Source organism: Podarcis erhardii, assembly GCF_964252035.2.
Source record: "Podarcis erhardii genome assembly, chromosome: 2".
Classification (NCBI taxonomy): Eukaryota; Metazoa; Chordata; class Lepidosauria; order Squamata; family Lacertidae; genus Podarcis; species Podarcis erhardii.
In genome coordinates this window covers 52,998,573-53,142,751 of record NC_138498.1, presented here as the reverse complement: position 1 = coordinate 53,142,751, position 144,179 = coordinate 52,998,573, and the positions used below count along the sequence as shown (strand labels likewise).

The 144,179-nt window shown below is 43.8% G+C and overlaps 1 protein-coding gene and 1 long non-coding RNA gene across 5 annotated transcripts; both read left to right on the top strand.

The window, feature by feature from the left end:
- The first annotated feature begins 20,069 nt into the window (after positions 1–20,069).
- Positions 20,070–23,310, top strand: LOC309334413. Its single transcript, XR_014153083.1, has 2 exons — positions 20,070–20,963; positions 22,673–23,310. It is a non-coding gene; the product is annotated as an uncharacterized lncRNA (long non-coding RNA).
- A 44,033-nt stretch (positions 23,311–67,343) lies between these two features.
- On the top strand, positions 67,344–125,288 carry BOD1 (biorientation of chromosomes in cell division 1; the record flags this gene model as incomplete). 4 transcript variants are annotated; one of them, XM_081852156.1, is made up of 4 exons in its annotated part: positions 67,344–67,745; positions 69,603–69,727; positions 73,524–73,718; positions 125,264–125,288. In XM_081852156.1, the coding sequence occupies 4 exons, from the start codon at positions 67,344–67,346 to the stop codon at positions 125,271–125,273; spliced, it is 732 nt and encodes a 243-aa protein (XP_081708282.1). In that variant the 3' UTR covers positions 125,274–125,288. The 4 variants fall into 4 exon arrangements, with proteins under 4 accessions (XP_081708282.1, XP_081708280.1, XP_081708281.1 ...); XM_081852154.1 differs by lacking the exon at positions 125,264–125,288 and adding an exon at positions 102,516–103,975; XM_081852155.1 differs by lacking the exon at positions 125,264–125,288 and adding an exon at positions 75,392–76,241.
- Positions 125,289–144,179: the final 18,891 nt, after the last annotated feature.

Sequence of the window (144,179 nt, the reverse complement as noted above, 5' to 3'; positions counted from 1 at the left end):
ACCTTGGGCAAGCAGAGATAGCTCAGTTGGTACAGCATGAGACTCTTAATCTCAGGGTCATGGGTTCCTGCATTTCAGGGGGCTGGACTAGATGACCCTTGTGGTCCCTTCTTGGCCTTTTGGCTAAGATCAAGTGTAGTATCTTCCAACTCTACAATTCCATGAGTCTATGACTATATGACCCATTCGGAAAGCAAAGCAAAGAAAAAAGATCCCAGGGTGCCTATGTAAATATTTTCATTCCTTCACATCGTATTCCTTAGTATGTGTTAAAAGCTAAACTGTTATGATGCTGCACATGGCCGTGTTTTCAGGAAGCACAATAAACTTACAGTATTTTTCGCTCTATAGGACACACTTTTTCCCCTCCAGAAATTAGGGGAAATGTGTGTGCGTCCTATGGAGCGAATGCAGGCTCCTTGGCTTCAGCGATAGCAACGCAAAGCCTCCGAAGCGCAGAGGCTTCAGGGATAGCTCTCCAGGCTTCAGGGATAGTGGGAGGTCCCGCTGCGCTCCGGAGGCTTTGGGTTCCTTTTGCTGAAGCCAGGAGAGCAAGACTCTCCTGTCTTCAGCAGAGAGGGAGAGCTGTGCAGCGCTCCTTCAGCCAAGCGGGAGGAGAAATGGAAGGGGCTCCGTTTCTCCTGCGGCTTCACTGAAGGGGCACTGAGCAGAGAGGGGGAGTTGTTTTTTTCTTGTTCTCCCCCTCTAAAACAAGGTATGACCTATGGTCGGGTGCATCCTATAGAGCGAAAAATATGGTAAGTTTTCAGTTTTGTTTGCTGATTCTGAACTTCGCAGCACAGTGTACTTGCAGCATCGTATATTGTTGTGGTTTTCAGTTATACTGCGAATCTGGTTTTATGTCTCTCTCTGCTGGGAATTTTTATGATGCCATTTTTAAATGATAGTTTAAATATTTATCTTTATTATTTTATGTTTGTGAGACGCCCAGAGATATATGTTATTGAGAGGCCAGTATAAATAAATACCAAACATACACAAAAGGCCTCAGATCTATGCTATCTAGCAGCTAAGATGCAGTTTATCTGAAGTACAGTGGAATCTTGTGCTTGTTTACTTAGACACACTCTGTTCGGCAAGGGTTACTCCCTAGCAAGTGTGTTTTGGATTGCAGCCTTAATTAGCAAAAGAGCTGAGGCCTTGCTTTATCTTTATTTTAAAATAAAAAGGTCAGCTGTGGACAGCTTTTTTTTTTTTTTTTTTAAGTATAGCTGCTGCTGAAGTTTGTCATTTCTAGGTTTGGATGACAGATTATGATGATAGATTACTCCTAATAATTACCTCAGAGTGAGCAATGCAGCCCCATTTATTCCCTGGAATCTGAAGTCATGAAAAGGTTCAAATAACCATTTTATTTTATTTTATTTTATTTGGCAGGCGGGGGTGGGGGTGGAGAGGCACAATTAGTAGAGTTTAGTTTAGTAGACTAGATTTGTTCAACATTTCCAAAAGAAGTCTTGAAGTGACTCACAGAAATAAAGTAAAAACTCAGAAATGCGGTTTATAACATAGTATTGGTAACAAGTATACCAAAAGCATGCAACCACAAAGATAACCAAACACGCCCAACACACAAACAAACACAACAGTACTAGGAGCCAAACGGTTAATGCAGTCCAAATACATATTTGCCTGGCACTAAAAGGATGACAATGTCAGTGCCAGGCAAGCTTCCCTGGGCTCTATCACAAAGGGGCTTTTGTCTTCTTACCACCTCCGAATGTCTCTAGGAGGCAGAGAAGGGTGTCAGATGTTGATCTCAGGGTCCAAGCAGATTCATGTGAAGAAAGGCAATCGTTGGGGTATTAGGTTTTAAGCTATGTATGCAAATTGATGCTTACTTTTAAATTCCTGCATGTAGGCCCCTTTTTCCCCAGCTGGAACTCACCAGAACTCAGTTCCGGCACCTCTCAGGTGAGCACTGAGACGCCACAACAGCACTTTCCCTCCTGGCGCCATTGGGCCCGCCCTCACTTAAATAAAGAGCACCCACCTCACAGAACACCACTTCCACGAATTCCCACAAACTACCCCAGATTATCTTGTTGGAGAAGTGAAGTGACGTCGGGAATATTGAGTGCCCTTGCGCTGTCAACACTGCAGTCCTACCTCAGAGCTTGGTCGCATTTTGAGCGGTTCAGAGCTAAGTTTGGTCCACGACACAGATGCACAGCCAGGGAGTCTGATGTGCTGAAATACTTCGTCTATTTGAAACAGAGAGGGCTGGCCCTCAAGACCATCAGTCTACACAAGGCTGCAGTTTCCTATTTTAGTAATTGTTTGTGGCACCCTGAGCCTTGTAACACATTCCACGTAAGGAAATTAATTGCAGGCTGGCGTCGCACACATCCTCCTACTCCAGATAAGAGAAAGCCAATCACCACTGAAACCCTCCAATTGATATGGGGCATGCTCCCCAGTATTTGTTGGTCCAGCTATGAAGTCAGGCTCTTTCGGGCCGCCTTTTCTCTGGCCTTTTTTGGTGCGCTCCAGATTGGAGAGTGCATTGGTGGCACACTGTCACACCATCACAGGGGGCTGATGGTCGCCGATGTCAGTTTCTGCAACTGCAGGGTACACATCAGAATACGTGCCTCGAAAACCAACCAGCTAGGCAGGGGTACCATCCTTACATTAGCACCCTCCTCTCAAATTGGTCCCTGCCCTGTCTCTGATACACGCAAATTCCTGAAAATGTGCCCACCTGGGCCGGGCCCTCTCCTGATTCATGCAATGGGTCGCCCTATGACCCCTTGCCAATTCATTGCAGTGTTGCGGAACGCCATCCATGCTTGTGGAGGCAATCCGGCACAATTCTCCGGTCATTCCTTCCATATTAGTGCAGCAACCACAGCAGTTGCAAGCGGGTTCACTGCAGAGCACATAAAAGCAATGGGGCGGTGGTGCTCAGCCGCCTTTAAGGGCTATATTAGGTATATATCAGGCACTGACAAATACCGTATAATCCTTTCTTTCAGACTTGACTCCCAAACATGTGTGGATCTTCAGCCACAGCATAGTGAATTGGGCAGCTGTCCATGCCACCACGGGTTCATCTGGCAAACATCTGGGCCTTCAGCCAAAGGTCACCATTTTCTGGTTTGGTCATCGTGGAATGTGCTCGGATTTACCTTGGTTGCGTCAAGAGCTTGTGTTCCATCCCCTGCCTGATGTGGTTGTGTTCCACCTTGGCGAAAATAACTTGGTTGTTCATAAGAGCATAGTGCTGATGAAAACAGCAATCGCAGACTTGGAAAGCTTACATGCCATGCACCCCAACATAACTATTTTCTGGTCAGAACTCCTCCCACGCTTACAATGGCGTGACAACTTCAAATCCACCAGACTTAACTACACTATCGAAAAAATAAATAGGGCACTGCGCTCGGCAACCTCGCGCATTGGGGGTTGCATTGTGAAGCATCCCAGCATCAAAATCTACAGGAAGAAACTCTTCAGGCCCGATGGAGTACACCTCTCAGCCATTGGTAATGATTATTGGCTGAGTGACCTTAGGCATGCCCTTTTGGAATGGATGGCGGATGGCGAAGGGTCTGTTCAGGTGTAGGTAGTCTTGGCAGCAAGACTGCGATTTTGCAGCTTTGGGTGGTGGTTCCAGGCCTTGGGCGGAATCCTTTAGTCTATCTACCTAAATGGGGGGTGGCGTGAAGCGGTGACCCACGCCCCCCTTGTGGCAGTGATCTCAGGGTTCCCCATTAAAGTGTTCTTGAGGGGAGGCATTCGCCATATGCCGAGAGGTTGTCATTGCTCTCCCCTCTAATGGCAGCGAAATAGGGGGCGGGCTCTCTGCTTGAACAAATGTTCTCCAGAGCCAGCCCAATCCCCACACATTCTGGATAACCCTGATGTCTCTCAGATCCCCAGCTGAGGACTGGGAAGGATAAATGCCCAATGCCTGAGCCAATGTCTCCCTACATCTGAAACTTAATAAAGTTATGGCCAATTTTAATCCCATAGCATGTTGTCTTGAGTCATTATTCCACTCAGGGATCATCTGGGGGTTGGGGGGGACTCTGCCTGTCCACACAATAAGCTATTCCTACTTCAGAGGAAATAGTTCTGTTCATTCCAAGTAAATTTGAGGTAAACAAGGAAGAGAGGGTGGAATCACCATTAGGAAATTTCAGTGAAGATGAAATCTGCCAATGTATAGTCAAATCTGGAGTGTAGGGTTCAAAATAAAAATAAAAATGAAAGGCTGTTTTCCCTGTCTAGAGTTGAACAAGCACAGCATTTTCTGTTGGGGACAAAAGGGTGACAGGCCTAGAGAATAAGCAGGGGACCACCATATTTAATTGTTTCAAAGTCTAAAAATAAACATGAGCAAACATCAAGGGAGTCTAAAATGTTTGTTAAGAAATTCAGGGCAACAAGTGGCATGCCATATAATCTCTGGTTACATTCTACTCTTCAGGGCACAATGCCCCATTGTAAGAATAGTACAATGTGCTGTGATTCCCTTACAATGGGAGTGTTGTACAACTGTCAGTGAATATTCAGAAGTGTGTGGTTGGTTATCACATAGACATAACAAATATTCATACATATTTATTTAAATGTCCAGTCTGACTTTCCAGAGGGAACAAACACACACACGTAAAAATGTACAGTATGGGCTAGGAGCAGCGACTGTCTTCAAAGTCTCAGGCAAAAAGGTTTCTCATCCCTGCAATTTGGGATTCGTTTTTAGTGGAGTTGGTAGAGACTGAACCTGGGGATTTTCCACATGTGAAGCAGGAACACATCAAACGAACCACGGCCTTTCCCCTTTATGCAAAATCTAATATATTATTTTATATCATTTAAAATCAGACTAAAATAAAATAATAATACTTAACTCTAGGGCTTGCCCATGCTTACTGTTGGCCTTGCTCTTTCCCCACTCTTTCCAGTCACAGGTCCATGCTTTAAAGCTGCATGTCTGAGCACCCTTTTTCTGGAGGTTTCCCTGCGAAAATCTGCTCTTTAGTGTTCAATGGGAACAAACGTCAATTTGGGTTTTTTGCAGATTGCCGATTGAGCTTTAAAGAGCGGATTTTCACAGGGAAAGTTCTGGAGCAAAAAAGAGGGGGTGGGATACAGAGCTTTAAAGCATGGACTGTGCCTGGAAAGTGCAGAGGAAAGTGGGGATAAATCCCTAGTCACTGAGAACCAGCCAAAATAGAAGCTCTAGCACCATTTTATGGGGACAATGGATGCATTCCCTTTGCATTGTATGAATATGGGGATGAGGATCCCACACTCATCTATTGAATTTCTCTTCTCTCTGCAGTGAATAGTTGGGGGGTGGGGAATCTGACAGCAGCAATGCTGAGACATAAGTATTATGTTTCCCGTATGCGCAGGATAGCTATAGCAACCCTCGTTTCAAATATCTCTTCTCAATTGTTCTGTTGATGGACAGTGGTACATCAGAGTATGCAAGCCTCTCCCAATGCCTTTGACACTCCCCCAGCAGCCAGTGCCACGAGAGGGAAACAAACACAATCCTAATAACTTTACATTGGTGTGGATAACTGGCAGGGGGTGGGAGGAAAGGCAAAGGTCATGTTGCCAAAGTCACATTCATTTCATGTTGCGAGTCAGCCCTTTCTGTTGACACAATGGTTAAGCAGCTTGGAGATTAACTGTTTGCTCTGTCCCAAGGAGATGATCTCATCGGAGATAGATTTTGCTATTGTTCCTTGGAGGGATTGACTTCTTTCAAACAGGGAGCTTCAATGCGGCTTGTGCAGCAGAGATAGGCAGTACAAAGCAGGCCCCTGGCAGTTCAAACAGAGCTGGGAATGCTCAAGGCTTTCAAGCACAACGCTGTATGTTTTGGCCGGTGGCCAGATGCATGGAGAGTGTGCAGAATCGCTTGAGAGGAGGAAGGAGGGCAGAGAAAAACCATATGCCTTCAAAACGTCCAGAGCAAAATGTGACAGTGTCTAAAGCTTAGATAAGCAAGGTGGACAGCAAATAAGACTGACGGTTCCTTCAGTGGAGCGAATCTTCTTTTAATGTAAGAACCAAAACCTGGCACCATGTGCCCTTTCTTTTTGCTACACATGGGCCACAAGTTCACTCAGGCAGGACAATGAGTAGCCAGTAGGCAACACATTCTACCTGCAGAAATGGGCAGAAGACCTGGGTGCAGCTGCTTAGTCCTCTGTTATCTTGTATCCACTGTATCTAACTGTGTAGCTGCCTATAAGCAGTGCTGCACTTGGGTAATTTTAGACTCTGGATTTAATAATCTTTTGGGAGAGGACTCTTCAAATAGTAATGAGCATTATTTCAACGTGGCTAAGCCAGGTGTTCTATGTTTGGGGGCCCTGTTGCTCCCTCTGCTGTGTGGGCCCTGGACAACTGCCCACAAGTTCTCCCTTGAAGACCCCACTGCCTGTCAGGCTTGCCTCTCCCTCTCTCACATGCAAACAAACACACCATATACCCTGGCATAGCAATATTGGTGGGCTTGGAGAAAGTAAAGGATGCCCACCTTTGAAATATGACTAAGAACAGCCAAAGAAAGCAGAACTAAGCTAGGACAAGGGGGAGGGGAGCAAAGAATCAGGGTCTCCATACTGCTTGTGTAAAAGGTGACAATGAGCTTTAGATGTCCTTGCACCAGAAATGCCATTGCTGTGTGTGTTGTGCTTACTTGTGCTTCCCTCCACACGCACGCCAAAGAACTGAGAGGCAGGAAGCATTTCACACAGTAAAAGCACACACACCCACACCCCGGCTTGCCTTCTCATTCTCTTAATAACTCCTCACATGCATACCCGTAACCGAGCAACAGAGGATGTGGCACAGGGTGAGGTGTGAGGAAGAGTAAGTTACTTCATTTATTTATTTGTTTGTTTATTAAAAGGGATCCTGGTGCCAGCAGGTGGAGCAGGAAGGAACCGGTTGAGATGCTATCTGATGCCCAGTGTTCCTTAAAGGACTCTTTGGCAGAGCAGGCTGTAGAAAACACATAATGGAGCACATTCTCTCCTTGATGCTCTGTGTAGTGACTGATACGTTGGTGCGCTAATTCCCGGCCCCCTTCTAAACAGAAGCCCTTCAGTTCAAAGTGTTTGAGGGAACTCTATAGCCATCTCATCTGCCACATCGATGCCAGCTAGTATCATAATTGCCCCGCTCCCTGCAAGGGAAAAATAGTTCTGCAGATTTCTCTCTACCTTTTCTTTAGGCTTCAATACAATTTCCCCCTTTTATTGCTGTTGACTGTATTAAAGCAGAAAACAACCATTTAGTCAACAATAAGGTGGCCCTCTATTTAAGAAATGTTTAAGAATGCATGCTATCTGCATTTTTGGGTGCTCTGCTTCTTTCTTTTCTGTTTCCTTTATCAAACACCCACACACCCCTGAAACTTGTGATACATTCTGTCATAACATTTTGAATCTCAGTGTTATGGGCCAGAGAGTTATTTAGCATATGCTTCCATTTTTATAACATATATCTTAGCCTGCTGTATTTTGCAGGTATTTTTGCTTTAGGATATGGTTGCCGGTATCTTCTGCCTATTCAAGTACATCTGTTAGTAATATAGCATCTGAGCATTACAGATTAATTAAATGTATTCACAAAAGTTCATGTCTGTTTAGTTTAGCTAATTTAAATGGCTTCATTCCAAAAATGGAGCTCTTTTCTGGTGTGTTTTTTTAGCTTTGTCAACAACGGCCTCATGGGTGTTTACTCATCAAAATGTCCAAACGTACCAGACAATTTTGCTGAATGAAATGATTGAACAGCCTGTGCCAAAGTACAAATTCTGATTTGATGCTTTCTATCTCATGGCCAAGTCCTGTGACGTCATTGTGCCTCAAATCACTAGGACATGAAGCGAAGCAAGTGCTGAGGCAAAACACTGCAGAGAGAAATTTCAGAACCCGCAGATTAGTCAGAGGCCAAAAATAGGAGCATAGCTTGCAAATCTGTTTTGTTATAGCTCTACTGAGCCTGACCAGATAATATTTTGCTGAAAAGCAGGATTGATTCACACAGGCATTCTTGGACATCAGATCACCCAATGCCTCTTCACTGGTACTGTGAATTGTCTCAGTCGTATTTTAGGTGATGTGATGTTGTCATCATCAAGGGTTAGAGATGCATTTGTGAATTCAGTCTGTGGATAGAATAAAAGTATCATAGAAGTACAGATTTATAATGGACTTCAAAGGCCCCATCTCTAAAGGTAAATCCTTAACAGAAGTTTACCTGACATAACATTTTGTGCACTTATCCACTAAAATACAAAACAAGTTGCCTTGCTGCAGAAGTTGAATAATCGATTTTGGCTTGATTTTAGGTTTGCAAAACTGCAAATTCTCAGCAGTGCAGATCAGTTCTCTTCTTAGTCCTTATTCAGTGGCAGGATATTGGGTTGAAGCTGGCAGATCTGGGTTTTTCAGCCTTGAACTCCCTGAGTGGGTGGTAGATTTTTATTCTCAGTTTCCTATCAGTAAAATGGGAACTAATTTCCTATTTTCTGCATACATATTTTTACATCCATGCAAGCAGCATCAGTGTACATAAGCCTAGCCCCCAAATGTTCTACCCTATAGAAGGAGGGAAGGTTTGGGAAAGGCAGTGCAATGTCCTGATTAGAGATCTAATGAACTTGATCCAGCCACTCAGACTAATCTGTTGTTTGGGATATAAAATGGGGCAGTGGGGAGAGTTCCTTGGAGCAAATTCCTTACGTAAATGTGAAGAAATCCACTTATAGGTATACTTAGACTTTCTGTGGTTGGGAATGAAGACGCCAGCCACAGGAATGTCAGAAGGGCACAGGCAATGAAGACTGCACAACTCACTGTATATAGGAGTCACACAACAGCCATAACAAACAGTTTATTTTAAAAGCTTCCTAAATAATATTGGCAGGTATTTTTTTAAAAAAACCAACCCTCTTCCTACTGAATATCCATATAAGTGTTCTGAACAGGTGCATGTCGCAAAAGGCTAGGCTTTAAAGTTAGTAAATATGAATTCCGAAGTTCAGTTTAAATTTATAGCCATTGAAAAAGAAGTTTTTTCTGAGGCAGCACCTTATTACTGCCCCAAGTGCTTAGATAAGCGGCTGCTTTGCTTATGCTCCACCAGCAGATGAAGACTTTTCCTTAAATTATTGTATGCTTTTCTCTGAGTCTCTGGATTATTTTTGCTGCTTCTAGTATGATTATGTGTTTATTATGATTTTAAATTGGATTTTAATCATTTTAAAATTAAAAGTGTATGACTTCCCCATAAGAATTCTGAGAACTGTTGTTTTTGCTGGGAATTGTAGCTCTGTGAGTGATAAACTACAGTTCCCAGTATTATTTGGGGGAAGTCACGTACTTTGAATGTATGGTGTGTAAGCAGCCTTAGCTCTGTTTAGAGATGTGCTTGGGTTTCCCTCTTCACATCCTCAGGTGATCAAAATAATAGGAATTCTGCTTTCTCTATAGCAGCATCTTCATAAAGACCAAATGTCTGTAATATGCCATCAGAACTCATATTTCTTTGTGAGTTTTTGCATCACAAAGGTTGCAATCCTAGACCCAGATACTGGTAGTAATCCTCACTGAACTCAGTAGGGCTGACTTCTGAGTAGACATGTTTAGAATTGTGTTGTAATCCCCTGAAAGATGTAAGGGGGGGCTAGGTTGCAAGAAATTCTGATTTCTTCTATGTTAGCTCCTTCACTCAGTAGACTATATTCCTTCCCAGATCACCCCAACATTGCAGCAGCAAGAGAATGGAAAGCCTAGGTGTGTACTTCTTGACACTGTGGTGCAGGAGACACGCATAAGAGCCGTAAAATTAAATTGTCATTAAATTAAAAACAGACTGCATATGCATTGAGCTAACGCCAGAGCCTGAAGATCTGCAAGCCAGATCCCATAGGAAACTAAATATGCCTCGGTATAATTAGCGATTACTGCTTTGTGAATCTATAATAGATTATGTGGCCATACATGATTTATGCAGCACGGAGAAGAGCTTTGTATGCAGCTGTGATGTGACGTCGGTGTCTCTTTATGTGCCTCCATTGCGAGTGCAGGGGCTTAATGAGGAGGTTGTTCATATCCTGGCTGTGCTCGCGATTCTGCTGTTTTAGGTGTACTGTATACATAGCCACATGCTCATTAATATGTCATTCAAACAAAACACAAAGCCCTTCAAGCTGGAGGAAGAAGGTCTCCTAGACAAGCAAACCCAAGCGGCCTAGCATTACAAACTCAAATGAAGAAAGGCAGCTAGTGAATGAACCGCGGAGGAGCGGCTGTTCACAGTTTAGTGGAAGAAGGAAAAAGGCAGGGGGAGGGGAGGTGCAAAGGTTGGAACAACCAATAATCACTAGTTTCTGGAACGTACATCAGTATATACAAACTCTTGGCTGATAGGGAAACGGTGCTGTCAAGAATTACTTTTTTATGATGTATCAGCAGTAGAAGATTGATCAGGCTCTGTTATTTAAATATCATGTTCGTATCCCACAACACAATTCAAAGTGTTGGTGCTGACCTTTAAAGCTCTAAATGGCCTCGGCCCAGTATACCTGAAGGAGTGTCTCCACCCTCATCATCCAGCTCCAAGGGCCTTCTGGCGGTTCCCTCACTGCAAGATGTGAGGTTGGAGGGAACCAGGCAGAGGGCCTTTTCGGTAGTAGCGCCCACCCTGTGGAACGCCCTCCCATCAGATGTCAAGGAAATAAACAACTACTTGACTTTTAGAAGACATCTGAAGGCAGCCCTGTTTAAGGAAGCTTTTAATGTTTGATATATTTATCGGCAAGTCAACGGAAGGGGCCTCACTGTACTGCCCATCCTCTTTCATCTAACATGGCTGGCCACTGATGGAATGCCAGGCTGGCCAATAAACATGGGCACAGCCCCCCCCCGCCATGTATTTGTTAACGTATATTTTAGATGCCAGGACGTCGTGTGACGTCGCACCAAGCCCCCTCAATTAGCTGGAGAAGTCAGTGCTTCTCCTGTTGAAGGAGTCTGAGGGGGGAGGGCAAAGTAACAGTTGGGCTTGCCTACACACACACACACACACACACACAGACACACTGCTATGGTTCCTCAGTGTGATTTGCTGAGAGCTCAGCACTTGCTGTTCCACTTCTTCACCTATTGGTACGCTGTATTGCTTACTTAAATGTTTAAGTCTGTTAAATGAACTGTTAATGGTTGATTATTGATTTTTTAGTTTTGTGCTGCCGTGATATTTATATGTCTTACTTTGTATTACTGTGTTTGGATTTGATTTTTTTATGCGAACCACTTTGAGCACAGATTTACTTGGGGGAAATGTCATGCGCGTGCACACGCACACTGCTGTCACATTACAGTACATGCATCCACTGCCTGCCTGAGTGGGCTGAAGATGAAAATGAGTCTTACGCACAAATATTTTGACATGGCAGAGCATAATGAAAAATAACCTACAAACTCCCTTGCTGAATTAGACAGCAGTCCACATAGTCCAGCATCAACCAGGTGACAGAAGGGACATAGCTCAATGGTAGAGCATCTGTCTAGCATACAGAAGGTCTCTGGTTTAATCCCTGGCTTCTGCAGGTAGGGCTGAGAGAGACGCCTGCCTGAAACTCTGAAGATCTTCTGCCATTTGGTATAGACAATGTTGATCTATATGGACCAATGGTCTGATCCAGTATAAAACGACTTCCTATGCTCAGATGCCCCTGTAAGATCAAAAACAAAGCATGACTGTGAAGGTTACCAGCCCCAGTTCTTTCTCTTCTGGCATTAGGGATTTAGAAGTTTACTGGCTCTATTTATGAAAGTTCATTTTTGTTATCCTGGCTAACAACTCTTGGCAACCATGGCAACCCTAATTGTTCACTGCGACCGCTAGCATGTGAACCAGTCACATTTGTCACTCACTAGCCCAGTGCACATGGCAAACTGTTTCAACACAACTGCAAAAAGGCTCTTTTCAACATCAAACAGCTTGCAGTGGAGTAATGGAAAGCACTAGATGTGCAGGGTAGCCACTTCACCAAAAGGGAAATGTACTGATAAAAATGTTCATAAAAATAGCATACAAAAATACATCATATTAAGAAAAAGCCTTGCAAAAAGGCATAATTGCATAAAATGTACATATCAAGAGAAATGCGCACAAAAATGCTGACTTTTTTTTTAAAAAAATTCAAAGTATTGCAGAAGTGTAGCAAATTGAATTTATGATTTGCAAAATATGAAATGGAGAGAAATTGCCAGTTTTGCTCAGCCCTACCCCCAGGAGTCATTAATGTCTGAAATTTGCTAGACTGTGAAACAGGCCTAAAAGAACTAGCAGCAGCAAAATGCATTAGCCACTTTGTGACTTTGCATTTACCATCTTCAGAGTTCTGATCTGTCGTGAACTTGATCAAATAGATTTTAAAAGCTTGTGTAAATTGTGAGGTGAAAGCATGAGACTCGCCGACAGAGGACGAATATGACTGTACTGACCGCAGCCTCGAAAACTAGTCGGAATGATAAGTAGGGCAAAACTCTGTTGCTCGAAAGTGGGTCTTGCTGCCTTAGACTTGATGTTGTTATGCACGCTGGGTTGGTAAAGCAACCCTTGGAGTGACTCATGTGAGCAAGCCAGAAGCTTTAATTACAAATACCAAATGCTCAGCCTGCCCTTTGCATAGAGGGTGTTTGTTTTAATGTCAGCTGATTGCTGACAGTGCCAGCTTGCAGGGAGCCTGTCTTCCTCTGCCTCCCACTCTCACACAGTCACGCACCCTCCAGTGGATCAGTGGTGGAGTGCAGCATTTGTTCCATGCCAGCTGATTTATTAGCCTTGCCTCAGAAAGAAAAGGACAAGAGGAGGAAGCGGGGGACGGGAATGGATTCTCTCTTGCCTGAAATGAGATTACCTGAGCTGAGGGCAAGCTTTCTGTAATAGCCAAAACAACAGCACCCCGTTCTAATTTTAGTTTTGTGCATCTGACCCAGCTGTACAGATCCAGGTTCTGCACTCCTATAGAATCAGAAAATCTTAGAGTTGGAAGGGACCCAAGGGTCATCTAGTCCAACCCTCTCCAAAGCAGAAGCGTCTATGACAGACGGCCATCCAACCTCTGCTTAAAACCCTCCAAGGAAGGAGTCTATCACCTCCTGTGAGAGTCTATTCCACTGTCAAACAGCTCTTACTGTCAGAAAGTTCTTCCTGATGTTTAGTCAGAATCTCCTTTCTTGCAACTTGAAGCCATTGGTTTGGGTCCTACCCTCCAGAACAGGAGAAAACAAGCATGCTCCATCCTCCATGTGACAGCCCTTAAGATATTTGAAGATGGCTATCATATCTCCTCTCAGTCTCCTCTTTTCCAGGCTAAACATACCCAGCTCCTTCAAGCTCTTCTCATAAGGCTTAATTTTCAGACCTTTGATCATCTTGGTTGCCCTCCTTTGTACATGTTCCAGCTTGTCAACATCCTTCTTAAAATGTGGTGCCCAGAATTGGACACAGTATTCCAAGTGTGGTCTGACTAAGGCAGAATAGAGTGGGACTATTACTTCCCTTGATATGGACACATACTTCTGTTGATGCAGCCTAGAATGGTGTTAGCTTTTTTTTGCTGCTGCATCACACTGTTGATTCTTGTTAAGCTTGTGGTCCATCAAGACCCCTAGATCCTTTTCACATGTACTGCTAGTAAGCCAGGTGTCCCCCATCCTATATTTGTGCATCTGGTTCTTCCTGCCTAAGTGCAGAACCTTACATTTCTCCCTATTGAAATTCATTTTGTTAGCTTGTGCCCAGTTCTCCAATCTATTAAGGTCATTTTGAATTCTGATTCTGTATTCTGCGGCATTAGCTACCCCTCCCGGTTTGGTGTCATCTGCAAATTTGAGGAGCATCCCCTCAATTCTTTCATCCAAGTCCTTGCAGAAGCTTATCCAAAACAGAGAAATTAAGCATGCTCCTTAAGCCTTTTCCAGTGCAAACATCATAAATGCAATACAAGCTTGTGCATTCTTTCTCATTCTCTCCAGATGCAATCCCCCAAAATTATTAATATACAACATTGTATATATTGCAGAAGTGTAGTTCTTTTTGGTGCAGTGCTACACATTGCTCACTGGGAAGGGGAAGGCAGCAGGAAGGTTGGTGCAGTGCAAACACTCTAGTGGAGCCAGTCTGGTACTGCTGCTGGTGTGTTTGCAAGTGCCAAGCGCCAAATTGTATATTAGCAATTGACATAGATCAGGATATATACAGGGGCGCTATAGGAAAAAAAGAAGTAGCAATGCTCAACTGTATGAGCTAATTTGTTAAAAGATATGTTCATTTAAAAATAGCTCATTGACTAGCATTAAAACTGGCTGGCCTCTTTTTTTTTTCTTTTTCTTTTTAAGGGCACGGGGGCGGGGGATGGGACATTTCCTTGGTTGTGATAGTTTGTATCTAGCTGGACGCAAGGGTAGACTTTGGTCTTCAAATTTCAGTGGTGCCTTGTGTAAGGCCAAAATTCACCACCCAGGCCTCTCACTTTCCGTTATGTTTCTGCACGATATCATAGTTGTGATGCCCTGCGGGCACCCCTCTCAGCCCGGCACCCGGTGCAGTCACACTGCCCTAAATCCACCTCTGCTAGATGCAGCTGTTTTAATCAAGGATTAGGAAATGTTTTAGGTGTGGTACAGAGCATAGTTACACTACAAACACATATCAGTCAAGGTTCCCCCAAATACCCCTGGAAGCAAACTGGTGAGGGAGTGGCAGATTCTCTGTTAGTCATCTCCTTAGCCGCCTCACTTAATTGCAGGGTTTTCTGGGAGAAGAGAACCACAATCCGACGTGGAGATATACTACCTAAGCCTAATGTGTAAAAATACCCTTATTGGTCTCATGCCTGTCTCACTTGATCTATTGTCCCTATGTTGTGATCTGGTTTAACCTCAATACTGGGTGTTCCCTTCGTCATTGTCCTTGGGCTAGATGAAATTGTCTGAAACAGAACTGGGAAAGTGTTTTACCCGATATGTATACGTGAGTTTTAATTAAAAACACATAAATACAACAAGATTTTGGACAGCACAGCAAAGACAATATTGAGTAATCCTGATCAAGTTGAACATTGTGTGTTCTCTTTACTGATTCTCTCTGTTGTTTTGTCAGTTCTTACAGTGCTTGTTTTTCCCTCTTAAAGACTCATGTCCCAGAGTTATGTGATTTATATGAGCATCTCAGACACAGCCAACCCAATATGTTTTTGCTCCTGAGGCAGAAAATCCAAATGGCATCCCCATCCCCCATGGTGTGCACCTGGTCCTTCCCAAAATTAACGATGCACACAGAATATCCATATGTTGTCACTGCAGTGACAAAGTGTATTGTTAAAGTCATTTGCTTATCTTGCATTCCCTCTCCATCATCTTAACCCACAAAGATCAGCTTCATTTTCATTCCAAATCATTACGTTTTACAGAAGAAAATGTAAGGGCATCTTCTTAAGCGTGCAGTGCAATCATAAGCATACTGTACTTACTTAAAATTAAGTCCCAGTGAGTTTGATAGAATTTACTCCCTAGAAAAAATGATTACTAAGATTGCAGCCATAGGCTCTGTAGACAGCGCCAGCTTAAAATACAGCTAATTTGTTCTTTTTTTCTCAATTTGGATTGAAGCTGGTTTGGCAAGAAACACATCAAAACATGGTATTTAATAAGAAACAGGATAGATACAGGATAGATATCAATTGTAGCTAATGTGTGCACACCACTTTCCCAGTCAGTGATGGAAGCAAACTGGATGCAGAGTAAACAGGAGTATGCAGCCTTCATTTTTGTGCTTTTAAAATCATTCCTCCTACATCCTGACCCACATAGTGGTAATCTTCTTTTTTCATCGTCCCAGTCCTTACTTAGGAGATCATCTAATATTCCAAGCTTCTTTCTGTGTCTAATGCTGTTTCAGAACTTCCTGGTTGTGTCTGGGGAATTACACTCCAAAAGGGCGTTGCTTCCCCTATAGCTGCAGCCTTGGATTCAAGCAGAAATCAAGCATCTCTCTCTGGGTTCCAGCTCCTAGCTTCTAGCTCACATCACTCAACTCTCTACTCTCAACTCTGCCTTTGTCCTTCTAACCACCCACAAGTTGAGGGAGGGCCCCCTGCTCATTTGCCATCTTGCACTGAATCCTTTCCTTTGTTCCTGTTAATGCCCCAACACCCAGGAAGCTTGCCTGGCTATTCCAAGAATGAGAAGGGAGCCCAGTCAGTCAGTCAAACCATCCCACTTAACAAACTCATAACCCTAGGTAATTGGAATGCTTGCCCATGCTTTTCTATTTTGTTTGCTTTAGGATAATAATAATAATAATAATAATAATACATCCATCCACGGTACTTAGTTCCTAAAAGAATTGCATCAATAAAAGACAACCCCCTGCCCTGAGGAGTTTACAATCAGAAGTAGCATTTATATAAATAGCCGTGTCTGCATTTCTTTGGGGCTTCCATCTGGGGTAGCAACAGAGGTATAACCACCTATCCAGTTTCCCTACTCTTCTTCTCCCTTCCAAACATTCTCCATGCCCTTCTGCTATCATAGCCTGGTTTAGCATTTAGTCTTCTGACAGTATAAAGGGCATATTCTCCTTCAGATTTTCAGACATTGTAGCTTGATAGAATGCCAAAGAGTTACTTTTAAACTGTCTTGTGTTTAGAACAATCATTAAATGTGTATTTTGAATATAGGAGACAGTGCACAAATGTTCCCTATTCTGTTTTTGATTACACTGGGGGTGGAGAGGGGTGGGTCATTTGCTGTCCTCTTCGGGAAAGAAGGGAGAGTTGTTAAATAAAGGCCTCCGTGAGTAAGCTCTGGTGGCCCTGTAGCTTGCTCTTCTTTAACAGACGGGGAAGGCAGCCACTTTGCCAGCAGATGCCCATGAGCGGAAACACTGGAGCACAAAATTAACACCCTGGCTCATCAGGAAATGTTAATGCTGGTAAGATGAGGGAATTGCTTCATATTATAGGCAAACAAGCTGTGGAAAGCGGATAAGCAGAAGAGGAACTTGGTTTGAAGGCTGGGCAGTCTTTCCCAGAGATCTCTTCTCCTCCCACCCTTCAGCCTGATGGATAAGGCTGGAAAGGAAATAAAAAGCATCTGACCCTGCCATTAAAAAATAGAGAACAAAAAAAAAAAAAAATCCTATGCAAAGCAGCATTGCAAGCTGAGAGCAGCACTTGCTATTTCTGTAGAAGCTAGCTGCTTAAAGGTAAGAAAGCAAAAGCAATCCAAACATACCTATTCCAGGGGTGGAAAAGCAGTTTTGCAAGTTTACCCAGAAGATGGATGTAAAGGACACCAATTGGCTGCCCTCCATAGTCTTCCCACCAATTCCTGGAACAGTGTGTCTCACTACTTCTTTTTTTAAACGGTTTCCTTTCTTTTAATGAGCAAGGCAACAATGGATACATGTCTATGGGGTGCTTAGACATATATATTTTAATCAATTAACCTTCCTGAAGCAGAGGGTGTGGGAAAACCAACCCAGTGTTTGATTTGCTGTAGGCACTTCCATCACTTCACTTGCAAAGCCTGGCTTATTCTGCAGCTAGGATGTATGCTGGGAGCTCCCTTGCCTTTCCCTACTGAATCTACCTTCACCCTTGAAGTATACAGCTGCATACACACAGTTTGCAGCATAAAAATGTAGTTTTTCTCAGTCTAGAACCATTCGTGCTCATCCTCCACATGTGGCTTTCAATCTAGATTCTAGATCCTGCCACCCACAAAGATGGGTGTGGTTACTTGATACACATTTGAAAACCTTACCCTTCATTAGGTTATCCATGCCTTTTTCTCCCTGCATATACCTCTAGTAAACAAAGAAGGAAGTGGTGATTTTGATCTTGTTATGACCCACAGTATCATTGGGCAGGTGTGGATGCCCCCTCCCAACTGTTTGGAACACCTACATCTGTTTTCAAATTGGCCCACCGTGCAATAATTCAGACTCAATCTGCAATGAGCTTTTATTTTTGAAACGAAAACAGTTTCACAGGAAGCACTTATCAGGGGCATAAAAAGAAGATACAATAGATCTAAACTGTGTGTGTACTATGTAGAGAAAGCAAGTACACAGTTCCCATTGAGTCTAGAATAAAATGTGTGTACACATCCTCCATTATGTCCACTGTTATCCCTTCATGGTGCCAGCTTTCTTTGAGATGCATGAAGTAACTTACTCCTGCTGATTTCCAGCACACTCTTTATAACATCACGCTTATCAAAGTTCTTGTTTTTACCTGCCTACTTGCCAGCAGAAATGTGTGAATATTTATAAGTATTGTAGAAGTTACAGTGAAATTCGCTCCTAAGGAAAACTTTTTCAAAAAGCTATGGAGAAATTGTTTTTGAAATGTGAAGCTTTGATAAGGGGGGTGGGGGAGAGAGAGAGATCTTTGTCTCTCTACATTAATTCTTCCTTCTTTTTTCTGTAAAAGTCTTCATGAGCACTACTCTATTAAAATGGATTCCAAATACACAAGGAAACATTTTTTTGGTTTAAGGCCGATTAATGTACATTTTACCTTTGTCTAGTAGGCTGGCTTCCAAACACACCCACACTCACCTCTATCTTCCATCCAGGCAAACTAGAGTTATTATCAGAGTTCAAGGACAATTTCCAGTCCATAAAAACTCTCAAGGGATGTCTGAAGCAAGGCCAGTGAGGGATGTGACCTGAGGAGAAGGGAGGAAAGGGGTGTAGCTTTGCGAGATGTCCCAAGGGCTACATAGAGATGCTGGGAGGGCCACATTTGGCCCCTGGATTTACTGTACAGTGGTACCTCGGGTTAAGTACTTAATTCGTTCTGGAGGTCCATTCTTAACCTGAAACTGTTCTTAACCTGAAGCACCACTTTAGCTAATGGGGCCTTCTGCTGCTGCTGCACTGCCGCAGCACGATTTCTGTTCTCATCCTGAAGCAAAGTTCTTAACCCGAGGTAATATTTCTGGGTTAGCGGAGTCTGTAACCTGAATCGTATGTAACCTGAAGCATATGTAACCCGAGGTATCACTGTATTTATTTTTCCGGATCTGAAGTTTCCAACTCCTGAAATAAACAAATAAATAAGCATGCCAAACTCTTATAAGACTAACCTAGCTAAATAAATAACCTGTTGAGAACAAGGATAAGTGATGAATCATAGCCACAGAATCATAGAGTTGGAAGGGACCCTGAGGATCATTCTAGTCCAACCCCCTGCAATGCAGGAATATGCAGCTGTCCCATACGGGGATCAAACTTGCAACACTGGCATTATCAACACCAACTGAGACAGGCATAGTATAAAATAGGAGTGGGCAAACTGTGACCCAAGACATGTGGGTGGCAAGGAGGGTAGCAGAAAGAGGAAGATGGGGGGAAAGGGGGATGGTGGATGTGGCAGAATGAGGAAGAAAAAGGACTGCCCCACCCAATGTCTGTACTGTTCCATGACAGATACTCCCAAAGGAATGTGGATAGTAAAAAAAGGTTGTCTAAAAGGTACCCACTATGTGCAAACACTCAGTCAATAGTAGTGCTGATAGTAGATTGCGTATGTAGAACAGGTGTCACTGACAATCAGCATTTATGGCTTGGTTGCTGGTAAAATTGTATGAAACCCATCCAGAGTTAAGCACTTGTAAATCCTATTAAATGGGATCTCTTAAACCAAAATGAGTGGGGTTTAAAATTGCTTGAGGATGTCTGGACCTTATCTATGGTGTTCTTCCAGCAATGTGAGCTCAATCCTACCTGAAAATAGAGTCTGGAAGTGTCTGGTATATCCAGGGACTAAAGGATGGCAAGGATGGAACCTTTATTTTTTTATTTTTTAAAAAACCCATTATGTCTCTAAACAGCATTTTAGGCATTAACAAAAGAAAATTAAGTGGCCCCAGCATGGCCTGAGCTGTTTGCCACACAATGGTGTAAAACAAGCACGAAGGCCTGAATTTATTTCTAAATCAAAGTAATGTGAGGGCAGCCTTCATCCAGGCAGGCTAACACCCGCAAATGTTTGCCCTTTAAAATAAATAAACAAATAAGTATTTAAATAAATATGCACTCATTATTCGAACTCATCTCCCTCCATAATAGCCTCTTTAAAACCTAAACGTAATCTTCTAATGAACTAATTTCCACTACAAACACAGGCTTCTCTTTTATCTGCTAGCTTCTCCAGAACGTCAGGCGCATGTTCCTTTTCCCAGGGCGCCTGCCCCCTCCTTTCAGGCTCCCCTCCTAACCACTTACGCTTCCTAACAGATTACTGGGAGCCTAGTTGACTGGAAAAAAAACCAGACCCTGATCTAACGCAGTACATGTAAAGATGTCTGAGGCAAAGGCAACCCCTGCTGCCGTTACCCCGATGGCTTTGGCATTTTGAAAAGGCTATTGGGAGAGCCAGCGTCGTTTCTCCATTATTATTATAGTTAGCCCCTGCAGGACAAAAGCATTGTTTGCTGGGAATAGAGCAGGAAGCTGCCTTGTGCTGAGGAGGCTTATTGATCCATCTGGTCCAGTACTGTCTGTCTGATTGGCAGCATCTCGCCAACGATTCTCCAAAGTGCTTCTTCCCCTGTCTTGCGAACCAACATGCTTGTTTACCTAGAGTGCCTGGGGATTGAACCTGGGGCAACATTCCTCAGGTGAAAATAAGGACACCCTATTCTACATCAGTGTGCCCACCTCCTTCTGTGCCCCCTGTATATGTGCAAGGCCGACGGAATTAAGGAAAAGGGCGGGACTGGCTGAACCAATGGCTTCTAGAGGACTATGTAACAATACCGTCCTGGCAACTGCCTTGGTTAAATGTGGGAGCCTTAGATGATACATGGTAAAACTGTGAGGTTTCCATCAGCCCACCCTGGGCTTCAGAGGAAGCACCCACGCAGGATGTTTACAAGGTGGCACTTCCATGCCACCAACCTAGTCTCTATGGTCAGAGCTATGGCCGCCAAAGGACCCCTGTGCACTTGTGCGAGCCAGGCCCCCTTAGGTCGCTCTTGCCGCCACCATCGCCATAGTCAGATGCGTTGAGCGGTACTGGCCAGTGGAGCTGAAGAGCACAGCTCCATCAGCTGGTACCCCTCCCCACAGGTCCTGCTGCACCACTGTGAGAGGCTGGGCTTCCTTCTTCTGCTCCCACCCTTCCCCGCTTACAGAATTCGGGACTCTGCATGACATAGTGAGAAGCTGCGGTGGCTTAAGGGTTTTTGTGACAACCCCAGCATTTCCCCGGCAATTGGCGACGATGACACGCCCATGTCTCAGTGCTGTGGTACAATGGTTGCAATATGATGTGTGCATAGAAATGTTGCAAACTTGTAGGTCTTCTCTTTGCTCTCCTACAAGAAATGGGACACTGCACAGGCAGGATGTGTTTGCCTTCAGAGAAGGGACCGTCTTGGCTGTGAGTCCCGGCCTTGCAGGCCTTTGTCCACCTGGAAGGACAGGTCCCTGACTGACTCCAGCTATAAAAGCTGGGAGAGGGTTTTTTTTGGGGGGGGTTGCTGTTTCTGTTTGTTTTTGCTGTTATTGATAGTAACTTTTTGTATCTTTACTTTTAGATATTATTATGATGTATGCGGAGATTGTTCAATCTGGTTATGTACTGTTTGTTGTGTTTCGTTTATGACTACTTATGTTACGTTTGTAATTTTGTAAGTATTTTCATGTTGTAAGCTGCCTTGAGCATGGTTTTGACTATGGAAAGGTGGCCTACAAATAAAAAGAATGAACAAACAGTGCGCCTCTCAGTGTGTGGAGCCCTGTTGTGCCCAGTGAACATAGGCTCAGTGCTTTTTTCTGGGGGTACACAGGGGTACACATGCGCCTAAACATGTTGTGAATCTTTGTATTTTCGTCTATTTACCATATTTATTTTTCCCAATTTGAACTATAAAACGGTGATTTTCTTGAGTCAAAATGAGAGTACCCCTAAGAAAAAAAAGAAGCACTGCATAGGCTTATACCAGACCGGCAGCCATTCAAGTCCAATATTAGGATGAGTTAACACCAGTACCCCTACTGAAATCCTCCACATTTTGTTGATACCTCCCCCCCCCCACCCGAAAAAGCATTCCTTCTTTGATGTTGCTTTGAAAAAGTACAGGAACCCTGTGCTTCCTTGCATCTGGCTACTTTAAGCAAAACACCAACGAAAAAGAGCAAAGAGCTCTCTGTAAACCTACTGCCAGGAGCCACACGCCTTCTCAGTTGCTATAGCAACCTGCCTGACTGGCCAGATCCCAGAAATAGGGCAGCTATGAAAGACAGAAGTAACAGCTCTGGGTTCTTACCACCCTGATGGGCATGTGTTCTTTTGGCACTTGATAACTTTTTTCTTTGCACTATCCATTAATTGTGCAATAACTAGGCATTTCTCTCTCCCTGCTTCCTGTGTTCCTTTGGTGTGGATACCACATTTCCTGAGTGCTCAGGGCACAATATTTGCATGGGGCCAAGCTGCTGCTTGATACCTGATGATGGAAAGTCATATCTGTGAATTTATTTATTTACTAAATTATTCTAGACCACTTTTCAGGGTAAAGTACCTTCACAGGTATATTACCGGCCTTAAGGCATTATTTTTAAGTGCCCATTTCAACTTTAGGTCAGGACCATGCCCTAAATGATCCAGAACAATGAGAATCCTGCAAAGAAGAATTACATGAACAATGCAGACAAATTTGAAGTCCCATCAATGAAACATGGTCAGCTTCATAGCTGTGTACAGTCGAGGGCAAACAGATAGTCCTTTGACTTCCTTAGGGTTTCATGGAGTATAAAATTGCCTGGGACTATAGGGAATGAAAGCTCTTGATTGCACCATATGGCCTCTTGCTGGCCCCTGCAATATTCCTATTCTCTTTGTTCATCTGCAAGATATTAACATAACATCCCTTCAACACACCATTAAATGGAGTCACACACACAGCAGAATGTAATTTTATGGCCAGATCCTGCTCTTAGGAGCGATGACGACCAAACTAGCTAATCAAATCAGCGCAAATTTGCAAACACCATCTCAGCAGCTGTGACTGTAAATATCAGCAGCAGAATGTGAATAATCCTGTCCGCAGGATGACTTGAGTAATGGGTTCCCAATGGGCGTTCCAGCCATCAGTTTGCTGCCTGGCAACCCAAGGGGGACTCTGATTTTGATGAGCCTGAAACAGCAGATGCCGTTATCATGATGTAGCAGCTATAGCTGGCTTCCCAGAAAAAATAAACTTATTTAAACAAATGGAAGGGGAGATGGAATGCATTGTGTCCTGCCTTTTGTGACTGTTGATGTGTGCTTCTTTAGTCGGCCTGCATGTGTGAGAAGTCTGTCTGTTTGTCTCTCTCTCTCTCTTTCTCTCTAGTGTTCCCTTTGGCATTTTCAGAGCAGCTGCAGCAGACTGCAGTTTTGGGTAATCTTTCAAACAGCAAACCATCTGCATCTTTTGAACAGTGGGGGCTGGGGAGGAAACTAAAGCTTCCAGCAGCCCAGAGGTTATGGACATATCCAGGGACGGCTCAGTCCATTTTGCTGCCTACAGAGAAAGACTCAATGGTGCCCCCTCTCAATTCACAACAGATCCTATTGGGTGAGATTTACCTCATAAGCTGCACCATTGGAGGCCCAGCAGAAGGACTTCTGCTTGCTCAAAAGGACCGCCCCCTTCTCCTTCCCACAAAATTGGCTCAGGGGGGGCAACAGAACCCACCCACCCCCAGAACACCACATGTACATTTCCAAGTACAATTCAAAATGATGCTGACCTATAAAGCCCTAAATGGCTTAGGCCCTGTATACTTGATGGAGTGTCTCCACCACCATCATTCAGCCCAGACACTTAGTTCTAGCTCAGAGGGACTTCCGGCAGTTCCCTTACAGCAAGAACTGAAGTTGCAGGGAACCCGGCAGATGGCCTTTTCAGTAGTGGCACCCACCCTGTGGAACGTCCTCCCATCCGATATCAAGGAGATAAATAACTATACAACTTCTAGAAGGCATCTGAAGGCAGCCCTGTAGAGGGAAGTTTTTAAGGTCTGAGATGTTTTATTATGCTTTTATATTTGTTGGAAGCTGCCCAGAGTGGCTGGGGAGACCCAGTCAGATGGGCGAGGTACAAATAATATTTTTTATAACTATTAATGGGGAGGGGGATTTTTCTGTTCGGCGTGCTAAAATGCTTGCACAGACAAAATGTTAGCCATAGTGTAATGCTAATTCCACCCATAGTGGTACCTGGGTTTTTTCCTAGGTAAGTGGGGTATCCTGTTACAGCCTAATTCACATGGGCTGCAACTCTAGACAGGCCATTTTACATTTCTTGAACTTATTTAGGTTTACCATGGTTGTTGATGGGCTTCACCTTCTAAGCCAGTGTGGCAGATGATATATGTATATTCATCGGATTGGTGAGCAGATGTTTCTGTTTTGCTTTTGGTACATTTCATAAAGCTGGTTGCCTGGAGATAACAAGGGATAAGTAAAATGGAAACTAGTTGAGGGTGAGGCAGTTCTGAGCAGTCTTGACAACTGATACCAGAGGGATCAGAATGTGGGGACAGTTGGGGCAGTTAGGCCCAACTGTAGTGATTGTAGTAATTTAGAGACATGTCCTTAAAAGAAACACTGGGATGGGTGTTTTAGAGATTATCCCTGGAAGACAGTGTGCGGAAGTGGCGCCTGACTGACTGAAAGAGGTCCAGCAGAAAACTTCTTGTTGTAGCCGCTAATTAGTTAAAGACACTATGTTAAGCCTTGTCTCAAGATACAGAACCCAAATATATTACATTTATCCTTTGCGTTGTGGCGATGACTCCCCTAAGTATATTTTTGACTGTGGAATTGTGCCTACCAGTTGTTCACACCATTGGGTGATATTTTTGCTCTCAAACTCTTTTTAAAAAAACAACTGAATATTTTGCTGTTCATTTTATCGAACAACAACACACTTCTATGGCTATTTAGAGGACTCTGTTCATAATGAATCCTTGCAACTCCTTTGTTCAACTTGTCGTTCATTTTTTAAAGAAGGCTCAGTGAGAATTCCTGTGTCTGCTCCCAGAGGTGAAACATTAAACGGGTAAATATAAACAAGGTAAAACTTAAAACACGTTCCCATCCTCCTACAAAGGGTCATGGGAAAAATGTGATGTCATCACAGGAAGTTCCTGTTAACATCCCATAATGGTACATGGGAAGCTGACAAGTACATGATAAATGACATATATATTTTCACACACTGAAGATTAACAACCCTTTTTCTCCCAGGACATCAGACTAATGTGGGGGAGAGATCTCCAAATTTCCCAGCTCCTGAAGCCAAGGGGAGGAGAGGAGGCATATCAATTGCACATGTGGGTAATGTGGGCATGCTTATTTGCTGGGCGAGTCACTGTCATTGAGCAGAGATGTAGCCTTGGTTACATCCTGTTCGGATTAATGTAACACACTCTAATTGGGGCTTTCTTTGAAACGTACTCAAAAACTTCCAACTGGCTTAAAGAGCTGCAGCCAGACTGTTGACCAGGGCTGGATATAAGGATTGTATTGTTGGCAGGGTAGCTAAATTGCAGCTAGAAGGCCAAACAATGTGCAGTTTTGATGCTTTTCTTGAAATTAAAACAATGTCCCAATACTTGTTAAAATATTCAGAAGCTTTTACTTGCAGAATCTATAGCTAAAGAAGAATATATACAAAGTACTTATATGCACAGGTTCATCAGTTACCCACACTCTTAGCAATCCCGCTCCTAATTAGTATTCTAATAAGTATAACAAATCCAGGGGATCTCCTCACCCCTTGTTACTGGTTTGGGAGTCTTCTTTGCCTAGAAGAACTCTCCCCTCCTGGCTAGAAGGAGACCGGGGGCATCTGTATTCCCACAGCTTCTACCTCTCCTGGTAGACTCAGCCCTCCAGCCAACTCCTGCCTGTATACCTTCCCCACACAGTCAACCTGTTCTTCCTATCTAAGCTGTGAGGCTCTTTCCTCATGCTTTAGATATTCTCCTCAGGGTAGATGTTCCACTCAAATCAGAACCCGTTCTTCCACAGTCAAATCCTATCCTAATCCCTATCGCCCACCTCAAATCAAGCCCTATCTGACTCTTTCCCTCAGAAACTGCCCCTTTTATTCTCCCTCCCAAAGTGCTGCTCCACCCCGCTATGGCTTGCTGTCGGGAGCCAATCAGAGGCACCATCACTCAGGTGGAATTTCTGAGGTACTGCATCACTGGTCTGACTCTGGTCTGGCCCTTCTGTACATCACAACTCCCTTGCTAGAACAGCTTGCTGGCTACCAGTCTGCTTCCAGGCACAATTAAAGTGCTGGTTATCATCTATAAAGCCCTACATGGCTTAAATCTGGAAGACCACAATCCCTCATACAAACCTGCCCTGGTTTTGAGATATTCAGGGGAAGCTCTTCACTCAGTCCCTGCACCCACACAAGCACCCTTGGTGGGAACATGGGAGATAGTGTATGCTTCAGCAGAAGGAAGTCTGCTCACCACAACATGGCTTTCCTCTCTCTTCCATTGTTCTTCCTCTAAATTGTTTCCCCTCAACCCTCCAGAATAGATTTAGGGGGCACATGGGGAGGAGAGGGAAAGTCTTGTTACATGAGTGGACCTTGATCTGCTTGTGCAGCAGCTTAGCTGAATCCCACCATTGGGTTTTTTTAAAAAACAAAACAAAACTTGAAGTATAGGTGGCAAAGCTAGGTGGCTATTAAAGAGGGTTTCATTGTGCATTCATCTCTGTGTGGCTCCTCACTTGAAACATAAATGATATTCACCAGACTGCAGTGGTGGGAAATAGGGAAGGCAGGGTCTCAATCAACCTTGCTAAGAAACCAGCCCCATCATAACAAAGTACAGGATACATAGGCATTTTGGATAAAAACCTAGTACTGGAAACATAGTGTGTGCACAGTAAACAGGAGTGTGAACACAGCCGTAGGCTGCTTTTGGGTTAGATGTTGAGCCATGACTCTTCCATAGTTTGGGAGCTGGCAAGTAGGCAGGCCTTGAGGGTTCATCAAAAGTCAAGCTGAGATCTTGGCTCAAACATCTGAAGATGATAATATGAGAAAGAATCACTGAGAAGACGAGAGATTGGGATGCAGCATCAAAATTCAAACTGGTATCTCTTGATCCAAATGCCTGCAAATCTTAAGGAAACATTGGATCCAAAGTACCGGTGCAGAGATAACAGAATAACCCCTTCTGATCTGCTGCCTCGTACCTTTTAACTAATCAACAGAGATCAGGATTTTTACAGAGCAGGGTGTAACTCTGAAAGTGGAACAAGATCACCTCTCAATAATTGATTCAAATACTGCAGCAGCTGATGCATACCTAGAAGTCACCACCTCTACCACAACAAACATCAAGTCAAACACTTTCCTCCCTGGCCAGCAATGATTACCCTACCACTGATGAACCACCCAGAAGGGAGAACTGTAATGCTCTTTAATCTCAGTCAAATGCCTACCACCTCATCAAAAAGGACAGGAATGAATCCCAAGTCATTAAACCCTGGGCATAGGACATAAGTGGGTAGGTAAGACATCTCCAGGTGCTGTGAGGCTATGCGAGGGAGCCACTATGCCACAAATGTAAAATGTTGCCACGGGCCTGGAAGGAAGCAGCTCCCTTTAGTTTGATGCTAAAGTATGCAGTCATCTAGACTTCATAAACTGGTCATTGGTGGGTTAATCCATTGACCATGGAAATTGTTTACAGAACAGTACACAGAATCAGATAAGTAACGACCGATAGCCTTGAACCTTCCCTCCCCAGAGTGAGACTATGGGGGCAAGCTCTGTACAGCTAACTATGAGGAGAAGCAACAGATTTAACCAAGATTTCAGATAATGGGGGGGGGGGCACATTTCAGCATAATCTGTCTTCCAGGCATGTGACAAAGTGATTCCCATTTTAGGTCATGCTGGGTGTAGTAAATAAGAGCATCCCAATGTCATTTCAAGCAATGACAAGGACATTTCAAGTGAACTTTTACATCAGTGCTATGGATGGAGCCTGTGAAGTGCATAAAGAAAACCCAGGAAAACGGGCTTGCTTTGGAAATGGGCTTGCTTTGGATGAAAGAGACTGACAGTCAAACCCTACACAGCCACAGTGCTCATTTTAGAACCTCGTATGCTTAGCAGCCAGATCCAAGTGCATAGCTCTCTTTCTTGCATGACAGCAAGTCGCTTTTTATGGCTAGAACCTGGATGGTGATCAGCATCCCAAAGCCCATTCGCCTCCACCTCTCAGGTGCCATGGGTGGTGTCTTCAGAGTATACGTAAGAATATGCAAGCATGGACATACCAACATGTGAGGCTATACATAGATAGGATAATAAAACCAGGATCATCTTGGGAAGCTGATAACAAAAAACCTCTATTCTGTTAGAAACATATAAATTGCTTGAAAGACCAGGGAGCTAGAGAACTTTGCAACACCTGATGCCCATTTTCCGTGCACTCTTGCTGCTCACATTGAATAATTTGATGCTACTTAACATCCACATGAAACCATTGGGGGAGGTCATTAAGGGATTTGGAACAAGTTGTCATCAGCTCTATTTCTTTTACTTCTGAGTCAAGTGAGGCCATACAGGTCCTATAATGATGCCTAGATGCTGGACAAGGACCAATAAACTGAAGCTGAAAATGGAGGCCTTGTGGGTGAGTGTTCCCAGGTCCAGGAATTAGATGAGTTGTATGTTCCAGACAGGTTGCACTCTACTTTAAGTAACAGGTGTATAGTCTGGGGTACTCCTAGAGCCATCACCGTTACTGGATGTCTGAATGACCACGAAGGCTAGGAGTGTTGTTTACCATTTTTGGCTGGTATGCCATTTATTTCCAATCCAGGATCGGATTAATTTGGCTACAGTGGCCTGTGCGTTGCTAAACTCAAATGTGGATTGCTGTAACATGCTTTATGTTAGCAAAGTCACTTAAATAACACAGAACTCCTGGGAGAAAAGTATTGATACCATTTTACTGGGGGAAACTGAACATAAAACTACAGCTGAAGGAGAAAAAAACAGTGAGGCCTTGTACATAGCAGGACAACATTCAACAAAATATTTAGAGAGAAAACCCCCTCAGAACTAGAGCATGTGCCACCTCAGTAAACATTGTGCCATTCTGTGTGGTTGCCAAGCTACATACCATTACCTGTCCCCCTCTTGGCTAGTAGATTTTAACCCTAGAATTAATCCCTCATAGACAAAACTGACTGATCCCTACTGCTGTATGTCCAACGCTCTATGCAGGGCTGCCCTTATGCTTGTGCAGAAGCTGCAACTAGTTCGCAATGCTGCAGCTGGACTGCTCCATGCCTGCAACACCTCTCCTGAAGGAGCTGCAATACTTGCTAATATGCTACCGAGCCCAGATAAAGGTTTTGTTATTGACTTATAAGGCTCTAAACAACATGAGAGGACGTCTTTTGTCATATGAATCTGCCTGCACTCTAAGATCTTCACAGGAGAAGGTGTCCTGGCCTGGACCTGTCCATCTAGCGGCAACCAGAACGAGGACATTCCTTGAAGTGGCATTTGTGTTATGAAATAGTCTCCCTTCCCAAATATGGTGGGCACTTTGGATGTTAAGTTTCTACCAGCAGTTAAAAACTTTATTTTTACACAAACATTTACTTGCCTTCTATATAGACTTAACTGTCCTCTGCTTACTGTTGCATTATGTTTACTGTGTATTTATCTTGTTTGATGTGATGTGATTTTTATTTTATCCTTGTATACCACTTTGATTTTTATTTTATTTTTGTACACCAAAAAGAAGTAAATAAATATTTTAAATAACTCCGTTTATAATTACATTAGGGATACTGGCATAACCATACCCATATATTCCATAATTATTCCAGCATCTCAGTGATGGCCCCCCGAGGACTATGGAGACATGATCTGAACCATTATTGCAGAATACATTAGTGGTTTTATGACCATATATGTGTCTGCACATGTAATGTCTGTCACCATTCACAAAGAAATACAACCTACATTGCTGTTCTGCACATAAAACACCTCTGTGTTCATTTCTAATGCACACAGTCTCTTCTTTCTAGTTGCTTTAACCTACATAGGTTATATTCAGGCTGTTACCAAAATTAACTCACATTAATCACAAAACCATTAAAAAACAACAACATTCCATTCACTATAATATCAAACACAACAGCGAACAACAACAAATTCATCCAAACAATACCATTCAATGAAGCCAAAGTAATGCAAGGATACTTTCTAATCACATGAACTCTTACTCCAGAACAACAAAAAATAGATTAGCTGCAGACTCCTCAAGTGTCCTGAATTAATTGGGACATCATGAATTGACGGAAGCTGCCCTGGCTTTTGTTCCTAAACCTGAATGTCCTGGTTTTGCTCCCCTGTGCTGGTGGCGCCAGCAAGGGACCAGAAAATGGGCATGGTGAGACTTGGCGTAGGCTGGGGCGGACTTCCGGTAGGCTGCAACAGTCTGTACTACATTGGGAAACTTGGCACAAACCGGGGCAGCATTCTACTAGGCCACGCCAGGCCATGCCACTTCTCCAGATGCAGTGCAGGCCGGGGCAGCCTTCTGGTAGGCCGCTCCAGGCATTGCCACTTTTTCTGACACCCCCCGGAGGCCGGACAAAGGGAGGAGGTGGGGGAGGGAAGAGGTGAGCAGGCAGGCGAGGAAGGGACCAGTGGCAGGGAGGGGGTGAGTGATAGGGTAACTTTCTGAGAGTCCCAGGCCCTATATATAGCAGCTGGTCAACTTTAAGGGGGATCTTCATGACTGTTGGCATAAATCCAAAGGGAGAGAGGAGCTGCCACTTCTACCCAGCAAGCTACTATCCCTCAATGGAAAACACAGACAACATTATCTCACTGGGCCTTTCTCTTTGCGCTGAAGAGGTCACTGTCACCTCAACCTGAAGGTGACTTGTTTACCGTGGTGAAATGGAGATGTCAGTCAAATGTCAGGGAAATGCTAATGAATGGGAACAGCTCATGTCAGGCTGAATGTACACTTTGCTCCTGAATACTGAAGCATGATGGCACACAAATGACTAAGCAGCCTTGATAAAGATTCAATAGGCCAATGTCAGATCACTTTGATTAAACAGTCCTGTTGTATTGGTGTCAAGGCATTGAAAGGTGCATTGGGTTTTCTCCTCTTCCTGAGTCTAGCTCATGGGTAAACAAACTAAGGCCTGGGGGCCAGATCCGGCCCAATTGCCTTCTCAATCCGATCCGTGGGCAGTCCGGGAATCAGTGTGCTTTTACATGAGTAGAATGTGTGCTTTTATTTAAAATGGATCTCTGGGTTATTTGTGGGGCATAGGAATTTGTTCATATTTTTTTTCAAAATATAGTCCGGCCCCCCACATGGTCTGAGGGACAGTGGACCAGCCCCCCTTCTCTAGCTCCTCTAAAGGGAGATGGGAAGGATTTCTTTCAATACTCTCTGTGCCTTGTATTTTGTACCTAAGAAAGATTGCTCTCAAATGCTGTCTGCAGTAAAAATTCCTGTGCTAATCTCACTTCTGCAAATTTACCAGACGATTAGCACATCGCCAGCTAAATTTGTCTGGCAGGTCAAAAGTCCATTTCTTAGCTTGCAAAAACATTTTGGCTGCTGTTTGCAGATTTAACCAGGCCCCTTCTTCCTGTCTTATGCTTACTAATGCAAAGATAAGAAAAGACACGTGTAAGCAAGAGGGGAGGGGGGGAGTGCTTAGCTAGCAGAAAGGCACGTATAAGGATGTGCCATATAAGGGAATAAGTTGAACATTTGCCAGATGATTGGGCAAATCTGGAAAGGGTATGGGAGGGGGAAGAGTGTTCAGAAAAGTATAAGAAAGTCTGCTGAAGTGTTTTGCTTTACAGCCAGTCTTTCAGGAGAGATCCTGCTGGTTGTCACTCTGCGCAGATTGCAATAAACTCTTTTCTCCAAAGAAGAAGTTGCTTTCCTGGTACTTTTGTTCCCTCCATGGTCCAGGGGATGGCGAGGCTAATGGATCCCTAGGTAAATAAGGCTTCATTTCTTTGGGGGCTCGTCCGGGATCAGCCTCCTCCCCAATACGGACCGGAGGGCCAGGCTCGACCTTGGTGAACAGCTCGGATCGGTGGTGCAGGCTCCAAGCGCGCACCCTGCCAATTCGTGGGGGGAACCGGCCACACCGCTCCGGAGTGGAGACACAGGTCGAGGGAGAAAAGAGAACTGGCCAGGAGGGGTCCGCAGCGGAAAAGGTAAGCCCGACGGAAAGGGCAGCCCGAGGGAAAGGGCGAGGCCTGATCAGCCTCACCTGGCCGTGGCAAATAAAGTGCCGCCAGGAAAAGGGAACTGGCTGTGGTAGAAGTGTGCCAGTAAGGTTAAATAAAAGGGAAACAAAGGGGACTGGTTGTGCAGGAGAATGCCGCCAGCAAAATAAGGGGACTGGTTGTGCAGGAGAGTGCCGCCAGCAGAAGTTGGGAACAGAAGAGGGAGGGATATATATATATATATATTGTGATTTTTTGGTGTGTTCTGTGTGGTGTGTGTGTACCAGGTATTATGTTATGTTTTAATAGTTGGATTTTGTTGAGGTTTTAGTTATTGTCATACTGTCTTGTGTTTGGTTTGGTGTGCGATTTAGATTGGCCCGGCCAAGCGATTGAGTGTGTGAGAGAATTTTTACTGTAAATAGGAGCGGAGTATTTGGAAAAAGGGTTCTGGCCAAAGTAAAAGTACCCCTTTGGAATGCTTTTGGGGATTTAAGCTGATGAGGGGAGGATGAGGACATTGTGTAAATTAGATTGGCCCACCCAAAAGAATAAATTGGCCGTCCACCGGGACCCTTGATTTGCAATTCATTAATCCATTAGATCAGAACATTTTGAATGTCCATTCTGATCAAATCCCCTATATCTCCACATGGAAGACCAATGTGGAAAAGAACCCCCCCCCCCATGCTGCCAAGAAGCCTCAGGCAGCCGAATCTGCTCAGTCAGGAAGACAGGAGGACAACCCCCAGTCCTCCAGGATTCAGAGAGGGAAGAAGATAAAGTTTTAATGCCCCCACCGCCTTATGCCCCGGCAATAGCCCTGGCACCACCCCCGCCACAGGGAACAGATGCCCCAGCCCCAATCCCGTGGACAATGCATTGTTAGATCTGGGCAAAGATGAAGAAAGGGAAGAAAGAGAAGAGGATGATGAGGATGAGGCATTTGTAGGAAGATTGGTTAAATTGACAAGTGATGGAAAGACATGGACAGAGGAACAGGCAGAACGTTTGAGAAAGTATGTGGAACTTTATGCAGGAGAAGTGAACGTCAGTCCCCATTTGTTAAGAACAGCAGGATATATAGGGGAACAGAGAAGAAAGTGGCAGAAAGAGTGGGGAAGGCAGTGAAGAGAGTGACCCTCCATAGGGCACATGAAGCACAGGAAAAGGGCGCGGCCAGAGTGATGCCTCTACGTAGAGTATATGACCCTCCGGCCCCCACGGGACCTGATGGGGTGGTGCCCAATGGAACTTATACAGTTCAACATGCCCCCTTCTCTAGTGCAGAAGTTTGTAATTGGAGGAACCAAAACCCTTCATTTGAAGAAAACCCTGCCAAAATCATTAAGCTGTTTGAGGGAATTTTTTTAAAAAAACCTACAACCCCACTTTTATGATGTGCAATATTTGATGGATACCCTGCTAACTACAGAGGAGGCTAGGCGAATTTATGCTGAAGCCCGAGCACACATGAGAGCGCAGGAGGCAGGAGATCAAGCTGTTGCAGCAGGATATCCTGAAAAGATACGAATTGGGATTATCAGACCATTGATGGGCAAAATACCCTCACCACTTATCGCCAGAATGTCTTAAATGGCATGAGGAGGGCAGCCAGAAAACCCACCAATTTTGTGAAGGCCAGAAAAATAGTGCAAGGGACAGAGGAGGCCCCTGGAGCCTACTTAAAGAGGCTGAAGGAAGCCTACCGCCAGTATGCCCCTGTGGACCCAGATAAGGCTGCCAATGTCCCTATCATAAAAAACTGCCTTTGTAGCCCAGGCAGCGCCCGATATTCGCCGAAAAATCCAGATGGGCCACACCCTGAAATGGATGTTAGAAATAGCCCAAACCACTTATAATCAGAGGGAGGAAGAGGCCCAGAAGAAAAAGGAGAAGTGATGGCCCTGAGGACGGGAGGTCCACCGTTAGGAGAAACCGCCCGGGGAGGAGGGCGAGGCCGCTTAGGAAAGAATCAGCATGCCATCTGCCGAGAGGCACCTATTTCCTCTCCCAGGCTAAAATGAGGAAATGTCAGATGCTATTATTACATCCGCGTTTGAAATTCCAAGTCACCACAGCCCCCAACCCAGCTACCCCATTACCGGTAGGAGTAGGTGAGGAGCCCACGCATGACTGCATTGAAGTAATGGATGAGGTGTACTCTAGCAGGCCTGACCTTAAAGATGAAGCAGACCCCAGTGGCCATCATGGTTTATGGATGGAAGCAGCTTCATTGAGGCTGGACATCGGAAGGCAGGTTATGCAGTGGTAGCCCTGGAAGACCAGGTGATCAAGGCAAAGCCACTCCCACCTGGAATATCAGCACAACTGGTAGAAATAACAGCGCTCACCAGAGCCCTAAACCTGGCAAAGGGGCAGAAGCTGATAATGGACCAGCCTTTGTTCATTTAATGTTGCAGGAATTAGCTAAGGCACTACAAATCAACTGAAAGTTGCATACAGCATACAGACCCCAGAATCGGCTATCCAAGCTGACACAGGAAACTGGGTCTAATTGGGTGACAATGTTACCTCTGGCATTACTCAGGGTCCGCAATCTCCCATTAAATTGTGTTTGGGAGACCGGTCCCATATGTCAGAATGTTGTCCCCACATGCTGGTCAGGATATGCAATTGAATAATTATGTCCAGACATTCTTCCGAGTTTTCTTTTGTCTCAACAGGTGGACCCAGGCTCACAACCCCTGTGTATTGGCTGAATCAGTTCGAGCCAGGTGATGAAGTGTGGGTAAAAGATTGGGCACGGACGCAGATACAATCGTGCTGGAAGGGACCTTATACCGTCCTGCTCTCCACACCCACAGCCGTGAAAGTTGCCGGCATCACCCCTTGGGTCCACCACACCAGAGTGACCACTACAGATTGGACTGTGCAACTAAATCCCGATTAACCCCTTCGGCTGACCATCTCCAGACCCTCCACTGACGACCGCTCTGCTGATATCACACCGGAAGCTGATATCTCTACGCACAGCTGAAGAATTGGATGGGAGGGGCGCCCGCGGGCAGCGTCCCCAACGTGAAAACCCAGTGCTAGGGACTGATCCAGGAAGTCCACCAGGACATTTAATACTTTCATAAGGACTTTTCTTTTTTGTGTGTGTGTGTGTGTTATCTGCTCTATGCCCCACAGCCCTGACCCCACTGAGCCATACCGCCCTTACTGGCCTGCTGGCCTCTGCTACAAATGGTTCGTCTTGCCGGTGGTAAGAGATGGCGTGCTCTTTGGCTATTGGAAACTGGGGTTTGATGAGGTTGCCGTATTGAAACACCCCACTGCCCCGTTGTGGCTCCTCTCCCACACCACTGTCCAGCACGCGTGGGTAGTGCTCATACGGGAAGTTGCAGAAGCGGTCGAATTCTATCAAGTTCTGGACCGCTCTTGCTGTTGTGGGAGGGTAGTTAACTGTTATCTGGGGGGTAGAGCACTGTACCAACCTCATCTGATAGACCAGGTCCTACTCTTAATCCAGGCGTTAGATGGGACGGAACCTATCTTAATGCAAGTGTTGCAGGGGTGGGAGCCTTAACCAGGTGTGCATTGAAATTGCTGAACAAGTGCCACCCCAGGATTTCAGCTTCCATATGCTCTGGTCAGTAGGGAGGCAGCACGAGAGTTCAATCCACCCAACAGGGTTAGTAGGAAAGTTGACCCACATAGTGGGAGCATCAGCTCACCGGTGGGCTCTCATCCTTGAGGCTCAACAGGTAATCGAGCACAAATATCAGTGGGCTCTTCAACAATGAGCACACCCCCTGAATATTGCTGGGAGGAACCATGGAGTGATTGGGGATGGTGGATGGGAGTTATTTCAACTGCCCTTGCCACATGGATGTGTCTCTTTTTCTGCTGGCATGAGCGTCATAGGCTCTGCGGGAGACGACGGCCCGATCCTTCTATCCCCTTGATGATCCTCCTAGTGTTCCTCGTTCTCCTAGTTGCAGGAGACAAGGAGGGTGCTGCACCTGGTGAACATGGTCAGATGGGAACTAGATTATTGAGTAAAATATCACGAGGAGAAAATTATCATAAGATGTGGAAAGACAATATTTATATCAAGGATATGTTCAAGTTCACCACAATGTTAAATCTTTCCAATTGTTGGCTGTGTATGCACATACCACCTTATGCTAAAAGGCCAGGTTTGATGCTACATGGAATTCCCATTGATGATATCTTCAATATAGAAAACAGAAAAAACCCTGAAGAAGCTCAGTGGCCGCCCGTAAAATTGGCCCTGTCCGAGCCAGCTTTTATTTGTTTAAAATTTTCTGAAGGGTCAACCCCACGAGGGATTTACCCTGATTGCTTACATGTATTGAATTTTGTATTTGATAGGGCCTGCTCTGCCTTCGTTAATTATGGAAATACCTCCCGGTGTTATCAATCCGATACTAGCGCCAAGTTAATGACTGATATGCACCATCTCCACAAAAGCTCTATTTCCAATTCCTCTGTTCAGACCCTATTAAATTTTACCCAGGAGCTATGGCACGTAAGCCTTCTGTTTTCACAAGCTTTCAAGTGGTCGGAGCAACACCAAAACATCAGTCGCCTTCTTCCGGAAGAGCTCTGGCTAATTTGTGGCGATGCAGCATTTAAATCCGTTCCCCGAGATCTTACTGGAGTTTGTACCCTAGGAGTGGTGGTTCCCCTTTTATATAAAATAGGAGAGTTACCAACATCTCTCAGACTGCGTAACCGCAGGGCAGTGAACGCACCTATTAACCACTATGTTGGGACCCAGATATCGCGGGCCCTACTACCCTCCTTAGGGGCAGCCATGAATTATAAAGATCTTCATTTGCTCGCCAATTGGACAGAAGGACTATTTAATGATACCATTAAGGCATTAAAGGACCTCAACCAAGAAGTGTCTGCTATGAGGGAGGTCGTTTTGCAAAATCGTTATGCTTTAGATGTAATGTTGGCCTCGAAGGGAGGAGTTTGTGCGTTAATTCATTCTCATTGCTGCATGTTTATCCCAGATAATAATGTCAGCATTTCGGCCACCATTGACCACATGGAAACAATGATAGCTGAAAACCCGCTAAAAATTACAGAAGGTGATCCATGGAATTGGTTATATTCTTGGCTGCCCGATGGTGGTTGGATCAGGAATATTATGGTATTTATAGCAGGGCCACTTATAATCCTTTTGCTTCTCTGCTTTTGTATTCCCTGCTTGATGCAATGCTTGCAGAATATGATGGGAAAAATGATGTCTCGCATGATGGGACCTCGCGTGATTGCTGTAATGAGAGAATATAGACCCTTACCCCAGAACGAATCTAAGTAATAGATTGTTCAAAAGAAGAGGAGGGAGTAAAGGGAGATGGGAAGGATTTCTTTCAATACTCTCTGTGCCTTGTATTTTGTACCTAAGAAAGATTGCTCTCAAATGCTGTCTGCAGTAAAAATTCCTGTGCTAATCTCACTTCTGCAAATTTACCAGACGATTAGCACATCGCCAGCTAAATTTGTCTGGCAGGTCAAAAGTCCATTTCTTAGCTTGCAAAAACATTTTGGCTGCTGTTTGCAGATTTAACCAGGCCCCTTCTTCCTGTCTTATGCTTACTAATGCAAAGATAAGAAAAGACACGTGTAAGCAAGAGGGGAGGGGGGGAGTGCTTAGCTAGCAGAAAGGCACGTATAAGGATGTGCCATATAAGGGAATAAGTTGAACATTTGCCAGATGATTGGGCAAATCTGGAAAGGGTATGGGAGGGGGAAGAGTGTTCAGAAAAGTATAAGAAAGTCTGCTGAAGTGTTTTGCTTTACAGCCAGTCTTTCAGGAGAGATCCTGCTGGTTGTCACTCTGCGCAGATTGCAATAAACTCTTTTCTCCAAAGAAGAAGTTGCTTTCCTGGTACTTTTGTTCCCTCCATGGTCCAGGGGATGGCGAGGCTAATGGATCCCTAGGTAAATAAGGCTTCACCTCTTCAGCACTAAAGCTATGGAAACAACTTTAATAGCCAGCCTAATAAAACAGGCACTCAGAGGCCCCATATGCACAAGGACCAAAAATCACTAGTCATACAGAAATAGCTAGGGTTGCCCTCTTGCAACCCAAATATGCTACCTATATTTTACCATATTAATGCAGCAAAAGAGGTTGCCATTTCTGCATCTTCTAGTCCATATTTCTGGTCTATGGCTGTGTACACACATCACCTTTGAAATGCACAGGGGTCATTTTTTCGCAGTGCACTTTTGTACATAGTGGTTAGCAGCTGCACACACCTTTGCACAATAACATCATCTAAAATGGCAGCTGCTGTTCATGTGGTCTGTATGGACAGGTGGGCATGTTTTCATTCTAGTGTGCAACAGTGTTCTCTACTCCCCTCTCCTAAATTAGTGTTTCTACATACCTTTTTTGTTTTTGTTTAATGTAGTCTTCAAAGGAGAGGGACTGGAAACTGGTGTGTTTATATATACAGAGGATATATAGTGGTATAAAGAGTTGGCAAGGTTAAGTTACTGTATTGCTTCCTATTCTGCCTATTTCATTCATAGACAAGTTCAACATGGGGGGGGGCGCAGTGGCACAGCCCTGCCCCATCAATAGATCTGCCCCACAGGAGGTGACATGGGAGAGAACTCTTTGCGTACACCTGTATGAAGCAGGAGCTTTCTTGGCCCAAAACGGATTACAACCCTTCCATCAGAATGTGGTTTATATTGGCAAATAGTGTGGGACAGGGGTGACATGGGAATGATGTGTATACAGTACAGCACATTACCACACAGTGTGTGCGTGCCCTACAGCAGATAGGGGAGAAGGGTGGGAGGTGCAAACAGTGGCAACGTCTTGCACTGTGTCAGTAAAGGTAGGTGATCTGTGGTGCCATATTGCAACTCCAGAAGTAGCATCAGTGCTTTCCCCCACCTTCAATGATCTTCTGTATCATTCCACAGAAGGTGCCAGGTTTAGTCTTCAGAAAAGGCTAGGTCAGGTACTGCCAGAAACCCTGAAGAGCCACTGCTAATCAATACACACAATACGCAAGACTGGCAGCCGAACTTCATATAATCAAAGTTGTTCTCAATTTCAGTACACCCACAAATCATGTCCCTACATCCATGCAAAGGTGAGACAACCTTTTATTTGCAAACAAGAGCCAATGCTGATCAAAGCACCCTCAGGCTGTTGTGGAAAGCAAAATGTAAGCAGATGTGTATACCATTCCAAGTCAAGCAGAATTTGAAGCTATAACTGAATATGAGTAGATATGGTGAAATGATACATCTACAGAAGGTTTGTGCCAGTTGAATTGCCATGGCTTCACCAAGTCATGTTTGGTGATGAGTGTGCTGAACTCCTCTGCTAGAAATCACTGGCTTTTTCACACAGAACGACAGCTTTGAGTATTCCTTGTGGGGAAAGGAATAACAGACGTCAGACTTGAAGGACAAGATGGTGCCTCCTCCCCATTCTATGTAAATAAGTTGACTGGACTGTTGACTCTTACTTCAAAACTGGTGATGGGATTGTCTCTTCCACCATGCTTGAGGTAACAACCCAGATGAGGGAGTCCAGGACCAGCTGTGTGGCAACACAGGGGAATGACTGGGAAGGTTCAGAAGGAAAAGCTGGGGGCTGCTACTGCTGCCCCAGAACTTGTGGTGCCTGAGGCACTCATCTCTCTGCCTAATGGTAGAGCAGGCCCTGTGTAGATATGCCCTGTGTGGCTACTATCACAAAAGCAAAAGTTGCCCTGAATATTGTGACCAGGGGGCAGGAGTCACAATACTGGTAAGAGTAGATGTGGAGTTAGCCAGTGAGAAGCTTGATTCAAACATCAGTCAATTCTGTGCTGCCATTCTGTGTCGTTCTAGCCTCTCCTGTACAAATCCTACACCATCAGACGTTTTGCTTTAAAAAAACCGAGCCCCTCACCCTCCATTTTTTAGGTGACTTGGGCAGACCTAGGATTAAACAAACAGGCCTGCTATAATTGAGCTTGCCAGACTGTTTTCTGTTTTATTCCCCCAGAGAACGTGCATCTGAACTGATTTGCATCTCTAAACAGGGCCAAAAAATAACGGCAAGGATGTGAGCTGGAGCAAACTGATAGTGTTGCCTATGGAGAGATGCTTATATCTATCATGGACTTTGTCTGAAAACAGTAAAAAGCTCCCTGGTGCTGCATTCACAAGGGAGGCTGCAGTGCAGTGGTGACAAAACATAGGTTGCCTAGCTGTGTGCAAAGAGCTTTGCATGGATTCCAAAGAACAGAATGGAACGTGTCATGAAAACAAAGCTGGAAAGGAAGTTGCCTCTGGCCCTCTCTTCCATTGTCAATAAACCCCCATTCTCAGTGAAGTAGTGAGCCTGTGTCCATATTAGGATCATGGGAAGCTGCCTTGTACCAGCTCAGACCATTGGGCCATGTAGTCCAGACTTGTCTCTCCAATGACCGAAAGCATCTCTCCAGTTTTTCAGATGGGGTCCCTTCCCAGCTCTACACGGAGGTGCCTGGGATTAAGCCTGGGATCATATGCAAACATAGCCTCTTGACAATCCCTCTAATCTTTCTCCCAGGTGCACACTCAGCAGACTCAGCTCCTCCATTTATTTATTTTTAAATTCCCTCCGCATTAAAAATTAAATATTAGGGAGAATGAGTGTAGCATTCTCCTTGACATGCTAATTTTCTATGGTGAGGGGCCAAGGGTTAAACTAGGTGGCTGCTTGGATCTCCTGCAGGTTTCCTAAAAATTAAAACCAGCTATGGAGCTTCTGAATCAGATCAGGGTCACAGCACCAGATGACAAGTTCTTCTCCACTTTCCCATTAAAAATTTCCTTCTGAAGCTGTTATTGGCCCTTCAGATTTACCTTTACCTTTACTTTGGACAAAACAAGATGAGCTAGCAAAAGAAGGACAATCAGATCTCCTACAGTCTTTAATAGTCGGGAACCTCTGGAATCTTGCGTTGCTCGTAGATTGTGGTGGCATGCAATACAGAAATAAATTATATTAGGGAAATTACTGTGCATATTTTTGTCAAAACAGTATACAAAAATGTGTTTATGAGAAGAAATTCACACAAGAATATCGAAGGGTTTTCAGAAAGAAAATCTGCAAATTGCTGCAGGAAGAACCGAATTTAAGAAGGGGAAAATGAGAACCTGAGAGAATCAAAACTGACAGATCCTTCTATTCCTAGCTCTGATGAAGACAGCTGAGCATACAAATTTGTCAAAGAATTTCAGTGATTAGGGAGGTGCTGCATTTTATGCTGCTAGAATTATTTCCTAATACAGAAAATAAATAACCTTGAAATATTGGATTCCATACCCTTTGTCAATCGGATCTTCTCTTCTGGAAGCAGCAAAAGTGTTTGATTGGCTAATCTGTGGGTGCCTACTCTGGGTGGCTACCCCTCATTCACAGCATTTACGCTACTTTGATCCTATTTCAGCTTTATCATCTCTCCGTCACTGTCCTGTTCCTGCCCTGAATACACCTGATCACGAGGCACCCTAGCTCCTGCGCTGTGCATTCAGATTCAGTACTTTTTCCTGCTTGCTTCAGCAGTTTTTGGCAAAGTTCAGTGGCATTCGCTGGCTTTGAAACATAATTTCCTGACTGCAGCAGTGACTCCAGCTTGTGGAAGCAAAAGGGGGGGGGGGTAACCAAGTGGGTGGAGACACAGCTTTGATGAATACATCGGAGGCAGTGGATTTTTTTTTTCTTTTTCCCAGGGATGGGGAGTATCTATTTTTAGCAAGAGCGAGAACTAAAAGGAAAATTCAGAAACAAACAATAGCTATTAGATAACATTAAAGCACACACATATGCAGGCTCACGGCCAGCTGAAAGCTTCAGAGAATCATTTACTCATTCTTAATTCTATTAATAATTCAGATTCATATGCCGACACCCACAAATTTGCCACTGAAGCTTAGGTATTTATATTTCTCTCTCTGTGTGAATTTAATTCCCTGTTGACACCTCTGTGCTTGGATTTCATCTCAGAGGCATGTCTGCAAAACTCAATGGAGACGTACCAGAGCTCCACGGAAACTGATTCTGTGTAGTGGTTTTTCCAAAGCAAATGCATCATATGAAGCAGATAGATATCTAGCTGTATGATTGGCCTGTCAGATGTGTCTGTTTGTCAGATTGCCTCTGTGCTCAAGTTTGCCAGCCATAATAACCCAATTTCCTAGAAAATCAAACTGTATGCTCCTTTCTGCTGTGTGTATATTACTGCTGTCAACAGCAGCTACTGTGGATAGAGAAGAAACAGCACTCCTAACTCCAGAGGGGATTACTGTCTATAGTTTCAGGAGACAGGAGGATGCCTGGGAGGGAAGGGTGATTTAATATTTGGCTGAATTTTCACAAACTTGTTTAGCTCTCCTCAGCTTGAGCAACCAGGGTGGTAACAACTGGATTAAGAAAGTCAAAATGGCATCTTATGAAAGATGTCTGTATGCAGGCCGTTATACAGCCACCTGGCTGAAGGTAAGTTTGTTTGGGTCTATGTATTCCTTCCTTTTTTATTCCAGTCTCGCCATCTACTTTCTTTAAAACTATTATTTATATCATTTGATGCTTGTGGGCCAGAGTTTCTAGATCCGCAAAGCAAAACCTAGGAATCTTCTTAGTGTGGTGTAGTGGTTAAGAGCGGTAGTCTCGTAATCTGGGGAACCGGGTTCGCGTCTCCGCTCCTCCACATGCAGCTGCTGGGTGACCTTGGGCTAGTCACACTTCTTTGAAGTCTCTCAGCCCCACTCACCTCACAGAGTGTTTGTTGTGGGGGAGGAAGGGAAAGGAGAATGTTAGCCGCTTTGAGACTTTGAGACTCCTGAAGGGGAGTGAAAGGCGGGATATCAAATCCAAACTCTTCTTCTCTTCTTCTTCTTCTTAAATAACAACAAAGAATATGGGAGGAAAACAAGATACATGTTCAATGATATTAGAAAAAGAATAAAAAGCAAAATGCCACCTCACCAATGCATTGTCCTAAATTAAGGGCTAGTGTCTAAAAGACAGAGCAAGAAACTTAGAATTATAAGAATTCATTCAACTCTCCATTGGGGGGAAAAACATCCCAAGCCTTTTGGACATATAAGGCCAGGAGCAGTGGACCTGTGGCCTAGGAGCCAAGTGTGGTTATGCACACACACACCCCACACACATACTGTCAAGAGCCCCATTGAGAACTCTTGGCAGGGCTGGCTGGAGAAGGAAGAATGGGACGAGAACCTGGAGGCTGACCCAGGGGAGGGGAGGGGGCCAGTAGTTTAGGAAACTTTGAGCAAAATGCTGAGGAATGGCTGAGTAGATTATCAGAAGAAAACCCTGCCTCAATTCCAATTGACATCCCTGACACCAAGGAGGAGCCACCTGCCCCAGTCATGGTTCCCCCTCTGGACAGTGAAGTGCTTTCTGCCCCTGGAGAAGAGCCAAGTTTGGACCAAGCCTACCCCTGACTCACATGATGCTTGTTGCACCAGTGAAGGCAGACCCAGCCTATTGGCAGGAATGTCTGCTTGCTTGCTTGCCCATTCGCATGGCTGAGAAAGACAACCATGTGAACGACTGTGCCTGGCCCACTCTTGAAAAAGTATATGTCCAGGGGAGCGTACGCCTAGCCATGAAACTTAGAGCTCTGAGGTTGCCCATGAGGGAATGTAGCCCTCAGCTGAAAAGGGTGCCCCACTCCTGTGTTAGGCCATGTTCATGGAAATCAAGGTACATCTAAGTATGTTGGGAAATTGTTGCCCAGTGTTGCCCACTGCCCTATTGCCTATTGATGCCCATTGGTGCCCATTGCCCTATGGGTGGCAATGGAAATATGACTATATGGGGTGGGGAAGGAGAATGCCTCTGCCCTGGGGAATCTGATGTGATTGATGAGTGCCATTCCATTGTAGAGTAGGTGCATAAATTATTTTTATTTATTTATTGAAAAGCATATATAAACGGCTTAATATTTCAAAAATCTCAAATCAGTGTACAGTACAATCTTAAAACAACAATTAAGCCAATATAATAGCAATATAAAAGCACAAAAAAACATATAAAAGTGACTAAAGCCAAAAACCCAAGGATTCAAACACACAATATATGTCCAATCCCAGGTTGAGATTCAATATAAGCTGGGACCTTGTCACATACTCCTTCCTTGGCTGTTTTAGGCCTGCTTTCCTGACTTCATCCGGACCCTGCAACCTTGATCCTGAAGACCCAGTTTAGCAGACCAGTTCAGTGGCACACAGACTGTCCTTTGTTGTAAGAATGGTGGTCTTTAGAGGAGGTCTTTTGATACGCTGATTTGCAGACCCCAGCTTCACTCTGCTTGAGGCATGCTTCAAATCTCCACCAGCTATAATGGTCAGGAATTTTGTCGCCGCATCATTTAAACCCACAGAACACAGTGGGGCCACAGCAGCAGCACCAACAGCAATCCGTTCAGCCAGACATCTGGCTCCATTTCTGTAGCCTTTCCGTGTAACTAATGATCTTGCATTCAGGTAAATATATTGTCTAGGATTTGGCTTGCTTTAATATCCCTTATCTGTGATGCGCCATGCCAATAACACATTGCAAGACCGTATGCAAGCGGGGTAGAGGAAAGGTACAGAGAGGGGTGTGTGGCAGGTGTGCTGTCTGTTCCATTAGCTCTTGATGAAACAAAGGAGCTCTCCAATGACATCCCATTTTTAAAGCAATGAGATAAACTCCATTCAAATGGAGTCCAGGTTGCCAAGGGATCAGTTAGAAAGATATTGCATCACCTGGCAGTGAAAAAAAAGAGAAGACGTGGTCTCTCCATCCTTTTCTCTCTCTTTAAGACACACACCCCCCCCCCCAACTAGATTACACTGGTGCATATGGACTGACTACTTAGCATACCTGAAGTTTTGCTCTATCTGCTTGCTGTATCTGTTGCAAACATGTGAACAAAAGCGCTTGCATCTCACTTACCATGGCTAGGAAGGCACCAGTTCAAGCTGAAGCGAAATGGATGAGCTTCCTATGGCACTGTAATGTGGTGACCATTTGGCAGCACCAGAGGCTACGCAAGCCTTCTTGGCAGTTGCTTTTCGCAGATGTTGCAGCGGTAAAAACTTGGTCCTGTTATTTTAATATGGCCGGAGTGGCTTTAAGTGGCGGGGATTCAAAAGCCATTGAATGGCGAGGCTGCGCTGTGACTCAAGGCCCAGCTCATGCTACACCGAGGAGGATTAATTGGATTGGAAACATTCATGACATCATGTTTGACTCGTTTGTTTTGAAAACCTTCCACTGACGTAGGTCCCCCAACCTCTTATACTAACTTCTTGTTCCACTGCCCAGCCACTCTCTAAATCAAAAAGGGTTTCATAATTCCGATGTTTAGATAGCCAGGCACTTGTATAAAAGGGAGTGCTACGCGCAGGATTACAATGACCCAGGCCAAAAATCATTTCTTTAATTCCGTTTCTATCTCACCCCTTCCCTGGGGCTTGGGGTGTGTAATAAGTATAGTCCATAATAAAACAACACGGGCAGAACAGAAACAAAATGTCCCATTAAAATTCACCCATGCCTCCTTAACCCTGGCTGTCCAGTGCCAGCCCAAAGAGGAAAGTTTTATGGCTCTTCTGGAAAGTATTCAAGCTCAGCTGGAGCACACAGTGCATATTCAGACAACTTTTTAAAAAAAAAAAAAAAAAAACTTCAGTTCTGAGACTAATCTTATTGCATTTCTGTCCCCATTTTAGTGGTTATAGTGAAACATTGATTTTGGCCTCTTTTATTACAATATTTTATACATTTGGAATCTAATCTAATGTCCCCAGGTCTTTTCTTCTGGAGAACGCTGGGTTTATTCAATCTTTCTCGCTTTATCATCTTTCCAGCTTTCCAACATTCTTTTAAAAAAATACAAAGCACCCCTTCCAAGAGCTAATCTTTTCTGAGTAATGCAGAGTAAAACATTGCATTTGGCTTTGTTTGGTCCTCAAAGAAGTTATTCTGTGTCCCTCTGGGTTCAGTAGGTGTGTTTAGGACTGCAGCTTAATTTAGCTGAAATAATTTCATGTAGCTGGACGAATGGTCAGGAGATTAGCTTTAGACTGGCTGAAGAAAGAGCTCAGTGGTAGAGCACAGGGGGCCTCAGATTCAGGTCACAGAGTGGCTGTGTATCCTATTTGATTTGATGGTGTCCTATTTAATCCAAGTCTAGTTTAAAGATAAGGAATCATAAAGGGATAGCAAGAGCATTGAAGTTGCCCATCCACACATAAGTCACCTGGCATCTTCATTGTGAGATATTGTACTTCTGTTTAAATTATAGTGATTATTTCTAAATTAACATCTAAATTACAATATGCATTTCCTGCAAATTCAGGTCCTCTTTTGTCTTCTTTTTTGGCAATATGTAACTGGCCACTCTGTCTCTGGCATCTCAAGTTAGAAAGATCACGTCATAGCAAGTGATGAGGAAGTCCTCTGCTTGGGAGCCTACAGAGATGCTGCTGCCAATATGAGGCTAGATGGACAAATAACCTTATCTAGTCAGTATAAGACAGCTTCCTATGCTCCTTGCTAAATATATCATCAGTTTCAAACAAGATGGCTTCTTTGTACAGCAAAGAACCCCTCAGAGCCAGTCAAGAGGTCTGCTTCCTTCCTTACAGGTCAGTAGTTTGCAAGCGATGCTCAGTAAAATCCTGGGGTTCCTTAGAATCTTATCAAAGTTCCTTGATAATATATATTACTTGCGGGCAAACCTCACCAACCAGTACTTTGCTCTAAATCTTCCCTTGCAATTGGGGCTCTAGAGCTCAGTCCTGGTTCACACAGGGCAATGGTGTGGCCTTACTCCAATGGACTGAGTGTGTGCCCTGGCCTCAACGTGCCCCAGAGTCTTCAGCTATGCCTGGGGCTCTGTGGAAGACGCATACATAGGTGTTCCCTAACAGGCAAGTAGATGTGGAAAGCATTCGCTAAAAGCAACTTGACAAACCACCGTAGCCCACAAATGATTTGAGCTGGCCTGAATGCTCTTAAATGGTTATCAGCAACATACTATGGGCCAAACCATAGGTGGGGTGCAGAATATGTGACTGGATCTCAGGGAAAGGCTATAACTCAGTGGTAAAGAAAAGACATAATTTTGCATGCAGAAAGTCCTAGGTTCAATCCCTGGTGTCTCCAGGTTGTGTGGTATGGGGGATCCCAAGGCTTTCATCTCCTGCAACTAGCAGGCACATGGGGGAAGGAACATTGATTACAATCCGAAGAGCAGTAGGGATAAAGGGTTACAGCCTCCCTCCTGCTTGCCAGCAGTGCCGGATTTATGTATAGGCTAAGTAGGCTGAAACCTGGGGCCTCTAAATTTAGGGGGCCTCACCAGCCAGCCTATTCCCCAGTGGGTAGTCTCCCCTCCCAAAATTGCAAACCCAAAACTTCATGCAAGGGCAGGGCAACTCGGGCCCAGCAACTATGAGACTCAGGGCTAGCCAGTCGTGCCCATTTTGAAGCAGTGGGGCCCAACTTGAATATTTTTTTTTGTAGGGCCCCAGTTCACAGCCAAAGTCTGCAAAATCTTATAGAAAATCCATCTATTTTGCTCTATTTGGCCCAATTGCTCCAATTGCCTTAAGGTCAGCCCTGATGAGACTGCAGGGGTTGGACTGACAAGCGCTGCACCTTCCAGGTCCTATTCAGAGTACAGACTGAAGGACTTGTTATGGAAGGGGAGGGCACTTATTGGAAATCAGTTTTGTCACCTATTGCCCCCCCCCAAACAAACTGGCACTGATAAAGAAAAGTTCTAGGGTGGCAACAGAAAGGAAACTAAACATGCTTTCACAGTTCATCAGAAATATCCAGCAATATCAAGTTATAGGAAAACTGGTGCTATTAACCGTAACCCTTCTAGTTGGTTAATTGATTCAGCAACTTCCATGCACATGACGTGTAATGCTAATCTCCCCCCCCCCCAAGTTAAATGATAAGTCATCACAGGCAGCTGCACTTGCAAATGGAAACAAAATATCTATGAAAGGAAGAGGAGCAGGTTTGCTCAAGTGTGTTGCAGATGATGATGATGATGAGGTAGAAATACTGTTTGTAATGAAGTGAGAACAGTAGTTTACTTGCTCGAATTAACAAATAAGAAAGTTTTGAGAATTTACATGCTAGATTAAAAGTGATTAATTCATTGAGAAGAGGATTGTAAGAAAAACACTGGGGACTAATTTGAATAGTAGAGTGCCTGGTATCTGGTGGGCAATCTACTTTATTTCCACACTGTGGCTGCAGACCAAATCACCTGTCAGGAGAGCTATGAGATTCAGGTGAGGGTCATATGCCTTGTCAATCTCAGCAGGTATATAACAGGAAGACCGTCCCGCCAGGCCTGCGTCCTGGGTCTCCAAGAAGTAAGAGGTGGAGCAAGCAATTAGAACAAAGGAAGACCAGCAGGAGGCAGAGGATGATGTGGCGTATATCTGGCCTTGGGAGGGACTGGAAGCCAGTCGAGTCAACTGACTCCGACAGTGAGGAATGAGTTGTGGAAGCTGAAAGCCTGTTATTGCTAAATAAACCTCAACTAGTGAAACTGCCAGCATTCCGTGCCTAGTGCTAAACCTACATTGAAAATGCCAAACTTAGACAAACAAATTTTGATGAAGTTTTGGATGATTTTGCTATGAGGAAGGCTAGGGGGGAAACATTTTAGCCTTACTGTATTTGATGGCTGTGGTTTACTTTTTAATATGGATTTTAAAACTGACTTTTTAATGACAACATAGATTCTAAAAGTGCCACACTGTCAGGTAATCATAATAATATTATTTACACTTGCCAGGCAATATAATTTGTAAACTCAAGGTGTTGTTGTTTTTTAAGAATAACATTACAATTTCATTTTCCTAAAAAAATAATGCTTATTTCACAAAAGGTTTACAAAGTTGTTATTGCAAAAGTTTTTCAGTGTTATTTTTTGCATTTTTAAAAATCACCATGGTATTTAGCAATAAGATCTTACATCCTTTAGAGGAGAAATTGTGAATTGCAGAATTTTAAATACCCGTCATCATCCTTGGCTTCGCTCAATTTTGTTTATAACACTCTTCCATTTTCTTCTGGTTGTGAGGGTGGAGGATGGGTATGGGTATGGGGCCTCACAAGTGGAATAGCCTAGGGCCTTTCTTCATCTAAATCCGGCCCTGCTTGCCAGGGTCCCATTGTGGTCTCCTCTCCCCTAAGGTTAAGGGGGAAACAGATGCACAGGACCGAACTGCATTGCGTCTAGTTTGGCCCTAGGTTGCTTTGAGAAAATGTAAAGTGCAGTGTTGCAATTTCATTTTTCATTCCCACTGGGCGGGGGGGTGGGGGGAGAGGGGAGGTTTGGAATTGCTGTGTGAGATAATTCAACCAAACCAATATTACCGGGTAGTTATGGTTATGATGATGCAGCCAGTCCTTTCAATGCCCAATTTATTTTGCCCCATTGATGCCATGTTCACAAATGGCTGATCTGCCCTCAGTTTGCTAAGTTCATGTCTATCAGGACTGCAAGGCTGTGCATGCTTCCCTGGGAGTTAGTCACATTGAACTCAATGGGAATTACTTCTGGATGAGATCTGTGTATACTTGTGCTTTTAAGTGCTTAATGGAGCGGGGGGTGGGGGTGGGGAATGACACCCAGTGATGTTATGGTAAATACAAGAAAGCTTCGGCTAGAGGCAAAGCAGAAGTAGAGACAATGTGGCAGGGCTAAGGGAGAGAGGGAGACATTATAAGCTTGAGCAGAGAGAGTTGACAAGGCAGAGAGACACAGGGAAGGAGTATTGCATAAAATGGATTAAGCCAGAAAAGCAGAAAGCATTAGAAAGAAGGGCTCGGGGTAGGAGGAGGGCACTCAAGGACACTGCAGCAGAATGTTCCAGCACTGGGTATCTGCAGTGAACTTTACATTCCTAGCAGCATTCATTAGACTCTGCTGGGGGGGGGCAGGCACTTGCTGAGGTAAAACATGCCTTAAGACTCTGCAATATTTATGTAGCCATGTGACAGTGGTGCCACACAACCAAGAGCATCACCACCACCATGGTGTGGGATTGAGGAGCCTCAACACAGCCGTATAGCACCAGAGCGGGAGGCAATTTTATTTTCTCCACTGGTGTTTGCTGATGTCCTGCCAACTGGACTGCCCAAGAGGCACTTCACCTTGGGAGGAATTTGAATGCTTCATTTTCATCTCCAAAGTGTCCCAGGTTCTGCCGCCTGCTTGTCAAAAGCATAAAAGGTGGCTTGTTTACTAGGCCTGAGCACTCTTTATTTTTGAGCAATTAGCCACTTGACAATCTTGATACTGTCTCTTTCTAAACGACAGTATCAGCAACTGTTTAATTATGGGCTTATGCAGCTCTGACAGATAATTAATTGCGCCCACACACAAAATCACATCAAGGTGTTGCCAGTACCATGACTGTGTCATGTTCCAAAGGTCGGCTGGCAATGAGAGAGCTGCGTTGAATGGTAAATTCCTCAGGTGGCTCATAGGGAGAGTGAGCCATATATCCTACGTTCCAGAGATTAGAAGGCACTCTCTTTTTGAAGGGCTATGTGGTCCAAATCCTATTTAAAGATAAAGAATGCTAAGAAGAGAGAGTGGGGGTCTTGAAGTAACAATCTGCACCTTAACAGCAGGCTGATCAGGCACCCAAGTCACATGTCTCCCCCGCTGTGCTGAGATGTATTGCATTTCTATTTATATTATAGTAATGAATTCTAAGTGTGCATCTCTACAAATAAATTAGCATATGCAAATTTTATGCAGATCTGTGGCCTTTTGGGTGCCATGAAGCATCTCCTTTTTTTTGGGTGATGTGCAAGTTGCCATTCTGCTAGTAGAAGCCAAGATTCAGTCACAGGCCCAGACCGGGGGGGGGGGGGATATGATCCACTTGGCCGGGCCTCCGATTCCAAAGGGGGCCTCAGTCAGCATATTTATCTATATTTTCCATTTTGTCTTTATATGCAGATACGGTTCAAGCCTTGAAATAAAATTATTTGTCAGCATAACTTTTGTGAAAATTATTTATATACTTACTTATTTATAAGACTTCAGTTATCCCCAAGGTAAAAAAAAAAGGGGGGGGGACATTATCTACCTGGCCTGGGCCTCTGCCTGGCTCTGCAAGGCCCTGTTCTGTCATGTTAGCCAGAGGAGCAAAGGGCAACCTGTGAAAGGCTGGCAGAAATGACATGTCGGAAGGGGACATGTGAACACGAGAAGCTGCCTTACGCTTAATCATACCACTGGTCCATCCAGCCTAGGGTCATCTATTCTGATTGGCTCTCCCAGCTAGAAATGTGAGAAGACAGTTGTTTGCCAGAAGCAGCACCATTTCTGGCGGCAGCACAAACATATATGTATGCAACCATAAGAAAGAGGCTATTTGTATAGGGCCCACAACATAGAGATTAAAAAAAAAACTTCCACCTTACCATTCCCCAGATCTGCTATTTCGCCTGCAGGGGAAAACATACATTGTTTCCCCTTAAGGGGCAAATAATAGCTTGGTGAGGGGAGTATCTTGTCTATTATTGTCTGTCCTGAAGAAAGACTGACTTGTGCCTCTACAGGTTGTGCTGAAGAACTAGAGGTTTCTAGGGGTTGTTACCTCTCCCTCCTCCCTTCCGGTCATTAATTAATTAGCTTTTCAGTCCGCATTAGCATGTATTCAAGTGTATCAACTTCCCAGCTCTGATATCACTGGAATTCATTGAATTAAAATTCAGCAGGATTGGGTTACTTGCCTGTTGGATAGCGAGCGTCATTCCATAGCAACGGGCATTGTGTCAGGGCCAAAGGGCCGGAGGATCACAAAGAACACCAGTTCCCCGAGACCTGCCAAGCGAGCCCACAAGGCCATGACGACAACAGCAACAACAAAACGTTTGTGCCGTTTCAGAGCATGACAGAATGTACACGGCTCTCAACCACTGAAAGGTCTGAGACTTTGCTGATTGACTAACAAGACCAAAACCAATCTCCAGGGTCGGTCCCAGCTCTTGTATATTCTTACATATATAAAGGCCTTGTGAATGAATGAAGTTGCTTACAGTAATTGAAAAACAGAGATCCTTGCTTTTACTATGTAAAGAACACAGCAACCTGCAGCACATAAATTGTTGGAATGAACCTGTTTCTGGCAGGAAGATAAGTGGAGAAGATGAGTAGCTTCCTTTGGCCAAAATGTGTGTGTCAGAATGGAACTAGACATTTGATGGGTTGTTGAGTTTGGGCAGTAGGGAGGCCATGTCTGCGCAGGGCTATACTGCCCTGGAAGGAACAGATGCTTAGTTTGGGGATGCTCCTTGATCCATGTATGTCTTCGAGGAATAGAGGTGTTAACCTGTCCAGATATTAAGATGAGCAAGGCTGACTGGGAGTGCTTATTTTCAGCTTTGATTGGCCCGCCAGCCTTTCCTGGATAGGATAGCTTGGCCACAGTGATTCACATGTTGGTAACTTCCAGATTGAATCTTTGCAATGGACTCTACCTGGAGTGTCCTTCAAGATGGTTTGGGAAATGCAACTAGTGCTGCAGTTTGCAACAGCAAAACTGCTGATGGGCATTTCTGGGCAAACATATTATACCAGTCTCGAAAGATCCACACTAGTTGCCAATTCACTACCGAGCCCACTGAAAGGTGTTAAGTAAGTCAATTTTTATTTATACCCTGCCCTCTCCAGCCAAGACTAGGCTCAGGGCGGCTAAGATCAAATATCAAATACATTAAAACACAATCAAACAATTGATTAAAATACAGCTTTAAAATTAGAATGAGGATAAAATTAAATAATTGACCATGAATTACAAACATATTGGTCGGGAACCTCAAGTATTCATCAGGGCCAGCTATCCATGTTGGTACCACATGAGCCGATAAAAGGCCAAAGAGGTAACTTAAAGGGTCCCATAGAGGGGGGTGAAACTGGGCCCAGACCGAAAGCCAGGTGGAACAACTCCATCTTGCAGGCCCTGCGGAAAGATGTCAAGTCCCGCAGGGCCCTGGTCTCCTGCGATAGAGTGTTCCACCAGGCTGGGGCCAAAGCCGAAAAGGCCTTGGCCGTGGTTGAGACCAGTTTAACCTCATTGATACCCGGGACTTCCAAGATATTATTATTTGCGGACCATAAGGTCTTCTGCGGGGCATACCAGGAGAGGCGGTCCCATAAATACGAGGGTCCTAGGCCGTATAGGGCTTTAAAGGTTAAAACCAGCACCTTAAACCTGATCCTATATTCCACCAGGAGCCAGTGCAGCTGGTATAGCACTGGATGAATGTGGTCCCATGGCAAGGACCCCGTAAGGAGCCTCGCAGCAGCATTTTGCACCCGCTGGAGTTTCTGGGTCAGCTTCAAGGGCAGCCCTGCGTAGAGCGAGTTATAATAATTGAGCCTGGAGGTGACCATCGCATAGATCACTGTGGCCAGATCAGGGTGAGAGAGGTAAGTGACCAGCTGCTTAGCACGATGAAGGTGGAAAAATGCTGCCTTTGCTGTAGCTGCAACCTGCACCTCCATAGAGAGGGAGGCGTCAAGGTTTACACCCAAACTCCTGATGGAAGGCTCTGGCATCAATTGAGCCCCCGCAAGAGATGAGAATTTGCCCCCCAACCCCATGTCGTTCTGACCCAGCCAGAGGACCTCTGCCTTCAAAAGATTTAACGCGGATCAATAAAGCACTAAACGACGTTGGTCCCAAATCTCTAACACCTGCTCAGGTGTTAAGATCAACAGGGGAGCCTATGTTGGTACTGCTGCTATCTGTCATGGATGTTTCGGCACAGATTCCTGCATTCAGGTGCTTGGACTGGATGACCCTCAGTTCCCTTCTAACTCTACAATTCTATGATTCCATGACACCTGGTTCCCTTAGTATATTACAATAATTTTTCCTTGCTTCATACTTTACCGAAAAGGGAAAATCAGGGTCATTTTTGACTGTCAGTTTCTTTAACAAACAAAACCCAACAGGCCTCATCCCTACAAAACACTGAAGCAAATTAGGTCACATTCCTGCATTCATTCATGGGGTAGCCAATAGGGAAACATATGGAACTACTCAGATCAAGAAAGCGAAACACATGCATAAGCTGAGAAGATTCTGAAATGCTTTGGAAGGGCTCAGCATTGTATATACTGCAGAGAGCATATCCCTCAACGTGAGTGACAAATGTACCAAGGGAGGAACATAACACTGTTTCCTCCAGCTATGAATCTTAACAGAGGCAGGCAGGGTCAACTGAAGCTCTACATTCTTTGGGAGAGAATTATGGACTGGGCAAACATTCCTTCGGCTTCTCAACTGTTGCAGTGATTTGCCACCTCTATGACCAAGCTGCTCACTCTGTAAATCTCCAGGTTCTTGAAAACTCTGCTGCTTCCTCCAGTTGCCAAGGAAAGCTAAGTATGGCTTTGACCCCAGCCTCTCGGAACATGAAACAAATGTTACTTTAACCAGAGAGATATATGGCTTGAAGATTAAATAGCATTCACACACCATGGAGAACAATGTTGGCTGATATACTGGTAAAAAAATTGTCTTGGGTAGGCAACTAAAAAAGAGCTCCTGCTTCTTGAGTAGTGGTGTACAAGCCACAATTTCTGTAAAAGTAGCTTTTCATGCAAACTACACTGGCTGAAATTCCATCTTCAACTTGGCTATTAAAGGCACAGGCACCCTGGACTCTTTTTCACCAGGACATCCCATTTTTTTTTGCCCTAGCAATTAACTGAGCACCTCTGTTCTCAGGCTGCCAAATGTTTAACAACTTTCTGCTCCTGTACCATTAATTGCTGCTTGATCAGTACATGTTCAGGGTGATTTTATCCCACGCTATGAAGCTTCACCTGCTGATTCCTGCATATCAAGCTGCTCTTAAAGGTACAGGAGCAGGCCAGGGAGCTGCTTTTCTGGCCAGCTGACAGTCCTGTGTGGTAGTGGCTGCAATCTCTGGTTTTAAAGCAGCTAATCAACATACTGCTTGCTTATAAAAGCATAAAGTGCACTCACGTTAGATCACAAGTTCTCTTGTTCAAGGGCCCTTGAAGCTACTGTCAGGATGGTGTGTGCATGTGCTACTGAGCACAAGACTAGACTTCCTGAGAGTCTCATCCTTCACTTCAAAACAACAAAGCAGGCTTTATAGCCTTATGGCTATAAAAATGTGCACCTTGCATTTACATAGGGCTTGCAAAAACAGAAAAATACACAAAACAATAAGGAATACAGTATAAGGTATGAACAAAAAGCAGCAGCAGCATACTTTGCATAATTTATTTGGGCTGCAGCATTCAGGTTTCCTTGGCATGGAGTCTGATTGCCTGGGCGCAGACTTTCAAGTTCAAAGTGTTTGATAGATGCAACCATAACTTGCAGACAGGGCTGGCCTGAGACATTTTGGCACCGGAGGCGAAACATAAAATGGTGCCTGCTTCCCACCAGGGAAGAAGGGCAGAGGAAAGTTCTACATCAGGAAGAAGGAGGGAAATGAAGATCTACATTGGGAACAAAGGGATGAATCAAATCAACCTTACCCAGTTGTTGAAGTAGGGGACAGCCCCCACCATTTCCTCCCTAGGGGTGGGAGGAGAACAGCGATGCTTCCTATTCACTGAGAGGCTATTGTAGCGGCGGCATTGGTGATCCAGCCTCCAAAGAGCATGCCACAGCCATTGCTATTGCAGCAGCGGCAGAAGCAGTGGGTGATGCATTCCTTGGAGGCTGGATCTCCTGCCCTTGTGAATCCTGCCACCCAAGGCCAATGCCTCACCTTGCCTCATGAATGGGCCGGCCCTGATTGCAGAAGTGAATTTCTGGGTATAAAGCTGACGGGAGAGTGGCATACATGCTTAGCTTCCATATACTGAACCTATCTTAGAACTTTAACCCTCAGAGCATCTTTTCTAACCACAGGTAAAGCAAACTCCAAAAGCCGGTTAGATATGTGCCAACAACTGGAGGTACAGAGATGGATAAAATAAGTGCTGAATCTTTTAAACAGGTATGGCTCCAGAAAATAAGGTGCAGTCGGAGTGCATGCCTTGTTGCACCGGAGACGTGTAAACTCACCTAAACATGCCAAACAATGATTTGTCATGCGGCAAAAGTGGGAACAGATGGGTAGTAGCCTCAAGGTAACTGTTGCAGCCCACAACTGGCAAGCAGATGCCAACTGATACAGTATGATTCATACCCTGGCTCGGTCTCATCCACACTATGATTCCATTCACCTTTGTTAGGAGTCAAAATTGCAGTTTCAAGTTCCCATGCCGCAGCACAAGGCAATGCTTGGCTTGCAAACACTGCTCATTTGTCAACAACAAAGAGCTCTCTGGGATGACCTCATTTGCACCCCTCCTTCCCTAGCCCCTATGAGGCTCTATACGGATGTAATACAACCAAGGAATACAAACATTCCATCAACGGTCTCTCCCTCTTCCTTCTTTTCCTAAGCTCTTTCCCTTCATGCCCTCCCCACCAATATAGCAAAGAAGCTGCAAGGAGTTTCTTTCAGAGGTATCCCTTGCTGAAAAAATGCCTTCTTTTCTCATTTGTGATTCCCCTGTAGGGTTGCCAAACTGCCCACGATCTACGTTTCTCTGCCTTTAATGTGTAGTAGGGAGACTGGCTGGAGGTTTGGCTTTTCATATCATCACGGGGTAGCAAGGAGAGAAGCCTCATCTGCCAACGTTCTCAATTGTATTAAAATTGTATTAAAATGTAGCTCCCAAATGGCGTATGGGTGTGGGTGGGTGTTTGATGGGATGCAATTGCCTTCAGTTGTCTGCTGAGGGTCAGGGCCACCTCACCCATAGGTACTAGGGGTGTGAGGCACCCGGGCGCCAGGCTCTCAGGGGTGCCAGGCCGAGAGTCCAGGGCCCGAGAGTTGAGTCCGGGGAAGAGCCCGCCTGTCTGTGCCTGCGTGCCTGGGACTGGGCAACATGGGGGGGGGGTATTTGCACCCTGGTGCCGCATATGCTTACGACAGCCCTGCTAAGGGTGCTGGGAATTGTAGTTCTGTGAAGGGAAAACCACAGTGCCCAGGAATCTTTGAGGGAAGTCATGTGCTGTAAATGTGAGAGGTCCTATGACGCTGACTGTTTATTGATGACTGTTCGTTCTTATTTGTTTATGGTGAGGTTAGATGGTGTGGAAATCACTTGTTATTCCACACTTTACAGTGCATATTCCTGCCTTTTTCACAACCGCAAAAAGTCCAATGGCTGGAGTGGGGGGTGGGTGCTGTTGTTGCTGCACAAGAGTGCTAAATCCACTTTAATTCTACAACCTGAATTTGTGATTGAAGCATCCTGGGGTTATTTCTCTGCTTTGGGGGGGGGGTGTTATGAGTTTTTCCCTTTCAAAAGTCTGCAGTATTGAAAAGTAACCATCTTATAAATCATTCAAAGGCATGTGGTGGTGGTCTTTCAAAATCTTAAATTTGTAAGCAACTTAAAGGAAAGCTTGCGAGATCTATTTAGAACATGGCTTGGCTGTTTGCTCTTACACCTGCAGTGGTGAAACAGAAGTAACACAGCAGCAAAAGCCTGGTATGTTTTCAGTAGAATGATTTCAACTGGTGCTGATTTACAAAATGGAAGAAGACATGGAAGCATTACAAGAATTTGATCTTCCTAGCTAAGCTGATCATAGAGTGGTCTCACACAGATAAAAAAAGAAGAGAAAAAGTGCCACTGGAAAGAGGGAACATTTGCATAAAATTTGCCTGTGTTAATTTATAGAGAGATGTGCATTTAGAAATCATTGCTATAATTTAAATAGAAATGAAATATATCTCTGCACACAGCAGGGGTAGATGGGGATCAGGTGACTTGTGGGTATGCTCAGTCAACTGACCAGATGCTGACTGTTGGTGCACAACTACAAGGCCCCTCACTGTTCACACTGACACAGCACACTCCCCCATGTAAACCATTTCATTACACTATGTAAACCATTTTCATTGCTTCAGCTTAACCCAAAATTTACAATATTAATCCTGAGTTGCATTACAGCCTCTCTCTCAGCCACAATTTCTCAAACCAACAACACGAGAATAACAGGCTCTGTTGCCATTGGAATTTTTATATGATTTTAGATGTTTAGAAACTATGTTTGCTGTGGCTGGTTTTACTTTGTTTTATATTTCATGTTTGTGTTTTCTTCGTATGGTTTTAAATTTTACCTTAAACTGCACAGAGAATCTTCATAAGTGGGCAGCAAAAACTGCAAATAGAGTAAATAATTAATAATAAAATAAAATAAAAGCCTTTCAGAAGAGAAACTCACTTATTCTAGATTAATTGCTTCTAAGATTAACCCCTTCCAGAACTGTTTCCCCTTATGAATGGGGTTTAGAGTCAACATTTGGAAGCAAATCTTCCATAATTTCTCAAAAAGTAGTGAGCACATTTTGAGCAGTGTTTTATTCACCAAAGCCATGCGGATAAAAAATGAAATTCCTTGCCTCTTTCAATGCATGCTTGCAGTAGTATTTTGGTAATCCAGGGTGTCTTTGTGCTCGGGTTTAATTAACCTGGAGGGTTCTTGCAATCATGAATACAGATTAGAATTGCCACTCCACATCAGGAACAGTGAAAAATATCCAGCCATTCAACCCATCAGTTCCACCACACCACACACACACAACTGCTTAACCACTTTAACTGAAGTGTGGTCATATTACTAATTTAAATCTATCACTATTAAGCAGTATTTGAGAATAACCCCTCTCCAGTGACTGAACTCTGGCTGTCTTTGCCTTTGCCACCTGCATGTAAATGAACAAGTAAACAAAAGAATTACATAGATTTTCCTGTGTGAGAGTAACATGTAAAGTTACCCATAGCTGACAGAGAAGAGGCAAAGGAACGATCAGGAAAAGTGGGTGTTTCAAAGCCCTCCAGTGAGGAGTAGCCATGGGACGTAAGGAAGCTGCCTTACACTATTGGTCCATCAAGCTCAGCAACATGGGCTGGTAATAGATCTCCAGGATTTCAGGCAGAGGGTCTCTCTCAGCCCAACTATGAGATGCTGGTGACTGAACCTTGAGGTATGAAAAGTTGGGCTGCCCCGATTTATAGATGGCGTCTACAGAACAAGGCATTGCATTATGGGTAAATTAAGATGGTGAGCAGCCACCGCAGACGGGAGGCAAGTGGGGCTTCTATTTAAAAGCAGCACGGCTACCTATCCACTGCTAAAATTCCACCCACAGGATCAGCAGAGAGGGCAATGAGTGGTGTTGCTGCTTTTGCTGCTATGAGTACAAAGTGGTTGTGGATGTGAGAGTGGGTGCTGGGCAGGCGATGGGAGCACCATTGGTAATACCATGCCAAGAGTTTGTTGGAGTCTGAAGCTGACCCTGACAACACGGCTGATGCCCTTTCCTCTGTTGCTATTTCTCCTTATCTACAGTATATTGAATAAACATGGGCATTACTCCAGAACTGTTCAAAGCAGTCATCAGCCAGGAAGATCACCTCACAAGTAACAGATCCATTTTAGGATTGCTGTACCTCTGCTGACAGTTTTCCCCTCCTCACACACCCGGTTCATTTAGAATACCTTTTCTTCAAGAGTCCATAGCCTTTGTTGTTGTTCAGCTTTTTATTGCTGTGCAGCTCTTGCTAGTAGAGAAGGTGACTGATACCTTCACAAAATAAGTAAATAATGCCTGCAGCACAAAAGAGGAAATGTTAAGATTGCAGCTTCACAGCCCCACCTGTCAGCACAATCCTCCTCCTCCCAGCTACGGCGCCAGAAGAATGTGTCGATTGAAATTGCCAGAGTTCGATAATTGTGTGTGACTGAGTGTGTTTGTGTGGGTGCATTACGGGCAGAGTCGCAGACACAACCTTCCCTCTTCTGCAATGATTTCCTATTGACATTCAGTCTGCATTTCAGCTGATACTATGCCTGGCTAAAGCCACCTATTCCAGATTTCTCTGTCTAATCATTGGCAAGGACAAAGCCTTTTGAAAGTCAGTAACTGACTTTTCAATTTCATGGCCAGAGGTTGTCAAGACAGTTTAGGAAAACCTGCCAATTATTTCTCCTGGGCACACAGTTTTACTGCCGATGTGAGGCGCAGCAGTTCAAAAAGGTCTCCTTCCTTCTTAAAAATAAAATAAAGCACATCTTTTAACACGAAAGTTTCCTCCATGCAGTTTCTGTGACTGAGCCCTTTTTATTTCCCAGATTCCCAGTAACAAACGAACAAACCCAACACCATACTCTGGAGAAATGGCTTTGTTGTTGAGCCAGACACCAGTCCTGTCCATGGGAAATGATTATAGAAGGAAAGTCCCCAAAGGAGCATTTTGCCTCAGCCACAAATGCCTTGCACAAGCAAGCAAGTCTCCTTCTCCTTCTTGTTCAGGAAATCATTGATAAAAAAGACCTTCAGGCTTTCAAAGAACCGTGGTTAGCAGTGGGCTCAGGGCTGAGAGGAATGATGCAACTCTCATTTCTAGAAGTTACATGGCATGCTTGCTCACTACTGCCACCAACACTTCTCCTTTTCATGGCTGGGAAACTTCTGCAGCCAATTCTAGCTGAGCCCATCTAGGGATGTTAGGATCTGTAAATTTTGGTTCTCTCCATTTCTCATTTTTCCAAACTTAAATTCATTTCTCCACATTTCTGCATTAATTTTTTTGAAAAATCACCAGTGGCTGACATATATCCCACTCCCAATTTAGTCCCCTAGTGCACGGCTGGAAGTTCAGGAAGGATTATTGTGGGGAAAGAAGTGCTACTTGCCAATTTCAGGGATTTGTTTATCTTTCTGTTGTGTGGACTGTGCCCTCAAGTCTCAGTTGAAGCCATGGATGCTTCTGTTTGGACTTCTAAAGGATTGGCACTGAGTTGGCACAGATGTGGTACAACCTGGGGAGGTCAAATGAACAGAATCAGCCTGCAGGACTGCCCCCCCCCATGAATGCCAACGCAAACCCTTGTGCAAATATCACATTAGAAGGCCTAGTGTGGGACCCTTTGAAATGCCAAGTGAAAATTGGAGTTTAGTGTTCAGATCCCTTGCCACCTAGGCCAACATTTGCATTCAGATCAGTCTTTTTCAGTGCATAGGTTTTATGCCTTTGAATGTGAGTATATATCTATCTCCCCCCCCCCTCGCTGACAGATGGTACTGGGTAGCTTGCACTGCTTCTCAGGGCAGCTGAATTTTAATCAGGCACCAAGGACTGTGTTTGCATGCAAAATTCTGCCTCCTGCCACCTGCTTCAGTAGTCAGAAGAGATGCTACTCCTGTACTTAATGTACACATTTGGGCTAATGGTCTATCAGCTACAATGACATGTAGTCATGGGGATAGATATACCTAAAAGTGACTCCCACAGCAGGAAAATGTGCTGGCATGGCAGTAGAAATTGCCACCAGTGAACTCATGCACTAAATTATCCACATGAGTAAGCTCTCATGTGGGAGGTTTATTTTGTATGTTTGAGCTGGCCTATAGTAAATATCGGTGACAAGTCCAAGAAACCAATCACCCTTCTAGCTTTACCCTCTGTGATAGAGGAGAACCAGAATGAGACTGAGCAGGCAACAGTCTTGACTGCTTGCTGCTTACAAAACGCTGCGAAACACCTGCAATTAAGAAGAAACAACTGAGGAAAACCTTGTGCGGGCGGATGTTGCGAGCGATGGTGTCTGTGGTAATATTGGTTAGGAAAACATCCATTCCTATGGCACAAGAGTTTAGTTCACATAAATCCCTTCCCCCTTTCTTCTACTACCTAAAGTCTTGACTCAGTCCAGCAGGAATGATGGATCAGTGCTCATGAGATTGAGGTGTCAAGCTTGCTCTTTTCCTTTGAACAAAACTCCAGTAGATCTCACAGTATCTTGAGGACCTGTTGATCTTGCGCATTACAACCAATAACTGAGGCCCAAAATTTTCAAGGACTTCTTTGGCTCAGAAGAAACCAACTCACTTTTCCAGGTGAGACTGGTCCATTGGGCAAATGGGTGAGGCACTCTTCCACAAATCTCAGCCCACCTTCATATTCCTACCTTCTTATTTTCAATGAGTCCAGGGAATGGCACTGCCTGTCATTTTACTACTCCTTAGTCTCAGTGTTGTCCTTTGTGGAACTGAGAAGGGAGGAAGGTGGGAGCAAAACTAGAATGTAATTGGCTCTGGCTCCTTCTATTGTTGGCACCTCTGCCTTCCAACCCAATCAGTCCCAAGGAGGACCAGCTACCACTGATTTTTCCAATCATTTCAGTGGGCTGCCAGGTAGCACTGTGTGCTTCAGTGCTAACATTGGAATCCAGACATCTGAATAGTGGGGGAGGTATACCCTTCTGTCTGAGGCACACCCACCCTTCCCTGTAGGGCTTTTTCCCCTTCATCAACCATGTAAGATCAATGTTGGAAGTGTTCCTGTGTGTCAAGGGAGTTGGAGAGCCATGGTTGCTGAGCTGTGCTACTGCTGCTGGCTGAGTGTTTGCATTTCACTCATCTTGTTCTTGCAAGGATTTATTCTCATAGATTAGTTGCCATGCAACAAGTGCACATTCACGTGACTCATAATCATCTGGGTATCCCCTGTGATAATTTGCGCATTATTATACATGCAAATTACCCCAAAAGGCAGTTAAAAGCAAGCTGTCTTTTGTGTTGCTGGGATTGAAATGTGGAGGTTCACAAGAGTACATCTCCCCAAATTGTAAAACAGCCCTATTTACTGCTTACATGAGATCAAGGGCACAAGTCAGCAAAAGCAGGTGAATTTTACTACAGTATTTTTCAACCTGTTCTCAAAGCTAATTCAGAGCAAGCCTGCTCTCCACACTGCCACCTTATTTAACAACTGTGAAGCTGCAGTACCCTCTCGTGGCCAGTTTACATATCACACTTAGGGCTCAGCAGCACAGCTTTTTAGGCACAGCTTATGTGTCTGAGTGCATCTTCTTCTTCTTCTTTTTGCCCAGCTTTCCATGGGAAAACCTGCTCTTTAATGCTGAATGAGAACAAACAGAAATCCAGGTTTTTCATGGATTGCCACTTGCTCCGATTGGGTTTATGCAGGGAACCGATGGAAGGGGGAAAAAATACTCAGACAAGGAGTTTTAAAGTGCAGACCTCTCTCTACCTAGAAACATGGCACAAGTCTGGATGATCCCTAAGTGACAACTGCAGACATGGCAGACATGTTAATTTAGTTCTCCTCCAAGGAGATCAGAGGGTTAGCCCATTTTAACCTCACCTTAACCCTGTGAGATGATTCAGGCTGAGAGAAGGAGGGTGACCCAATGGCATCCATGGCTGCAACTCCCAGTTAGTCTGCATTTTAAAGTGAAGCAGCCTGATTCAGGTAGCACGGTGGTCAGGGGTGGAAAGATGCAGGCAGTAACTCATGTCTGAATGGCCTGGCAAGACTTTTAAAGAGTTGGTTCTAGTGGAGTGGAATTGGGGCTGAGTTTCAGGCAGCATAATGTAGTGAACAATGTCATCACACAGAAGCATTTAGGCTTTGCTGTGGGTACATTAGAAAATTATTTGGATGTAGATTAAGTGACTCTAAATGTTTTAGGTTGAGTTTAGGCATTAAGAAAATGGCTTTTAATTGGGAGAGGGGAGTTAGGAACATTTATGATTTATACCCCACCTTTCTGTGAAATAACTTAGCTTGGTGTACATGGTGCCCTCTCCCACACTTTTATCCCTGGAAAAAAAAAAAAAAAAAAACACCCTGTGAAGTAGGTTAAACTGATAGATAGTTACTGGCCCATAATCGGTCACTGAGCATAATAGCAGACTAAAAATTTGGACCCCTATTTCTCAGGTCTTAGTCCAACACTCCAACCACTACACCACTCTGGCCCAGCCTGCTGGTTCACACACGCTACAATTGCTGAGACAAGCTATTGCAGAGTAAATGAATATAGCAGGTAGAGGAGAGCCTTCAACGAGTGTTAAATGAGGGCCTCAGTTAGTCTTACTTTCCTACAAAAAATGGGGGTTACATGTGTCCCTGTTTTCATCTGAAATGTTGGAGAACACGTTAAGTCAGCTCCAAGTCCTGGCGGGGCCCCCCTTATATTGATGGCCTTAGCTGGCAGTCCAAGGGTAGCTAGCAGCTCCCATTTCAGTTCCCCACAATGCCCCGGAGCACCTGACATGGTGTCATTCTGGGGCATCATCAGAAATTAAAATGGAGGCACACAGCATGGAGGGCCCAAAGTTGATGTCAATGCTGGACAGTCCTGCTGCCTTAGGACACCTGATGTTGGGCTAAGTTTCATTATGACTCACCAAGCCTCAGAACTGGAAATGTTTTGAATTGCAGAGCTCAGCTTTGGTACATGCATGCCAGTAACAAGATACTGCCTGTAAATGTATATGGAGCGCATTTGCCTCACCACTGACCATCCACAATCCTCCACCAAACATCTGAACTCTCCACCAGGTGTCTAGACTAGAGACAGGGCCCCTTGTGCAACAGGAAGTTCCACAGGGCTTACTTCTGAGCAGGCATGTTTATGATTGTAAGGTTGCACATCCTAACAGCGCATATGTAACGTTTGTGGGCGTATGCATGGATGAGAGTGCTAGGGACAAAGATGCACACACACAAATACCCCCAACTCAAGGGATTTGTCTTTCAGAGAGATGTCAGGTGAAAAAGAGGCTACTGCACCTTGAACAGTTGTGCAGAATGGAGCATTTCAGTCTGTCCTACAAGTAGCCCTGTCCTCTTTAGGGAAGAACCTGAAGGATAACTACTCTAAGTAACCCACACGAACGGAAGTGTAACATGGCATCCCCAAAGGCAAAAAAGGGGGGGATAAAATGGGTACTGTGATGTAGGGTTGCCATTATTCTGAAGAGCAAAAAAGAGGACACATTTGCCGACTTCTACTTTTAACTGTCGGGTGGCACTGTGGGTTAAACCAGTGTTTCCCAACCTTTTTTGGGCAAAGGCACACTTGTTTCATGAAAAAAATCTCGAGGCACACCACCATTAGAAAATGTTTAAAAAATTAACTCTGTGCCTATATTGACTATATATAAAGTAACTCTCTTTAATAGGAATCAAATAAACACAAATAAAGTATTTTATAATTACTTTATTATGAAATAGTAAGTAAACAGAAATATGAAAAATTATAAAATACTTTATTCAGTGAACCTGTGAGGGCCCGCCCTTTGCGGCAGCCGATTGGCTGCCGCCGTGGGCAGTGAATATTAATGATGTATCATTTTTGTGCTTCATGCTGTGGCCACAGACATGTGATCTGATGGTGAATTTGGGGTGACCCAATGCAAAAATCCTGAGAATCCCTGTGGATCCATGTTTTGTAACCACGTTTTTGCACCATTGCAGCCCCAGGCAACAGTGGGTGTGTGATTTTGGGGGGGCAGGCTGTAGCCATGGACATGCTATGTGATCTGATGGTGAATTTGGGGTGACCCAATGCAAAGATCCTGAGGATCCATGTGGATCCATGCTTTTAAACCACATTTTAAGTGGGGAGGGAAGGAAAAACACAGAACGGACAAGGAGCACGAGAGGGGTGTGCAGAGAAGCAGCTGGCTAAGAATGCAGGAGAGGGGTATAACGGGGAGGGAGGAAAGGAAGGCAAAAGTTTTCCCTCACCTACTCACCCAAGCCAGCCAGCTCGCACGCGCGCTCTCTCTCTCTCTCTCTCTCCCTCCTGCCTGCTTGCCTGGAGGGGAGGGGCTTTCCCTGCTCTTTGTTCCGTTTGAGCAAGCACAGCAAGGAAACAGAGGCGGGTGGGCAGTAAGACCCTGAGGCAAGTGCGGCTTGTGCTTGCTCAGCAGCTTCTTCACGGTGCTCCGCGGAACGGTGTTCTTCATCCCGGCGGTGGCGGCTCCCTCTCTTTCCTCTCAAGCAGAGCGGCCTTCCTGCTCCAGCCGCGCCTGCGCCTGAGGAGTTTCGAATCTGCCGCCGCGCGCAGGGTGACGTCACGGCCGCCGCCGGGCCAATCCGCCTGCTCGGCCCCGCCTCCCTTCTTCTCGCCTCCCTCACGAGAGGAAGCGCCTCCCTCGCGCACGGCGGATGCAGCCTGAGCAGAGTCCCCTCTCGCTTAGAGCAGTGTTTCCCAAGCGGCACACGAGGCAACGTGTCGCGGCACACTAGTGTGCCGCGGAACACCGGTTGGGAAACACTGGGTTAAACCACAGAGCCTAGGACTTGCTGATCAGAAGGTCGGTGGTTCAAATCCCCACGACAGGGTGAGCTTCCGTTGCTTGGTCCCTGCTCCTGCCCACCTAGTAGTTCAAAAGCACATCAAAGTGCAAGTAGATAAATAGGTACCACTGCGGTGGGAAGGTAAACAGTGTTTCCGTGCGCTGCTCTGGTTCGCCAGAAGCGGCTTAGTCATGCTGTACGCCGGCTCCCTCGGACAATAAAGCGAGATGAGTGCCGCAACCCCAGAGTCGGCCACGACTGGACCTAATGGTCAGGGGTCCCTTTACCTTACTTTAAACTATGGATCGCTATGACGACTCTCATTTTACATCCCCATGAAAAAGAGGACATACGGCAACCCTATGTGCGAGGGACTGACAACCAGAAAATCCTCCTGCTAAACGAGCAGTGCGGGCACATGAGGCCGGGGGTAGAGGAGGGAGTGCACAGCCCTGTCTTTTCTGGCGGCCCCAGGACTTGCAGAATTCAGGGCTGCAGCATTCAGGGCTGCTTTCCTTATCCCCCTTGCCCTCCCCATAGCTCATCTAGAACCCCACCCGCACTTGAATATTGGCGGAGCGCGATGACTCCGCGCCAACCAATCCACAAATTTTGCAGGCTTTTGCAGCTGGGGCAGCTGCCAGCGCGTCCCCACGGAGCCTGCCAGATGGCTATCGCGATAAAAGCCTCCTGGGAGTCTGCGCCCTCCCAGTCCAGAGAGAGGAGGCCTCTGATTCCCAGCATGCAGCGGGAAGGCATGACGCAAATGCTCCGCGACGGTAACGTCACCAACAGCTGCCGCGGCGCGATCAGCAGAGGGTGCCGCGGCGGCGGCGGCGTTGCCACCATCGCCCCTGCAGCAGCAGCAGCACCTGGCCGGAGCGAGGGCGGCGGCGGCGGCGCTGCTGTTCCGGCGGCCCGTCGGGCGGCGCTGGGAGGGCCGGGCGGGGGGATGGCGGAGCCGGGCGGGGCGTCGTCCGGCACGGGCGGAGGCGGCGGGAGCTCGTCGGGGCCTGGAGCCACGGACCCGGCCTCGCTGCCCCCTGGCGACGCGCAGCTCATCGCCCTCATCGTGGGGCAGCTCAAGAGCCGCGGCCTCTTCGACGCCTTCCGCAGGGACTGCCTGGCCGACGTCGACACCAAGGTAAGCGCCCCTCCCCGGAGCAGCCCCGCGGAGGGTGTCTCTGCAGGATCGTAAGGGGAGGCCTCGGCTAAGGAGCTGCCAGGATTACAGGGACTTTTCTTTTCATTCCCTTGTCCTCTCTTCTCCCTAGTCCCCACCCAGCCCCGTTATGGAGGAACTCGCCCCAGCCAACGGGGTCAGCTGTCAGGGGTGGCGAGAGTTGCAGTCGCCCGGCTTCCCTGCCTCTTCGGCTGGAGTTGTGTGTAGGAGCCGACACACGAGTTCGCAGGAAAACCATCTCATAGCCTGCACTGTATCCCCTCTAATCCAAACTCCCGGAGGTGGGGGAGCTTTGCTAGCTCTTGTGGTGTGGTCTGTTATGGGAAAGGTATACACAACCCCAGGCAAAACATTTATTTTCCTTTGGTGGTCACATGGCTTGCACTCTTGTTTTTGTGTTTTGTGCAAGTCGTAGTCCAAGATACACCCATGTTAACATTCTTATGGGGTCACAGAGGTTTTGGAGTATCTTTGTAGCTTGTCCTTGGCTTATAACTTCCTGTATATGTTTCCGGGGGGGGGTGCTTTATTGTTATTATTATTATTAGGCAACTCTCAAAAAGAGTAAAATAAACCAAAATAAATACATTCCAGCCCATGTTACCACTGAAAGCACTATAACGTAGTGGTAGAACTAGAGCATCTGATTTGCAGGCAGAAGGTTTAATCCTTGGCATTTCCAGGTAGGGTTGGGGATGGTTCCTCTCTGAAACGCTGGAGAGCCGTTGCCAATCAGTGTGGGCAATACTGAGCTAGGTAGACCACTAGTCTCACTTGGCATAAGGCAGCCATCTTTGAACATTGAGCAGACAAGCATCATATAGTGGTGTCCACATCAACAACATGGTTTTATTCCTTCCTGTTTTGGAAGTTAACCCCACTGCATTCAGTGGCCTACATGTAAATAGGGATAAATGGTAGTCTGTCTAAGCCTTATAAAGGAGTAGGAGGAGGGTATGTTGGTCTTGTAATCCATCAAGATTTTCTGGGGGATGCAGGTACATAGATATTGGCTGAATCTCATTGAACAGGGTATTTAGGTGTGTAACCCGCAACGACTGAATTTTACCATTGCCTCGCAGACAGTGGTTGGAGTCTAGCTGGAGTTTTATTCCAGAATTTGAATGACAGAGCTAGTTGATTATGGAAAAATCAGTTTAGGATATTCCAACTAAACATTAGGAAGGACTTTCTATCTGTAAGAACTGTTTAACAGTTGAATGGACCAACTCAGGAGGTGTTGGAATCTTCTTCAACTCCAGCTGTAGTACAGTGGTGCCTCGCAAGACGAACTTAATCCGTTCCGTGAGTCTCTTCGTCTAGCGGTTTTTTCGTCTTGCGAAGCAAGCCCATTGACGGCTTAGCGGATTAGCGCTATTAGCAGCTTTTAGCAGCCTAGCGGATAAGCAGATAAGCGGCTTAGCGGCTTAGAAAAAAAGGGGGGAAGGGAAAAAACCCTGCAGGAACTCGCAAGACATTTTCGTCTTGCGAAGCAAGCCCATAGGAAATTCGTTTTGTGAAGCACCTCCAAAACGGAAAACCCTTTCGTCTAGCGGGTTTTCCGTCTTGCGAGGCATTCGTCTTGCGGGGCACCACTGTATACTTATTCTAAGGTATGTGTGCTCATGTAATTTTTCACAGCTACATGCATAATTTGGTTTTTCATAGGTAAAAACAAACTTGCTAAAGGCAAATGATGCCAATCCTGTTGAAATTTAATTGTAGGGTAAACAAGTGTGTTTCAGTGTGGTGTCAGTGGTCTGTGTGGATTTTGAAATAAACACTTCAGGATTATATTAATTGAGCTATTTTGTTTAGCCAGCCTACCAGAATTTGAGACAGAAAGTGGACAACTTTGTGTCTACCCACCTGGATAAGCAGGAATGGAACCCAGCAATGAACAAAAACCAGTTGCGGAATGGCTTGAGGCAGAGCGTTATTCAGTAAGTAAAAGCTGCTAAAATATAAGTGACAATAATGAATTGTTTTTTAACTCATGAAGGTAACCTACATTTGCACAAGACCCCTAAATTTTGATGGGATTGTCTAAGAAACACTCCTGGTAGATTGTGGCTCTTCATCCGTTGAAATTACTTAAAATTTCATTGCTAATGTTTCTCCAGGAGTGTCACTTGTGGCTGTCTAATGGAGATCTGCAGGCATCCACAGCTTTAAGAGGGAAAGAGCATCTGATGAACATGCAGTCTTAGTTCTGTTTGCTTTTACCAACTTCCAGCATGAGATACAGTAGCACGATGAGCTTAATGTCACTGGGGTTGGGGTGCTGTCCAACAGAGTGAAGTAGTGTTTTGCTCCTTGAACTATTGCTGTAGTGTAACTAATCCAGTTCACTAAACACAACATGTTCTTTGCAAACACATTCTTCCCTAATTTTTTTGAAGGCCAGGCTGAGTTATCTGTATGTTCAATGTACATAATTTTAATTTTATATAATAAGCTGCTGTGTTCCTGACTGATAGTGATAGGATTCAAGAAATGGTTCTTAAAATGTGCTTAGAATGAGAGTGGGAGGTGACTTGCAAGCTTTACGGAGTGCTTCCATGAAGTTGCTTGGAAGTCAGTCCCATTGTATGCAGAGATGCTTTTTTCCATATATGTGTGCATAGGGTTGCAGCCTTAATTTATTAATCTGTATTATGGCAGATTAGTTATTTAGAAGACTTGTAGTTTGCCTTTTGGCTACAAGAGGCCGCATGGTGGCGTACAAAATAAGTTAAAAACAAATACAGATATAAATCACAGTAATAGCACAATAAAATTAAAAAGAACTAAGTTAAAAACTAAAAATCAGCAGAATTCAAAGTTAAAATGATCCCCAATGCCTGGTGAAATAAGGTAAAGGACTCCTGGACAGTCAAGGTCCAGTCAAAGGCAACTATGGGGTGTGGCGCTCATCTCGCTTTTCAGGCCAAGGGAGTTGGCGTTTGCACACAGACAGCTTTCCGGGTCAAAACAGCAGACAGACCCTGGTGGAAGATGGTCCTTTGAATTGCCTCGCCTCAAATTATTTAGGAATTTATTGGTAATCACCAGAACCTTAAATTGTTCCTGGAAAGAGATCAAAAGCCAGTGTCTTCCAGTAACCTGGTTACTACCTTTTGTACTTGCTAAAGCTTCCAAACAATTTTAAAGGGCCACCTCAGATGAAGTATGCTGCAAAAATCCAGCCTGCGTGTGGCCACATCTGCTGCTTCTTCAAAAAGAATGCAGCCAGCACACTCCTAGACTACAGACTTCAGGGTTTTTTGCCCACATACAATCTGTGGTAGTGTTCAAGCAATGGTTCATTACCTCCATTGGATGAAAAAGAGAAAGCTGGGTGTTATGTACATTTGGCAATATCATACGAAACTTCACCAGGAAGAGGTATGACCATGACAATGCGATCGCTTGGACAACCCTTCCTGTGTTTTCAAACCATCCATTTCATCATCACCACCAAAGACTTAAGTTGAGAGTGTGCCCTGCTACATGTTAAATTGATGTTAAATTGAGGTAGCCCCAAGGCTGCCATGAAAACCATGAAATCTAGAGGTGGTCTTGGCATGAATACTGGAGAAGCCTTCATTGGGGTGTACAGTCAGAAGTAAATGAACATGGGCTGTAATAATTATGATGAAGCTTAAATGCAAAAATGACAGGGACCATTCACAAAACAATATTGCTTAAATACCTGACATCTGGGCATTGAATGTTGGCATTAAGCTGTGAGTGTTGTCCATAGTTGCAGACAGTGAACCTATAGGGTCGTACATAAGTCTGTCTCAATGGCTGTATGACTCCATCAACATAAAGCACAGCTTACATGCTAGGTATTTCTCTTGTATGATAAGCTCATGGTAAGTTATTGTTGAAACATCATGAGTTGCATTTATAAGCCATCTGCCTTGATGGAGGCATGTTCAGGTTAAAACCTCTAGTTCCATAATTTTCAATTGTGAAGTAGGACAGTGAGGACTCATCCACAGGTCCAAGTGTTTTTGCTCCCCCCCCGCCCCCGGAAAACCTTCTCTTATCACTAAATTGGATCAAATGTCATTATAGAGAAAACACAATTGACATTTGCTCCAGTTCAGCAGTAAACAATGGATTTCCCCAGGGCAAAGCAGCAGGGTAGCAGGTGTGGATGAGCCTTGAGACAGTGGTTACTATGAGAGCTTTCCCCCAGGCCATCTTGTAGTCAAATTCATGTGCCTCTGAAGTGGTTCAGCCATGGAGCAGAAGTTGCTTATGCATTGTGCTCCATCGATTCTGTAACAGGTTGTTTTGCTGCAAGCAGTCAATGGCGGGGAGACATGCTAAGCTTGTCATGTCCTGGTTGACTTCCTTGCTCAGTTTTTGTATGGTTTTGAAACATGTTGTGTACACCACCAACTGAGTTCTCTTTTGTTTGCCTTCATTAATTCTGGGGATGCACAAATGCAGACACTTCCAGACAGCTTGTTTAAATGTACAAATTTGGTTGTTACCCCATTTCTAGTGCAGTTAGCACATCACTTTCCTCACTGCAAAAGTCCGGTAAGAAAAGTGATTGGAAATTAGGCTAGAAATTGTGGGACAACAACCCCTAGCTGGCAGTGCCATATAAACTCTGCACAAACATGAACGTTCAATAAACTGGTGTTGTATAACCTCCGCAAGTTTTGCATGACTATATTGGCATAAATGCTTTTCCAGCAGCCAGCCTGGAAGCTTCTTGTGTCTTCATTTGCTACTCCTAAGTACCCAGGGGGCCCTGCAATGAGAGTATTGCTGCAGCTGTAGAGGGCCTGCCTACCAGGCTGGCAGCACAGCAGCACCAACCTGCATTACACGTAGCTGCCATTTTTAGTACGTGGCACAGTGCACAAGCTGCAGGAGCTGGAAGAGCATTGGAACAATCTGACCCCGGAATTTGTGCCAGGTCAGGCATGCCCTTCATGGAGACCAAGTGTCAGAGACTTCAGATCTTCTTAAGTGCCCACGTAGACTCAAAACAATATTGGCTGTTTGGGTGTGTTTTTTCTACCCAGGCAGCTGCTTCCCAACGGCTGTGCAGTGTCTCTGTGTTTGCCTCCCCTGGCCTGTTGCAGACATGACTTAACCCCACCAGACAGCCCAAGCCCTGCTCTTTTTATCCAGCACAGCCTTGAAGTAATAAGTCGCTTTTTGGTTTCTGACACTGTTCCCAGAAAAGCTCTTTGTCTTGTGTTGCTTGTGTTTATTTTTGTTTGTCTTGTAAAAAGTGCCGGTGTGTCTAGACGGGCAGATGTGGGGAGCAGCTGATCGTGGCAGGTCCTGGGGTGAAGGCCGCCTTTCTGCTTTTTCGTCATAAGTGCACTAGCCAAAAAGATCACCTCCCCTCCTATCCCGCCTATCTCCTCCAGTGTGATGTTTTTTCCTCTTGTTGATGCCAAGTCAGGTTTTATTTGCTGCTTTGTGTGCCATGGACACCCTGCAGTGGCTCCCACCCAGCATACATTTTTTTAAAGCAGTTGGGTGAGCAGATGTCTGCTGCAGGTTCTGCTGGGGCCCTCAAAGGCAGCTGGTTCAAAACCTCTTGGTTTTCTTTTCACCGGGTAGAATGCCTGTCTAGTGATACAGGAGCTACCAAAAGAGCCATAGTTCACACCATGTTAATGCTAATTGCAGCTGACATGACGGCTGTGGAGGGCTCCAGTGGGGGGAAGAAGGGAAGCTTTCTGGAGGAGCTGAATGACTCCTTTGTCTCTGCCCCAGGTCGGGGATGCTGGAAGCTGGAGTGGACAGAATTATTTCTCAGGTGGTGGATCCAAAACTAAACCACATCTTCAGGCCCCAGATAGAGAAGGCAATTCATGATTTCCTGGCTGCGCAGAAGAAAGAGGACTCGGTGCCAGCTCCTCCCCCGGAGCCAGAGAGTCAGGATCCTTCCCCTCCATCTCAAGATGCCTCGTAAGGTCTGGTATTGCCGCTTCTCTCCCTTCCCCCTTTGCATGCACTTGCAGCCCTTTTGTGTCATCACTCATGTGAAGAATGTCAGTGGCACTAGCTAAAAGGCCAGAACATGCTGGGCTAGTGCCAGAATTGCTGTGAGAGGAAAGAACAAGCTGTGATCTTTCAAGATCACAAGCCTCCTTAACGGAATATGATTAGAAACTTCACTTTATTCTTCTTGGCTTCTTTTCTTTTTAGCAGCAATGCACCTTCAAATAGGCTATGGACCTACTTGGATTACTGAGGAACTGCTTGGGCACAAAAGAGTAAAAGATATGCATAAGGAAGATGCTATCTGGAAGATCTGGGAGCAGAGGCTGGCTCTAATGAGAGTCCATTAATTCTGTGGACCAAGCAGTTCTTGGAAAATGGGGAGAGCTACTTCAGTTTATTTGCAGAGGCATCCTGCTTTGGTTGATTTAAAGTGCAATCTTATGGATGTAAAGCTACAGGCCAGGCAAGCTGTCTGAATAATAAAAATTGCTAGTGGCATTCTTCTATCCCAAGATGCCATACTTGGCACTACAAAACTCAACATTCTGCATCAAGAAGTAAACAGCTTTGAGGGTAAAGCAGTACATAAATTTTATAAAATAAAATAAGAAGTGATGGATTCTGCTGGGGATCATAATTTTTATTGCTTTGTATCCTCTCCTGGTCACATAGGCGTTCTGAGGTTGTGCCATCTTATCCTCTAGGTCTGCCTCCCACAGCCTGGTGCTGTCCAGATGTTTTGGGCTATAATTCCCATCAGCCCCAGCCAGTGATCAGGGATGACTGGAGTTGCTGTAGATCAACTTCTGGAGGGCACCAGGTTGCAGAAGGCTATTATAGCGTGCATGCCCTCAGCAGAAGCCAAATGGCCATGGAAGAAATGGATCAGGCAGTTTGCCATCTCCTGTTAATAGAAGGCTACCAGCAGATGTCCTCTCTTCATCAGATCTGACTTGCCCTTCTGTAGATGGGTTGACTGTGAGTGGAAAGGTGGACATGCACAGGGCCTGGCACTCTTCAATGCAGAGGAGATGGTCTGGTGTGCAGAGGCCCAGAAGTGGAGAGAGAAGGGAAAGGGTTGGTCTCTGACATCATGCTTTATGTGCCTCCAAAGTCCAGTGCAAGGTCTGACCCTCTTCTGTGCTCAAAAGAAGGGTAGAGATTCTCCCTGACATCGCACTGTGCATTGGAGGCACTCTGAAGCTGCCATCTTTGCTGTTTTCAAGCCTCTCATTACTTGCCGCAGTGTTAGGGATGGGATCCTGCCCCTCACTGATAACCATAGTTTCTAGCTTTGGAGAGACTATATCTGTAGTTCTCTGTCCTTGTGCCAGTGCTGAAATTATGTCTTATTGCCACTGCATGCTGGTGTACAGGATCAAGCTGAAGACAAACTGTGCAACCAGGTTTAAGGTGGATTCAAGGCCCTTGTTGTTTTTCCACTACTAAACTTAAATCATGCAACTTTGTGGTATTTGGTGGCTTCAATTTTTGTATGCTCACATGAAACTCCCAACTAAAACTTTAAATCCCAAAAAGGTAGCAGTCTCAAAATTGGTGCAAGTAACTTTATAATTAACCAGCAACTGTCTTTTATCTTTACATTAAGCACTAATTTTTGTCTCTTCCTTTTGCAGTGCATTTCTGACGTTAAAGCAGCCGCAGTTGCAGAACCCAGACTGAATCTGGCAGTGGGCTACATACATATCTGCAGGAATACAGTTTGTTAACTAATATCAACCATGGCTGAAGGGAGGTTTTTGGCAAAAGTCACATGTGGTTTCTACATAGTGCAGAGGGATTGGTTAAATGTTGAAAATGTATTGCTATGGGCAGAAGTAGCATGTGTCTTCACTAATTCTGTATTTGGGGGATTGTTGCCACCTTTGTGGAAGCAGTAGGGTGAAAAATGGTTCTGGTGTGATATTAGTGAAATTGACGGTGGTTGGGATGTAGCAATAGGAATAAGGGGGTTTGGGGTATGCTTGGTTTCCTGAGAGCTGCAGTCTGTTGGAAACCTTTCTAGAGGGGTTTGGACAAGGGAGCGTTCAGTGTACGAGCATGAAGCTGATCATTTACCAGCAAAGGATCACAGAGTGCTAGATGCTTACTTAAATTCAGTAATAACTCACAGTGCCCTCCTACCTCTGACACAACTGTATAAATAGTCCATTGTTGGCTTTCTGGGTATATCTAGGGGCAAGCAATCAAGCCTCTGTCAAATTTCTGGAAGTGGTATGCACCATGCCTTGCAGCTCGGCTCTTTGGCCAGGCTGATCAAGAAAGTGTGTCAAAGTGAGTGTGGACAAGAGACTTCTTTTGTGAGCCTTTCAACCGAGGGAATGTTCTCTTGCCTGTGATATTCTTCAGGTGCCTGTTAGAAGCTGCTTAGAGGGTTGCATAAACTCTCAAGTAGGCATTTGTGCTCAAGTATTTGACTAGCAAATATCCAGAATTTTTTTTATAATAAAATACTAGAAAAGCCTAGTTGTGTGAGAGATTTTCTTTCGATACAATTCTTCTCATACCCAGGAGGTGATGTGCCAACACAGGGGTCTCCACTGAAAGATAATTGTCCACCTTGAATTTCTTCAGAGTCTGTCAGGTTGCAAAGCTTTAAAAAAAAATCAACTTCTTGACATTTGAATTACTATTATCATCACATTGTGTTTCCTTATAGCAGTCCCTTCACTGTGACTAGAACATAGTGCTCTCTATAGAAAGCCGCGCATGAATATTTCTAATATTCTCAGAACAATCCAAACCCTATCTGGGGAGCAGTTAGGCAGAGCTGAGCAGTAGATCAGCAACCACATCTGGAGCTCTTCCACTTGTACCAGCCAAAGTGGGCAATTTTGTTAGTGATTTTTGCTGCACCAGCTCCAAGGTTGAAATGAGAGACCCCGTTTGGGCCCCCTCTCAAGGGAGATGGAGCAGCTTTGGCTCCTTGGCTGACTGTTCCACCCCTGCCCTTATAATGATTTAAGTCAAGGACCTACACTTGCTACCTCAGCTGCCTGCATTTTTCAGGGGGCACAGCAGTGGCCTCTGCAGTGGGGGATGGGGAGGCCTGCTGGCAGAGCCCAGTGGAGGGATGCTTCCAGCAGCCCAGGTCTCAGGGTTTAGGATTGCTCTGTAAGGAAGCAAGTAAACGCACAGAGATGTTATTGAAGGGTGGGGTGTTTTTTTTAACATTTTAAGAGGCTGCAAACTTTGGAAATATTAAATGTAAGGGTCAGATGTTTATTAGGTGAAACTTCCTGACATGGATACGAAGGAATGTGTTACGCTTCAAGTAATTTTTTTTGTACAGTGTATTTATTTATTGTGTTCTGAACTGTTTTGAATGTTAATTAATGTAACTCGCCCTGGGATCGTAGGGTGAAGAACAGGTAATAAAGCAAAATAATAATAATAGTAATAATAATAATCAGCAGCTTGGGGAGATGGCTACTGCTTTTCAGTTGTAACAGAAACTCTTAAGTATCTGCCTAGAAAACAGTTGACACCAACAGAGTTTCTGTCGAGATGTGTCATTGCCCATGCACTGAAATTTGTGCACCTAGTGCCAAATGATGACGTGAAGGATCATCTCATTCCCTTATATATCCAGTCGATCACTATGCTCCTCAGGTGAGGGCATCCTGCAGATACTGTCTTACCAGGAGGTCCAAGATTGGGATTGGATTTACCCTTTGGAATTTCCTCCTGTTAAATATTAGACAGGCGCCTTTTCTATTGTTTTCCCCCAGCACCTACTGAAGACCGTCCTCTTTTATGTAAAGGGCTTTCCCAATGTGCATGTGTTGAAATTGTTTTTAAAATGTTTTAATTGTTTTGTGGCTTGTGTATTTGCTGTCCTGGGCTGCTTTGGGAGGACAATGAGAGATAAATTTAATTACTGAAATATAAATCCAGTAAATAGTGGCAAAAGGTAGAATAGGAGGAATTCTCATTTGCTTTAACAATAGAAGTAACAAAATGGCCCTCTGCCCAAATTATATTGCTGAAATGAAAGTATGAAAGCTTGGTCTGACCAGGAGTAGATTTGTGTGTGGAAGGACTGTGAGCCCTGCTCAGTTCTGGCACTCCTGGGCTTGGAATTCTTTAATTCTGAGTTTGTGCCTTTTATACCAGGTTCTGTTTGGTGGGTCTCAGGGTTCTAGGTCTGTTTTTGACAATGTTATATTAGAGTAAGTATTTGTAAAGTGATAGGCTTTGGATTCACTTAGAATAGAAATGTATACATCTGTTTTTGATTTGGATTTCATTTCAAAGGTAGGGTATTTTTAGAAATGGGGGTGGGGGTTGGTTTATAAAAGTACAAGTTGCTGTATCAGAAGCATAATGCACCTGCACTAGATTTGTAAAAGATATTCATCCACTTCATCCTTTCTTATCCACGCTTTCTTTATGCCAGCCTCAAATCTCTGCTTCAGCAACCTTGAATTGAAAATTGGGGAGAAAGGAGTACTTCTTGACTCATAACAAAATAAAAGAAAAAAAAATCCTTCCAGTAGCACCTTAAAGACCAACTAAGTTAGTTCTAGGTATGAGCTTTCGTGTGCATGCACACTTCTTCAGATCTCAAGAAGTGTGCATGCACACGAAAGCTCATACCTAGAACTAACTTAGTTGGTCTTTAAGGTGCTACTGGAAGGATTTTTTTTTTCTTTTATTTTGTTTTGACTATGGCAGACCAACACGGCTACCTACCTGTATTCTTGACTCACGTGAGCCATGTGAAAGTACTGGTTGCCCTTAGCCAATTCTTTGGCAGGTTACAAAGTGTCCCAGTAATTTGTCAATCCCTTTCACTGACCTGTTCAGCCTGGCCCTAGTGGCTGAATATAATATCCAGTCCATGGACCTGGCTTCTCCTCCCAAGCCTATTTCCCCCCTGCCCTGCCCATATATGACCATTATTCAATCTTGTTTCCCCTCCTTGTCCTTTCATAGCAAAGTTCTTCACCTTGTGGGAATCCTGCAGAGACTTGGACTATCCTAGCAGAGTAGCTCCTGGCAGTAGGCAGTTTCCTGTGCCATTTTTTGCTTTCTTGGTATCCCTCACTAGGGTGGTATGGGAAATGCTTGCAAAGAGATGGAGTGCAAATGCTCGGCTTTCACAGGAGCCTGATGACACCTTGGCTTCACATTTGGGACTTCCTTTTGTCCATCCCGGCATACGCAGGAAGCAATGCTGTTGAAAGGCTATACATGGCTTAAGAGGAGGGAGAAGACTTGGAGGAAGGTCATAAGAACATTGCAAGTTGCCTTGTCCTGAGTCAGAGCACTAGCTTGTCTAGCTTGGAATTGCCTGTGCTAGGCATGGGGAACATGTGGCCGTCCTCCAGCTTCCATCAGTGCCTGCTGGCGTGGGCAGTGGGCAGAGATGATGAGAGTTCTAGTTCCAACATCCAGAGGACCATATGTTCCTTAGTCCTGGTCTACACCGACTTTACAGTGGCTTTCCAGGGTTTCAGACAGGTGTCTTTTTCCAGCTTTATGTGGAGATGTTCTATGAATCATTAGTTATTTACTTTGGCTCTTAAGGGGCAAAATGCAATCATCTAAAAATTCTGACACCACCTTGCATTGCCTCTGAGGAACTAAGCAAATAAAAGCACCCAGTGTTGATGTGAAATCACCAAAGAAGCTGTCTTGCATTTAACTAATGAATGCAGATCAGGTTTCCTTAATCTTTATTCCATGTTGCTAGTCAAAAGAGCAGAATTGGGGAGGTAGTTGTGCATGATCTTTTATCAGACCCTGGATTTCTACGGCATAGAGGAGGAATGTTAGAACTTATGTTTTCCAAGGCACTTGTGTAGATGGTGGTGAAGGGTTTAATAGCGTTGTAAATCTAGCTGTTGGCTGAAGTCTGTCCCTAAAAGCAGCATCACACTTCACACAGTGAGCATTTCTGCATGCCCACCCGTGTTAATTAAGGGGGGTTAAATTTGGAAGGACATGCATACTTCTTTTAAACACTTGAGAGCACATTTCCAGGAAACCTGGACACACATTATTAGCAGCTAAGCTAAACTGCACCAATATGCTATCTTCTACTAGGCACAGTCATGCTGTCTTTTGAGTTGAGTCTCAGCTACCTATCTTTGTTAAGAGTCATTCTTACCCAAATTGCCCTTGGCCTAGACCATCTAGAGGAGTTTATTCTGTTCAGTTGATGCCATGTTTTCCATCCTTCTACCTTGTCCTGTCATATTTTGAGATGGTAAGTGATGGTGAGGGCATCCTAGAGGTGAAATGATTAGAAGTGGTAGGCCCAAGTGATGCTGGGTAGAAGAAAAGGAGACCCCTTTTCATGGTTTCTGAGGGATTTGAAAGAGTAGACCAGCCAAGGAGAAGAGAGGAAGGCAGACTCCCAATTCTTCTGACATGTTACCATTCGAAAGAATCATCCTGGGTGAGTATACCTGCCTAACAGTTTAAGAAAGTAATCCTAGTCCTACACATGTTTAGAAATAAGCCATTTTAGGTGCTGGGGCTTGCTACCAAATCAGTGTGCATGCTAAGGCTGCAGTCCTAACTGCATTTAATTGAAAGTACCATTGAATTTGATTTATTGGAAAAGCAAATGTGCTTAAGAATGCAGTGCAAAGCCAAAAAGTAATGGGCCCACTCTGTCTGGCCTTTAACCCCCACTGAAGCATCTTGGAAAAGTTGCTGATTTTCTTCTGTCTGCTTGGAAAACATCCCTAATTATTCCACAATGAAAAACATGATGCAATTTAATATTTTAACATCTAAATATTTAACATTGACAGTGGAAGCCTGTTTTACAGCCATCCAAGTGGATTGCCTAGGGCAACAGTGAAGGACATTTGGAGCAGCCGGTTTTATGTATCTGTGTCATTTGTATACCACCCAGCTAATGTCCTCTGAGTGGTTAACAATAAGTTAAAAACCACAAAAACAAACAAGAGTCCCTAAAATTAATAAAATCACCCGTGCTAAAAAACTGAATACATAAACCACCAGCAGCAAACTTACACAGCACAGCTAAGTATTGGAGATCTTAAAGTACCTGGGGAAATAAAAAGGTTTCATGTCATACCAAAAAACCAGGGGAGCTTCTCTGTGGATGATGTTTCATAATCAGGGCACCCCCACCAAAAATGCCCTTTCTCTTGTAGCCACCAGTCATACCTCAATGGAGGGCACTGAGAAGAGCCTCTGAAGATTTAGGGCCCAGATAGGTAAGTTTACAGCATTTGAATTTCTTTCTGTATAAAGGCTGAACTCCCACAGCTGCCATGGCAGCCATTTTGTGGCTATGCCCTCAACGCTTTTTCAAATTTCCAAATATTGGGTCAAAAAGATTGGGAACCCCTGATACAAGTTGATCTATTGACCACAGCTGAAATATTTAGGCGGTCTCGTGGGTGACATGATTGTCACTTTTTCCAGCATTCCTGGGAGCAAAGTGCTTAGGTGTGTTTTGTGATACCCAGGGACAAAGGAGACACAAAATGGATGAAGCCTGGGTCTTAAACTAGATGTATTCTTGGGTAACATGAAATACTTGGAGATGATAGATGATAGATGATGATGATGATTGTTATTATTATTATCCTTGAAATCCCAGATTTCCAAGGTTGTGAATCTTGTAACCTTAAAGGCATCCTCCATGACCACAGGCCTTCTTATAGGAGCATCCTTTCATAATCTTAGTGACTTCTTGGAAATCTGGATACAAGGCTTTCAAGGACTCTTTGGTTTAATGTGCTTTGTTGTTGGCATCTGTCTGTCTCAAAAGACAATGGAGTGCACCTCCGGGAGTGAAGTCAAACTGCTGTATTAGCAGCACTGAAGGGACCTCCCCAGGGCACAAGCCTGGGCAATGTGTATGGAGGTCCGGGGCTGCCCAGATATCAAGACCCCTCTCTCAGCCTCCCTGATGTGGCCCAAAGGAAAGCAGAGCAATACATTTGACAGGAGCTTGGCTTGCCAGAAAGAGGTATGCAAGGCACCATCCAAGCATCTTAGGGACTCCACTCTGGATTTGTGTAGGGTTTACTCCTTAGCTTTTCTCTTTTTTTGTCCTGAAGATATCCCACAAGGCAGAGGAGGTTTAGGATCGAAGTTTTCCTTCTAGGTGGGCTACTTTCCCAGTTGACAAACCCTATCCGCCCCTCACTTCCCTCTACAGCATGTGCAGAAATAGCCTTCTTGACCATTGGATCCACTCTTGGTTTTGTCCACCAGAGCCTGTCTTCTCATGCAGGGGAAGTCCCTAACTCACCAAGGGTTTGAGACCCATCGGCTACCCTCTCCTGGTTTGGCTGGCCAGTTGGAGCCATTCTCAGGGTGTGGCTGCTATTGCATACTAACAGCTTCTAGGAACCTCAAGTGAGAGCTGAGTGCAGGGTGGGGACCAAAGGTGTACAGACTACCCCAGAAGGAGCATGATGTGTCTCCCACCAGAGTTACTACCCCTCCCCTAACACTCCATGCACCCCAGTGTTCTTTAAATGCTTAACATTAACTGCACTTCACAAAATACCGCTGCACTGAACCTGTATTTGTCATGGTACTCTTAGCTGGCTGTCATGCCAAGTGAATTCTAGCTCCGTAAACTAAGCATACTCACATGGAAGTAAGTCTCATTGATTATTTTTTTCAGTTGGACTTGTAAGTGTGCTTAGAATGACAGTTTACATTATATTTCTGGAGCAAGAGTCATGTATACAAAGTAAGTGGAGCCATCACACAGAGAAGGTCATTGAGTTGGCAGTTTTACATGCGTCTGTGATGTTCTCTTGGGTTTTTCTCTTTTCAGCGCAGCTCAGGAGTGGGAAGGGTTTCTGTTCCCCCTCCCCCCCACCGGTATTTCCTGGGCAGCTGGTGAATTGGCCATTTATCTTGTCTGTCTGGCTTTTAGCAATGGCCTAAATTAAATAGGACAAGCCATGTGAGCACTGCGGCTTGTCTGCAAAGATGAACGAGTCTTATCAAAGGTGTAATTTAAGAGGTAATTGGTTGCTTTCCTTGGAAAAGGTGCCTGAGGAGCAGACAGATAATATTTATGGGTTGTGGCTCACAAGATCAAATAGGCCTTTTTCTTCCTAGAATATTTCTTAGGTTCTAATTGAAATGGTTCCTGTTTCTTTGAGCGGTCATTTAATACCTTGAATGTGCTCACTTGGAAGAGCACGCTAATAGGCCTCAGGAAGTTGCTGCATTTTTTCATCGGATACATTCATAATGTGAAAGGGCTTAAAGGATTTTCTGCCTTCTCAGCTTTCTCCTATCCTGGCCGTATGTATTAACCTGCCGAGTCACAGCAGACCAGCTGTGGATTTATTTATTTATTTATTTATTTATTGGCAGAAGCTCAGCCAGTGATTGGGAATTGCATTTCCAAAAACCCACATAATTCTTTCAGTGGGTTCCATCTATATTCACAGATTGGCTGATTGCAAGGTCATAGATCTTGCTAAAAAAATCTCTCAGTACATCAAATGGAAAATTTAACCTCCTTGAAGGATGCCTTTTTTTTACTTCTTTCTCATTTATACTTTAAGGAAATCTTTTGTCCTTCCCTTTATATTTTAAGTGTGACAAATGATGCTAATGTGTATTTGAAGCTACAGGAATGCAAAATTTATAATGCTTATGAAGTTCATCGACGTTCTCTTGGTACCTCCCATTTGCAGGCTTTAATATTTTTCTTTTGGGGGATAAATAGTCTGAGAGATGCCCTATTCCTCAGGCTGTGGAGATATTCTCTGGTCCAAGTGGGTGACAGACTACCCCAAACATTCAGGTATTTAACTATTTGGATAGGTGGGTTTCAGAGTTCTTGGGTTGTTTCTCACACAAAAATTTATTCCCCTCCTCTGTACTGCAAGGATTTGGAGAACCTTCCTGAAGGCCACATGGAGACAATTACATCAAGTGGCAGTACCTGAAGAAAGGTAGATTGGCACTCCTAATGCCCCCCTTGCTTGCTTGCCACCAACCAACTACTGCATCTGCCTCAGAGTGAGGTAATTCTAAGCATGCTGACTCATGAGAGCAGCTCACTTACCACTGCTTTTGCCCATAGCTTGTAGAAATTCTGGTTAAAGTTATTTTAAAATTGGGTTTAAAAAAAGTTTATAATACAATTTCTAGGTGCGGTGACAAGAGCAGCAGCAGCACTCTGTTCACCTTACCTACAAGGCCTTGCTAAGGGAGAGAGAGGCCTGAAGGCCACAAATGCTGTCCTCATTAATGGGGCAGCAAAACAATAATCAGTGGGGAGAGGAGGCGAAGTGGGTGGAAGAGGCATTTCCATAGCTAAAGCAAAAAGTCAAAATGACTATCCTCTCCTCTTATGTTTTCTCATGCACAATACATGAGTTAGAAGCAGGGAAACGGCACCTTATCTGGAATCTGCTACCTCAGGCAATTGTTTCAGGGTAAGAATGACCCTGTAACAGGGCAGGTTATTGTACACTTGGCTGGAATTAACACTGGTGCAGAGGGCTAAGAATAGAAAGGAGCTGGTATCTTTTGTCCTTATTAAAAGGAGAGCATGTGCTGACTCAGCGGCAACACCGGCTCAGCTGCTGGGATGCACATTCTGACACCCCACAGTGGGTCACACTTTGGTCAAGGATGTCACAGTGATAGCTAGTGGGTTATGCTAATCAACTTTCTCCAGCTGGCTCTCTTGGCAAAAGCACAGCCTTCAGAAATGAGTCAGCTGGAAGCCAAGCATCGGACCCACATTTCTGTGGCTTTGTTGCTGAGTTGTAGATACAGAAGCTGGTACTTTTTATGATGCACAGAAACTAGTATTTTTTTACGATGCTCATCTCCTAGGACTCCCCTCCTCCCCCAAACCTAGCTTCAATTAAACCAAGATTACCTTTTCCTTGGAGGGTATTCGGGGTTGTCTGCTGCAGTGGTGCAGCTCCATGCCGTTGGTTGTGGGTATCTGAATGCAGTGGGCAACTTGAAGAAGTGGCCGGAGTAAATATTTGAAAATCTAGAACAAGGTTGTAATGGGTGGGGGAAGCTGAAGGGTGTTTTTAAAAAATGCTGGCATAGGAAGGAAGGACACATTTGAGGGTGTACTCAAAGTACATGATGGTTGACTGCAAATAGTATCAAGACAGTTTATAAAGTAGTTGGAGTAATATGTAGGCCATTCATGTAGACTGAGCAAGGGGGTTGGGGGTCTCTTTGGTTGCTGTAAAACGCAGGATCTGCTTTAATAAATATAATGGAAGGAATTCAGCATTGTGCTAAGATGATTGTTCCATCGGGGCAAGCATCTCTTCCCTCCGCCACACTGTTCCAGAGATTCTCATTTTGATAGGACTACTGATAGGGCCGGGTACAAATAAATAATAATAATAATAATTATTATTATTATTATTATTATTATTATTATTATTATTATTATTATTCTTATTATTATTATTATTATTATTATTATTTTATTTGAACTAGATCACTGTCAAGGGCCCCTTCCAGCTCTACCATTCTCTGGTTCTAGTCTCTATGGGACCATTGTTCCTCTTCCTTTTCCATATGCAAGAGGTGCTAGCCCTGTTCAGAAACCAGGCTAATGCATGAATGGGGAGCTGTGCCAAGTGGCCACCAACATCACCCCAGTGTCCTAAAGTGCAGTGTGAACTGCTGCATGAAGGGTGCCTTCACATGTGAACAGTTGTATACATGAAGGCTGCTAAGTGATGGGTTAGTTGATGCACATGATGGGGCCTGCATACACAGACTTCCTCAACTGCAGGGTCAGTCTGCACAATGTCCAATGCCAGTGTGGCTACCTGCTGAAGCCCCATTCTGTACCCATGCATTGGGACTCCTGTGTGAACATAACATCTTGGTAGGGCTGCTGTTTCAGTGAGATAATATCATGTTTTTATGTTTGAGTACAGAGGCAGCTGTTACGTGATTTCTTCCTTACTGATAGATACTTCAAGCTTTGCTTGTGGGAGGGACCTTCTCCTCGCTGTGATAATCCATCTTGTCATTTCCCCCTTTCTAAAACAAAAACTGCTACTCTGGTGAAATCCTTATCTGATTGTGAAGCCTAAAGAATAGCTGTAGTCATGAGCAGCTGTACTGCAACCAGCCATAAGAGGGAGATAAGATATCACTTGATTTTTCCTTCCTCCATCTTGTACCATACCTGGCTTCATTTAAGCCACTGACATATACTGTTGTAGTGGCATTATTAAGGGAACATGCATTGAGCATGATTAACTTTAAACACTGAATGTGCTGTGGTAAATTAGCCAAATTTCGTCGGTGGACAACCTGTGGCCCTGACCTCCGTTTTCTAATGCCTCCTGAAGCTGCCCCCATCCTTCCATCCCATCAGCGTTCCTCCCTCCCTGTGGGCTTCTGTTTTACTTCTCCTGGTTTTTAAAAGTACAGTTCATGTCATTTCAGGACAATCGGCAGTCTTTTTATTCCACGATAATTCATTTAGAAACATACTTTCCTGGCTGTACGGCATGGGGAATCTCCCTCAATCTTCAGTTATACACACGTGTGTTTAGATAGGGATTGCTTTTACTTGCTTTCCTCTACACTAACTATATTAACTTGTTGCACTGATGGAAGAAAGGGAAATCCTCTCTATTCTTAATGTGAGTAGCCCCATCAAACCCAGTGGGGTTTACTTCTGTGTACACATGCCTATGATTTTTAATTTTAATCTTAGGTAGCCATGGTGAAAATGGAAGCAGTGTGGTTCTTATTTTGGATTCATTTAATGCATAACACTTTTTTTGTCTCTGGCTCCACCTCAACAGCTCTGGCTTTGCCTATTGCTGGCATGCTGCCTCCAGACAGATCACCCCCATGGGAATGTGTCCCTTAAAGACAAAAGGCTGCCCACCCCTTCGCTAATTTATCATTGTACACTGTCTTGGTGGGCCATTTTGAGGTCTGAAAGGCAGCATAGAAATGTTTTTCTATAACTAAATTAAAAACAAAATAGCCATATTAAGTTAGAAGATGTTCCAAGTATTCCAGTCATCAGATGTTTGGCTCAAGTAGTACTATAACTCATTGGTCGTCCCCTGTGTTGGTGACACTAACTCGACGTCAACACAAAACTGAACCTTTTGTCTCATTGGCCCAGTCCTGTGGAATGTTCTTCCCATAGAGATTCAGCAGGCGCCTTCTATTCTAACCTTTAAACAGTTCCTGGAAATTTTTCTGTGCTGCCAGGCTTATGCACGCAATTAAGAAAACAGCTTCTTTAATAGTTAGAATCAAAGATCGCCGATCAACTATGTGAGTTTGTGTTTGTGTGTATTTGTTGTAAACTGCTTTGATATGTTTTTTCACAAAATGTTGTGGTATGTGGGTATTTCCACGAATAAATGCTGTTGATCTATATGGCCATGCTGCTGCAGGGTTATATGTGGCGTCTGCAAAGCACTGAGCATTAGATGGTGTTTGTAAGTTAATTTGCACATTCTTGTACATATGGAGGAAGTTTCTGTATAAAACATTTATTTGCAGTATGGAGGAAGGGATCTATGGGAGTGGATATTTGATGATAATTGTATCGGTTAGTTTGTTTCTTTGTTTGTTTACAGATTTTATAATATTGTGCTTTTAAACAGTGTCAACCATGTACAATATGAATCATTATTCATTAACACAAAGCACAAGAATAAAACCTAAAACAATATGAGAGCATCTAAAAGCATGTAAAATAGGTTTTCATAACCATAAATCATTATTTCATTTCCTACGAACCTAAGCTGGCCGCGGACCTATGTACACATTTATCTGGGCCCGAATAAGTCCCATTGAACTCAATGGGGCTTAATTCTGTGTAGACAGTGTGAGACACACCTCCCAAACATATTAATCCCAAACCATCTGTCTGTTGGTGGGTATAATGAAACAGTCCTGAGAACCCAGAATTTAAAGAGCTAGCCAATCAGCTTGAGAGGACAGAGGCTAAAACAAACACTTTCTGCACCATCCTCCCAAATGGAAAGGCTCAGTGCTGTGGTTCAGATATTGGCAAATTTGGCTGCATCTGAATCTACCCTAGAACTTCTCAGCAGAAAGCCATGAGGAGAGCCTCTCTGAGTAACCTGAACAGGAAGGAAGAATGTGAGAGGATATGAGGAAAGAAGGGGAAAGAATGAAAGGAACTGTTTTGTCCTGCTACTGGATCTCAAAAGAGCTGTGCTAAACAATGGGCGTAAGTGCTGAAAACCAAACACAGGATCTGACTCAAACCTAGACTCATTGTTCCCAGGGGCCTTTTATGACGGAGTTGGTGATTGTCTATAAACTTTGATGTGCTGGCAATTAGTTCTGCGATGAGTGCCCAAAGTTTGGCAAATGTTCAGATTCTGAACTAATTCCAGTCTTAAACAAAGCTTGTGACAGTTCAAAATCTCAAGAAGAAAAGGGCTACATCAGTTGCCAGTTTGTTTCTGGATCCAATTTAAGAGGCTTACATTAATATTTAAAGCCTGAAATGACCAAGGTCCCAAGTATATGAAAGGCCGCCACCCTATTAGGTGTTAAGATCAGCAGAGATGTCTCTCTAGGTAGTTCCACTACCCTCAGAAGTAGTTGAGGTGGGGATGGCCCAGGAGAGGGCATTCTCCACAGTGGGCCCAAGCCAGGGAATTCTCTCCCTTTAGAGTTGGGTCTGGAAACATCCATCACATAGATTTTATCATATGCTGAAGAGTAACCTCTTTATCCTGACCTTTGATGCATGGCATGAGATATATTATAGGACCCACCCTATTCTTTTGACTGTAATTTGATTCAAGTATTTTTAATATGGTATTTTCAATGGTTGTTACTTGCCTGTGACCTCATGGTGAAAGGCATTGAGATGATGAACATGACAATGAGAATGACAATAATAATAATAAACAATACATAAGTCATCTAAATGTGACCCTCCATATTATATGTCCAAAAAGTGAGGCAACCGCTGTCATATTTTTGTCCCACTCATTGAAAGGAATACAAGGTAGCAAGCATAGTTTTCTCCTTTTTCCCTCACAAGACTATGAGGTAAACCAACCTCGGAGTTAGGACCCACCTACAGCACACATTTAAATCGCTCCTATTCCAATTTTAAGAGTCATGGCTTCAACCAAAGAATCCTGACAAATAGTTTGTTAAAGGAGCTGAGAGGTGTTAGGAGACCCTCATCAAGCTACAGTTCCCAACATTCCTTGAGGGAAGCCATAACTCTTAAAGCTGATTCTGCCCCGAACTCAGGCTTGAAAGGCTCCCGATGACGAGTCTCAGCCACAAATGACGACTCTCTCAATTACCTTACCCCCTCAACCCCCAAAGCTGTAGTTGTTTCAGATATTACAAATGTGTTAATATTGCCCCCCCCCAAAAAAGGTGGGGGAAATCCTGTGTGCATAACCAGCACACACTCTCAGTCAGTATTTGCCTGGAAGTACTAGTGGTACAATATTTATATTATTGCTTAATAGTCATCGATCCTGTGGCTCGCCCAGATGTCAGATTTCGACTCTCATTAACCTCAGCCAGCATAACCAGTGGTCAGGGATGATGGGAATTGTAGCTGGGCCACAGGTTTCCCATCCCTTCATTACTGCTTTAACTTCTCTCAAAAAGTAAATGAGGATCATCAGTTGGAGGGACTTTCTAAAGGTGATGAAACTCATAACTGTCTTGCTCATGCTGTCACCTGCGATTGCAGACATGGCTACTCTGAGGTAGGATGTTTACTACAACTTCGTGTGCACTGGATTTATCTTCCACAGATGGTGATAAATGATGCTTCCTGGGCATAACACAATATCCCTCCTCTTGCAGTCTGTGTCAAAACACATGTCGTTCTGCATCAAAGACTGGGAAATTAGTTTAAAAGCATATTTTGATGAAAGAAGGGCAAGCATTTAGGACTCGTTGACATTAATGACTGGAGAATGAGGCCAGCAGACTTCCCCAAAAGAATTTAACTCCAGCTGGTACCCATTCCCTAGACTGTGTTGTTCTTGGATGGCTCAGTTAGCAGTGTAAGCAAGTTCAGGGCAATTCAGGTGCTGCATGATTCTTATATGGAAAAGCACCTCAGTGTTGATTAGATAGTGGGGACCATTCTTAAACATTGAGGATGAAAGTAAAGAAAACATTTGCATACTCTTTAAGGCTTTTTAGGTTGTTTTATTATAAAGGGGGGAAATTAACATTTTCTAAATAGACTTTCCTTCTAATAAGGAGCAGTAGATTTCATTTAATAAGGGCATGTCCACATTTGAGCATTATTTAGCTGTTAATCCACTTCCCCCTCCTCCACTTGAATTAGACAGGAGAGTTTCCCACCCACTTATATTTGAATGTGATTATGAGGAGCAGTTTTGATATTTCTTGTTTGTGCCAACAGGCGTTTCCTTTTGTATTTATTCCCCCCCGCCTAATTTGTTGATTCTGTTATGCTGATTTAGTACCAGTGAGACATGTACACAGACAGCTGTGTGCACCGTGTCATTTTTAAAAATTCCCTGCCTCTGAAGGAATAGCCATGTCTGCAAACTGCATCTAAGCGTGCCAGATAAATAGACTTTCTTCTTCTAATCAAATTGTAAAGCTGCCTTGCACACACCCCTGGAGGTATTCTCCCTGCAAACTCCCTGAACGTGGGCTCCTTTGGGAGAAAGGGCAGCATATGCATCAAAATAAAATAATTAATAAATAAAATTGGGCTTCTGTTGAGGCTTCTGTGCCTCCAAATTTCATCCACTTCTGTGACAAGAAAAGCTATAGCCATATTTATATTCCCCATTATAGTGGGTGGGGGAGGGGAAAAACAAATTTTCCTTTTTTATATAGATATAGTTTGTCCTAAATAAGGAGTTGAAATGGAAAGTCACAGAATGACTCTAATTGGCATTTCCAAAGCTACAGATACAGCTACAAGTTGAATCTTGATGCCAGTGCACATTCCTAGATAAGACTATTTTGAGAACATAAATAGGTGTGTTGAGAAGTGGTGGACTTGTGGCTCCTCTTCTGTGGAGGAATTTAAGCAGAGGTGAAGCTGAATGGTCCACCTGTCCGGGATACTGTAGTCGGTTGTATCCTGCACTGAGCAGGGGATTGAACTGGATCTCCAGGCTCCCTTCCAGTTCTATGATTCTAATATCTCTAGAAGAAACCTATATTGAGGCTTTGATAATATGTCCATCAGTTAAAAGTCAGGTTAATCAGATAAGTATTCCATTGATGATTTCCTTTTGTTATAAGTGCTATATGCATGGAGAACAGAAACAGATTTTTCTCTAAACACAACACTCTGAGACTACTGGGTTTGCTGAATGTTCTTAAATGTCATAGCCTTGCAATCCAGTTTTGCTAAGCGATCTGAAAGACAAGTTGGGTCCCCATCACTCCCATGGCTTATATATTTGTTATGATCTATAAATACTTAACAGATGGAGTTAAATGTTTCTGTGGAATGTGCACAATTTAGGAGCAAACGGGGGGCCCTCTACGAAGCATTAATTCTGTGTGATTTGAGTTGATTAAGTGTTGCAAGAAATGTAGAAAGGAGACTTGGCTATGATCATGTGCATAGTGAGCAGATCGGTTTTGGAGAGTGACTTTTCTGTCCATTACTGCACTGCAAAATAATGTCACATATAGTACTGTGCTCTGGTCCATGGGGTCACAAAGAGTCCGACACAACTAAACGACTAAACAACAACAACAATCTGTATTATAAGATACATAACATAATTTATTTTAAGGTTTATCCATTGTATGGCAAGGTGACAAATACTAGTAAACTTGTGATGCTTACTGTTTTGATAGTGTTAGCTGAAGATATTGCAGCTTGTCCTTGCTCTGAATGTGACATGGTAGCAATCATGAATATGTGCACATACACTGTCGCACGCCCACAAACAAGGTCCTGCAGTTTCAGTTCAGCACAGCTTTATATCAATAATTGGAAGCAGTAGCATATTGATGGAGTGTGGGATTGGGGCCATATTAATGGGATTTTGCATGCCTTTCTGCCATGTCATTCTTGCCGACTTCACAGACTGCTAAAGGGTCAAGATGTGCTCTGTGTGGTTTGAGGAAATTGAATGCACTAATGTATTCCATACGAAAAACTTGTGTCACCAGGCTCAAAGTACATTAAGAGTGAGTAGTCTCAGCCTGAAACACTGACTGGCAATCCATTTCAGAACCTCATACGCATTTTAGAATGTGTGCTTAAATTTTGGGTAAGAGAATGATTACAGCATTGAGTGCCATTGGACATTAGCAAAGCAAGAAGGATACTTCAAGCTGATGTCCTGCAACTACTGTTGATGGCTTCCTACTGAGTGGATCAGAGGGATTATTGACTGAGTCTGTTAATTGCCTCTTGAACAGCTTTTTGTAATTGCCCTTTTTTGTGAGTTTCTTTTCTAGAAGAGGCTTTAACTTCTCATCATTTTCTCCTTTTCCTTTTTACAGTGAAATAGCAGTATTTTAGTATATAGAAGTGAAAACAAAATATAATGGGCGGAAATGTAGTTTTCAAGCATTCCTGCCCAGGAACTGACCTTAAGAGGCAATTAAGAAATGCTATCTGAAAGTCAATTAACAGGCAAGTTATCAGCAATCACACTGTGCACAACAGGAAGTACTAAAAGTGTAGAACTGTCAATTAAGAAGCTTTTAATTAAAGACACAGGAGCCAGCTTTGCCTACCAACACTGGATAGGCGGATGCTGTAATTGTGTTGGAAAATAACTTAAATAACTACAAATCAGATATGGGGAAAATATGGAAGAGCAATGCAGGCAGCCACTGATTTGACAATGACATTGTCTGGATTTTCCATGCAAAGTGAGCAAGCAAATCATGGCAACTTGTGCAAAAGCAACCTTAGATGTTACAAAATATATGATGTTGCTAATATGTACTGCTTGTCCCTTTGACCCATCTTCCTCATAATCTCTAGTATAAAGCAATGTGTGACGTTGCAGCAGTGTCTAGTTCTCTGCTCCCGCTGCTGATGCCTAAGGATGTGAGACTTGGGCAGGACAATGGTAATATTATTGTGCCATGTGCTGTGTGATGCAAGACACCGTGAGGAAGGGGGCTAGGGAGAGAAAGGCAAAGAGTGGCAACAGCATCTCTTGTAACATTTGCTTTTCTCACAGTAGAAGGAATGTCCCAGCATATCTGGAGAAGCTTTTCTGTATCCCATAGGTGAAGTGTGGGATGTAATCCACTGAGAGCAGTCAAGTACAACATTCCTTGTTTTACTAAAGTGGACATGCAAGGGAATGTTTGGTCCAGCCAGTCGAAACTTCCTGTTCCTCCTAGCCTGGAACATCCTTCCTTGCTTGTGACTAGTGGGTGGGTATGACCTTTCCAGACCTGGTAAAAGGACAAGGCATGCTGCCGCTCTCTCTCTTTTCCATCTTCCTTTCATCCTATGAACTTCCTGGACTGCTAACTGCAGTCATTAGGTCAACCCACATATGGGGTAAACCTGTTTGTATATGCTTGTAACTTTAAGCCTTAAGCCTGCCTTCAGGGATAACACTCTGCTCTGCCTGATCGTGAGTAAACTTTCTTTTTATTGATTATGTATAAGACTGTGGTGTCTTTATTCTTTTAGGAGGGGTTCAAGGCAAGGGGTCTTACCAGGAAAATATTAGAACACATTTCAATCTGGACAAGCCAGATTGAATTGCATATTGTCTTAAGAAACTCACACGAGTTTGCAACTAGTTTTCTGCTGTGTAAAGGGGAATGCACTCTGCTAAGTAAAGGAACTTGCTAGCACAAGTTAGGAAGGGTATTAATAAACAAGATATCCTCTCCTGCCACCCTGAACATTCCCACACAAAGGTGGGGAAAACCTCAGGCTCCAATGTGGCCCTCCAGGACTTTCCGTTCAGCTCTTGGGACTCTTCCCCAGGCCACACCCCACACTGGTCCTTCTCTATGTCCTCCTTGAATGCTATTACCTAGCTGGAATGTGTCCTTACATGTTTGGATGGAGAGGGCTTTATGTGTTTACAGAGGACTGAAATATATCATGCTGTAGAAGGGTAAGAGTCACATTCATTGCCTGTTCCACCCACTTTTGCCTCTGGTCCCACACACCGCTAGCATGCAGACCCTCACACCCCAAGTTTCCCCACAAGGGACTGCATCTTTTGGGCTGGAAAACATTCCCCATCCCTGCCACAGATGTACCCCTTGGAAACTAAATATCTTTGTCATCATGACTGTTTGAAGAAGACAGTGTCGCAGTTTCACTTTATTTAATAATTAAAGATCTCCTGATCTTCAGCCTCAGTTTAATAACAGATCGTTTATATCTCTTGGCTACATTCACTTTCTTCCTAGGTGAACTCCTAACGATGCATGGACAGGAGTCTTCACATTTCTATGTTGTACCAGTTGGTATCCTATCCTCAAGTAATTTCAAAGCCTTTTACCAGATGTCAGATTTCCTTTCCAAAACCAAATATTACTAACGTGGCTGGAATTTACACGCTCACAATGATCATCATGATCAAGATACATTATAGTCTCTCATTACCTTGTAATAAGAGTGGCCAGGCATAGCCATAAAGTTTCATGAAGTTCTGAAGGTTCTGAAGACTTTGGATGTTTTATTAGGTGAAACGGTTATTCTCCATTAAAAATAGCATCGAGTTTCATTAGTAAGTCTAATTTTTCCACTGTTAAAAATGTTCCGTCTCATCAGGGAGTGGCAGATAAAGTCTGCAAAGTTTTATGGCCTGCTTGTACCCAAAAAAGAAGCCACCTCAGCCGGCTGAGGCTGCAGCTCTGACCATTCTTTCTTGGGAGCAAGTGCCCTTGAAGTCGTGACACCTCAGAATAAACATGCTGAGGACTTGGCTGCAAATAACTTTACTCTGTGACATCGAATATGACTATGCAATAAAACCTGCAGGTTGGTGGGATATTGAACCATGGTGATGTTATAGCACTTAGCACTTCTGGACTTCCACAGATGTCAGAGGGAAAGCTATTTTTATTTTTTAAATGCTGGAAATTGAGTTTGCCACAAAGAACAATTTAACACGATTCCCAAACTTTGGAAACAGAATGTGGTCTTGGAACTGATTGGGAGGTGGGAATTGTTTTTCTGGGTGGAGGGACTGGCAATTTTACATTCTTGGTGCAGGATCAATCCTTTGTAGTAGGATAGTTTCTGTCTGAAATACAGGAATATGCTTTTTTCCTACCCAGATATAGCCATTTAATAGGCTTTAATTCCAGGATTTGACAGTGGAAAGGTAAATGTTCTTTTCTTTCCTATTTTTCAGGCCTTGCCCATCTGAAGCATTTTACTGCTATCAGTGGTCGAAGTGGATAAAAGGAGAGGTATAGAATATTAGAAAAACCTTTCTTCTGTTTTAATAACCAAGCACAGAGTTGGTATAAAATTATGGGAGAGTTAGGAAAATACAGGATCCACTTAATTCCAGGGTGCCCATGTAAAATTATTAGCTTTATAAGAACTGAATACAGAAATCAATTCCATACTCTGGATATGGGTAATATCTAAAAACTTAAGAGTTCTCTCCTCCCTCCCTACCTCTCCCACAACCATTTCTTCTCTACTGAGGTTTTGAAACTGATCCGGGGCAGACTCTCAATATGTTTTAGATGTATTCTGTTAGATCTTGAATTCAGTTTTGTTAGCTACATTCTCTTCTACTTTTACACCTAAGGTCCAATCACTTCTACAATTACTCAGGCATGTACCTAGAGGAGTTCAGCAAGATCTGTTTTTTGCTACTAAAAGCTCAACATTTCAAAAACCTGAGATGCTCTGGAACTGTTGATATAGGTGAAATCCAATGCAGTGCAAGCGGACATAGGCCTTTGCCCGGTTCTTTCCCTTCCTCTCCGCCCCCTCCCTGCAGCTCCCAAAACTTCTCCAGAGGATTGGGGGACATTTGGTAGCAGATTTGGGGGAGGGAGGCTACAAGGGCTACAGAGGAAGAAGAGAAGCTGGAGGTCCTGTTGCACAAGTGGATTTCCATTGTGGAAGGAGGTGAACAGCATTGGATGTTGCCACTTTAGGACAACTACACAGAAATTATGATAGACTTTACCAGCAATGCCCATCCAAAGTTAAGTACTTGTGGCCTTGTTGATTTCTATGGGGGAGAATTAAGTGGGAGTTTTAAAATGATTAACTCTGTCTGAATTGTGCCCTGTGTTCTTGATTAAATGCAGTTTTGACAGACATGTTTAAAACATTTTTGGCACAATCTCTGGCCACACACATGCACCACAGCATGTCTGCCGTTACTAGCAAACAGGAAATCAGTATTGTTCTTACTTATGTATCCATCTCCCCAAGGCGCCAGTTCTCGATATTCCTTCTCCATTTGGGGAATTTTGGCTGAGAAGCAAAATAAAAATCCAGTAAACAAATAAATCAAATATAACAAAATATCAAACTTCCCAATTCAGATGAAAATTGAAGGGGAATTACAAGAAAATATTTATCCAAGGGACAAGTGGAAGAAATAATTTACCAGCTCTTCCCTACCCACCCTCCTCAAATATTGTCTGAAAAAAAGAACATCTCTTCTGATTTATCTAATGTGATATAGCTGAAATCCTGATATATTAATTAGAGTTTAAAGAATCTTCCCCCACCCATATGCTACAATTACTTGGTCCAAAGTGATCCATAGTGTTCCAGTGGTAATAATTATATTGTTCTGAATGCTGACCGGCCAGGCTGGCAAAATCTTTTGCTAGGAAAATTGCAGGTTACTGCCTCAGGGTGGTTGTTAGATATTTGTCTTTCGCAGGGATGGGGAACCAGTGTCACTCCTGAAGTTCGTGGATTCCAGCTCCCATCAGGCTCAGTCAGCATGGCCAATTGCCAGGGATAATGAAGTTGTAGTCCAACAACATCTAGAGGGCCAGAGGATCCCCATCTCTGGTTTAGGGAACTAATTGGTAGAGGATAGTTTCTCGATCATCTCTGAAAAGTAAGGGCCACTTTAGGGAAGGAAATTCACCACCCACACCCAGTTAGGGTGCTCTTAGCATTTGGTGTGGGGAGGGCTGTCATTTTGGAGAACAGAGTCATTCTGAGGCAGCGAAAGAAGTGGCGCAAGAGAGATAAGTTGTGAGCTGAAGGCACCTTGGGGTGTAGGTATTGCTTTCTGGGGGTCTCATGTGGATCTTGTAACTGGTAGGAGTGCTTGTGCTGTTTGCTTCCACCTATGCTCCTGTTTTTGCAAAAAAAGAAAAGAAAAAGAAAAACATTACAAAAATCTCCTAAATCTATTATCTCTCTTCCAAAAGGTAGGCAATCCCAAGCAGTGCTATCACTGGAACTTCTGATTGCTTGGGAATGAGGAGACAGCCACCCGTAGCACTGTTGTTTTTTGCAACTGGACACTTTAATACATTACTAATGTCATAATATTACTTTCCTAAGGGTGATATTGCTTTTCCATGTATTTACAGTGATATTTCAGAATGGACAGTGCTTGAGGGTGGGTGGGTGTGCAAAGTAATGGGAACTTTATAGGTAACTAATAAAGTATTCTCCCCCCCCCCCCATGAGAAGTCTGGGTGGCCCTATCCATTTGAGGATGAGTGCTAATCATCTCTTAGTGATTGCTTAGGAACAGGAAATATGAAGAGTGCTTTAAAAATAAACCTTGCAACATTCATATGCCGCTGGTTACAAGACGGTAGAAGAACACACAACAAAGTTCTCTGGAAATTTTCAGGGTGGATATTATGTTGTTAAGTGGCAGCAAAACTGTAACACGGGTGACATCATGTTTGCCCTGCGCTGGTTTCCAAAACCATGAGGTAACTATAAAGTCTGGAGCATTTGTAGGCCAAGTTGGCTCGGTGTGCCCCTGATCCTCATTCACCAGCTGTCATGCCCTTGATCTTGTGGAGCTGATATGGTTAACAGCTTAGCTTGACCCACTGTGGGGCTGATATGGTTAACAGCTTAGCTTGGCATACCAGGTCTGTCAGTGCAGGAGGACATTAACACCATGTGGTGAGCACCGCTTGATCCACCTCTATATTGGGTTTCATCACGAGGATCTCAACTATGTGACCCAGAATATTTGGCCTAATGTCAGGACTCAGGAGAGGCCTGGGTCTATTGAGCTGTTTCACCAAGACTCCCTGCCCTCCCATCACCGCTGGAATCTGATCCAGTTAATGGAACGTGTGAGAATTTTCAGCTGTCCCAATCGCACAAGAAACACTAAGAGCAGTGCCTGTGCTGCGCTTATATGTATATAGGAGCAAAGGGTATACCATCAACCTCATTTCCTTGCAACAGGTCCTTGCAAGGTCCTAGTATTTTTACTAGGACTGTGAGCCAAATGTCAATAATCAGGTTCTCTACTGTGGTTCTAAATCTGACGGAAGTATGACAAATTTGTGCTGGGACTGTTGTTGGCCTCTTTCATAGTCTGTGGCCACGATTCTCACACTGAAGAAGGGGAGGCATCACCCCTCTCCCCCTACTCCTGGACCATTCAGGTTCGATTATATGACCATGTCTGACTCCTCTGGGTCATGAGAACACCCCTCCAGTGCAGTCCCCACTGCCTCCACCTCATAGGAACCTGTGGTTTGGAAGAGCTCAATGGCCCTTTAATTGAGCACGGTGGGGCTAATAGGACGTAGATTGTCAGGCAGCCCTCAGAAGGCCCCTGTAACATGCTACTGAGACAGCTAATCTCTAGAGAGTGAGGTCAAGCTGACATTGGCTCAAGGAGCTGTCCAGTGGCTTCAAACTATCCTCCCTGAGTCCCCAATCTGCAAAAAGACATGACAGCTTCCTGGCTGGTGAAGATATCTCCATCTACTAGGATGCTGGGGGTGTGGGGAGCAAAAAATATGTTCTGATTCTGGAAGCTGGGGGGCAGCTGATGCCTGGGAAATCCCGAGCACCCAGTGCCGCCGGCTCTGAACTTGGGCAACCTTCTTATTGAGCTCAAGAGCATCTGCTGCTGCAGCTATCAAGAGTTTGTTTGACTTCACTTCTCCCAACATGATATGTCACTGATAGCTGCCAACAATTTTCTTTTACACTTTATCGAGGACATCCTCTCTGAGTAAGAAAATGTGTATGGGCCCAGAATCAGCATTAGAAATGTGAATGAAGAGAAACGACTGGGTTAACGGTTCTGTGTCCCTTGGGCGCAAGTTTCTCTTTTGCAAATCTCTACTACCATCATCCCTTGTGTGTGCTTTCAACACTTTTATTGTCCACTTCATGTGCTGGAAGTGGTCTGTCTTGCACTTGTGCCCAAATGAATTCATTCATTTATAAAAGTGCCACTTCATCCTGTGGTGTAGTTTTCATTTATTTTCCTCTCTATCTAATCTTCCTGACAAAGCTGCCAGACCAGTTAGGCAGCCAGCATATGAAAGGTAGATTGGCACAAATGTGTATTCAACCTTTGCAGAAGTGGAGCTAGACTAGAATTTTCCTAGAGAGATGACTAAGGGGGAAAAAGCAGTCTACTCGGCCACCCTAAAGTGGAAGGATTATGAGGTTTAGTGATAAAGTCAATAACTGTTGAAATGTTTGCATTCCCTTGTGCCTTATTGCGAGACAGAAATGGCAGCTCCCCCATAGTTTGCTTATGTTGGGTGATACTAGAATGTTATTGCCTTACACGTGTAGGACAGAAACTGTATTTGTGCTTTGTTGCCTCCTGCACAACCTATGTTCTTATTCTACATCTTTGGTTTACTTTTTGGACATGCAGTGTTGTGTGGTTACGTCTCTTCACACATCTTGAAGGGTGTTTGATTCAGGGCAAGCACTGATGCTGCTGTTTCCTGGAGAATCACAATACCTATAGAAGCCTGCCTGACACTGGCATTTGTGCACTTTGGAGTGACAGATCCTTATGCCCAGGTGAGAACTCACTTGAGTTGGTTTGGGCTATTATTATTTTTAAAAAGAACAAGACTTACTTGGAGGGTTTAGATGCCAAGGTTTCTGTTTCCAGAAGAGCTGATAATTGGGACGCCATTTGAAAGGCATTCAATCTAGGCTCATTTCTTACTAACATACCTGCTTTTGGGCTGTGCTACTTGAGACTGTAAGTGGAGACTCTCATGACTGAACAGAAGTCCCTGAACAAAGGAAACTAGCACATCAGGGAGGAAGGTAGACTAGAATCCTTCTCTCTGACATATATTTTTTGCTGTGCAGAGCTTCTTTTTGTATGAAGGAGACCCTTTATCATGTCAGTATGTACCAGCAGGTCTGGTGTACCATCTCGGTGAGACCCAGGTCATAGTGATAGTTATCACTGCCATCTATTTTGTGCTTTAGACTTCTCAAAGTCCTTCACATCCATTACACTGTAATCCTTATACCAAGCTCATAAGGTCAGTCAGTATTATTGTTCCCATACTGCAGACCTGCAACAAAGACTGCAGCACTGTGAATTCATGGCAGTGGCAAGTTTTCAACCAGGGACTTTGTGATATATAGCACAGCCTCTTGTTTACTATGATGCTTGAAGTCTCATCATGATTATGATTTACCATTTAATCATATTTCGTCTGGCTGCCACAAATTAAATAGCGCAAATTTAAAAAGGCTCATGCATCAAGGTGATACTTTGAACATCCAGTAGCTTTTCTCAGAACTGATGCTCTTTGTATAAATAGAACATCAATATGAATAAACAGATGTCACTCTAAAGAGCCTCACAAGCTGGTGATATCATATTATTATTTTTAAGGATGGTGTCAGTGCTAATTAAAGGAACCAGGACAATCTCCAGGCTATAAAAAAAACCTTCTCAGAAGAAGCCGTGGGAGAAAAGACCAGCTAATTTCAAGACACCCCTTAGAGACATATTCATTGAGAACCCAGCCCCTACAAATTCCTTTGCAGGAGGTGTGCAAGAAGAGTGGGATACAGTTTCCCTACTCATCATCCAAGGCAGTTCCTCAGCTTATCTTATGTGATCTCATAAGCCCTATGAAAAAGAGGTTTTACAGGAAGGAAGGGACAAACAGTTTCCAAGCCTAAGAAGCATCTTCCAAGCCATGATTATATCTAGCCTCTTATGTCATCGGGGTTGCTATATCTCCCATACTTAGCCTGGAAAACTTCCAGAAGTGACATTGGATTGGAGCATTACATCAGCAGTGCCAAAAGGTGACTGTCCCACCATGTCCTGCTATAGACTGTACATTGGAAAGAGCAGAATGGAAACAGCCATCTTGCCATGAAATATTAGGTATCTAGCTTCAGCTGATTTCATGTAGACATTCATGTGGGAAATAAACTGTAGGTTCATCTTAGTCCACCACTCATTAACTGAGTTGCTGTACCTTGAGGAAAACTACAATGAGTCCCATAGCATGTAAGACTTCTGCCTGGCCAGTACAAGAATATCTCCTCTGTAGGCTTTGACTATCTGAATCTTTCCTTAATCTAAACCTATTGCATGTTGCCTTATGGGTGATATTCAACTAAGTTTTATTCAGAGTAGTCATATTGAAATTAATAAACATGACTAAGCGAGGGCCATTAATTTCAGTGGATTTACTCTGAGAAAAAATTAACTGACTACCACCCGATATGTTCTATGTCTTCAGCTACCAGTAACCTTTGGTGGTAGACAAACTGCACACTCCCTGAGCTCTGTACCTATGGCATGCCTATGGTCATTGGAATAAAACCCTAAATTGGGTGGAATTCAACGTAATGCAACAATATTTTCCCCCCTCTCCCGCCGCATGCATCTCTTAAACCTGTTCCAGGGGTCCCCCCTAACCACCAGAGCAGATTTAGTAAATGGTAGTGGGAGAGGAGAGGGGTAAAAGATCTGTTGCACGAACAAACCTTGTTTCATGCACCCAACAACTTGGTTGAATACCACCCACACTAATTACAGCCATCACTTATCTGTATGTGTTCTATTACTTACACATCTGCAACATTTAAATTGCCAAACCCTACAATACCAACAGCAGTTTGCAGACTCTTTTGTCGTGTGGATAACCATATTTATTTTCCCATGGATGCATACAAAGAAACACCCACACACCACTTCTGTTTATTTATTTATTAAAGATCACAGGGTGGTTCACAACATAAAAATACAAAATGAGAACACAAAATACATAAACAAAAACAAACCAATGATCCCCCTCCCACAAACACATTTAAAAAGCCATAGAACATCAATCAGCCAAATGCCTGTTTGAAGAGAAAGGTTTTTGCCTGGCACCTAAAGATATGTAATGAAGGTCCCAGGTGAGCCTCCCTGGAGAGAGCATTCTAGAGGAGGTAGAAATGTGACACATTTTAGTCACTTATTGACCAGCTTGCCCACAATCTGCTTCTTGCTTAAGTTCCTCTAAGTCTGTTGAGATAGTTGCTGAGGAAGCTGTGGCAGAGGAGGATGATAAAGAATCTTCCAGCGATAGCTTTCATTAAATAACGACTGGCAACTTGTGTCCATTTAGGACTAGAGGGAGAGCAGTGGAGGATGAGCACCTAGTAAGAGTTACAAGGCCTCTAGAGTTACCCACATTATCCTGGGATAGAGCTCTCTCACTTGAGGATGACCAGTGAATGGACTAAGTAGGTGATACGTTCCGCCAGAGTTTATTATTCTTATTGTATTTTAATATGATGGTGGTGTTAAGCTTCTTTTCTATTGTTTGCTCTCCTGATTGCCCACTGGAGGGCACCCACATCTGTCTTTATTGCAGAGATAATTTCAGCTGCACAGAGTCAAGAGGAAGCAAGCAGCAAACTGGAATGGTGATGCCTTCTGTTGAACTTACCTCTGCTAGTGGGAATGAACAAATGTTTAGGTTTCAAAGACAGCTCTTTGTCAGTTTAACTTTGGAAGGCGGCATGCAGAGGAAATCAGAAGAGCAAAGTCTATACTAAATCTAATTAAGACATGTCTAGGTTCACAGCTGTGCAACTATGAAGACATGGAAAATTGGTTTCACCACCAGGTCTTCTAAGGAAGAAATACATGCTTAGCTTTTTACAACAGTGATAAGTAAACCATGGGGATCCCTAAGGATGTGTATTGAAATTATGCTACTTAGCAACTACTCACTTGGAGTCTTGGTGAGTAGTGAGCTAGGCAAGTTTGTTGATGACACTGAATTATTCAGGCTGACAGATTCTCTAAAAAATTTATAAAAGGAGTCAAGGCAATATATACAGAACAATAAGCAAAATTGATAAGTAAATAATGTATTGACTGAGAATTATAAAATAACTAAAGGCACTAGACAAGGCTGTCCGCCATTGCCTTTATTCTTAGTTTAGTTTTATAAGTTTTATAAGTTTTTGTGCAAAGAATAAGATATAATCAAGAAATTAAAGGAATATGGGTGGGACAGAGACAATATAAATTAAAAGCATTTGCAGACAACGTGGTGATATCTGTAGAAGAATCAATAGAATTTACAGCATGTTATGATTTAAGAGCAAATTATATGAAAATGTAATGTAGATGGTACCTAACACCTAGTAGATTGGCAAAAATGTATATATCAAAAATGAATAAGTGTTGGAAATGTAAAAATGAAAGAAGGTGCCTTTTTCCATATGTCTTGCAATAAGGTTAAAGCTTACTGGGAAATGATATATAATGAATTGGGGGGGGGGGAGTTTAAGATAACATTCATTTAAAAAAAACCCGGAAGCTTTTCTCTTGGGAAGTATGGGTTCAGAACTACCTAAACAGTATAGAAATTTATGTAAGTGTGCAACCACAGGTGCAACAATGTTATTTGCCCAAAAATGGAAGGAAGAAGAGGTCCCAATGAGAGAAGAATGGTTACAGAAACTAATGGAGTATGCAGAAATGGCGAAACTTACTGGAAGAATAAGAAATCAAGATAACATTTTTTAAAGAAAATAATGGAAATGCTTTATTGAGTATTTACAAATAAACTGTAAACAGATCAAGATGCTGGCAGGATTACTGTAAAAACCTGTAGTTTCAGAAATATATATGAGATATATATGAGAATAGATGAATAAAACAATAAGTTAAGACAATTTGGAGTATGAGAAAAGGACGAAAATAAATGTAAAGAGCCGCAGAAAGAGGGGGAAGGGAGTCAAAGTCGGAAATGTTAAAATTATGGTTGAATGATTGATGCAATGTATATAAATGAAAATTATAAAAAAAGAGTTCCAAAAAGACACTTCAAAAATTTATTGACCGATGAGGTTGTAGTTCTTGAGAGAGCCTGTCACATAGTAAGGCACACCCCTCCCTCCCTCCCTCCCTCCCTCTCTCCTGAGAGGTCTGAGGCAGCAGCTTACTGCTCAACATCTGCTGTTTTAACACTGCATATGCAGATGTTGGATCCATATCCCATGATTTTAGCTTGCTAGGAGGGTCAGCCCTACCACTAGACAAATGGGGTGGGAGACAGCTGTTTCAGCTCCCCTCTAGCCATTTCTTCTCACCCCCCCCCCCAGCCAAGCTGTTCCCTCCTCATGGAGGACAGAGCCATGCAGTCTACCCAACATCCTGTGGAGTGGGGGAGGGGGCTGCCATCTCATCCTTTGCCTCAGGCAGCAGAACTTCTTGGGCTGGCCTTGTACCTTCCCACCTCAGGAAACGTTAACAGTAGATTTTAAAAGCTTGGCTGAAACTGTCACTGAAGCCCACGGGAGTTTTTCCTCAATTAAAAGCGATTGCATTTGGCATCGCAAAAGCAAAGCAGCCCCCTAATCTCTCAGACTCTGTGGTTTGTCTTACATAAAATACATGCTGTACTTTTTTGGTGCCAAGGGAAAATATTTAAGTCCTTATTATGTGATAAAGAAGATGAAAACTTATTGGAAAAAGCCTTCGGAAGGAGTATTTTGGTTTGAGCGAAAGAATTCCTTCATTCTCTACTACAGTTTGTTTTGCGGATGCCAGGAGCACAGCTCAGGTGACCAGCACAATAAGGTGCTGGGCAGCTGAACTGAATATTTGGGTAGTTTTGGCAAAATCCTAAATTGGGAACAGCTGTGCACAAACGAGCAGGGTTCAGCTTGCTGATGCTGCCACATTGTGCTGCTGTTACAGTTTGTCCTCCCTGGTATCTGATCTCGGGTCAGGAGTATTACTTTTTACATGCATTTTTCAAGGACAAAGGGAGAAAGAATGCCATGCATGTTCCAGGCTGTGCATCTTTTGCAGCTGTCCTGACCATGTGCAAGACTGTGACTGGCCATAGGGGCATTGTTAGCGGTTAGCTGGGGGAGGGGGACCTGTTGTGGCCTGAATCTCCTACCCCTGCCCCAACACTTAAAAAAAAACTTTTTAAAAATGGACTTACATTATAGCATTCCTCCTGAAAGTCGGCCTATACATCTATACATATAGATGCAAATTTAGAATATGTAAATTTAATGCAAGTTTTTGCCATGTGTCTTTTCCCCATAGTCTTTCAAGGATCCAGCAGCACCTCTAGCAACACCACTGGCCATTTATTTCAGGGTGGCTGGGGGTTCCTCCTTTCTACAACCTTGGCAACGGTAACCGTCAAAATACTCCTAGCTAAGCTCAGTCCTGCAACCTCAGTGTGTTTTGCTTCACACTGCTGTTTGTGCATGTGAAGTGGACCAAAAGAAACTCACTCCACAAAATGTGTTGCCTTCCAGGGCCCAATGAACTCCTGTGAACCTTGTGGTAAGCCCTATGGCCTGCTGTTTCCTTGGGCACTAGCTGTACCGTAACAGTAGCTCTCCTCATTAGAGTGCATCATGTGATAAGAGTTCAGGACCTATTATTAGTTGTGTCTCTTTACAGCCTAAAATATAAACTTTAAAACTCTTTAGTGTGGCAGCCCATTTCTCTGTGCAATTAAGGTAAGGGGGAACAGGACAAGGAAGGGGCTGGGAGCTTGTCATTGCCTTAGGTATGCGAATGGCTCTTGTCGCTAAAGGTTTTGCTCAAGATATCTGTGAATTTTATATATTTGCAGCCATGGACAAGTCCATTCTATGCTCATAAGTGGAGCCATTTTGACTTAATGTACCTTGGGCAGATGTCTGTCAAAGCCTTATTACTTTATCTTGCTTTCATCTCAAGGATGATTTCTATCCTGCCCATCAAACTATTTCAGGACAGCTTACAACACACAAATAGAAAACACAGCTAAGACCATTTAAAAACACTTATATACACACAATACAATAAGATCTATAGACAGCAAATCAATTTAGAAAAAACAGTGTAAAACCACCTGCAGATATAGAACGCATCATCTTAAGATTAAAGCCTGGAAAAATGAAATGCTGTGCTAAAATTACACCAGGGCAGGAACTTAATAGCATAAGAAGAGCCTACTGGATCAGACCAGTGGCCCACCTAGTGCAGCACCCTATTCCCACAGTAGCCAATTAGATGTGGGTCTGTGAGAAGTTGAGAAGCAGGAACCGTGCAGGAGCACTCTTCACACCTTCGATTCCCAGCAATTGGTGTTCAGAAGCATTGCTGCCTCCTACCATGGAAGGAGAGCAAAGCAATCACTGATAGCATCACTTGCCAATAATCGTCTTTTAAAACCATCCTAGTTCTTGGCCATCGCTACCTCTTGTGGGAGTGAGTTCCACAGTTTAACTACGTGGTGCCTGAACAAGAACCTTCCTTTATCTGTCTCAAATCTTTCAGTGTTCAGCTTCGTGGGATGTCCACAAGTTCTAGTGCTGAAAGGAGAATAAACTTTTTCTCTATCCACTATCCTCTATCTCAATGCCATGCATTTTTTAAATATAAACTTTTCTCGAAACTAAAAAGTTCCAAATGCTGCAACCCTTCCCCACAGCAGAATTGCTCCATCTCCTTGATCATTTGGGTTGTTTGTTTGTCCAACTTTTTACAATGGTTAGTAAGTTTTATAGTGGTGTGTTATAGACATGTTTTCATTTGCTGCCTTGGGTGGACAGTCTGAGAAGGCAACATAAATATTTAAAAATGAATACCTTTGGGTCTGTTCTAGGGTGCACTCAGCTCACACCGAGCAACAGTGAGCCCCAGCAGGCCTGGTCAGAGTCCTGCATGAACAGAGTGTGTGCCTCAGAATATTTCTTCGTATACTTTGCATCAATGATCAACAGTTTGTAGCAGATGTGCAAGAGCGCCTTGGCATGGTGTGGAAGGTACTCTGAATTGAGACAGTTTGCAAATTCCTGCTTTGAGCCTAACTCAGCCTCATCACTTTACCACCATCACCACCACCCATTCCTCAGTACAGTGGTACCTCGGGATGCGAACGGGATCCGTTCCGGAGCCCTGTTCGCATCCAGAAGCAATTGTAACTAGCGACGGCACGTCTGCGCATGCGCACGTTGCTTTTCACCGCTTCTGCGCATGCGCGTGACATCATTTTGAGCGTCTACGCATGTGCAAGTGACGAAACGTGGAAGTAACAGAGCGCAACTTGAACGCGCTCAACATGAAGCATATTCAACCCGAGGTATGACTGTACAATGTAAAGGTAAAGGACCCCTGACAGTTAAGTCCAGAATGTAGAGGCCATGTAAAGTGCTCCTTGGGCAGATCCTATTGGAGCAGATCCTTGTTTAGGGGACCAGATCACTTTACTAGCTCACCTGTGGAGCTGTGTGAATTCTTCTAGAGGTTCAGCAGATAACACAGTCCAGAAGCTTGAAGGTGGGGGACAATGAAGAAATGGAGATCAAACCTGAAATGCAAGTGGCAAACTTTTTTAAACACCTGGGCATTCTAATAGGTTGCGAGAATTTTTCAGTTTTTTCTTTTTCTCCATAATATTTTTAAAAAAAACACCTTTACCTGCTTTTATATACAGAAGAGAGCAGCGTGGCCCAGTTTTAAACATGAGTCAGCTCAGCTAAAATGTTAAATTGGGGAGGTGGGGAAAACCTGAATTCAAATCTGCAATGCAACCTTACACTTGCTAGACAGGACTTTGGGGGCAGGTGTCCAGAGACCTCCTCAGCAGAAGGGGCAGGAGGACCCCCCCCCCGCAACACAACAGAACTTGCTTACAACACTCCACAGCAAGGGAAGTACACATTCCCATTTAAACAACTCCCACCTCCTCGCCCACAACTGTTTCAAAGTGTCAATAGATAAAAATGGTCCAAGTTAACCCACCACTGTTCAGGGAACTATTCTGGCTGTTAATGACAACTAGGCATTTAACTCCCATTTAATGTTAGCCCATTTACAGTGGTACCTCGGGTTAAGAACTTAATTCGTTCTGGAGGTCTGTTCTTAACCTGAAACTGTTCTTAACCTGAGGTACCACTTTAGCTAATGGGGCCTCCTGCTGCTGCCGCCGCCACGCCGCTGCTGCGCGATTTCTGTTGTTAACAATGGGTAGTAAGTGGAAGGAGGGAGCAGGCAGTATCAGTGCTGTACACGTTATTGCAATGTTCGTATTCTGCTTTAGATTTGGTTTTCTTTTTTCAGTCTTTGTAAGACTTCTGCCCACGTGAAGGTTTCTTTGCTGCCACTTTACAACTAACTAAAACTAAACTAGTGAACTAAGAAAACCCAACTTAACATTTGTTTAAAATCCTTTTCTTATTATAATCCATATCGCAATACTCCAGTACAGTGGTACCTCAGGTTACATACGCTTCAGGTTACAGACTCCGCTAATCCAGAAATAGTACCTCGGGTTAAGAACTTTGCTTCAGGATGAGAACAGAAATCGTGCTCTGGCGGTGCGGCGGCAGCAGGAGGCCCCATTAGCTAAAGTGGTGCTTCAGGTTAAGAACAGTTTCAGGTTAAGTATGGACCTCCGGAACGAATTAAGTACTTAATCTGAGGTACCACTGTATTGTGAAATGCCTAATAAATAGGCATAACTATGACTGAAATCTTGTGCACACGTTTTTGAGAGTAAGCCTCACTGAATACTGTGGATGCCTTAAACATCCAAGTGGGAAAGTAAGAGACTGGAAAACACTACTGATGAATAGCCACATCCTTCCTTTCTCTTGTAAAAGGGATCTATTTCCACCTTTGCCTTTACTGGTCCTGGTACATTGTTCTAAGAGTACTTTGTTGCCCTGGATTGAGTCTTTGGCTACTGTGGCTGTGATACCTCCAAAAACTTGTTGATCTCCTAGGAATGAGTGTATTTGTTAATTTCAGTTTTTCTCAGTTTCTTTGTGTGTGTGTTTTTCAATCTTATATTTAGTTTGCCACCTTTCCACACGAGTTCGATTTTCTTTTTTAAAGTCCTCATTAATATACTCTTTTTTTGCCAGCAATGTTCTCTAACACAATGCATTTTAAACGTTAGTTTCACTAATATAGGGATTTTTGTGCATACTTTCCTCTAAAATCCACCTAAATCCCCTAAAATCCACTAGTTTTAGTTCAAAGAAGTGTGAATTTCAAAAGATAGCTGTGTTTTGACTGACATATGTCTTCAACAAGTGTGAAGTGGGTAGGGTTGCATTAAAATATGAACAGAACTAGATTTCTCCTCCATCCCTACCACTTCAGGTTCCCATTGACCATGAAGCCCACCATCTCCATTATTGCTTTGCCTTGAGGATTTTAGGCCTCAGAAATGAGACCTTTCCTAGCCTCTGGAGTCCTATGCTGTCCTTGTTGTCCACCCGTACAAAGACTTTTACCCATTTTGCTTAAGAGTTTACGAGACTTTCCAAAAAATGCACTTGCGTATACAATCCCGAAGACTGCAAAGCACGTGGGATCAGACTCACAGCAAGACTGTCTCCTTCAGGCCCGGTTGTAAGGCCTCTGTAGTCTTCCTTTGGCAGGAAGCCATGCAGACATGATGGAGACCTTGGATAAATGTGGAGGGAAGCGCAAGTTCTGTGTCCTTAGAGGCTGTAAATGCCAGGGTGTGTATGCATTTCTGCTTGTGTGTGGAGGGGTACCATTTGTTGATAGCAAAGGGCAAAGAAAGTAACAAACAAAAGGATTCTCTCCCATGGAGCTTCAGGAATTTATATTGGCTCATAACCCTTTGAGAACAAGCGCCCCGAGCAAGCTGGCACCACATGAGAAACAACACTGATAGCACAGTGCCCTTTTGCATTTTAGAGCGGGATCACTATGTACTAAGGGAACCGTGCCACTGATTACCAATTAATCATGCTCTAAAAGCTTCACAAGTGAAGAATCCCACAGGCACTTCTTTCTTAAAGGGGCAAAGGCACTGAGGAGCACAGATGGGGCAGGGAGGGAGAAAGAAGCACAGGGGGAACCACCAAATCGAGGACGTGCAAAATTTGCTTGGCATTTGGAATCTCATTATTATGCTTATTGTTTTTGAAGAGTTTTTCTTTTTTTAAAAAAAAAACCAACTCATAGGAATGCAAGAGGCTGGCAGCAATGACTGCGGCAAAGAATAATGTGAGCAGGCATTATCCACAGCGGGGCCTTCTGTACATGTGTAGCCCCTCGTCATTTTGATTTATAGCTGCTCTTGCTGCTTTCTTATAGCTGATGAGGTTCTACCATTCCACCACCCGTGTTTCAGTTCTGGATTGATTTCAGACTGATGAAACTGTGATGCCCCTTTTCTCACATGCTTAAGGATACCAGTGTTTTTCCACAATGCGCCTTGCCCCTGCCAGTGCCCCTGTCCATCTTGCCAAGTGGCACCGCTGGTTACTGCAGCCTAGCTCTTGGTGTTATTGGAGGCAGTGGCCTATGCTTCTGCATGCATGCAGTTCTGTATGGCTTTTCTGGATGATGTGGGGTGGGGAGAACACAACAACACTGCTTTGACCCAAATGTTTTTCGTTATGTGGTGTAAAAGGGAAGTAACCTTTCTCACTTGCAGATAGGCTCTGAAGGGGTAAATGTGTACAGTGGTACCTCTACTTACATTCACCTCTGGTTATGTATCCTTTGGGATACGTGCGCGGCAAACCCAGAAGTATTTTTCTGGGTTTCGCCACACACGCAGAAGCGTTAAACCGTGCCAGACACATACGCAGAAGTGGCACCTCCGGATACACACAGCTCAGGATCTGACTGGAGCTCCGGGACAGATCCCGTGTGCAACCGGAGGTACCACTGTACTCTTGAGTTGGTGAGAGGGGAGCACTCATCTTCCAAAGAACATAGGAAGCTTCTTAATACTGAGTCAGATCTTTGGTTTATTGGAATCAGATTTATCTTCCCACTGACTGGTATGGGTAGGGGATGAATTTAATTATGTTCACATTTAAAGAAGAATCTGCCTAATTCACACTTCCTGAAAAGCAGCCTTTCTTCAAAATTTGCAGTTTTCTGAATTTTGCAATGCAGTTCCCAGCTATGTAATATGTACAAAGATGCATATACTGGGGTAAAGTGTTGATAAAAATACAAATATTAATCAAAATAATATACAGAAATTCAGCATTTTTATGGGGAATTGTTTTGCAAAAATGTACATGTTGGGCAAAATCGCATTAAAATGGATATATTTAGCAAAATTTGCATCAAAATGGTGATTAATTTTCATGCTTTAAAAAAAATTGCACACTGATGTGGAAATGTGGAGCATTGAACTTCAGACTGTAGAAAAGCCCCAGAAAGAAATGGAGAAAGAGAAATTGAAATTGACAGATTTGCCTAACTCTGCTGAGGGGAAGCGGCTCTCCAGGATTTCAGACAAGATCCTTGTCAAGCCCTACCTGGAGATTTTTGGGGTGGGATGTGGAACTTTCTGCATGCAGTGCATGGACTCTACAGAAGAGCTATTGCCAAGGATGTGGGAAAGGAGAAATGGCTCATTTACAAGATATTAATTCAGATCAGAGTAGGAAAGGGTGATAAACAAAAGTTAGGGGTGTGCCATGGAGGAAATAAAACATAAAATACAGCCTGATCCATTTGCTGCATGTTAACTTAGAGGAAGTTCCCCAGGCCTTGCTCCCAGGTAAGGGTTGAAGTTTCAGAAATGCATCTCTGTGATGTGGTGAGCTGTTGGCAAGGGGAAGCTATTTTCACACTTGGGCAATTTCAAATGAGTGCCTCCCAATGTGAAAGAAGATGTGAGGCATACCCTACATGGATCGGCTCTTGTGCTTTAGGAGAAAGATGGACAGTTGTACTAACTTTGCAGGTCATCCATGAGAGACTGTGACTGGCTCAAGGTCGAGGAGTGTTACATCTGAAGAAGTGGAAATTTTCATCTTGGTTTATAGAGGCTCCATAGCCCAAGGGCTTGAGAATACTCACTCTAAAAATAAGTGGGCTGACTGAGTCTGTTTGAGTTAGGACTCTCCAAAGCCAGAAGAATCAAGTTTTTATTCAAGCGGTATTTTATTTCTATTTGCCTCAGGAGCCAGGGATCAGATTATTTGCCCATTTGCTTGTACAGTTTGGTTCCATGACACAGTAGTCAAAATGTCATGAATTGCCCACTTTCCTCCTTCTTGGGCTGGCCTTTGTGCCTCTACAAAAGTGGCATTAATGAAAGCCAGTAAGGAAAAGGAATGGCCTGTGTGATATGCTACAGAAGACTGGCAAAGAGCCAGAGTACAAAAGGGAAGAGCTTTTGCTCCTGACTTAGAGCATCCAATTTTCTCATAAATAGTGTGTGGTTCTTGGATGGGCGGAAGGCACCTCATGGTGGTTGAGCTGACTTGCCATTCCACCACCCAAAATATACAGAAAAAGCTCCTTTGGTGATGCTCAGTTTGCCAAGCAAATCTGCCACTTCTAATTGTCCGTCTTTAATTCCTTTTCCTGTTGCCCAGCTCAACAAACAAGTCTCCTGATAACTGCAAGTCCCATTATTCAGAAGTCTTTGGGTATCCACAGCCTGACAAATGGCCAGGGCCTGTTGTTTTGAGGGTTAGGCTCATAAGCCGCAGAAAAAAGCAGCATAATGGTTGACACAATGGGTCAGCGCAGTGGTTGCTTGTGTAACCCAGCCTTCAGACAGGGTCCGGCTGCCCAGAAAGTTCACAGTTAGGGCATGATAATGGCAAAAGTTAGATGCTTGGGCATGGAAGGATCCATGAGTTTAACTATTCTCCAAGCATTTTTCTAAAAAAGAAATTTACGTTGATGTCTTACAGCAACTGTAATTTACGCCTTACATTTTTATCTCATCTTTCTCTAAAGAATTCAGCCAGAGCAACATACATGGTTCTCTCAGCCCACACCCCTTTTATCCTCACAACAAACCCCATGAAGTGGGCTAGGGTGAGAAGCAGTGACTAGCCCAAGGTAGCACTGTGTGCTTAATGGTGGAATAGGATTTGAACCCAGCTATCAAGATTCTGACATTCCAACCATTACGCCCCACTGGTTCTCATGCATTGTTCAAAGGAGTATTTCTGTTTTATCAAAAGCCCTCCTGCCTATAGACTGGACAACCCCATCATATTTTCAGATTCCTTCTAATTATATACTCTTGGAGCCCATATTTCAAACCTCTACAATATTCCCGCTTAATTGTCTTGTTTCTGCTCTAAAAAGTCCCAACCATTTCCACCTTCCTTTGTACCAAAGTTGATCCATTCCCTTAGATTGTTTTGATTACCCTCCCTAAGGCAGAACATTTAGGGCCATTGCAAAAGGACAGAAAATGACCGGTCATTTGGGCTGCAATCCTTTGTGTCCATTTACTTGGGAGTAAGCCCTGGTGAACTCCGTGGGGATCAGTAGAGATCCCTGTTGCTTTGTCACTTTGCATTTTCTCCCCACAAGAGTGGTGTGGCGTGGCAACATTTGCATTCTTTGCCTCAGACTCCAGGATGCCTTAGGCCATCTCTTTCTGCTTCTGGAGACTGGACTTTCTGCCAAAACATTAACCCTCTGATACTGGAAACATCTGTGTGCTTTCATTTGGCAGAGGAGACCAGCATGGTATTTTTAACTTTCTCAGTGGACCTTCACAGATGCTCAGTTCTTCCTCAAGAACATAAGTATAATTGGGATGCGTCAGCTACTCAGACAGCTTTCCCAGGAACACATGCAGTGCACCCACACAGACCCTGCATTCAAGGAAAAATACGCCCTGTACCTCTACATATATGAATGGTGCTCTTCAGGAACTGTCTGGGCATTCCTCCTGCCAGCACGGCTGTTCTGTCAATCGCCCCACTGAGCTTTACCAGCGCCACATGACAAATAAAGCAAACAGGCAGAAACAGATCAACTTCACTGGATAATGCAAAATAGCTGTGGGAGAGAGAAGAGTTGAGTTATATTACGGATCAGCAATGCACTTTATAACATTATTTTTATCATTATCATACTGCTTAATTGCCATTGTGACTTTTAAGTGGCTTACAAGAATAAAAGACATTACAAAAAATATAAATGCACATAATTTAAAATATGCAATAAAACCAGTTCACCCAAACGTTAAATTAGACACCCGCAATTAAAATGTAAAATAAAACTAGCCCATTAAAACAATGCCACAATTAAAATAGCAACAGAAGATTCAAGTCAGGAGGCTGGGGAAGGTCATCTGAGCTAAGTGGACCAATGATCTGACTTGGTGTAAGGCAGCTTCCTATGACTAGTGGGAGGGAAGGGGAACTTAAACGTCTCCACACCATTGGCTCCCAGCAGAATGGGCAATGCTCAAGGATGATGGGAGTTGTTGTTTTGCAACATCTATTGTAACCAGTTCGTAAAGAGTCCAAGTAGTCAACATACCTGAAGGAATTCAATGTTTTTTGTAATATCTTGTCCCAGCTTTAGCTATATATTATTTACCAGTGCCCCCAGGAGAACATCCTTGGGCACATCACCATCTTTCAGACTCTTTATAAAATGGGAATAATATTTACTTGCTGATCAGTGTTGTTATAAAGTTCTCTCTCTTTAAAAGTGTGCCACATAATTGATTTGTGCTGCTGCTGACTTTTGAGAGGATTCCTTGCTCCTCTTTTCCTTACCAGTGTATATGGCATAAAACTCTCATGGGAAGTGATGGCTCAAGAATTCCACCTGGAAAGAGACATCACAGAAAACAACAACCAGGAACATATGCTCTTCTACTGCAAGAGCATAAAATACCCAGCAGATGAAGTTAGACAACAGATCAACAGAGCCAGACTGATACCCAGAGAGAACTTGCTGCAAGACAGACCCAAAAAAGAAAATAACAGAACACCTCTAGTCATCACATACAGCTCCCAAGTTAAAACAGTACAACGCATCATCAGAGATCTACAACCTCTCCTGGACAATGACAGTTCTCTTTCTCAAGCTCTGGGAGGAAGACCTTTCATTGCCTACAGACAGCCACCCAGTCTTAAACAACTCCTAACCCACAATAACACTACAACCAGACCTAACACGGACACTGGCACCAGAGCCTGCAATAAACCCAGATGCCAACTTTGCTGCCACATACACCCGGACAACACCATTACTGGCCCCAACAACATCACACATACCATCTCGGGACTATTTAATTGCTCATCGTCTAACATTGTGTATGCCATAAAATGCCAACAGTGTCCTTCAGCTCTCTATATTGGACAAACAGGCCAGACCTTACGCCAAAGAATAAACGGACATAAATCCGACATCAGGAACCACAAGACAGAAAAACCAGTAGGAGAACACTTCAATCTCCCAGGACATTCTATACAAGATCTCAAAGTAGCTGTTCTATTACAAAGGAATTTCAGAAATAGACTGGAAAGAGAAGCTGCTGAATTGCAACTTATCACCAAACTTAAAACTATAGAGAGACCTGGTTTGAACAAAGACATTGGATTCTTATCTCATTATACATGACAAAGCCATTTTTCACCTTCTCACCCCTTGCTTTTTCCTGTTAGACCTATTGCAGTCGTTAAGAGTCGTCAACAGGCTCATCGCAGCCATCTGCCAATCACCCATTCCCACCACCCTTCTGAGTAATACCCCTCCCCACCTTCTCACTATATAGAAAGGTCCGGTGACTTCTGTTTCAGTGTATCTGAAGAAGTGTGCATGCACACGAAAGCTCATACCTATAACTAACTCAGTTGGTCTTTAAGGTGCTACTGGAAGGAATTTTTTTATTTTGTTTATTTTGTTTATTTATTTTGTTTTGACCATGGCAGACCAACACGGCTACCTATCTGTAACTGAATTTACTGAGATATAGCAGTGGTGCAACTGCGATGACAAGGTGAGAAGTGCCTATTTATTGTCCTTTCCATTCTTGTTAAAGAAGTGTAAACCTCTGTCAGGACTGAACTAACCAAGTAGCACAGAGTGGGCATTCTTCTTCGCTCTGGATGGCACTCAATGTGTCAACGAGCACACTTAACAGCTCCGCTAAGTTTTAAGTTTCCAGGGAAATGGATAACCTTCTTCAGAAATTATTCAGAGGCATTGGAAGTTTCAAATGATGCTCTGTTTCTGTGTGAGCAGTTTGCTCGAGGCCAGATGGCCAGTGTTTGAGCCAGAAGAATGTGGTTATTTCACATATTTATATGAGCATATAATTTGCATTAATTATACAAGAACCCACAGCACACGTGGTGAACGCGGGGTACACCTTTGATACCAGTTGCACACAGTCCGGCATGAGATTAGATGTTAATGTTCTTGGATATTTTAGAGGCCTTAACTGAATGATGGTTCAAGAAGGAAAATGTTGGCTAACAAATCAACAGAGTGCTGACTAGAAAAATGAGCAAGTATGAACGCATGCAAAAACAAGGAACCCTGACGAAAGAGATTCACTGTTTATTTGTCAATATTAGTTTGCAGCACAGGTCAATTGGGACGCGGGTGGCACTGTGGGTAAAACCTCAGTGCCTAGGACTTGCCAATCGCATGGTCGGCAGTTCGAATCCCTGCGGCGGGGTGAGCTCCCGTCGTTCGGTCCCAGCTCCTGCCCACCTAGCAGTTCGAAAGCACCCTTAAGTGCAAGTAGATAAATAGGTACCGCTTTATAGCAGGAAGGTAAACGGCATTTCCGTGTGCTGCGCTGGTGCCAGTTCGCTAGAGCAGCTTCGTCACGCTGGCCACGTGACCTGGAAGTGTCTCCGGACAGCGCTGGCCCACGGCCTCTTAAGTGAGATGGGCGCACAACCCTAGAGTTGGACACGACTGGCCCTTACGGGCAGGGGTACCTTTACCTTTTACCTTACAGGTCAATTACATCCCACTGTGGTTTATAACTCTCAAAAGGAACAGCAAACGATGCATTAAATGAATGTTGTAGCCTCAGACAACCTTGCTTTAAGGAACTGCCCTCCAGTTTCTGCACAAGTGCTCTCTGTGTAATGTTCTATTTCCTGGTAACAAGTCATGGCACATCTGGATTAATGATAAGGCGTTCTCACTAACAGATAGCAATGAATTGATCTGTCCCAAAAATATTCTTTTGAGCAAGCGGTTTATAAATTTTCGAAATGAAGTACATAAATGAAAGACTGCCACCAGCCATACAATCTGAGTAGGCACAGGAGCCCTGCTAGAATTCCACAGAGAGAGAGTTGGCTTCCCACCTGTCCCTGCTACTGCTGCTGCACATTTTGCTTGTGATTTCCATAGCACTGGAGCTGAGAAGAGCCTTTGCCTCTGTGCAGGTCGAATGGCTTTGTGGGGAGACAAGAGAAACACAGGAGTGGTGGTGGCAATAATATGCCATGGAGAGCCACTGCAACAGACAGTTCCCATAATTTGTTGGGAGTCGGTGCATACTTGAGAAAGAGTGTCACACCACCATGGTGCTCCTCCTCCTATTCTATAGGTCTCAGTCATTGGTAGTTCCCTCCTGGAGAAGCCTCCCCCCTCCAATGGCTTTGTTTGGAGATCCACCTCCAATGACAAGGCTTCATTCCTAGGCCAAATAGCTGCTTGTGGTGGAATTTTCTATTGAGAATGGTCCCCCCCCCCAAAAAAGGCTTTCCCTCAGATTCTGTTTGTTTAATATACATAAGTCTGAAAGAAAAAAAAAGAAAACAAAAACAGGGAGGTAGAAAAGAGGGAGGAACAACACACCAGCTCACATCAAAAATCCAATAGCTATCAAGACACCCATTTTAATTTAAACATATATGCTGATACAGGTCATCTACCTCTCCAGATAGGTATTCAGAAAAGAGTGACATTTATAATAGATTTGTTCACATGCAGCAAGGTCAGATTATTGCATAATAGATAGTGACTGTTTATCCTTCCAACTCGAAGTATAAGTGTTTTAGCAACCAACAGTGTTCACTAAATACCCTTTTGTTGTCCTGCCATTAATCCCCATACTACGAGAGTATAATTTAAAAGTGCACGGACATCAGCAAGTATCAAGGATTCCACTAGTACAAAACTGATACTGACAGGCCCATGCAGAGCTTGTCTGAGGCCTGGGGCAGGAGTCTTGTTAGAATAAAGTTAGAAACTCAAACAAAAAAGCAGCTGGTCCCTGGTGGGGGGCCCTGGTCAACTTAGCCCTCCAAGGCCTGGGGCAAATGTACCCAGCTGTGCCTCCCTCTGCACAGGCTTGGATACTGACCATAAGACCAGAAAGAATATATCACCGGACATGCCTGAAGTGTAGGTGGGTTCCCATGAGGCAAAACACGGTGATAACAGCAAGAACCTTGATTGAACTACATAACTGGGAAACGGGCAAAGCAACTGCTTATATACAATCCTGAAAGCCTGGGCCACTCCCAACGTGATTGGTTGTCTAAAGTTCCAAGCTGCGAATCACGACTCAGAGTTCAAGGGTCAATGGCAGAGGCCCAAATCCTGAAATGTTCTGTGATTGGACATCATGTATCGGATCAGAACACAGGAGCTCAGAATCCTTAGTCCAAACTCAAGCTGAGGCAAACATATACCACTGAATACATAACAATGCTCACATCACTCCTCCTTACAACAATCCAATCCTGACTCCCACCTACCCCACCCACCACAGCTATTTAATTTGAGGATGGGGGAAGACTCACATGATGTCAAACCATACATTTAACATAATGTGTAGTTTGGCCTTGTGAGACTTATTTTCACTCATTGAAAGTGCTTCCATTTTTGCTGAATCATGCTTACTTTTATCATGATCTACCCCAAGTGCTTATGAATATTGATTTCTCGTATACTGTCATCACCTCCTGAGTGTAGAAAGGGCTGCCATAAGGAAAGCTCCAAATGTATATAAAAAGAATGAAAGATTATATAAAAATAAACTTCAGAAATGCCAGTTAGTTTTGTTCCCATCTGCTCACTGGAAATCTCAGCTCCCTTGCAAGCGAAATCTTCCAGATTCCAAATAAGCTAGGAATCTTTTTAAAAATGGTTGGATACTGAAAAGGCGCTATTAAAATGGTTAATCGTGGACAGGCTGCAAGTTTTAGAGAACGATCTGGTGGTGGCAGAGAAACCACCACTGACTAAACCTTGCTGCAGCCAGAATGGGAGGTATTGGTGATGGTGGGGTGATATTTTCCTTCCCTTTTCTCCCTGGTTCTCTTTGTTCTACTTTTCCTCCCATTCTGGTCAGTTATTGACCACACCAACTTTTGGACATTGTTTGGGGCATACCAGGAGAATGAGGGAGGCGGCAGGTGTTTGGCTGCCCCAGCATGCTCCATTTTGGCCCTCACCAATGGTGGGTTAACTGCCATTGAATGGATGTCTACCCCCACAAAGTTTTCCACAGACACACGGTGGGGCAAAGTGGCATTTCTGCTCCTCAGCTGACTTTGGGCTGGCTTTAGGGTTGCTGTCTTGGCTGGTTTCCATCAGATAATGGTCAGGTAAGAAATATCATTGGCTTTATAACTGTTTTCTAGGGAACTCTTTAGAAGCTTATGAAAGTTTGCTCAATATTGAAAGACTACCACTTCCGCCATAGGGGAATCCTGGCTGTGGACCTGTTCACAGTGGGTCATTGAGTAATGTGTCCTAGAGAATGCCCCAGAATCCCCAGAAGCAGATTCTGTGGAAGATCCCTAGACTTCCACAGAATTGTAGAGTTGGAAGAGACCCCAATGCGATATAGAAATCACAGCTAAAGAATCCCTGGAAGACAGCCACCCAACCTCTCTTTTAAAACTCTAATGAAGAAGGTCCCCTGGCAGATGTCAGTGTACAAAGTCATCCCTGAATGTAGAAATTTTGAAAACAACTGCAATAAGGAATGTCATGCATCAACTATCAATACTTTATAATGAATTGATTTTAGAATGCTGTATTATTTTACTGTTGTTAGCCGCTATGAGCCCGGCTTCGGCTGGGGAGGGCGGGATATAAATTATTATTATTATTATTACTATCATCATCATCATCATCATCATCACATACAAAACATACCTTTCCATTTGAAAATTTTGAAACTATAAGGCACAAAGTAGTTTAAGATCCAAGTGCAATATATACTGGGCTTCCTAACCCCAAGTTTTCATGTGGTAGTATGGGAGCATACTAGAAGTGTTCACTGTGGCTTTCGTATCTTTGCATCACAGAAACCCCAAGCAACTTCAAAAATAATCTTATACAGTGGTACCTCGGGTTACATACGCTTCAGGTTACAGACTCTGCTAACCCAGAAATAGTGCTTCAGGTTAAGAACTTTGCTTCAGGATAAGAACAGGAATCGTGCTCCGGTGGTGCGGCAGCAGTGGGAGGCCCCATTAGCTAAAGTGGTGCTTCAGGTTAAGAACAGTTTCAGGTTAAGAACGGACCTCCAGAACGAATTAAGTACTTAACCTGAGGTACCACTGTAGTGGAGAGAAATCAGTTGTCTAAATATTGCCTCACCAATAATGTAACTTCAAGTGTGTGCTTGGGTATGAGAGCACCATAAGAATATGTAGTTGTGTGCCTTTTCTGAATTGCATAAAAACAAACATGGGTGTTACATTATAAAAGCCATCTGATGTCAGGCTGAAAGGAGATCCCTGAACTGGAGATGCCAATGGGGAACGACCGTAGCTCAGCAGTGGAGCATCTGCCTTGCAAGCAAAAGCCTCCAGCTTCAATCCCCAAGATATCCAGGAAGGGCTGGGAAAGGCCCCTGACTGCAATCCTGGAGTGTCGCTGCCAGTCAGTGCAGACAAAACTGAGTTGGATGGAGCTGTGATCTGACTCTCCGTAAGGCAGTTCTGTTCTGAAGGGTGCAGCCCCCAGGATGACAGAGTATTCTCCACGTCCCTCCTTGTCAATGAACAATTGTAGTGATGCAAGGGACAGAAGCTTGGTCTTCTTTGCCAGGGAAGAGGAGGCAGTTAGCTTCCTGCATTCCTGGTCCAGCAAGGAATGCCTGCAGATGAATGCAAGCAATTTCTGGAAGAGTTTAAAGTTGTCTTCACATGAACAGCTGCACAGAAGCGTAATGGATGGCCACTGTCAAACACAAACCGTAAATTTCCCTGCAGAACTGGGGCTGAGTGTCTGACAGAGCCACATGTTGCCAGGGGCCCAGCAGGGGAAGGGAGGGGAGACGAGATAAGAAAGATAAACTCAGACTTAATCAAGCAATTGCTAGTTTGAAGACCATAACCATCACATTTTCCTTCTTCCTCAGCTTGGAGTGGAATCAAGTTGCACTTTCTGCTCGCAACTTCAAGACTGTAATTTTGCCAGGCCTGGTAATGAAATCAGCTATGAGTTAATGAAAGAAATCAAAAGTGCCAGATTTATTAAAGCCAAAATGTCATACCCTTTGCTGATCAAAAGTGGCTTTGATGGAGCTAACTTCCAGAGTGGTAGGCATATTAGCATCAAGTGAGAATTTAATTGTGTGGATGCAAGTGGTGCTCTCATTTTTTAAAATTTAAATAGCTGCAGGGGCCCTGGAACAACAGCACCCAAATAGCAGGGAGTGGAGAGGGAGTCCCAATAAAAACCAGCCGCTAAAGCTTTTGTTTGCTCTGAAAGGGGTGCTATTTAATTCTTTTCAAAAACCTAGATGTTAATTGCATTCAATTAACATCATTTCCAATTTGGCCATTAGTCTCTTGCCTCAAAAACAGCCACGGGTCTTGTGGAACTGTCAAGAATTACAGATTAATCACGCTTAAGCTTTTGTAACTTCATCAGATGTTTGGTGTACATACAAGCTTGTAAGTACCGTCTGTGACAAAAAATTATCTTCAGTAAAGCTGAAGATAAGCACAGTGGCCATTCACAACAGCAGCAATTACTTAGTGCTGTCTGACACAGGGCACTTCCAGGCAACCTGTTCATTGAGCATTTTTTTATTTTATTTTATAGTAGTGACTATTTTTAACCCTCTCTCATAACACTAGAACTCGTGGACATCCAATATAGCTGAATGTTGGAAGATTCAGGACAACAAAGCCTATAGTTTTATTATGTTTTTATATATGCTGTAAGTCAGATTGGTGGGGTATTCTTTATTATTATTATTATTATTATTATTATTATTATTATTATTATACTATGATATCCTTTAAAAGAGGATATCTGAAGAATATCCTCTGAAGAAGGTATCTGAAGAAGTGTGCATGCACACGAAAGCTCATACCAAGAACTGACTTAGTTGGTCTTAGTTGGAAGGAATTTGTTTTGTTTTGACTATGGCAGACCAACACGGCTACCTATCTGTAACTTTAAAAGAGGATTAGACAAATTCATGGAGGAGAGGGCTATCAATGTCTACTAACCATGACCGCTATGCTCTCTCTCCTCAGTTGGTGAAAGTAATGCTTCTGAAAACCAGTTGCTGGAAGCCACAGGTGGGGAGAGTGCTCTTGTGCCCAAATCCTGCTTGCAGGTTTCCTAAGGGCTCCTGGATGGCCACTGTGAGAAGAGGATGCTGGGTAGATGAACCATTGGCCTGATCTAGCAGGCTCTTCTTATGCTCTTTTGCTATGTTAATTAACACCTGCAGAAGCACAAGAAACCATTGTCCGGAGTCAAGCCTGAACAACCAGAATCCAATTTCTCTACAAGTTCCAATTTAGCCAATTAATGTGTCCCACTGAAATGTGTCCCCCTTTGCTGGAGAATGGCAACTTTCAGGTCAATGGTAAAGTGTCTTGGAAGACTGAAATGGTCTCCTGCAGTTTTTTGAATATTGCCATTTCTGATGTTCATTTTGTTAAGGCAGGTTGGTGGTGTATGGTTCAGCACTGTAGCACACGCTTAAGGGTACAAAACCTCTGCTGGTCCCATGCCAGCAGCACGCAACAGCAGGACCCCACAAAGGCTAAACTTAACATTTTCCCTAACAGAGGTTCAAAACTGAGATGCAAAACCCCATCCACCCAGACCCGTCTCCTCCATAATCACACACAGACACACCCCTCCTGCTTGGTCTCTTTTGCAACAGCAACAGCATGGAGATAGGTGGGCCTCCAGACCTATATATTTTCTTTGCAGTTTCCCCTTTTCCAACTGTCAAGTCAGGGAGCGGGGGAATTAGACTCAGGGAGGGATGATGGGAGTTGTAGTCCAGCAGCAACTGGAGGGCACCACGTTGGCCACCCTTGCTTTACGGCAACAGATGGTGCCATCCTAAAAGAGGAGTTCTAGGGAATATACGTGGAATATGAATGCTAGTACTATCACAATTTGCTGACCCTAAATTACACCGTCCAATGTTCCCTCCGAACCCGAGCCGTCGGCCCACCTCATGTTCACCCCTGCTCACATGTGTACAGCAGGATGTGGCAGGACTGAAACAGCTCATTCAACCCTCTGAATTAGAGCTGCCCGCCTGCTCTCTTTTTTTACACCATCTGAAAAGCTCAGCCTAATCCTTTGCAGAGATCGGATAAGGAAGACTGAAAGGAATCACCCGGTCTTTCCAAAGGCCAAATCCGAAAGGCTGCGCTCAGACACAGCCTCCCAAATCCCAGCCACATTCCAGAGCAGACAAGAGGGCTAAGGTGGCCGCAGTTTGTACAGCTGTGTGGATGATGTGAAGGGCCTTTCATTACAATGGTTCCCAAGGGGAGCCCTGGCCTGACCCAAGGCCAACAAGCGGAGTATGACGAAATAAGTGTCAGGCAAGCGCTTGCGAGCCAGACACCAGGCACCACGGCTGCAGCTGCTCTGAGCCCCCGCTCCCCTCCCCCAGCACAGGTGATAAGCATCAACTTCTGCAAATGAGCAGTGAGAAAGCACCTGAAGAGATGCTGGCAAGGGGTTATCAGACAGAACAGCCATTCATCCGAGGCTACTTTAATTAGATTTGGTTGACCCCCCCCCCTTTCCCCTGCAGAGAAATAGCCAAGTGCAACATTTATAATTTGCCAAAGAGGAGGGGAAGGCATTTTTTCCCCTCCCTGCTGCTGAAAAGGAAGCTTCTATAGTTCAGTCTCTCCTGTTGCCAGCGTTTGCAAATGTTCCCAGGCTCCTTGGAACTGAGGGAGAAGTGCTTCTGTAGTTCTCCCATATACTCTCACAGAAATTAGGGGTCGTCTATAAAGTATGACACCATTTAAAGTCTAAATTTCAGTTTGTGTGTGCATGGAGAGAGGGGGTGATTTACAAAGATTATATCCTATATAGGAGTAAACATTTCTGCTTTTATAGCCACTGTCGCCTATGTGTCCTATTTTAATTGTATTTTAATGGCTTATTATATTTTGATTATGTAAGCCATGCAGACCCTCCAAATGTGTCTATTTTCCAGGGACATCCCTGGAATGTCCCACTTTTCCTTCAGATGTCCCTATTTACATTGGATAAATGTTGAAAGGTGTGGCATTATCTGACCCTCTAGCTGCCTGAAAGCAATCCTGTATTGGGAAGTTTTTTTATGTTTAATTATGTTTTTATATATGTTGGAAGCTGCCCAGAGTGGCTGGGGCAACCCAGTAAGATGTGTGGGGTATAAATAGCAATATTATCAATAGGGAATAGGGAAGCCCCCATTTTCATCGGAGAAATGTTGCAGGGTATGAACTATGTTGAAGGGTGACATACATAAAGGTCCATACAAATGAATATTTAAAATATAGAGGCAACCAGTACCCAACAGACCTAGTGGGGCTGCTAGGTTGTCCGGGAGACATGGCACCAAGGTCACAGGGCGTGGCCAATGAGGTCAGAGGGGAGTGGGCAATGCTTCCTCGCATAAGTAAGCTCCATACAACACAGTGGAGTTCATTTCTCAATTAAATGAATAAGGTTGTGGTAGGAACCACAAGTGCTTAGGAAGTTTATTTTAAAAACTAATCCTAGCCTTTTGTTCTTCATTATCATCTCCTTTATAAAAAAAACAGAGACATTAACCTGAATCTGACCTCACGTTTCAACCAGTATTTCCTCCCTTGCCACAAGTTTCCTATACCATCCCTTGATGTATCCTTTATCTTAAGATGGCTGCTTCTCATTGAGAAGTAAACTTGTGTCTGAGCTATACCTTAAGGTTACAGATATTTTTCAGTGAATCTAGGGACACTTTTCAACTTCATTAGGGATGATAGGATTTTGTCTGGGGACTGATTTCTAAATCCAGGGACTGTCCCCAGGAAACTGGGACGTCTGGTAACCTTCCTATACCTGCACCATGTGGTGGTGGGTTGCCACATGACTGAATATGCTTTACAAATGTTTTCCTTGCATGTCTTACAGGCATGAATGAGGTTCCAATCTATGAGATGTACAGCTTTCGTCCAGCTGGAATGTAGCCTACTGCTCAAAGTTAAGAGTCACTATTGTTGCTTCACCTCTGTCCCACCCAATCTTTGCATCTGGCCCAGCCCACCACAGGTATACGGCCCCCAGCAAATTACCTGTGAGTGCATGGGGCTTTGGGCTAAAAAGAAATGTACCCCACCCCTGCCCTAAACCAGCAGTTTTCTAATTGCAGTCCTACATCCTGATCTTAAATTCATTACACCGAAGTAAGTTGCACTGCATTGATGGTGGTGATAATGAAGCACTGCATACATACAGTCCTAAATAACATCTAACTTTGTTTTAAGCTTTAAAAACACAGACCCACTGAGTTCCCTTTTCACAGAGTCATTTATGTATTTTTTCTTAGCTACAAACACTTCAAACCAGCATCTTCCAACTTCTTCACTGGAGATGTGATATTAAAATGCTGATGAGCCAGCTGCAGATCCCTTTTCTCCTAAAAATGTAAACTTTCCTTTTGGAGTCTTTAAAAAAAATATTCAAATTGCAAGAGGGCCAGCCAGCTGTTGCTCAGCATGACCTCCTTTATTAGTCAAAGCGTTTCGTCCCACTTAATGTGTTCAGCATGGCAGACTGTCTTATGTGGCAACTTTGACAGGGGGATCATTACGCAACAATCTGCTTGCCTAACAAAAAAACTGTGAGTAAACTGACATTAAAATGATTTGCTAAAATCCAGATTCACAAAGGGGCAGTCAACCCTTGCCATTTATTGTGATATTTGGCGTCACTCTGAAAACCTCAGTTCCCGGAGTCATCATGACTAACCCAATTTCATTTAAAAGAAAAAAGAAAAGGGCTTCTTAGCCATTATGGTTGTAAAGAAAGTAGGAAAAATACAACTGAAGGGTAACAAGCCACAAAACAAATAAAACAAATCTTACATTTTACTATCTTAATGAGGAACTCATTTTTATACCAGTCCTTGCTGTTTGCTTACTTAATACTGGCGACGCAAGGCGGCCAGGATTCAGAGAAAGGTCATGCTCGTTCACAGGAGAACCCTCCACACTGCAGAAAAGGAAAAACTGCTTTTAAAACTGAACCATGCCTTCTCTTCCATGGTAGCCAGAGCTTTGCTTGCTCTGAGAGAAAAACAGCCCATGTGCACACATGTAACTTGTTTGGATCGGATACCAGACCAATGAAGAGTTTCTGGTTAACCAGTAGGATTGCATTTCAAATACACACAAAAGTAAGTTGGAGAATTTGCAGATTTTCAGTTCTACAACGTACTACACAATAGTTTTCCCAGCCCATTTACATGTCCATTTAAGCCTGCTTGGTCTCTTCAAACCACACAACACCTTGATGGATCATCCACAATTTCCCTTGACCTGTATTTTTATCATATTGTGTACCAATTAATTCTCCCTTTCTCATTGTTCTCATTGTTCCATGGCTGCACCTTGCAAAAATCTGATATTGCCCATGGAATTGAAGCTTGGGAAGCAAAATACCCATTTGGATTTTCTGCGCATCTGATAAATTCCCATTCAGGAGGTAAGATTGGAACAACGAGAAAAGCACTTGGATCCGGGAGAATTAATCATTACTTGCTACAATCAAGTTACAGGTCAGGTGAAAGTGTGGACAAGCCCTTCGTGAGCATCCAATGAACTACAAAGCGGAAGAGGAGCATTGCATGGGTCTGTGAACTTGTTCTGCCTCAGTGCATTGGGAATGCCAAATTGTAGTTTCCTCTTTGAGATTATTATAAATACTTTCAAAGTACAGTGTGGGAGTGTGGCTGACATGCAAAAACTTCTGTCAACGAAAGGAAGAAACCCATACAGACAAAGGGCCAGGATCAGCCTTCTGGGAATGGGAGAAATCAGTGCTCTATGAACACAGAGTTCACTCCTAGTTTTACAGTACTCTAAGAACTAGATAGTTAGAGAGATGCTAAGAAAGTATATTTCTTTCTTTCTTTCTCTCTCTCTCTCTCTCTCTCTCTCTCTCACACACACACACACACCAATCATTACAAAACCAAAATGGCACCACCCAGGAAAGCAAGCGATGTGACATAATGTTCACAGAACCTCAAAGTTTACAGAAATAGAAAAAAGAAATATTGAGAAAATAATTCCTTAGGGGATAAAATTGCTAATTAGGTGCTAATTTGCTACTAAAACAGGTTCAAGATCCTTGGGTTAACTCACAAAACCCCAAATAACTGAAGCACATAAGGGCTGCTGGCACATAAGGGCTTCCTTATTCTCCACATCAGTCCCTGGTGAGGCACTTTTAGTGGTCCCTTGAGGCTTAGTCAGGGTCCATGTCTTTAATGTGGCAGGTCCTGCCCTGTGGAACTCCCTGCCAATAGATGTCCAGCAGGAGTCATCCTTGCTTTCTTTTAGACTTATTTTTAAAAACATACTGTTCAGACAGAAATTTTACAACCAGTTTTTATTGACATGTTACTGAAGTTTTTTTAACCAGCCATTCTTGCATTATGTTTTTATGTTGTGTGCTGCCTTGCTATATTTCCTATGAAAGTGTTGTTTATAAACATTTAAATAAATTAAATATATATGGCTCTGTTCTGCTCTGTTCTTTTCTGTTCTGCTCTCCCCAATCTGTCCCTCTAAAATTACTCAGTCCTCCATCTATAATGCAGGAGCCACATCCAGGAACTGAGGAAAGGCGACTGTTCCTCACCTGGATGGGTCCTCTCTGGCCTAATGTCACCCTGAGTGTTTCAGCCCCAAGCACCTAGGCATTTTCCTGGCTACATGACTGCTTTGCAATTGGCTGGATAATGCCAGCGGTCAGTCAAGACCTGAGTCCAAAACTCTTTAAAGTGGACTGTGGTCCACAGTCTTTTTGTGTCTCAGTCACTCAACTCACCATCTACGCTGCTACATGTGAGGTGAGCTACATGCAAGTAGCTATGACTAGATAGAGTTGAACTAAAAGGTGATCTTTTGTTATTTTTGCAAAGCAGCGTTCTCCCTCTTCCATTTGTCCTCATCCTTTCTTTTATTTATTAATAAATGCCATCGTTAGGGTTTTGCATGTATTTGTGCCAAAACTATTGGGTTATTCTAAGCTCTCACATACCTAGCTACTTAGTTCATACTGTGTGTGTGTGAGAGAGAGAGAGGAATTTGGCTGAGAAAAACAAATTACTTTGGTCTCTAGGGAGGGACAGGTAAGCTGGATATTATCTTTGCTTCTCATTGTAACTATCTCCCCAGAAAGCACTCCTGTTTGGTGTTAGAGGGCAGCCTTCTTCATAGCCTCTGGCATGACTGGTCTACCAACACCAGCAGTTGTGGAAGGAAGGGAGTACATACACACCAAAAACCAGAAAATGGAAATTCCTTGCATTTGTGTTGTGCAGAAGGAAGGAACCAAAGCAAAGATTGAATCTGGAAATGCGAAGCTGCTCCACTCACTCAAAACAAGTGAGTGCATCTGGCCTGTGGAGGGGGAAAGACGGGGAAAGTACCGTATTTTTCGCTCCATAAGACACACTTTTTTCTTCCTAAAAAGTAAGGGGAAATGTTTGTGCGTCTTGTGGAATAAATGCGTGGTCCCTGGAGCTGAATTGCCAGGGGCAAAAAGCAGATCATGTGGGTGAGGAAAGTGGGTGTTGAAACAAAACTGCTGATTGTTTGCGACCGGGGAGTGAGATAAGGGACGCTAGAGATAAAGGAGGCTGCCTGGGACGGGGGAGGTAAAGGCAGCAAACTTGCAAAGGGGGGAAACAGGAAGACTAAAGCCATAAGGAGAGAAATTAGAAGAAAATGAGGAGCAAAAAACTGTTCCATCTAAGGAAAAGATACTACACTAAGGCAAACAAGAGGAAAGGGTGTGTAGAAAGGAAACAGCTGATCAGTGGGATCAGAAGAGAGATAAGGGACGCTAGTGGAGGCTGTCTGGGAGGAGGGAGGTAAAAGCCCATGGATCCTCAGGATTTTTGCATTGGGTCACCCCAAATTCACCATCAGATCACATGTCTGTGGTCACAGCATGAACCGCAAAAATTATACACCCACTGTTGAGTTCAAAATATTTTTTTTCTTGTTTTCCTCTGAAAACTAGGTGCGTCTTATGGTCAGGTGCATCTTATGGAGCGAAAAATGCGGTACTCACTGAGGGAAGAGGAGGGACAAAGCAAAAAAAAAAAGGAGATAAAATGAGGGTGACATTAGGGAAGACAAAGGACAAGAAGGAAATTTTTCAGGGGGGCGGCAGATCATGTTTCAAAAAAGAAAACTAAAGGGAACAAAACACCCCAAAAACAACAATGTGGAGAATGATCCTGTTCAGAGTGCTGACTACTGGTTGGAAAATAAAGGAAAATGGAGGAGAGAGAATGGAGTATTGGGGAGATCACAGGGAGTTGGCTGGAAGCCTGAATGGGAACAGGAGCACTCTCCGCAGTGCAGTGTTTTGTTGCAGGTCCCACTTAATGAGAGGTCCTCACTGCGTCACTATGAAATTCACCGATATTCCCTCAGACTCACAGCACTCGCTTTTTCAAGCTTGGCCTCTCTTGCTTGTGGGCCTGCACAAGTAATTACAATTTTAAGCTCAGCTGGTCCCACTTGCTCCGTTGTTTGGTGTGTGTGTGATGCTTGTGTTTAGTTTAGACATCGACAGGACTCTATGTACCTGCAATTTTAAGAAAAAGAAAACGTTGATATGACTACACTCCAACATTCAGATTGCTGGGCCGCCACACATGATCATCTGCCAGCCAGCTTCTCATTGGGTAGGATGACAGTGTCAAATTTTTAAGATAAAGGTGCCAGAGAAACATCTACATCACACCTCAAAGCATTTGTAATGCAGAAAGACGGCCCAAAGTAGATATCCAGATTCTGGCACACAGTGCCTTGTGCCAGCCAAAACCCAAGTAAAGAGGCTCTAGCACACTGGAACCTGAGGTTTCTTTCTTTCTATTAGCGTCACCTGCTTGCTGAAGAAGTGAGCAAATGGAGCTTTTGCTGCCAAACTCTGTGGCCACTCTTGCGGTGTGCAAATAAACAGGTGACATGATCTGAGTCCCATAAATCCCTAACTAATTTCGAAAGACTCTGAACATTTAATAAAGAGTTTCACAGTTTAAGTAGCAGCCAGTCGTTACAGTTTTGGAAGTACTGAGGCTGCCTGGAAACTGTCAGCAGACAGGTACCTCTCAGATGGCAGCATGGACAGTCATGGCAGTTGTATCATGGTCCAGCTTGTTTTCCTTTGCAATAATATTCCCTAAGTAAAAAATAAAAAATAAATTAAAAAATCAACTGGAACTTTGCCATACGTCCTTGCAAGGGAGGTTTAAGCACAAAGAATGGAAAAATCAGATCACTGGAGATGAATGTATTCACTGACTCTCCTTTACCAAAAGAATACAATTCTATGATTCTAAGAAAAAAATGCCTAAATTTAAGCAACTCTCAACACCCATCTCTATCTGACCAACACTCGTTGTGTTTCCCCCATCTGCTCTCTCCAGCACACTCTGCTGACAAACATATCAGCATCACTTCCACAAATAAGCAACCTTGCTTGTTAAGTGATAATGCTCCATATCTAAAAATGGATTTGAGAAAGTTGCCTCTTTAGAAAAGTCCTAAGCATGCTGCACTTCCTTTGAATAAATCACAGCCCAGTCCTAAGCTTATTTACTTTAGAACTACATTCTGCTCAGTTCAATGAGGCTGACTCCCAAGTAAGTGTATACAGATTTATGTACCAAAGTTTAACATATGATGCTCAGTTATGTCTCCAGTGTGCCAGTGTGGTGTAGTGGTTAAGAGCGGTGGACTCGTAATCTGGTGAACCGGGTTTGCGTCTCCTCCACATGCAGCTGCTGGGTGACCTTGGGCTAGTCACACTTCTCTGAAGTCTCTCAGTCTCACCTCACAGAGTGTTTGTTGTGGGGGAGGAAGGGAAAGGAGAATGTAAGCCACTTTGAGACTCCTTCAGGTAGTGATAAAGCGGGATATCAAATCCAAAAAATCCAAAACTGTTTTATCTCTGTTGTTTCCCCCCCTCCCACTTTTTATAAGCTGGCTGTCTTTTCTGCACTGATCTTCCACTTCAGATTGCAGCTTTCATGGTTATTGGGGGGGGGGGGAATGAGGTGATGAGAAAGAGACCTGGAGAATACATGTGATTTGAGCAATATGTAATTTAGTTTTTACAGTTTGATGTTCAAATCGCTTTAACCTGCAGCATAATACTTTGCTAGTTGTTTGTGCTCCAGTGACAAAGGCAGGCAGGTGTGAACCCACCTTTTGCTCCAGTGTGGTCAAGCCTTTGACTTGTGTTCTGTGCTGAAACCAAAGCTATGACTTTGGAGACCCCACAAGAAACCTAATAGGAAAGCAACTTCTAGAAGCAAGTTCTGTTGTAGAGTTCATGTGTTCATGTGACCCTTTCCATCTTCTGCTCAGGTTGTATATACAGTGGAACTTTGGTTCTCGAACTGCTTAGTTGATGAACAAATCAGCTCTCAAACACCATAAACCCAGAAGTAAGTGTTCCAGTTTTTGAATGTTTTTGGGAAGCCAAACATCTGATGCAACTTCCACTTGAGTGCAGGAAGCTCCTGCAGCCAATTGGAAGCCGCGCCTTGGTCTTCAAATGTTTCGGGAATCAGACTCCCGTAACAGATTAAGTTTGAGAACCAAGTTTCCACTGTATGTGTAAATAAACTCATATATGATAAAGTCTCCAGTATATCCCAAGGAAACTGAACCCAAGCAATGTGCTGGCACCCCTAAAGTTTCTCACCACACAGAGATTGGGCTGTGCACCGGGGGGGGGGGGTTCTGCTGGAACTCACAGGAACTCAGTTCCAGCACCTCTCAGGTGGGCACCATTGCTGTTCTAAGAGAATGAGAGAGGTGTTCATGGTGAGTTCTGGTACCTATTTTTCTAGAAAAATAGCACTGGCTGTGCATAACAATATTCTCTCCATAGTCACAGAGTACTAGGAATGGAAACAAATCCTAAATGTTTATTAAGAGACCCTAGTCATCTTATTGGCCATCTTCATAGCAGGAACAAGGACTTGGAATGGTCTGTATTAGAAGTGGTTACACAATATAAACAGAAACTAACATCAGCATGAACCTTGTCTAAACAGGCCACTTACCTGCTCATTTTAGGGTGGTTCTCCCTCCCTGTGCCTCCATTTGGTCTTTGAACATTCCTGGTACTCCATGTCAAACAAGGGACAATTACACTCTTCACTGAACACAAAAACAAAACTTGCATAATATAAGGTTGTACTCTGGGAGCAAAAGGACATTGCTGGAGCAGCAGCAATAATGGCGCCAAATAGCACTTTGAATGTTCCTTTACATCTCTGATTGTTGATTAAGCCTTGGCATGTCTCTGTGCATGAACCCGTTGCACCAAAACAGGGTTGCGCCACAGTGGTGGGGATTAAATGGATTGTGCAAACAGATCCTGGGGTGGGTAAATTAAGGGAAGCAAAATATGCAAAAGGTAATTTGGCCTTCGGGCTCCATTGCTTACTCCCATAAATCACTCTCCACTGTGTATGGGTGTGAAAGCCATACATGGGTGGATGAATTTAAATGCCACAAGGCACATCAGCAAGAGGTTACTAGTGATACTAGGCTGGAAAAAGTCATATTTGAAAGCAACAAAGCACAACCTCAACCCTCATTATCAGGATAAGATTGGACAAAGGGTTCCTGGGCTGCTGCTCAAGCATTGCATGCATGTTGTTTACACACGTACTAGGAGGGTGGGAGGAAAAAAATTAATTCCGTTTGCATTTAAAGGCAAACTTCTCAAATAATACACTTTCCACAACAATACGCCAGCTAAAACCAGCCATCCTTCAAAATTTGTGCATCTCTGAATTTTGCAGTGCAGTTCCTCATCCAAATAATGTGTACAAAAATGCATGTACCGGGGTAGAGTGTGCATATGAAGCCTATATTACTGAAAATAACATACAAAAAAGCATCAAATTTGGGGGAATTGCTTTGTAAAAAAATTTAGAATAAATTGGCACTGAAATGCTGGTGAATTTTCAGGAGGTCTTTTTAAAAGAAACATTCACACACTAATATGGAAGTCTGGAAAGCTGAACTTAAAACTGGAAAAATTAGAAACTGGGAGGAATGGACTTTTTCAGATTCGCCCATTCCTAATACATGCATGTGCATGCACACACATGCGCAAACTAATCTAGCGCCATATAACAAAGCACCATGCATCTTTATAGTTTGGGAAGTACTATCCTGGCATGAGAAGCTAGCAAATAATGGTTTGCCAGAATACACAGAGATTCTGTTTCTTTAAATATATCTATACTACTATTTGACAAACTTTCCTTTTATAACAAGGGAAATCACAATAACAATATTACACAAAGGGAAAGCAACAGCACAGCAATAAACACAGCGAAACAGTGCAGATCACTGATCAGTTTTCAAAGGTCAACTTGTCCATGGAAAGCCAGCATGAAGGGTGTTGTTCAGGCTTCCAGCGGGAGGGTGTTTTATAATTTTGGGGCAGCCACCTTTTGAAGGCTAATCGAGCCCCTACCCCCACAAGATAGTATCCAGAGCAGAGCCTCCTCAGATCTTAAGTGTGCCTTCAGGAGGTGGCACTGGCTGTTTAGGCCCTTGAAGGTAAGAACCAGAACTCTGAGTTGGGTTGAAAAAGACCAAAAACCAATCTCAGTGCTTCCAAACAGATGGCATATATTAGCTCACAAATATAGTCATGCCACTACTTTCTGCTCCTGCATAGGTTTTCGCAGCATCTTCAAAGGCAGCCCCACATAGAGCACTTCTCATCTAGAAGTTATCAATGAATGAATGAAGGTACTTGGTCCCTGTCTCAAGACCAAATTCATTTTTCAAATAGCATTAACACAGCACACTGACTTTTCTGACCACAGAACTAAATGGTCAGAAGCAGCAAGTGCGTGCAAAATCTGATATCTGCTCAAATGAAAGCTGGGTTCTTTTGGTCTTAATTGGCACAGCGCCTTTGAAGATCTGGACTATTTACAGTGGTACCTTAGGTTACATACGCTTCAGGTTACATACGCTTTAGGTTACAGATTCCACTAACCCAGAAATAGTGCTTCAGGTTAAGAACTTTGCTTCAGGATAAGAACAGAAATCTTGCTCCGGCGGCGTGGCAGCAGCAGGAGGCCCCATTAGCTAAAGTGGTGCTTCAGGTTAAGAACAGTTTCAGGATAAGAACAGACCTCCGGAAAGAATTAAGTGCTTAATCCGAGGTACCACTGTATTTGGATTTTGCTCTCTGCACACTAAAGAGCCATTTCACTGGGATCTTTGCTGCGGTAAAGGCTACATACGGGGCGGGGTATGTGTGTGTTAGAATCATTTTTGGAAATTTCAAAAAAGTTAATTAGAAGTAACCACTGCACTGCGGTAATCTTGTGCTCTAGACTAAGCTCTGTTGGGTTTTGCTTTGTGCCAACCCTGCTAAAAGTGCTATTTTCCGTGTGTGTGTGTGTGTGTGTGTGAGAGAGAGAGAGAGAGAGAGAGAGAGAGAGAGAGAGAGAATATGTGATTGCTAACATTCATTATTTGCAGATGTGCAAATATTCCAAAAGGATACTTGAACTGTAGTCTGAAGCCAGGAACCAGGTTTACAAGAGGCTCCATGGAGTTAAATGCTATCCTCTGAGGCTCAGGCAGGCTTTAGCCTTCTGGTGTTCAATGCAAGCCATTCTCCTCCGCGAAAGCCACCTGCTCACATCTCCTCTTGCACTCTCGGGGCAGCAGAGGTCAATTTCATGCTACCTCTTATCTCCCTTATCTGGATCTTTTGCTTAGTTTCCCACTGCATGCTTCCCTATCACTCATCACATCTGGAGAGAAGGGATGCAATAGCCACATGTGGGAATCATACGCGGTAGAGGAATTTCATTAACCATTTATAGGCACTTAGCAGCATTTAGCCTGGTTTTGCAGGAATAGATGCCTAAAGAAACCTCACCAGCAGGCTATCACTATTTTGCAGGAAGGGTTTCAAGGGCATATTGGAAAAATAAAATGTGGATTCAAGCACTCTGCTGCTGTAGTGCAACAAAGACGCTTCTTTTTTGAAGTTATGGATAATATGATCCGAAAGTTTGGGATGATGTTTGGGATGATTGATGCATACCCTCCAACATTTCTCCAATGATAATAGGAATGTCCTATTCAACAACAACCACCTTTTTTATTTTTATACCCCACCCATCTTTCTGGGTTGCCTCAGCCACTCTGGGTGGCTTCCAACATATAGAAAAACATAATAAAAAAAATTAAACATTTAAAAACTTCCCTATATAGGGCTGCTTCCAGATCTCTTCTAAAGGCTATATAGTTACTTATATCCTTGGCTCGGGGGTCGCATCACTCCATACCCTCCTTTAATTGTTTTACTGTATGATTCTAAATGAACTTATGTGACAAGTGATTCACAAATTCATAAAAATGCAATACAATGCAATAGGTATTTTCCAGGGTGTGTTTTGCAGTCTAGAGAAGTTGTGAGATGGGTGGTAAAGAAACGCAAATGTGACTTTGGAAGCCATTACTTCAAGTTTTCATGTCCTTTGAACCTTTTAAAAGAAAAACAGGTTATAGGATGGCTGTATGATGGTAGAGATCTGCGGAGTCTTATAACTGTACACACACAAAAATCACCACACTGATTATAAGGATGTCAGACTTTTTGAGGGGAAAGAAAAACAAGATTCACAACACGGACTACAGGCCAGTTGTGTGAATAACAAAGACAATAATTAATTAAGTAAATTACTGATTCACACTAATATTGGTTTGGCCTAGATTCTGCAGATGAAATGCATTTTTAGCTACTGAGTTACCAGACCAGGTGTGCTGTGCCTGGTGCAGAATGGATTCAATTACTGGCTTCATGCACTTCTCTCTCCATTAGTTCTACTGCATTGCAGACTCTGTGGAATGCATGGAATGGAAAATTAAGATGTGACATCGTTTTACTGAGAAATCTGTGCTCTGGGGCAGCCAGTTCTTGTAAATATAAGCACATGCGGACCAACTAATGTCAATCTAACCTAAGTATTGTGGCTGTTTTTATTCTTGAAAGTCTAAAGAAGGAGCAGGCACAGGCAGTATCAGCTTGCAGCTGTTGTTCAAAAGAAGCTTTCTAAAGTTTGTATGCCCTCATACTGGGGTAGGAAACATGTGGTCCTCCGGATGTTGTTGGGCTACAACTCCCATCATCCCTGACCACCGGCCATGCTGGCTGGGGCTGATGGGAATTAGAGCCTAACAGCAACCAGAGGACCACAGTTTCTCCATTCCTCTTTGAATGGTCACAACTGATAGGCGAAATCCACAAACATGAGCATAGTTGATGGGAATTTGTGTTGTGCTCTTGGGGAAATCACCTTAAGCTCCTCCTATTCCTCTCCCGCTTGTTTTGTAAGTCACAATGAGAAGGTAACAGGTGATTTCTTTTCTTTTCTTGCTTCCTTCTCTTCTACCACTTTGGGAGCATTGATAGCTCTCTGGCAGTGGATCCTCACTGATCCACACTGGTTTTGTGTGTGTATCTGCAGCTTTCTTGCATCAGGGATTTGGACAGAAAGGAACTCGGAAAGAGCTGCTGCTTTCTTCTCACATTGTTTACATGTTTATGGTTCTAGGAGTGGGTGCCAAATGGATCACATTCTATCCCTCTTCTAGTGTCAGAGTTGGGATTAGTAGCCTAATCCACAGGTCCTCACATCTGGCAGCAGACTATATATGTGCATGTCAACTGCATGCAACAATCTTTGTGTACTCGCCGGTGAATGGATAGTAATTTAATACTGGGGTGGAAGTACTTAAGAGTATTTTGGAGAAGGCCAGGTTTAATAATAATAATAATTGAGGAAAGAGTATTTAATATAAGACAGGATGCCTCACCATTGTGCTGTATTTCCCCCACTCCCTCTCACAACACCAGTGTCAGAATGAGGGGAATGTGCTGTGCAATGAAATGTTGAATCATGCCTAGTTACCCAAAGAAGGAACAAAAAGGTATGAGGCATCAGCATCTCTGAATTCCTTGCCACACCTGTGCCACCCTCATATAATAGTGCAAGATGCACTTTGATGCAAGTGGAAGGTATTGTTTTAGTGAACCTAAAGAAGAAAAGGCTACTTGGTTCACGGAGCCTGACACAACTCAGACAGAAGTAGGAGCGGTCTTCCTGACACCTGCAAGATCGAATGCTGCCCTGGAGAGCCTCTAAAATTAGACTGATCCCCAAGACAAATGGATTTGAATTACAACACTGAGATCCTGGGGATTTCGAAATCTCATCCACAGCGACCATATGTTTGAGCCTGCCATATCTATATGTGAGCATTCTCACATATGTAGCTCTGGCTTAAAGCATTGCAAAGAAAATATGACACTTCGTGTTTTCAGAGAGGGGGAAACCCGACAATATGAGTTATATGATCCACATATTTAGGGAGGTTAATCTGGGTTTTCATAGCTCTCACAGTTATTTGACCTCTCCAGCAATGCCTGCTCCTCACCAACTGTGTATGAGAGAAAGTAGCCAAATTTACACCTGTGCTTCTCATGCATTGTGCTGTGGTCCTTCCTAGGCTGTGCTTATGGTACATTATAATGTGGTTTGATTGTAGACCGTGCACTTTCACTGTCTGGGTTGGTCCACTGCAACGTTTTGGATACAATGGACCTTAATTTGGTGAAGACTGCTGGAATAGATGTTTGTGATTAATTAATTAAATTTGCATAGCTGTTAGTAAATTATAAATAAATCCACACAGCAATCAAAATAATCTTGTTGGGTTAAGATACCCTCCACACTTACACATTTATGATTCTGTAAGCTGGAAAGCAAGCAATCACTCAGTGATCCTTATGAGGAAGTTCAAAATCAGTGGTATAATTGCATGAAAAACAACATGGTCACAGGAGGTATGTATGGCAGAGCAGTGGCGTAGCGTGGGTTGTCAGCACCCGGGGCAAGGCAAGTAATTTGCGCCCCCTAACCTGTGGATTTGCGCCCCCTAACCTGTGGATTTGCGCCCCCTAACCTGTGGATTTGCCCTAACCCCAGATGTTGCGCCCGGTGCGGCCAGCCCCCCCTGCACCCCCCACGCTACGCCACTGTGGCAGAGGACGGGAGGGCCAGAATGGTGGGCACAGACCACTGAGAAGCCACAGCTACCTCAGTGCAGGATTTTGTAGTGCCACCTGTCTCCTGCTCCTAAAAAAGACAACTTATGGCAGTTCCTAGCTCCTAAAAGCTAATACAGATATCCGTGTGGGTATAGCCTACTATCAGCTGCCACCGGTTTACTTTAACTTCTTAGTATCCCAAAGCCACCAACCTGCTATATGTTAGCTCTGTCCTGCTGCTCCCGTAAGCCACATTTTGTAGCCAATTGTGATATCAAGTAGCCAGGTAGGAGACAGAGGAACATCAGATAGCCTTTCTTGTGAGGTGGGAAGAAATGCAGAAGGAGAACAATTACTTCTTCCTGTTTTTTAAAAGGTGGGACAATTTGCACTCTGGTAATTCACACACACACACACACACACACACACACACACACAAAGTCTATTAAAAACAACAACCCTGAACACTAGTAGGGGGAGTTGGAGAGGACTACTCTCAAAATAAAGTCAAGATAAGCCTCTTGTCAAGTCCAGCTGGCATCATGTCACCAGGCAAAATGCAACATGTTCAGAACAGAAGCGCTGTCTTCGAGGGGTGATATCTTGACCAATACGGTGAATAAGAGCCTCATCTAAATATTTGTTGTGCATTAACCTTATCTTCTGGGAAGGCCCTTTCTGAAATTGCCATGCCTCAGACAAGCACGGGCCTCAAGCGTTCGCTTCCCCTCTGGCCTGCTTGCAATGGGCTGGCTCCTGTCCCCAGGGAGAGAGATGGCAAAGGGTCCTGGGATTGTCATCTGGTCCCTGAACTGTGCTGCTGTCCCTTATTATTTTTGTCTGCAAAACCCACTGAAGTAAATATCAAGTAATTATGGTGTTCTGAAGTGACCTTATGGAGCATGTGCTCAATTCCGTGGATCGCGGCCAAAGCTACTATTGTTGAGCTGATGCCAGGGCTTGGGAGAGCCCTGGCTCCCACTCCCTGTTTTCTTTGGCTGAGCTCTATGGATTCTCAGCCTGGCAAGAAAGGCCCATTTTAAAAGTACTGGCAAGGGCTGTGCGGTTTGTCACACCATGGCACATGATTTAGGGCCTTGATTTAGGCTCAACACTGGAGCCTTTTGTTTAGCTGTGTTTGTACATCATTTGCAACTTTGTATTAGTTAATAAACGTCAGTTTGCTAAGAGTGTGGCACCGTCCGTAGAGCGGGGCAGGGTTTTCCCCTTGGATATACAACCCATGGTGAAAATAAGTGAGCAGATTTAGAACTGCTGTACCCATGAGGCAGAGGGTACAAAACCTACATAAATAAGGGCTTTTAATACAATGGCTGCTTTGGCAATAAATCTAAAATAATTGGGTACTTAGTTGAAGCAGGAGAGTTTCTCAGCAGTGTCATAAGTATTCCTGCTAATAAACATGTATCACTTCTGATTCACTGTATTGCTGCAAACTTGCTTCAGCATGGCTCGTGCTGATGGCATGCTATGCCTTAGGCAGAACCGTATCTATAAAAGGACACACCAAGAGGCTGTCCCAGGCTCTGTGCCTTTGTTAATGCGCAAAGACAGGAGGAAAGCCATCTCCAGTGAGCCTCTTTAGAAGCATGAAAGGGAAGTCTTGAGCATAAACAGTTATTGAATTTTAGCATGCACAAACACACATACACACATGGTATTTGTAATGCATTCAGTGCTCTGTGTTTGCCTGAGCTTGAGTCTGGACTAAAGTCATGTTCTGATTCGATACATGATATCCAATCACAGAACATTTCAAGATTTTGACCTCTGCCATTGGCCCTTAAACTCTGAGTCATGATTCGCAGCTTGGAAGTTTAGACAGCCAATCACGTTGGAAGTGGGAGTGGTCCAGGCCTTCAGAAATGTATATAAGCAGTTGCTTTGCCCCGTTGTCCAGTTCCGTTAGTTCAATCAAGGTTCTTGCGGTTATCACTGTGTCTTGCCTTGTGGGAACCCACCTACACTTCAGTATTGAGAGCCAGTGTGATGTTATTGTTACGAATCATCACTCAGCCATCTGGCTGACCATGTATGCCACCCTGAGTTCCTTGAAGGGAAAGTCATATATAAATGTAAGAAATAAACAAACAAACAAACAAACAAACTGTGGCATTAGATACTGCAAGATGTGCCAAGGTAAGGAGACAAGAAGAAGAAGAAGAAGAAGAAGAAGAAGAAGAAGAAGAAGAGTAGTAGTAGTAGTTTGGATTCGATATCCCGCTTTATCACTACCCTAGGGAGTCTCAAAGCGGCTAACATTCTCCTTTCCCTTCCTCCCCCACAACAAACACTCTGTGAGGTGAGTGGGGCTGAGAGACTTCAGAGAAGTGCAACTAGCCCAAGGTCACCCAGTAGCTGCATGTGGAGGAGCAGAGACGCGAACCCGGTTCACCAGATTACGAGTCTATCACTCTTAACCACTATACCACACTGGCAGGAAGAAAACCTGTCATAAAAGAAATTGAATGGAAAAGGAAATTTCCCAAAACTATAGAGCCTAGAGAAGTCATGGTGTTGCTAGTGTGATGACTAGAAGATCACTAAGCCAGAAGGAGCGTATCCCACCCCTCCAAGCAGTCACAACAAGACCACACCTCCTTGCCAGAAGGGAGCACCAGGAGTGCCCATTCCCTGTCTTGACCTCTAGAAAGTTTCTGGGGTGTTATTTCCAGTAACAGAAGGGAAGAGAGCTTGGTATTGCTGAAACTCACCTGCCAGGATTCTAAGATGGACCTGGAAATGATTGTATCAGACATCACATTAGAGCCATAGTTCTTCTTTGTTTTGTGCATCTCCCATTTTCTAACACACAATCATGAGGACTCGAAATGTTCATTTAAAGAAAGCTGAGTAAGAATCTGCAGACCAAGTATACAGACACAAGCGAACACACAAGCAGAAAGCCCATGTGTACGTACAGACCTCGAGAATACTTTCATTTGCTAAGTCCTGCAATCATATTGTCACCATTCCAGAAATGTCAGCTATGGAACAGTGAGCCACATCTTGTTCTCCCTCTTGGATTAGCTTTGAATCTGCCAACTTTAAACCCCTCGGCTTCAATCCTATACACACCTCCTTTAGAGTAAATCCCGCTGGGCTCACTGGGACTTACTTCTGAGTAGGCAAGGCTCTGTCTGTTGGTTGCTTTTTATCATGCGTAGCAGAAGCGGCACAGTTTGTTTTCAACAACCAGCAGATCTTAGGTCTGCTTAGCTGCTGCCAGTGTGGAAGGACACATAATTGGCTTCTAGCGAGTATACAAACTACTCAAAGATGCTAATGTTACAATTAGCACTTGTAACCTCACGGATGGTGCCGGATATGACGCCTCTAAGGACACAACCGGTGCTGTATGTGTGTGCTGTGCCAAGGAAATTTGGATTCTGTGCCAAGAACAGTGACACTCTGCAACCTGGAGGTATCGTACAAATTAAGCAAAGCTGCACAAATGGCTTGTTCCGCACAATTTGCCCAGCTTCTATTAGCTGGCCAGGAGCAGGGGGGACACAAGAAGGAGTGATGCCAAGCACTGAAGAGCATTTAAAATTTTGAGGAGGACTAGAATCTCCAGACCCTTTTAATATGGTTTGGCATTATTTTATTCCATACACAGTAAATAATACATTTCCAGACAACAATAATCACAAGCTTGGCATATTTGGCAATTTGCATGAATATCATACATAATTTTGATAGTTTTTATTTTTTCTGATGTTAACCTTGCTGTCTTCCTTACATAAGAGAACTATTCTACTCATCTATTCCTGTGTTCATATAGCATACATGCCTAAGACAAAATTTGGTTCTCCACCTCTTTTATGTTTCCCCTTTTTGGCTTTGTCCTTGTGCTCCTTGTTTGGTACCTATTGGGGGGGGGGAATGTGATAAAAATTGTTTACAAAAAAAAAAAAAGGATGGTTGTGTTTGGTTTGCATATTTTTGGTACGTGCAAATTAGATAGATTTGCTTTTAAATAAGAACTGAAAAGAATTTCTCTCCCACCCTTAGCAGTGAGACCCTCTTTTCCCATGAAAGAAATGCCTCAGTTTTGCCCAATCCTTTTTGTGGCATTTCATTTCTTTCCCTTTATTGCTTCCTAGTGAATAGTATGAGAATGACCTGGCTTTTAGCACCAGCCGATCAGTATCATATGCCACTCTCAATCGCTTTCACTCATTCCCTTAGCTTATTCAGCAGTACCTCCACCAGCAGCAATCTGGCTTCTCTGGAAATTTGGTTCAGAGCATCCTCATGAGAACTCTTTGCTTGTGAGGCTCACAAAGGCAGACATGACTTTCTCTCTGGGATTTAGGCCTTTTAAACAAGTTAACCTTGGCTATAAACTTCCCAGTAAAACTCCGTTCAGCTGCACCTTGGATGACAGAGGTTGATATTTATTTTTGCTAAAAGGGAAAGAATGATACAGTGATGCCAAATGACTGGGGAGCGACCTGGACCTGACTTTGACATATGAAGCAGAGAATAAAGTTGGGAACTCTGAGAGCATTTCTGAGGAATGCCAAGGGGAGCCCAGAATAAGTAGCTGTACAGAGAGAACAGGCATTTCAGCTGTGAGTTAGCACTGAAGCTTATGTGTGGTCAACATGTTCAGCATTCCTGAGTTTGACAACAGTGGGCTTTAAAAAAATAAAAACCAAACCACCAGCATGTTAATTATGATTAATTGATGATTTTTCTGGAGCCATTTCAACTGGGGTTCAGACCTGGCTTCAGCACCTTAAAACCATCTTGGTCACCCTGTAGGTGACCTCTGTTAGTTCTCATTGATCTCAACAGATTTCAGTACCATCAACCATGGTATCCTTCTGCAGTGGCTGTCCAATTCGGGGTTTGGTGGTACTGCATTGCAGCAGTTCCACTTATACTTGGATGGTTGGTCTCAGAAGCCGATGCTGGAGAAATTCGGCTTGGTCCTGTAGAATTTCCACTCTGGGAACCATTAAGGTTCCATTATACGTTCCATGCTGTTTAACATAAAGGAAACTCCATTTCTCCTTCTCTCAAGAGTAGTGCTCAGGGTGCTGAACCAGTGCCTAACTGCAGAAAGGGCCTAGATGACCTCCCACCTGGATTATTGCAAAGTCTTTTATGTTGGGGATGCTTTTGACAATGGCCTGCAAATTCCAACTGGTGCAGAATATGAACATGGGACTGCTAACTGGGACCAAGATTATAGTGAGTTATGATTAGTTGTTCGTTGCCCTCAAAAAAGATTTGCATCACTCAAAAAAAGGGTGGAAATTTGCATATGATCATTTATATGTACAGACACATATTTAGAAATAATTACTATAATTACTATGATATAAATGTCTCATGTGCCTGTTCAGTCTGATCTGTTGATAAGTTGCTGCCAACTGTTGTGGCACCTCATCAATGAACTGAGGAGACCCCTGCTTTCTTTTCTTCTGGTTCTTTGCCTTTAAAGCTCAGTTGGGATAGGCCTCAAAAAGAGGACATTTTCAGACAGAAGGACATTTTCAGAGAACCGTCCTCTGTTAAAAAAAAAGCCTGTGTAAAAAAATGGCCACTCTGCCCCATAGCTGTCAAGTGTCCCTTATTTGAAGGGACAGTCCCTTATTCCAGCGCCATGTCCCGCTGCTGTCCCTTATTGATGGATGTCCCTTAAATGATGTCCCTTAAA